General features: G+C 39.5%; 2 protein-coding genes across 2 annotated transcripts; one reads left to right on the forward strand and one right to left on the reverse strand.

Moving 5' to 3' along the window:
• The first annotated feature begins 1844 nt into the window (after positions 1–1844).
• On the forward strand, positions 1845–47587 carry LOC140724891 (kelch domain-containing protein 2-like). The gene is made up of 14 exons (XM_073039641.1): positions 1845–2033; positions 10115–10336; positions 13376–13459; positions 15635–15748; positions 18684–18802; positions 24506–24587; positions 24672–24755; positions 26174–26254; positions 28120–28178; positions 30099–30211; positions 30701–30773; positions 36234–36321; positions 37294–37346; positions 46120–47587. The coding sequence occupies exons 2-14, from the start codon at positions 10127–10129 to the stop codon at positions 46241–46243; spliced, it is 1284 nt and encodes a 427-aa protein (XP_072895742.1). The 5' UTR covers positions 1845–2033; positions 10115–10126; the 3' UTR covers positions 46244–47587.
• Positions 47588–48050: 463 nt separating this feature from the next.
• On the reverse strand, positions 48051–120771 carry LOC140724890 (ribosome quality control complex subunit NEMF). Its single transcript, XM_073039639.1, has 33 exons — positions 120664–120771; positions 118831–118899; positions 116395–116497; positions 115330–115455; positions 112146–112294; positions 109885–109952; positions 102722–102811; positions 101767–101840; positions 99289–99359; positions 99080–99155; positions 96412–96474; positions 92862–92939; positions 88676–88884; positions 86786–86968; positions 85304–85367; positions 84510–84598; positions 79054–79157; positions 77646–77708; positions 77447–77559; positions 73253–73310; positions 72694–72752; positions 69707–69827; positions 64868–65129; positions 63117–63165; positions 60070–60119; positions 52723–52858; positions 51950–52027; positions 51663–51863; positions 51507–51539; positions 49855–49961; positions 48958–49001; positions 48795–48874; positions 48051–48295 (listed from the first exon to the last, which is right to left on the reverse strand). Exons 1-33 carry the CDS (start codon positions 120717–120719, stop codon positions 48218–48220), a joined length of 3204 nt encoding a protein of 1067 aa, XP_072895740.1. The 5' UTR covers positions 120720–120771; the 3' UTR covers positions 48051–48217.
• Positions 120772–131039: the final 10268 nt, after the last annotated feature.

Consider the following 131039-nt stretch of genomic DNA (forward strand, 5'->3'; position numbering starts at 1 on the left):
TCGGTAACCAGTGGTGTGCCTCAGGGATCTGCTCTGGGATCCCTGCTCTTTGTCATTTTTATAAATGACCTGGATGAAGAAGGGATGGGTTAATAAATTTGCTGATGACACAAAGTTTGGGGGTGTTGTGGATAGTGTGGAGGGCTGTCAGAGATTACAGTGAGACATTGATAGGATGCAAAACTGGGCTGAGAAGTGGCAGATGGAGTTCAACCCAGGTAAGTGTGAAGTGGTTCATTTTGATAGGTCAAATATGATGGCAGAATATAGTATTAACGGTAAGATTCTTGGCAGTGTGGAGGATCAGAGGGATCTTGGGGTCTGAGTCCATAGGACACTCAAAGCTGCTGCGCAGGTTGACTCTGTGGTTAAGAAGGCATACAGTGCATTGGCCTTCATCAACCGTGGAATTGAATTTAGGAGCCGAGAGGTAATGTTGCAGCTATACAGGACCTTGGTCAGACCCTATTTGGAGTACTGTGCTCAGTTCTGGTCGCCTCACTATAGGAAGGATGTGGAAATTATAGTAAGAGTGCAGAGATTTACAAGGATGTTGCCTGGATTGGGGAGCATGCCTTATGAGAATGGTTTGAGCGAACTTGGCCGTTTCTCCCTGGAGCAACAGGATGAGAGGTGACCTGACAGAGGTGTGTAAGATGATGAGAGGCATTGATCTTGTGGATTTTTCCCAGAGGATTTTTCCCAGGGCTGAAAAGGCTAACATGAGAGGACACAAGCTTTAAGGTGCTTGGAAGTAGGTGCAGAGGAGATGTCGGGAGTAAGTTTTTTACTTAGAGAGTGGTGAGTGCGTGGAATGGGCTGCCGGCAACAGTGGTGGAGGTGGATACGATAGGGTCTTTTAAGAGACTCGTGGATAGGTACATGGAGCTTAGAAAAACAGAGGGCTATGCGTAATCCTAGGTAATTTCTAAAGTAAATACATGTTTGGCACAGCATTGTGGGCTGAAGGGATTGTACTGTGCTGTAGGTTTTCTATGTTTCCATTTTCCAATCCTACATCACCTCTAAGGATTTGTTTACATTTTTTACCCCCTCAGCCTGCCTACCTACCTGTCCTTTTGATACAATGTGCATCCTTGAATTTTAAGCTCCCAACTACAATCTTTCAGCTAGGACTCGGAAATGGCCACAACATCATACTTGCCAATATCTAACTGCCCTACAAGATTTGCTACCTTTATTCGTATATTGCGCACATTCAAATATAACAATATTGCATAGAACAGGAAAGAGACCGTGAACCTTGTGTCACTGTACCAGAACTAACAACACAGCCCTAACAGCAACAAGATGAAAGATTGGTTGTTGACCCCATAAGGTAGGGGCTGAATGCAACCCTGTGCTGATCAACAGAGCTGCAGTAGATAGCTGACAGCTTTAGGTTCCTTGACATCCATATCAGCAACAACCTCATTCGGTCGCTTCACACTGATGTAGTGATCAAGAAAGCACATCACCCTATGTATTTTCTTAGGCTTCTGAGAAGCTTCGACGTGGACACGGAAATTCTCTTGAACCTCTACAGATATGAGGGAGAAGGCACTCAAGACAGGTTGCATCTTGGCCTGGTAAGGTAACTGCTCCGCTCTGGACCAGTGGAACGTGCAGAGTAGTCAGCTTTATCAGTTCCGCTTCACTGTGTGTGGTAAAACTGCCCATCCTGTTACAGTACTCCCAGAGGCGACAGCACTCTCGGGGGGGTTACAACAAGTTAATCACATCACCCCCCCCCCCCCCAGTCAGCGGGCCATAGATCACGTGGCCGCCAGCCCGTTCGCGATCACGTGACCCGCGGCGGGGCTCGCGCTTTCGGTTTCATCGACCGGAAGTTCTCCGCGGAACGGCTTCCGGTGTTTCCGTCGCGTGTGGAGGTTTATAAACAAGCTGCGAAAGTCTGGCCGCCGCCGGGGAGTCGGCGGCTGCTGTACATCGACCGGCCGACTCCGGTCACTCATCTGACAATTTAAAAATCTGCGCACGACGGTGTCGACATTTTGGTGTGGGATCTTTTGGTTAGTGCAATTTAAAAATAATTATGTGTTTTAAAAGTAAAACTATTGTTTCCTCTGATTTGCTGTAATGGTACCACTACACCATCAATCAATTAAAACCCCAAAACTAGCTGATTAAGATAATTTTGGTTCCCCAATTTAATGAAGGATTTATTGTTACTGTGAGCAGTTTAGATAAGGTTCACAAGGATTATCCTATAAATGGAGACATTGGTCTTATGAAGAAAGGTTGACCAGTTGGTCTGTTCTTATTGACATTTAAAGGGAGATGTGATCAGTTGAATGTTCTTGGGGATTTAGACAAGGCAAATATGTCCTCAGATGTACAGAAAGAGTGAGCACAATTTCAGTGTAAGGGTGTGCTGATCTAAGACTGAGATGACGAAGAACTACTTCTCTATGGATTTTGAACTTTTGGAATCACTTGCTCCATAAAACTGGAATCTAAATTCTTGACTGTATTTGACCAGTGAGGAAGGTTAGGTGGGAAGTGGATTTGTGGAATGTTGGATCAGCTTCGAAACAGTTGACATTTGGGCAAAAGCCCCTTCAGCAGAACTCCTGAAGTCCTCCTGAAGGGTCCTGGCCTGAAGCATCAACTGTACTCTTTTCTTCCATAGATACTGTCTGGCTTGCTGAGCTCATCCAGCACTTTGTGTGTTGCCATTTTGTAAAATCATTGGTTTAACGGTGTATTAAACCAATGACTGTCATTGGTCTAAGTTTCTTTGGTTATCAGAGATATCAGTTTTGCATTTAAAATTGAGCTTATTAGGCATCAGTTTTGGTTGCGTGGTACATTGGCTTTCAGCTCCGACAGCCTGGGTTCAGTCCTTGTCTCTGGTGGTAGCAGTGTGGAATTTGCTTGTTTATCCTTAACGATATGGTTTTCTTTCATGTACTCTGATTTCCTCTGGAATTGCAAAAATGTGGGATGGTAGGTTAATTGTCCAATGGTAAATTGCCCTGGTCTGTAGCTGAGTGATGGGTGATATTGATTAGAATCTGGGAATAATGAAATGGCATTAATATAATTGCATCTTAATGCTCAGTGTGGATTGAGGACTCTGTCTCAATGCAACTGAATTTGGTGTACTTGGATTTTCATAAAGCTTCTGAAAGCCTTTTGATAAAGTACTGCATAAAATATTTGTCCTTAATATTAAACTTGTATTGGGGTAATGAATTGGCATGAAAGCTGCCATAGGAATGTGTCTTTTGAAGGTTGGTGTAATGGACAATATCTATTAGAGTACTGCAGTGTTCAGTGCTTGGGTCTTGGTCATTGGTAATATAATCAGTGATCACGATGATGGAGCCAACTAATTCATTTCAATTTATGCTGAATTGTCAGGATGATGCAAAGAGACTCCAAGTTGACTGAGATAGAGCATCTAGTAGGACGTAATGTAGGAGGTATGCATATAGGAAGGAGATTGAAATCTGGTTCAGTGGTGCCATAACAATAGCCTTACCAAAGAGCTGGATATCAACTACAAGAGGAAGAAACTGGAAGTCTGTGAGCCAGTTCTCATAGGGGGAGAGGGTCAGTGGCTTTAAATTCCTTGACATTCACATATCAGAGGATCTGTCCCAGACCAGCATGTAAATGTCATTGCTAGTAAGGCACAATAGTCCCTCTACTTAGAAGTTTGTGTAGATTCAGAAACTGTCACAAACTTGTATAGATGCACAGTGGAGAGTATCTTGACTGATTGTATCACACCCTGGTTTCCTGGGACTCCAATGTCCAGGAAAGAAAGACTACAGAAAGTGGTGGATACTGTCCTGTCTGTCACACACAAAGCCCTTCCTACACTGAATACGTAATGGATTGCTGCTACAGGAAGACAACATCCAAAAGACCCCACCAGCTCTCTTTTTGCGACTACCACCAGGCAAGAGGTACAGAAGCGTGAGGGTACATTCAACCAGTGTCAGGAGCAGTTATTATCCTACAATCATTAGGCTCCTGAACCATCGTGGATCATTTCACTCACCACAACTCTGACCTGATTCTACAACCTACAGACTTGCTTTCAAGGACTCTACACCTGGTGTTCTCAGTATCGGTTTTGGGAGATAATGTCACAGTAACAGACCTTGCCAGCCCAAAGAGCCTGCACCATCCAGTTAACCTTTGACCAATTAACATACTAACTTGTACGTCTTTGGAAGGTGGGAGAAAACTGAAGCGGTCACAGGGAGAATATACAAACTTCTTGGAGACAGCAGCAGAACTTGAACCCAGATCACTTGCACTGTGAGGTGTTCAATGGCTTCATTTAATTTCAGCAAGTGTATACAACCTGAAATTCTTACTCTTCACACACATTCACGAAACAGAAGAAAACCCCAAAGAGTGAATGACAGGAAAATGTTAGAACCCCGAAGCCCTCCCTCCCAACTCCCACGCACAAGCAACCCTCCCCCACCTGTTCCAGCAGAAAGCATCAGCCCCACCACTGCCTGCCATGCAAACAATGGCAAAGCCTCCAAAGAGACCATGATCTGGAGTTCATCTCAACAGTTCAACATCCCACAGGCACCCTCTCACTAATGAAGGAGAGAGGGGTATCACCCCTGCCACAGTGAGAGGGGAGACCAACAGCTTGCTGCTTCAATGTTGCAGTCTGCAGTGTCATTTTATTTAGTTTCCTGACTCGAGAATCAGCAGCAGATTCTCCTTCGAAAGAGCGTGATCACTCAAGTGCAGAGGCCTCCGACACTGTTTTGATGTTTCAGTGTTCCGATCTTCCGTGGTGCTTCCGTTGGTTGCACTGGCAAGGAATTGGGTTGTATATTGGGCCGCAGAGCCACACCCTGAATGAAGGTGCACGTATTCCAGGCCACTCGGTGAGCTGTGAGAGCGGGAGCCTATCACTGTGAAGAACTGTAGTTCAAGTGCAGCTGTAGAGCACGGATTCCAATCAGACTCCAGCCACCTTGAAAAAGAAAGAAGAGGGATTAAAGGGAAGAATTTGCACTGTTTTGCAGATAAACTTGAAGAAGTTGCCCTCTGGTGCCATCTCGTAGCTCTTCTCAGTTTGCCGAGTCCTTTGAGAATGGTAACTGCTACTCTTATCGTGCTGCACACTGATTATATTTACTTGTACCATTTGTCGTTTTTGGACATTGGTTGCTTGACAGCCTTTATTTGTGTATGTTTTTTTCATAGATTTCATTGTATTTGTTTCTGGTAAATGCCTGCAAGAAAATGAATCTCAAGATAGTATATGATGAATTTACTTTGAGCTTTGAACTTTGAAAATGTAGTGGATGTAGTATATTGTGAATAAATGTGAATTTATCAAACAAGCTCAAGGCCAACATGTTCCTATAAGGGTAATAGGAGTATAAAAGTGTAGAATCCCTGAATGTTGAAGGATATGCAGGGTTGAATAGAGAGGAAAAAAGGAAATTTATGACAAGTATTGTGAGCTAAAGATAGTGAAGTTGTCACAAGTGTAAAAAGTGCTCAGTAAGGAAGTAAGAAGGTAAAGAGGGAGCCAGAAGGCATGAGTGAGGTCCTAAGTGAGTACTCTGTATTCAAAGGAAGCATGCCTTGTATTTGGAGAGTTCAGTGAAGGAGTGGGTGAAAGTCTGGTGCAGGTCTCCATAAATAAATAAATATGAGGTACTCAATGTCTTACAAGGCTGCAAAGTGGGTAAATTCCCAGGAATGGATAGGATTTATTCCAGGCTGTTATGGGATGCAAGAGAAGGGATTATTTGGATTATGGCTAAGGTTTTTAAATCTTCACTGGACTCAAATGAGAAGCACTATAACTGGAGGACAGCAAATGTGGTTTCTTTTCAAAAAAGACAGCAGGGAACAGCCTGATAAATATAAACTTGTGAGCCTAGTGTTAGAGGTAATAAATGTATTGCAAAATATTCTAAGGGAGAGGATAAATTTCCATTGGAAAGGCAGGGATTAATCAGAGACAGCCGACATGGCTTTGTCAAAAGCAGGAACATAACTGACCAATTTGTTTTAAATTTTTTGAAAAGGTAATAATTTATATCAATCAGGGCAGTATATGTAATTTACATGGGTGATAGAGAAGCCTGGTTCAAAAGAGCTAGTGGGATTGAGGGCAAGTTGACAAATTAGATCCAAAATTAAAACACAAAATGCTGGCAGAACTCAGCAGGTCAGACAGCATCTATGGGAGGAGGTAGTGACGACGTTTCGGGCTGAAATGTCGTCAGTACCTCCTCCCATAGATGCTGACTGGCCTGCTGAGTTCTGCCAGCATTTTGTGTTTTTATTTATTTCCAGCATCTGCAGATTCACTCGTGATCCAAAATTAGCTTGGCAATAGGAGACTGGATGATGGTAGAAGGTCATTTTTGGGAATGGATTCCCTTTGACTTGCTGTATCACACAAGGATTAGTGCTGGGACCCTTGGTGTTTGTAAAATACATGAATGATTTGGATTGGATCAATAAGTTTGTGGGTGACACAAAAGATTTAGCAGTGTTGTTGATAGTGTGCAAGAGTTAGGCTCGAGAGAGAGATCAGTGTATTTGTGAAATGGGCTGGAAAAAATTGTAAATGGAAATTAGTGAAATCCAGAGGTGATGCAATTTGGGAATATAAATTAAGTTATGACATAAACTGTGGGTCTTGGGAGGTATTCAGTGACATGGGGACCTTGGAGTACAAATCCATAAATCCTTGGAGGAGGTTAGGAAGACGTATGGGATACAAGTAAGGAAGTTATGTTCCGACTTTATAAAAGTTTGGTTAGACTTCCACTGGAGTACTGCAGGCAGCTCTGGTCACCAATGTGTAGGAAGGATATAATAGTGCTGGAGGGAGTGTGATGGGGATTCATCAAGATGTTATCTGGGATCAAGCAGTTCAGTTACAAGGGGAGACTGAAGAAGCTAGGTCTGTTCTCCATGGAGTGGAGTAGGTTGAAAGGACGTGAGATTAAAATTCAGAAGTCCAGATGGGACAGACTGCAGGAAACTTTCCCCCATATCAGAGCTAGATAAAATGAGAAGTCTGAGGTTTGGGGTAAAGGGAAGGAGATTTAGAAGGGAATTTATTTTACCCCAAGAGTGGTAAGTATCTGGAAGTCATTGCCTAAAAGTAGTTGAAGTTAAGTCATCAACAACATTTAAGAAATATTTAGATGAGCATTTTTCATTTAGGTATAAAGGGGCAAGAACCAGGTGCCTGGCAATGGCATTGAAATGGAAGATTGCCCTGGTCATCATGAGGGCCAAATGGCATGTTTCCATGCTGTATGATTCTAGGATTATCCATTTTGATGAACAAAATAAGACTTGAGTATCCTTGTATACCAGTTACTGAAAGCAGGCATTCAAGTGCAGTAAGCAGTTAAAGAAGGCAAACAGTATGTTGGTCATAGCAAAAGATTTAAGTGCAGGAGAAAGGATGACTTACTACAGTTATAGGGACCATCCTGTAATATGATGTGTAGTTCTGGACTCTTCACTTGTGGACATACCAGTCAAAGAGTGCGGACAATGAAGACTCACTGGACTGATCCCTTAAGTGTTGGAACTGCCATGTGAGGAGCAATTATGTTGGCTGGAATAGTATTTGTTAAAGCCTACGAAAAGAGTGTCTAATTGATACTTCCAAAATTCGAACAGCTGAGAATAGTTTAGAGGGGGAAATTTAACTGGGATTGCTCTATAATCTGGATAAATTTTTGGGCTAGAAAGGCCCCTAATTTGCAAGAAAATACGGAGGTATGTAAATATAAAGGGACATGGCAATGTATAGTGTCAGACATGTGGAAGTTGAAAATAATGTCTTGAGATCTGAATAGAGATGCTCTGCAAAAGGAGGTTACTGCAATCTGTCTTTGGTTTCTCCAAAGTGGAGAAGCACTGAATGCAGTACATGAGATTGAAAGATTCAAGTGAATTTCTGCTTCACTTGAAGGGACTGTTTGGGTTCTGGATAGTGGAAAGGGAAAGGGTGAAAAAAACAGATATTGCTTTGGGAAACTGTTATGAGAAGGTAATAAATAAGCAGCTGGAGGACCATGATGGGTTGGGCTGCATCTGTGGAAGCAACGAGTCAAGACCTGCATCAGTCATGAGAGTGTAAAGGGGAGAGAAACAGTAAAAAGGGGTGGGTGGGGGGGTAAAAACAGTGGTCAATGGACAGAGTGAGGGGTCACTGCTGCAGGTTACAAGGCAAAAAGTTTATAACTAGATGGGGAAAAAACCTTCAGTCAGTGGGTGGTGAAACTTGAAGTTCACTAGCTTTGAGGGCTGTTGCAGCTATTTCATAGAATATTTTAAAAAGAAAATAGCCATCACTTTAGATACAAAAGATATTAAAGAAATAGAAATAGGTTTATTTTCACTGTATATTGTTAACTTTGTTATTTTGCTATAGCAGTACAGTGCAAAGACACAAAAATTGCTAAGTTTCACAAATAGTGCAAAAGATGAATAATGAAGTAGCATTTGGTTCATGTTCCTTTGAGAATCTGGTGACAAAGAGGAAGTTGTTCCTAAAATGTAGAGTGTGGGTCTTCAAGCTGCTTTACCTCCTTCCAAATGGTAGTAACGCAAAGAAGCTATGCCACGGATGCCACCTTCTAGAGCAGGGGTTCCCAACTGTTTTTATGCCATGAATCCCTACCATTAACCAAGGGGCTTGTGGACGCCAGGTTGGGAACCCCTGTTCTAGAGGCATCGCCTTTTGAGGAGGTTTTCTATGGTGAGGAGGGTTGTACCTATTATGGAACTGGTTGAGTCTACAACCCTCTGCAGCCTCTTGTTCTGTGCATTAAAGGCTCAACTGAGACTGGTACAGCTAGTCAGAATACTCTCCACCATACATTTGTAGAGATTTGCAAGAGTCTTTGACATTCCAAATCTCATTATTAACTCCTAATGTAGTTGAGACACGGACATGCCTCCTTCATGATTACATGTGTTGGTTCCAGGATAGATCTTCCGAGTTGCAGAAACTCAGAAACTTGAAGCTACTCACCCGTTCCGCTGCTGATTCCTTCAGTGAGGACTGGTGTGTGTTCCCCTGACTTGCAATCAACAATCAATTCCTTTGTCTTGTTGACTCTGAGTGAGAGTTTGTTGCTGAGACACCACTCAACCAGTTGATCATTCCCACTCCTGTACATCTTGTCACTATCTGAGATTCTGCCATCAATAGTGAAGTCATCAGCAAATTTATAGATGGCATGTGATTTGTGCCAAGCCGCACGGCTGGGATATAGAGAGAGCAGAGGGCTAAGCATGGATCTTTGAAGTGCACTGGTATTGATTATCTGCAAGAAGGGAATAATATTTCTGATCTGGACTTTCTGTGGTCCTCCTGATAAGTCAATAATCCAGTTGCAGAGAAAGGTACAGGGCTCAGCTTTTGAAACTTGTTGATTAATACTCTTGGAATGATGGTGCTGAATTCTGAAATGTAATCAATAAACAGCAGCCTGTCATATGTTTTGCTGTTGTCTAGTACTCCAAGTGATATGAAAACATCAGGAATTTGATATTGAGGTAACTGGTGAGCCACAATTTTGCCAAATGGTGGAGCAGGCTTGAAGGGTCAAATGCCCTACTCTGCTCCTGTTTTCTGTGTTTCTAAGATTTAATTTTAGTTTTCTGTATGTCAAAGTGTTCCTAAATTCACTTTTGAAAGTTCATCATTAGTAGAAATTGAACAGGTCATTTAGAATGAGTTGATTAATGCCTTTTCCAAATGTTTTGGTTTCTTCATTTCATTGTTTTTCTGGATTAGTATTTATAAATTGCATTGAATTAATTTGTGAATGATGAGAAGTTAATTTGTAACCTAATTCAACATTTACATTTTTCACCAATACTTATGAAAGCTTCATGAAGGCTTGGATGGATATTTCATAAGCAAGTCTAGCCAGGCTGTACAAAGACATACATAAGTAAAGCTGAATAGTTGAATGGGTTTTCACAATTATATGTAGGTATGTTAGTAAGATTCTTATTTAAACTATATAACTTCCAATAACTTATTTGCAACCACTGAAAAATATACATGGCCAAGCTGCCTTACTTTCAAATAATCACCTTCGTTGTTTAGAAATTGTGAAATATGGCCAATGAAAATGAAGACCTACATATAGTACTGGAGGAGGAAGAGGATGATGATGATGATGATGATGATGAAGAGGAAGAAATTGCTGTTGATTATTTCCGGGCTAGAGTTCCACGATCAAATTTTCATGATTCTATACCAGAAGAACGTAGTGGTCACGTAGCTGTAGCATATGAAAACTATATGTACGTTCTAGGTGGCTATAAGGTAAGATAATATGAACTGCATTACCTGTTTTAATTTATGAAATAAACACAATTTAGTATTCTATTTACTTCTCTCATATTTCTTACCTCTTTTAAAATACATGTGTTCAGGCAATCCAGATCATATTTGCAATTGTACTTATGGGCTAATTAGTTGTGAGTTCAGATAAAAGGACATAGTGTAAAATAAAGCAAATGATATTATTTCAGTTAGAGTATTTTACAGAAATTCTCTGTGTTATCAGAAATGAGGCTAGCCTGAGAAAGAGCAGATGTCCTTACGGATCAAAATGGTAATTTATACGTAGAGCCAAGTGATGGGGGTGAGGTCCTAAATGAATAATTATCATCTAATATTTGCCAATGAGAGTGACATGGAAGATAATCAGTTCACAGAGGTGTGTAGGTAAACTGAAGCAGGTGGGTATTGAGGAGGAGGTATAGGGCATTGTGGGACAGGTGAGAGCTGATTAAGCCCCTGACCAGGATAAGATCTATACTAGGTAGCTATGGGAAGCAAGAGAAGATGGCTGGAGTCCTGATGGAAATCTTTTCGAAGTCACCCATAAGTGAAGTGCCAAAAGACTGAAGGATAGCTAATGTTTCTTCACTTAAGGACAGCAGAGAATAGCCAGGTAAATATAGGTGGTGAGCTTTATGTCATTGGGAAATTACTGAAGAAAATCTTCAGAGATATGTACATTTGGAAAGGAAGTGGCTGGTTAGGGATTGTTGACATGGCTTTGTGCAAGGAAATCCTGTCATACTGATGCAGCCAGAGATGTACTGCAGGGCTTGGGGCTTGGAACTGTTGTTCTTTATGATATACTGTATATTGACTTGGATGGAAATGTAGGCGGCGTTATTGCAAGTATACAGATGACAAGATGTTCTGGATAGGGTGGAAAGTTGTTTAAGAATATGGCAGAAGATCGATAAGATGGAAAATTGGGGAGGAGTGCTAGCAGATAGAATGTAATCCCAGTTGTTGGGGTGATGCATTTTAGGAAGTTAAATAAGGGTAGGATGAATATAGTAAAAGTTACAGCACTAAGGCATGTTGATGAGCAGAGGGACCATATTTCCTTGGAAGTGACAATATGGGTCAATAGGTAGAGAAGAAGGCAAGTTGGAATGAAACGTTGCAACTTTACAAACACTGGATAGACCACATTTGGAATATTGTTGCTACACGATTAAGAGGATGTGGTTGTGCTGAATGGAATATAGAGAAGATTAACCAGGATGTTGCCAGAATTGGAATCCTTCTGTTTTAGGGAGAGATTGAATATGCTGTATTTGTTTTCCCCAGATGACCTGATAGAGGTACAAGAAGCATAGATAGGGTAGGAGTATCAAAATACGAGAGCATGGATTAAGGTGAAAAGAGTTCTAAAGAGGATTTAAGAGGAAAGTTGTTTTTTTTCCACAGTAAGTGGTTGATATCGTAACTCGGTGCAAGAGAAAGTGGTGGAGTCGGATACAATCACTACGTCTAATATGTGGACAAACACTTAAATAGCAAGGTCTAGAAGGTTACAGACCTTGAGTGAGCAAAATAGTGTAGGGAAAGGTTTGGCGTAGATATGATGTGGCCCTGTTCTGTGCTATGATCTATGTAGTGATGGGATTACTTGAGATTGTCAAAATAACTTGCTCAAAAATATTCTGTAGAGTCACAAAACTATTAACAATGGAAGAAAAGTACATTTAACAATCAAGTCTGTGCCAGAACAGTCTCTGTTTACTACTTTTTTGCCACGAACCCTGCAAACCTTTCCTTTAAAGAATTTGTTCCTTATTTTGAAAGTTTTGTTTGGGCAGTAGCAATAGTTTCAATTAATGAATTCCGGATATTGGCCACCCATTCTGTGCAGAAAATCTTTCCTTCTGCTGGCATTGGACAGCATCCACAGAAGGTTGACAAGAATTATTCTGGGAATAAAAAGGTTAATGTAAGAGGAGCATTTGATGACTCTGAGACTGTACTCACTGGAGTTTAGAAGAATGAGAGAGATCTCAAAACCTATCAAATATTGAAAGGTGTAGATAAGAACGTTGTGAAGAGGATGTTTCCTATACAGGGGGAGCCTTGGACCAGAAAACCCCAGAAAAGAAGGATGTCTCTTTAGAATGAGGAATTTCTTTAGCCAGTGGGTGGTGAGCACATGGGATTCCTTGCCACAAACAGCTGTGAAGGCCAAAGCCTAAAACTGCTCACAATACTCCAAAAGTTGTCTGAACTTCACTGTTACCATGGGAGCCATGAATTTCTGATCCTGCTAATACGGAACCTCAGTATGTTCCAGCAGATTATTTTAATTTTCTTACAGAAGATGTGACAGTGGCACAGATAGTAAAGGTAAAGATTAAAAATGAGCTTTGTCACATGTACATCAGAATATTTGGCCTATGTCAATGACCAAAGCAATCCTCAATGTGTTTGGGCAGCCCGAAAATGTTGCCGTGTTTGCATCACCAGCATAGCTTACCCATGCCCACAACTTATGAACCCTAACTCATATGTGTTTGGAATGTGGGAGGAAACACATGTGGTCACGGAGAGAACATACCAACTCCTTATAGACAGTGGTGGCAGTGGACCCTGATCTGACAGCTGGGACTATAAAGCATTACACTGACCACTACACTGCCAGGCCAACCAAAGAAGTAGAGCTGCTTCTTCTCAATACCAGAGATCCAGGTTCAATCCTGATCTCGGGTACCATCTATGTGAGTTTGCATGTTTTCCTTGTGATCATGTGGGTTCCCTCCAGGTGCTCTGGTTTCCTCCAGCATCTAGGTTAATTGGGTATTGTAAATTGACCTTGGTATGTAGGTCAGCGATGAGGAAACCAGAGCAAATTGATTAAAAAAACTTTTTTTTAAATGTGGGAATAAAAAAGACAGGGTTAGTGTAGATGACATGGTCTTGGAGGACCATAGTGCGTCTGCCCATGATGCATCTCTCTGTGTGTGAGCACTAAATGTCATCATTGTCTTGTTGTTTTTTCTGAATTGTTTTTCAATTTATTTGCAGAATGCTGCAATTCGAGGCTATCATGATTTCTATTTGCCAAGAGAAGAACTTTGGATCTATAACATGGAAACTGGACAATGGAATGTTTTGATCTTTCTTTTAATATTTTACATATTGATTTTTTTTTTCTTTATAAACCTGAACAGATATTGAATTACTTGAGTTGCTTAATGCTGTGACTCGTGAGTACATTCATTGCCAGGCTAAAGAATAGCTGGTGCTTAATTTGAAATAATTCCAGCAAGTGATGGAAATACTCAGCAGCACCAGAACAGGTTGATCAAAAGCGAGAAAAATTAGAAATCAAACTTGTTTGAAGTAACATCGAAGGGAGATGAGTAGAGAAAAGAAAGGGAGTGACTCTGATTGGGTGGCTAATGGGAGAAACAACCTGTTTTGTGGCTTATAGAGCGAAGGTACTTGACAGAACCCCAATATGTGTCAGGTCTCATCTGGAAGAACTGATTTGGGCCCTGAATGGTGCTGAGGGATGAGGTGTAGGGGCAGGTGCAGCACTTGGCATGCCTGCAGGGATACGCACCAGGATGGAGATAAATTGTGAGTAACAAGTGAGCAAGGGAATCACATAGAAAGTGATCCCTACAGAAAGGGTGAGGGGGGAGGTAAAGATATGCTTACTGGTGGGATCCTGTTGGACATGACTGAAGTTATGGAGAATGATGTACTGGATATAGAAGCTTGTGAGATGATAGTTGAGGACAAGGGAAACCCATCTCTGTTATGACAGCGGGAGGATGAAGTAAATGTAGATGTCTGGGAAAAGGAAGAGATGTGGGTAAGGGAAGCATCGATGGTGGGAAAGAACAGATGCGGAGATGGAGAAACTGAGAGAAAGGAATAGCATTTTTTTTTTACCAGTGATGGGTTGGGAAGAGGTATAGTCAAGTTAACTGAGGGTTAGTAGGTTTGTAAAAGATGCCAGTGGATAGCCCATCTCCAGAGATGGAGTGAGATTGATAAAAGAGAGAGAAGTGTCTAAAGTGGACCGGGTAAGTTTTAGGGCAGGGTGGAAGTTGCAGGCAAAGTTGATGAAATTGACAAGCTCAGTGTGAGCGCAGGAAGCAACACAAGAGTTGTGGAGTATTTCCAGTGTAGGCTTGAAATATGGACTGTTCCATGTAGCTGACAAAGTCAGGCATTGCTGGGGCCCATGGCTACGGTTTTGATTTAAAGAAAGTGGGAAGCCGACAGAGAAATTGAAGGTAAGAACCAGTTTTGCCAGATGGAGGAGAACTGGTTAGATGTGTTGTGTAGAAAGAAGCAGAGAGCTTTAAGACCTTCCTGATGAGGGTTGGAAGTATGAATATCCCCAAAGTAAAAGTAAGACAATCCATGCCAGGTTCTGGACGTGATGAAGAGCATGTGAAATGTTGCAGATATACCTGTGGGCTGAACCAAAGGAGACAAAATGGAGTTGAGGTATGCAAACAAGAGTTCAGTGGGACAGGGGCAGGCCTAAACAATGGGCCTATTGGGATATAGGTTTGTATGAGACAGAAACTACCTGCAGAGTACGGGAACTGAGGTTGGTGCCAGTGGATGGGAGATCTCCAAAGTCGAGAGGTTGGTGATGGTGCACAGGACAATGGCCTGGTGCTCCTCAATGGTCCTGTACAAGAAGTAAGTGGAGGTGTCTGAGAGTTACCATCTGGCCTCAGTAAGATAGAGGCCAATCCACCAGACTACAACAGCAATACCATCCTCCTCGCTTTTCCCATTTCATGTTCTGGATACCCTGTACCCCTTCTCATCTGGCCATCACCTTGCTCTGGTTCCTCTTCAGCTCTTTATCTTTTCTACCTATCCATGCATCTTCTTAACTTGCCCCCCCACCCCCTTCCCCTCACCTAGTCTCACTTATCACCTGACAGCATGTACTCCTTCCCCTCCCCTCGCTGCCTTGTTCTGGCTTCTGCCCCTTTCTTTCCAGTCCCAATGTAGGGTTTTGGCCCAAAGCCTTGACTGTTTATTCCCCTCCATGTAGTTCTTGACTGGTGAAGAATTGTAGAATCTGGATGAGAGGAAAACAATGAAAGCTGGATTCAATTCCACAATAGTGTTTTTCAGTGGACAGGTATCTAAATACAGATAAGGAAAGGAGAAACCTGCATCTCTCTCATTTGAGAGCAGCCCTCTCTGAAGTGATCAAAAATTTGTTACAAATCTTCAGCGTTCATGAAAAATCTTTCTTGCCAAATGAAATTCATATTAATAATCACATTATTTCCTTACAGGAAGAAGAAATTCACAACAGGTGATGTTCCTCAGTCCATGTCAGGAAGTTGTGCAGCTTGTGTGGATGGAGTGCTGTATTTGTTTGGAGGGCATTATGCCATAGGCAACTCAAATGAGGTAGTTTTAAATTTACTGAGTTAGAATGCTGCTGTGATTAACTATTGCTGTTTTAATCTTGTGAGAAAACTGATTTTTAAAAAGCATTAACACATGCAGTTATATTTAAAACAGACGGTCATATGGCTAGCACCTTCTGTTCAAGATTCAAGACTGTTAAGAACACAATGATTGCTACTTTGCATCTGATGCAGCTGAGAACACAGTAATAAAACACAATGTTAATACATAAGAATGGCTTGTATGTGTTTTGTATGTGCATAAAGTGACACCTAGTGCAAGAGTGTCTGCACCTCAGATGACTGCCAGGAAATTAGATAAAGTAGTTGTGGTGGTGTAGGTTAATGGGTGGAGTATTGATCAGCCTGACAACTTGGAGTAAGTACCGTAACTGTTCTTGATTGTGGTGGTCCTAGCATAGGTGCTGTGTAGCCTCTTCTGATAACCATGAGCCGGGTGGGTGGGATCCTTCAGGATTTTGCTGGCCTTTTTTATATATGTCTTTCATGATGGGAAGGCTGGTGTCAGTAATGTGTTGGGTAGCTTTAGCTGCTCATTGTAGAACCTTCCTGTCCATTGCAGTGCAGTGTTCATACCATGCAGAGGTGCAGCACACTAGGATGTTCTCAACTGCACTGGGCTGTGAGTATCAATGTGCGTTCAAGTTCAAGTTTATCATTATCTGACTGTACATACATACAACCAAATGAAATAAATTCCTCCGAGCTACAGTGCACCCACAAGACGTATATCACAGACAGCACATAAAACAAAAATTATCACAAATAAGTTAATAAAATATAATTTAAAGTGCATGTAAAGTGCACAGCACAGGTAAACAATGCCCTAGTGATAAGACCTAAGTGGTGGCAGGGTATTTATTAGTTTCTCAGCATGGGAGAAGAAGTTGTTACCCAGTCTAGCAGTCTTAGTCCTCCTGCTTCAGAACCTCCTTCCTGACAATAGTGACCAAAGAGATAGTGGGATGGATGGTAGGGATCCTCAACAATACCTCAAAGTTCAAAGTAAATTTATTATCAAAGTACATACATCCCTGAGATTCATTTTCTTATGGGCATACTTAAATTGCCTGGCTGGTGGTGCAGTGGCATTCGCACCAGATTTAAAGGCCAGGGTTTGAATCCAGCTGGTTCCTTGCACGCTTTCCATCCATTCTGGGTTGAGCATCGAGCTAGCAAATCAGCGTCTTTATTTAAAAAAATCAGACAATGCTAAAGTAATGGCAAGGTTGCTGCCTGATGCACCATAAGGCGCAGAGAGGAACAACAACAATACTCAATAAATCTATAGAATAACAACAATAACAGAATTACTGAAAAACTGCCCAACTTGGGCATTCAACCAGAGTACAGCAGAACTGTCGAATACAAAAAGAAAGAAATAATAAATAGGCAACAGATATTAAGAACATGATAGTCCTTGAAAGTGAGTCTCCACATCTGATCCTCCAATGATCTCTGGTTTCCTTCCCTTGAAGTCAATAATGGGCTCCTTGGTCTTGCTGACACTGAGTGAGAGGTTGTTGCTATGGCACTACTCAGCCAGATTTTCAGTCTCTCTCCTATGTGCTGATTCATTATCACCTTTGATTCAGCCTATGACAGTGGTGTTATCAGCGATCTTGAATAGGGCATTGGGGCCTGTGCTTAGGCACACAGTGTAAAGAGAGTAGAGCAGGAGACGAAGCACATAGCCTTGTAGTGCACTTGTGCTGATGGAGATTGTGGAGGAGATGTTACTGATCTGAACTTACTGTGGTCTGCAAGTGAGGAAATCGAGGATCCAATTGCATAAGGAGATACTGAGGCCAAGGGTACTGATAAGTTTTGAGGGGATGATGGTATTGAACACTCAGCTGTAGTTCGTAAAGTGCATCCTGCCCTTCATTTACAATGCTGCTGGTCAATTGATATAATCCAATTACCAGGCACTCAAAACACTTAATAATTGTTGAGGTCCTTGCCACTGGGCGGTAATCGTTTAGGCCTGTTATTGTCACTTTCTTGGACAACAGAATGATGGTGGTTGCCTTGAAGCCTGGAGGTACAGTAGACTGTTGCAAAGATATTAAAGATGTCCATTAAGACCTCTGTTAGTGGAGGCGCACAATTCCTCAGTAGTTGACCAGCTATGTTGTCCAGCCCCACAGCTATGCGTGGGTTTACCCTGGCTAGGATTCTCCTCACCTCCTCGGCTGCAGCCAGACAGGGTGCCTGTTCTTTGAGGGAGAGGGTGTTTTCCTCTGTCACATTATTCATTATATCAAATCATATATAGAAGGCATTTAGCCTTTCAGGAAGAGAGGCACTGCTCTCATTGACACACAAGGTGGACTTATAATCTGTTGTGATAATGTGCTGTTAAGGTTACATGACAGAGAGGCATAAATTGTTTGGTGGTGAGACTAGGGGTATATGCTGTGGGAATTCCACATTTCCCTCTATGAGAAATTCCCCTTGAATGGTCCAGCTCTCACTTAAAATTATTTCCTTTTGTCCTAGAATTGTACACCAGAGCATGTAGTTTCTCTATTAGCTGCACATCTGCAGTTGATATCCTATTAATAACCAAGTTTTAAACTATAGGGTGACATAGCTATAGGTTAAACTATAGAATAGTGGTAGCTGTATTTTTTGTATACTTGCCCAGACTCTTCCTATTTGATTATATTTTATAGGTAAAATTTGTCCCTTGTTGCTCTCCTATCATATAGCACTAACCACTATAATATGGTTGTTCGGTTCTCACAAATCTGGACAGGAAGAAGTGATAATACCGTTCACGATACTATCATTGATTGAGATTACAGATTTGAGTTTTGTTTTTTAATTGCATTGTTCTCATTTAAAGCAGTTGACAACAAAGCCATAAAGTAGGCTTAAGCCTGACATACTTTTTTTAAATCTCTCTGTAGTTATATATGTTAAATCTGAGATCCAAAGACAGAATGCTGCATTGGCAGAGAATAGAAAACTTCAAAGGAGTGCGACCAACACCCAAAGATAAGCTTGGCTGCTGGGTGTACAAGAACAAGTGAGTACACGATTAATCAACAGATAGAGATGATGAACAGTGTGAATTAGAGAAGACCTAATAGGCAATTCCGATATCCTAAACAAGCATAATAAAGTGTGGCCACTTTATTAGGTACAGGAGTGGAACCCAGTGTGGCCAATTTAACTGCCGGCCCAGATCAGAGGTGAGAGCTGATTTTGCTCGCTGTCCACAATCTTCACTCCTTTCTCCAGGGTGTGGGGCCTTTCTCTGTTCTGTCATTGGGTCAATTCAAACTCCTGCCCAGATAGACTGAAAAGACAGGGTGTCGGTGGGGATGAGAACCGATTTCACTTGCTCTCTGCAATGGTCACTCCTCTCTCCATAGCGCCGAGGCTATGAAGACTGCCCTGGCTGCTGTGCTGCGTGCCCCCTAATATGATGAACTGACTAGCAAGGCTTTGGGCCTACTCCAGGCTGTTCCTCAGATCTGAGGACTCAATTTTAGTTGGGAATGCTGTTGTTTTTCACTTCAATTCTTTGCATGATTTTTTTTTCTTTCTCTTTCACATGGAGTGTTGGTCTTTTATTTTTTTTCTTTAATTGGATTCTTTTGGGTTTCTTGCATTGTGGCTATCTGTGAGCAAGCAAATCGCAAGGTTGTATATACATTCTTTGATAATAAATGAATCTTGAATCTGCCGCTGCTGTAGCCCATTCATTTCAAGGTTCAATGTGTTGTGCATGCAGAGATGCTCTTCTGCACACCACTGTTGTAAGGGTGGTTATTTGAGCTACTGTTGCCTTCCTGTCAGCTGGAACCAGTCTGGCCACTCTCCTCTGACCCCTCTCATTAACAAAGTGTTTTCATCCACAGAACTGACACTCACTGGATGTTTTTTGTTTTTCACTGCATTCTCTGTAAGCTCTAGAGACTGTTGTGCGTGAAAATCCCAGGAGATCAATCTGGTATCAACAATCGTTCTGTGGTCAAAGTCACTTAATAGAACATAGAACAATACAGCACAGTACAGGCCCTTTGGCCCACAATGTTGTGCTGACCCTTAAACCCTGCCTCCCATATAACCCTCCACCTTAAATTCCTCCATATACCTGTCTAGTGTCTCCTAAATTCCACCAGTGTATCTGCCTCCACCACAGACTCAGGCAGTGCATTCCACGCACCAACCACTCTCTGAGTGAAAAACCTTCCTCTAATATCCCCCTTGAACTTTCCACCACTTAGATCACATTTCTTCCCTGTTTAGCCCAACCATCAGAATAAGAGCTGAAGCTATTGATATGCCTGATTGCTTTTATGCACTGATTTGCTGGCACAATTAATTGATTAGATATTTGCATTAATGAGCAGGTGTATAGATGTACCTAATAAAGTGGCCACTGATTGTATGTGGTGGTGTTGTTTTGTTGGATTGAATGTGACTTTATTGTAATTGCTACTTTGACCTTTAGAATAAATTAGACAATGGACAATAGACAATAGATGCAGAAGTAGACCATTCAGCCCTTCGAGCCTGCACCGCCATTTTGAGATCATGGCTGATCATCTACTATCCATACCCAGTTCCTGCCTTGTCCCCATATCCCTTGATTCCCCTATCCATAAGATACCTATCTAGCTCCTTCTTGAAAGCATCCAGAGAATTGGCCTCCACTACCTTCCGAGGCAGTGCATTCCAGACCCCCACAACTCTCTGGGAGAAGAAGTTTTTCCTTAACTCTGTCCTAAATTACCTACCCCTTATTCTCAAACCATGCCCTCTGGTACTGGACTCTCCCAGCATCTGGAACATATTTCCTGCCTCTATCTTGTCCAATCCCTTAATAATCTTATATGTTTCAATCAGATCCCCTCTCAATCTCCTTAATTCCAGCGTGTACAAGCCCAGTCTCTCTAACCTCTCTGCGTAAGACAGTCCAGACATCCCAGGAATTAACCTCTTGAATCTACACTGCACTTCCTCTACGGCCAGGATGTCCTTCCTTAACCCTGGAGACCAAAACTGTACACAATACTCCAGGTGTGGTCTCACCAGGGCTCTGTACAAATGCAAGAGGATTTCCTTGCTCTTGTACTCAATTCCCTTTGTAATAAAGGCCAACATTCCATTAGCCTTCTTCACAGCCTGCTGCACTTGCTCATTCACCTTCAGTGACTGATGAATAAGGACTCCTAGATCTTTGTATTTCTCCCTTACCTAACTCTACACCGTTCAGATAATAATCTGCCTACCTGTTCTTACTCCCAAAGTGGATAACCTCACACTTATTCACATTAAACGTCATCTGCCAAGTATCTGCCCACTCACCCAGCCTATCCCAAGTCACCCTGAATTCTCCTAACATCCTCATCACATGTCACACTGCCACCCAGCTTAGTATCATCAGCAAACTTGCTGATGTTATTCTCAATGCCTTCATCTAAATCGTTGACGTAAATTGTAAACAGCTGTGGTCCCAATACCGAGCCCTGTGGCACCCCACTAGTCACCACCTGCCATTCCGAGAAATACCCATTCACCGCTACCCTTTGCTTTCTATCTGCCAACCAGTTTTCTATCCATGTCAATGTCTTCCCCCCAATGCCATGAGCTTTGATTTTACCCACCAATCTCCTATGTGGGACCTTATCAAATGCCTTCTGAAAATCGAGGTACACTACATCCACTGGATCTCCCCCATCTAACTTCTTGGTTACATCCTCGGAAAAATTCCAACAGATTAGTCAAGCATGATTTACCCTTGGTAAATCCGTGCTGGCTCAGCCCAATCCTATCACTGCTATCTAGATATGCCACTATTTAATCCTTAATAATGGACTCTAGCATCTTTCCCACCACCGATGTCAGGCTGACAGGTCGATAGTTCTCTGTTTTCTCCCTCCCTCCTTTCTTAAAAAGTGGGATAACATTAGCCATTCTCCAATCCTCAGGAACTGATCCTGAATCCAAGGAACATTGGAAAATGATTACCAATGCATCCGCAATTTCCAGGGCCACCTCCTTTGATATCCTAGGATGCAGACCATCTGGACCTGGGGATTTGTCAGCCTTCAGTTCCATCAGTCTACTCATCATTGTTTCCTTCCTAATGTCAATCTGTTTCATTTCCTCTGTTACCCTATGTCCTTGGCCCAACCATACATCTGGGAGATTGCTTGTGTCTTCCTTAGTGAAGACAGATCTAAAGTACTTATTAAATTCTTCTGCCATTTCTCTGTTTCCCATAACAATTTCACCCAATTCATTCTTCATGGGCCCAATATTGTTCTTAACTATCTTCTTTCTCTTCACATACCTAAAAAAGCTTTTGCTATCCTCCTTTATATTCCTGGCTAGCTTGCCTCATTTTTTCTCCTCGTATTACCTTTTTAGTTGAGTTCTGTTGTTCCTTAAAAACTTCCCAATCATCTGTCCTCCCACTCACCTTAGCTCTGTCATACTTCCTTTTTTTTAATGCTATGCAATCTCTGACTTCCTTTGTCAACCACTGTGGCCCCTTTCTCCCCCCCCCCCCCCCTTTGAATCCTTCCTTCTCCGGGGGATGAACTGATTTTGCACCTTGTGCATTATTCCCAAGAATACCTGCCATTGCTGTTCCACTGTCTTTTCTGCTAGGATATCCATCCAGTCAACTTTGGCCAGCTCCTCCCTCATGGCTCCATAGTTTCCCCTGTTCAACTGCAACACTGACACCTCCGAGCTGCCCTTATCCTTCTCAAATTGCAGATAAAAATTTATCATATTATGATCACTACCTCCTAGTGGCTCCTTTACTGCAAGATCACTTATCAAATCCTGTTCATTACATAACACTATATCCAGAGTAGTCTTGTCCCTGGTCGGCTCTCGTACAAGCTGTTCCAAGAATGTATCCCGTAGGCACTCTACAAACTCCCTATCCTGGGGTCCAGCACCAACCTGATTCTCCCAGTTCACCTGCGTGTTGAAATCCCCCATAACTACTGCGACATTACCTTTTCCACATGCCAATGTTAACTCCCTATTCAACTTGCACCAAATATCCATGCTACTGTTTGGTGGCCTGTAGACAACACCCATTTGGGTCCTTTTGCCCTTACTGTTCCTCAATTCTATCCACACAGACTCCACTTCTCCTGATCCTATGTCCCCCCTTACAAAGGACTGAATCTCATTCCTCACCGACAGGGCCACCCCACCCCCTCTGCCCACATTTCTGTCCCTACGATAGCACGTATACCCTTGTACATTCATTTCCCAGGTCTGATCTCCCTGCAGCCATGTCTCCGTTATCCCAACAACATCATAGTTACCCATTCGCACCTGGGCTTCAAGCTCATCCGCCTTATTTCTGACACTTCGTGCATTCAGATATAGAATTTTTAGCCCATTTCTCCTCTCTCTGTTTGAATCGCTGCCTATTGTGCTTAACCCAGCTCCCTGAACTCCCATCGGGCTATACGCCCCTAGAATTTTGTAGTCCTTCCTAAATTTACTTATTCTTTCAACACATTTAACTCCATGTTCTGTCAGACCATCCCTCTGTTCATGTGTCCTCCTTATCACTTGTTCCGCCTCACCTTTCTCTACTACACACTTAATATTCCGGAACCGTGTAGTCCCCACCTGTCCTTTATTCTTCCTCTCGCTATCCTCTCTCACATTCTGGATCCCCGCCCCCTGCAAATTTAGTTTAAACCCCCCCCCCCCCCAAGAAGCACTGACAACTAGTGAACATAAAGATCCCAAGATAAGTTCCAGAAACATTTAATCTGTTTTCAGTTAATTCTTCATGTTTGTTAAGCAGGATGATTTTGGTAAATGCATAAGATAAATAATGTATTAAAAATACACAGTTGTCTCCAAAATGAAAGAAATCTAAAGGTATTATAAAAAAAGTGTTGATTTAAAGATTCTTAGATTTTATTTGTGAAACTAAAGTCTAGTCAATTTAGGAAAATTTCATGTAATAGCAAAAGTTGACTGAAGGTTGACAACATTTTGAAAATCTTAAAAATAAAATGCTATTTATTTAATCACTGCATTGGTATAAAACTCCATGTTGGACTGTCCCAAGCCCGGCTGGGAAAGCAGGAGGACTGGGCACAGGGCTGGCAATCCCATCCCATAAAATCCCAGTGCTACAGAAACGCAACAAAACTCCAAACACCTCATCCCTAGGGAAGGAAGTTTACACCAAAAAGATGAACTACACATAGGCAATCTTGAAAGACTGGCTCAGGACAGAAGATTCAGTACCAGCTGCTACCGATGGCCTATAACTCAGTAGGGTTATATTTGATGGGCTTAAGAAGACGATGACGACATTGGTATAACATTTGTCAGTATGGAAAAAAGATCAATACATTTATTGATCAACTTAATTCAATTATTCCTTTCATGGTCATTAATAGATACAGAAACAGATATCTGTGCCCATCAATTACCCATTTTTACTGTCATCCTCCCCTAACCCATTTTATTCTCCCAGCATTCCTATCTGTTCATGCCTAGATTCTAGACATTCAGGGCAATTAACCTACAGACGTGTTAATTTATTGAACTGTAAGAGGAAAACTGTTGTCAAAAGGAGAACATGCAAACTCCACTGAGCGGCACCAGGAGGTCAGGATTGAACCTTGGTTGTTGGAGCTTTGAGACTGCGGATTGAAAAATGGTGACTGTAAATTCTACCCTGCTTTGCCTGTCTCATTGTAATTACTGCTAATTCTTCTTCCAGAGTGATTTTCTTCGGTGGCTATGGTTACCAGCCTCAGGAGAAGTGTCATGGATCATTTGAATTTGATGAATCATCATTTTGGGTAAATAGTTATTTTTGTTGTTTTGAGAATGTCTTCCTTTGTGTCTCTAAACAGTGAGGTTGAAACTGTTTATGTTTGTTTCAGAATGCAAGTCATCCAAGAGGCTGGAACAATCATGTCCACATTATTGATCTTGAAACTTTTACATGGTCTCAGCCCCTTACAAAGGTATCCGTTCTTTTAAAAATGCATAACAACAGTAGCTGTGGGGGGACGGGAGGGACAGAAGACTCTGAAAATACACAGGATGGCAGACCACATCTGTGAGGAGATGAGCTGAATTGGTGTTTCCTAGTCATCAGAACCGGGGAAAATCTAGAAAACTAATACACTGTACATCAGGTCAGTGAGTCTGATGCTGGTGGTGGGTAAGGGATTCTGAGAGATAACTCACCACTGTTTGGAGAGACAAGTTCTGATCTGGGACATCCCAGCTTTGTGTGTGGTAATTTGTGTGTCTGCAAATCTTATATTAAAGACAGTAACCAAGAATATGGATTAGGGTAGGGAGTGGTCGTTGTCTATATGGACTTTAGAAAGACCTTTGACAAGGTCCCTCATGGCAGGCTAATCTGGAAGGTTATATTGCGAGGGAACGTGGGGTGGGTTGGGGAAGGTAACATATTAGCTTAGTGATAGGAAGCAGAGGGTGATGGTTAACGGTTGTTCCTCAGACTGGAGACCTATGCTACTGGTGTGCAACAGGCGATGGTGGTGGGACCTTTGTAATTTATATAAATGATTTGGATGTGAATATACAAGACATGGTCACTAAGTTTGTGAATGATACTGAAACAGGTGGTGTTCTAGATAGAAAACTATGAAAAAGTAGAGGGATATTGGTTGTTTAGTTTTGTGGGCTGAGAATTGGCAAGTGGCTTTCAATCTAGGGTAATATGAGGCATTTTAGGAGATGAAGCCAGTATAGGGCTTGGTACGGTGAATTGTAGGCTCCTAGGGATTGTTATGATAGTGGAACTAGGAGTTACAAGTCCATAGTTTGTTGAAAGTGACTTCACAGGCAGATATGCTGGTGAAGGTGATGTTTAGTGCACTAGCCTTTATCAGTCAGGGCATTGAGAATAGGAGTTGGGAGGTTATGTTTCAGTTTTATAAGAAATTGGTGAGGCTAAACTTTGTTACATACAATTTTGGTCACTGTTATAGGACAGAATTGTCAAACTAGAATGAGTGTAGAAAAGATTTGTTGGAAGATCTAGGATGGGAGAGGTTGAGGGGGTTGTGGGCCAAACACGGGTAGAATGAGACTTGCTCACTGAGCAACGAAGTTGGCATGACTTATTTCTGCATTCCAATGAAAGACATGAAACATTCACTGTATTTCTCTATCCAGAGATGACTCAGCTGCATCTGCATTTCCAGCATTTTTGAGTTTTATTTCTCATCTGTTTTTCTTTGCACAATTAGTCTGTTGCATTGTGCTGCAGCAAAATGCAAGTTGCAGGATTTTCTACTGTGTAACACTTATTTGATTAGAATGATTTCACCAGCACCCAATACCAAAATGGCAGTACTGTTCGTTCAGTGGTGGTAGGTCATATGATGTGTACTCTTGTATTAAATAGGGAAAGCCCCCCACACCTAGAGCAGCTCATGCTTGTGCAACAGTTGGGAACCGCGGTTACGTATTTGGAGGAAGATATCAGGTACGTTATTTGATTAACCTTCCAGCAAAATATTGAGTTGATTCTGTAATATTTATAGTGAAAACATTGGAAACATTGCACTTAGTAGAAATTTTGGGCAGATCTTCAGCTATCCTAACATTACTGGCCTGCTGCCTGCCTTTAGATGATGTTACTACTACTAATAGCAGCAGTGTAGTCTAATGTTAGTCCTGACAACCATTGAGAGCCATCCTGCACCATCCTCATCCCTCTTTCACCCACTGCTCACACCCCACACAGTGCTTTTCATGTTCTTTAGCTAAATAAACATTTTTTTTAAATAAAAAGTCTGTTCCTACAAGTAAGCACACTTAAAAGTATTTAATAGAGCTTAAGTTTTACAAAGTAAGTCTTCCCTTGCATTTGTCCCATTCATTTAAATGGGGCTGTTGCATTTGTGCCAGCTTTGAACTGGCACAAGTTCAGCACTTCGATTTACAAGCCTAAAAGGAGTTAAAGGGGAGGACAGTGGAGTAAAAGATGCGTTGATATTTTAAGCCTGTTGCCAGCATTCTGAACATCAGGACTTCTGCAAAATATGTAGGTGAGTCGTGGTATAGACTCTGGCATTGGAGCTTGTCTTTTTTACAAGGTAACTAAATTGATTTAAATTATCATAAATTGTCATTAAATGGAAATGAGTACATGATCTTCAAAACTACAAGCATACAGCAAATTGAATTCCAATTTAGTAAATGTGCATGGAACAAAAATATAGAATTTCAGGACAATGTTTACAGATGAGAAGTTCTTCTGAACCTTGAACAGTCCCCTTATGACTTTTTCTTGTTGCCACTTCAAACAAATTCTGAAATTATTGGTCACTGGTTCTGCAGTAGAGTCCACCCAAGATAGGCTTTTCTATTTAGGGAAGGCAATCTGGCACCCTTACTAGATTCCAAATCAGCATCAATCTGATTTTAATTTTTAACACACTTCTGAAATGTTCTAGCAAGCCGTTTGGTTGCATCAAATCTGCTACATTAAAAGAAATTAAGAATATAACCCAAGTGGATCTCCCAACGAGAATTGGGGTATCTTAAAATGTTATTCTGTCCAGTAGTCTCCTGTGTGGCATCTAATCTAAGATTTCCAAGTCCAAATACACCACATCCACTAGTTTGCTATAGTGACATACAACATGGTAGCAGGTTGTTCAGACCACTGTTCGTATGCCAGCCATCAATTCTAATCCCCATTTCCCAGCACATAACCTGTGGCATTCTGCCACTCAGCTGCTGTCGGAATACTCTTGAATATTGTAACCATACCTGCCTCTGACCAGCATTATATATGCTATAACAGTGCTCAGTACAGAGGGAGTCCAACCATCTGTCTTCAACATTCAATAGTGTCATATTGTTGAATACTCCATCTTTAATATCCAGGGAAGTCAAAACTAAAAACTTGAACATGACTACCTAAGTCAACAAAATTAAATATTCTACTGCAAGTGAATGTGCCTTCTCATTACCCAAAGCATTACCCCTTTCTACAGATCATGAGTTAGGAGAGTGATTGAACGCTTTCATGAAGTATTCTTTCCCACACTACCAGTGCAGCTTGGCTGCCAATGTATAGCATTGATAGCATAAAAATGTGTTTCTTTCCACTGTTGTTGGCTAATCCTCACTTTCTTCTTTGCACTCATTGTATATCTGTAAAATGAAATAAACTATGAAGTAGTAAAGTTAACTTTGCATTGAAGTAACAGACAATTTAATTCAAAATTTTCCATTGCAAGTTTTTCTGAAGGGATATGTCTGTTCCAGTAACAAAACGTTGCATTGTGTCATTTATAAATCAATATTCATTTATGTACTTTCCCATCATTTCTATTTAAGGATGTCAGGACCAATGATCTCTATTACCTTGACTTGGACATATGGGAATGGAATGAAGTGTATGTAATTTATTTTGTATTTTACAAGTGATTTCCAACCCTTACTAAACTCTACTCTCTCACAGTCAAGAATACTCATCAACTAACACTCCCAAGACGCCCGCAACCCCCACCCAAAAAAAAAAGCTGCTGATGATGTTACAAAGTCCACCTGAGGATTTGGGGGTGTTTTGGGTATTCTCAATAACTGCTTTGCCTGGGGCAGCTAGGGCATTAAATAGATATTTATGTATTTTTGCTACTGATGAATTTATTCAATATTATGAAAATCTTGCCACCATCTGTAAGCTATCCCTTTTCCCCCTCCCATGAGGAAGTTGGTGCACTCGGAACTGGGAACTGCTATTTTACATGATAGTTAATATGTTGAATTAATCACCACCATGTTTCCCCAGCTTTCTCAACCTCAATATAAACTCAGTGGCCACTTTATTATGTACCTCCTGTATCTATGCATGTTCATAGTCTTCTGTAGCCCTTACATTTCAAACTTCGAGCTGTGCATTCAGAGATTCTCTTCTGCACACCACTGTTGTAACACAGGGTTATTTAAGTTACTAGCGTCTTCCTGTCAGCTTGAACCAGTCTGGCCATTCTCCTCTGACCTCTCTCATTAACAAGGTGTTTTTGCCCACAGAACTGCCACTCACTGCATGGTTTTCTTTTTCACACAGTTTTCTCTGTAAACTCTAGAGACTGTTGTGTGTGAAAATCCCAGGGGATCAGCAGTCGGGCACCAGTACAGTCGACGTTTCGGGCCGAGATCATCCTGACAAAGGGTCTTGGCCCGAAACGTCGACAGCGCTTCTCCCTATAGATGCTGCCTGGCCTGCTGCGTTCCACCAGCATTTTGTGTGTGTTGCTTGAATTTCCAACATCTGCAGATTTCCTTGTGTGATAGTTTCTCAGCCATTGAGTGCCTCATGGAACTTATTAAAGTGAACTCTTTGTGAGCCTTTTACTCTATAGGCCATTGAGACCTCCAGAGCAGCCCACCTGTTTATTTAATCTCCACCTGACATCCACATGTGACTAATTGTTTAAATGTGGGAAACCAAGTTGTGTTTTCACTCCAGTGGTGTGGCCATTTATAAAGGTGCCATCATCACAGAGGCTGAAACCTACCAACTGACCATTACATTTAGAACTTCCTGAAGTTTCTCATTTATATACCTAATAACTTTGTTGAACTATTCAGAGAACCATGTTATTTTTTTCAATTATTAAATTATATTATTCTTAAAAGATAATTTATCCAACTGTTTCCATTAGCATTCAAAGATGCATAAGAATGCCTTAAAATTAGTAACTCAGATGTTTATAAAATAATTTGTGCAGTATTGTTGAACAGGGAACATCACAGCAACAGGTCCTTCAGCCCAACTCTATCTGTGCTGAATATGATACTAAATTAAACTTTTTTTCCTGTACAGGATCTATTTATTCATGTGCCTAACGGAAAGTCTCAAATGCCACTATCAAATCTGTTTCCTCTATACCCTGGCACTCAGTGATACCTACAGCTCAGTGATTTCTAAAAATAAGTTACCCACACTTGTCCTTTAAACTTGACACCCTCCCCCCTCACTGTAAATGCATGTCGTCTAGTGTATGAATTTAAAGTATTTAGTGATTTAGTATCACTTTTAAGAGCTTACGGTTTTCCATTTCTAATTCTGCTGTGTTAATATTTATAAAATATTTATAAAATTAATTTTGGCATTACTGAGTATAAATTGAGAACAATTTGCTACATGAACAAACAAAACTGTTCATTCAATTATTCTTAAAGCTAACAACTTTTTATAGTTAAGGTCTTTGGCAAATATAGTTTTGGATTACAAGAGTGTACAGGTTTTCGGTGAATCACTGCAGATCCTTTGAGAATATCGTCTATCATTTCAAATTTTTATTTGCTAGGGTACAGTCACCCGATCAAATCCCTGTTGGCCGCTCTTGGCATTCACTCACTACTATCTCAAATGATCATCTCTTCCTGTTTGGAGGTTTCACAACTGACAAACAACCGTTAAGTATGTTTCACTCTTATTTTGCTGCATTAATCATTTGCTAGCAGGGAACTTTTAGAGACTTGTTAGAGATGAGCTGTTCATTTAAATTGTAATATGGTCCAAGTGGCCTTTTCCCCTTCTAGAGTGTCACATTTATGTTTCTGTTATTAGTTAAATAGATGCAGTTATTTTTGTGAAAATTGTATAACTCCAAGCTCCTCAATAAATAAACTGTTAACACTTTGTGATAGAAACTTGTATGGTTACCATTTTTAAAGATGTAGAGTGCAGTGCACATATCTGGCACCCAACTCAATTTTTCGTAAATATTTGTATTCAGGTTCTGGGTAAAATTACCATGACTGTGACAAGAAGGTTGTGGAAGCCATATGTTAGTAAAATTCAATCTCTGTGAATTGGCAAAAGGAAATTGCAAATCAGCACACTTGTGTTTAATGTAAAAAAGTGTGCTTCAAGAATTCACTAATTGCACAAGTTATTTGTTTTTAGGTGATGCCTGGATATTCAGTTTGAGCAAGAATGAATGGTTAAAGGTAGAACACAATTATTCTGACAAACCAAGGTAAAAGCATGAATTGAAAATCTATTAAAAAAAATTGCTTTAATCCTCTTTTTTTTCTGCTGTGGGTTCCTCTTGGGTACTTTTAAATCTTGTGTCAGGTTTTTAACATGCCAGGTTCAACAGTACAATGCACCCCTTCAGCCTTGAGTAATGTTGTTTGTTTGATTCACACTTTAAGCTAATAATGTTGATCTTATCCAAGTAGTTGCTTTGACAGCAATGGCAGAAGAAAAATTGATTTTGCAGCTTTCCTTTACTCAGGAGTCTAGCAATATCATCTTCCAGTGAAGTAATGTGGACATCTCTATATAGAATTCATGCAGAATTCTCATTGACAGTAGAGAGGGTGGTTTCATTTACTCTGTTAAATAAGACCATGGTGCTTGTCAAAGGACATGTTTTTATTAAATGCCCTTAATTTAATGCATTTCTCCAACAATACTGTTTGAGTACTGTTAGGGGGGACAGCCTACCTGGGGGAAGAAACAGTGATCGTGCCTCTGGCACAGAGTCCGGCCCTGTGGCTCAGAAGGGTAGGGAAAGGAAGAGGATGGCAGCAGTGATAGGGGACTCTATAGTTAGGGGGTCAGACAGGCGATTCTGTGGACACAGGAAAGAAGCACGGATGGTAGTTTGCCACCCAGGTGCCAGGGTCCGAGATGTTTCTGATCGCATCCAAGATATCCTGAAGTGGGAAGGAAAACAGCCAGAGGTTGTGGTACATATTGGTACCAACGACATGGGTAAGAAAAGGGAGGAGGTCCTGACTATAGGGAGTTAGGAAGTAAGTTGAGAAGCAGGACCTCAAAGGTAGTAATCTCGGGATTACTACCTATGCCACGTGACAGTGAGTATAGGAATAGAATGAGACGGAGGATAAATGCGTGGCTGAGGGATTGGAGGAGGGGGCAGGAATTTAGATTTCTGGATCATTGGGACCTCTTTTGGGGCAGGTGTGACTTGTATAAAAAGGACGGGTTGCACTTGAATCCCTGGGGGACCAATATCCTGGCAGGGAGGTTTGCTAAGGCTATTGGGGAGAGTTTAAACTAGAATTGCTGCAGGGTGGGAACCGAACTGATGTGACAGAGGAAAGGGAGTTTGGCTCACAAATAGAGAAAGCTTGTAGACAGTGCGAGAGGGAGGATAGGCAGGTGATAGAGAGGGTATGCACTCAAACCGATGGTTTGAGATGTGTCTATTGTAAGTATTATGAACAAAGCAGATGAGCTTAGGGTGTGGATCAGCACTTAGAGCTATGATGTTGTGGCCATTACAGAGACTTGGATGGTGCAGGGACAGGAATGGCTACTTCAAGTGCCAGGCTTTAGATGTTTCAGAAAGGACAGGGAGGGAGGCAAGAGGTGGGGGCATGGCACTGTTGATCAGGGATAGTGTAATGGCTGCAGAAAAGGAGGAAATCATGGAGGGTTTCTCAATGGAGTCTGTATGGGTGGAAGTTAGGAAGAGGAAGGGGTCAATAATTGGGGAAGGGGTCTACTGGGTATTTTTTTTAATATATAGACTACCCAATAGTAACAGAGACATTGAGGTGCAGATAAGGAGACAGATTCTGCAAAAGTGTAATAATAACAGGGCTGTTGTGGGGGGATTTTAATTTCCCAAATATTGATTGGCATCTCCGTAGAGCGAGGGGTTTAGATGGGGTGGAGTTTGTTAGGTGTGTTCAGGAAGGTTTCTTGACACAATATGTAGATAAGCCTACAACAGGAGAGGCTGTACTTGATCTGGTATTGGGAAATGAACCTGGTCAGCTGTTAGGTCTCTCAGTGGGAGAGCATTTTGGAGATGGTGATCACAATTCTATCTCCTTTACCATAGCATTGGAGAGGGATAGCGACAGACAAGTTCGGGAAATGTTTAATTGGAGTAAGGAGAAATATGAGGCTATCAGACAGGAACTTGGAAGCATAAATTGGAAACAGATGCTCTCAGGGAAATGTACAGAAGAAATGTGGCAAATGTTCAGGGTATATTTGCATGGGATTCTGCATAGGTATGTTGCAGTGAGACAGGGAAATGATGAGACAGAAACCGTGTACAAAGGCTGTTGTAAATCTAGTCAAGAAAAGAAGAGCTTACAAAAGGTTCAAAAAAACTAGGTAATGATAGAGATCTAGAAGATTTATAAGGCTAGCAAGAGGAAGCTTAAGAATGAAATTAGGAGAGCCAGAAGGGGCCATGAGAAGGCCTTGGCAGGCAGAATTAAAGAAAACCCCAAAGCATTCTACAAGTATGTGAAGAGTAAGATGATAAGACATGAGAAAATAGGACCAAACAAGTGTGACAGTGGAAAAGTGTGTTTGGAACCAGTGGAGATAGCAGAGGAATTTAATGAATACTTTGCTTCAGTATTCACTGCGGAAAAGGATCTTGGCGATTGTAGGGATGACTTGCAGCAGACTGAAAAGCTTGAGCATGTTAAGAGGAAGAGGATGTGCAGGAGCTTTTGGAAAGCATCAAGTTGTATAAGTAACCAGGACCGGATGGGATGTACCCCAGGTTACTGTGGGAAGCAAGGGAGGAGATTGCTGAGCCTCTGGCAAAGATCTTTGCATCATCAATGAGGACGGGAGAGGTTCTGGAGGATTGGAGGGTTGTGGATGTTGTCCCCTTATTCATGAAAGGGAGTAGAAATAGCCCAGTGAGTCTTACTTCAGTGGTTGGCAAGTTGATGGAGAAGATCCTGAGAGGCAGGATTTATCAACATTTGGAGAGGCATAATAAGATTAGGAATAGTCAGCATGGCTTTGTCAAAGGCAGGTTGTGGCTTACGAGCCTGACTGAATTTTTTGAGGATGTGACTAAACACATTGATGAAGGTAGAGCCATAGATGTAGTGTATATGGATTTCAGCAAGGCATTTGATAAGTTACCCCATGCAAGGCTTATTGAGAAAGTAAGGAGGCATGGGATCCAAGGGGACATTGCTTTGTGGATCCAGAACTGGCTTGCCCACAGAAGGCAAAGAGTGGTTGTAGATGGGTTACATCCTGCATGGAGGTTGGTGCCTCTGGGATCTGTTCTGGGACCCCTACTCTTCATGATTTTTATAAATGACCTGGATGAGGAAGTGGAGGATGGATTAGCAAATTTGCTGCTGATACAAAGGTTGGGGGTGTTATGGATAGTGTGGAGGGCTGTCAGAGGTTACAGTGGGACATTGATAGAATGCAGAACTGGACTAGAAGTGGCAAATGGAGTTCAACCCAGATAAGTGTGAGATGGTTCATTTTGGTAGGTCAAATATGATGGCAGAATGTAGTATTAATGGTAAGACTCTTGGCAGTGTGGAGGATCAGAGGGATCTTGGGGTCTGAGTCCATTGGACACTCAAAGCTGCTGCGCAGGTTGACTCTGTGGTTAAGAAGGCATACAGTGCATTGGCCTTCATCAATCGTGGAATTGAGTTTAAGAGCCAAGAGGTAATGTTGCAGCTATATAGGACCCTGGTCAGACCCCACTTAGAGTACTGTGCTCAATTCTGGTTGCCTCACTATAGAAAGGATGCAGAGGAGATTTACAAGGAATTTGCCTTGATTGGGGAGCATGCCTTATGAGAATAGGTTGAGTGAACTTGGCCTTTTCTGCTTGGAGTGACAGAGGATGAGAGGTAACTTGATAGAGGTGTACACAATATTGAGAGGCATTGATCATGTGGATAGTCAGAGGCTTTTTCCCAGGGCTGAAGTAGATAGCAGGAGGGCATAGTTTTAAGCTGCTTGGAAGTAGGTGCAGAGGAGATGTCAGGGTTAAGTTTTTTACGCAGAGAGTGGTGAGTGCATGGTTTGGGCTGCCGGCGGTGGAGGGGGATGTGATAGGGTCTTTTAATGGACTCCTGGATAGGTACATGTACCTTAGAAAAATAGAGGGCTTTGGGTAAGCCTAGGTAGTTCTAAGGTAAGGACATGTTCAGCACAGCTTTGTGGGCTGAAGGGCCTGTATTGTGCTGTAGGTTTTCTATGTTTCTTAACATTACAAATTAGTCATATAGCATGAGAATGGGCCCTTTGGCCCACGTGGTCTGTGATGACCATAAAGCACCCATTTACCTCATTCCCACATTCATTTTATTTTATTCTCACACTTGCCCAACATCTCCCCTCAGAATACTCTGAGGTGAAAGCTCTATTGCACTTTAACATCAGAAATTGCAAACCATTAGCAGGCAGATGCAGCAAGTGGTTAGGGTGGGGAATGATTTACTGATTCTTATTGCAAGAAGGTAAATGTTTAGAAATAAGGAAGCATTGGTAGAATTGTACAGTGATGGGGCCATCCCCTTCTTTAGGAAAGGCTTTACTGGTATTGGAGAAATTCCAAAGCAGATTCACTTGGCTAATTGCTGAGATGGAAGGAAATTGAGGATATAGGAAACTGGCATAGTACAGAGGAGTCCTGGCACAGATCAGCTGTTATTATATTGAATCACAGAGCGCTTGAGAGCTAAGTGGTCTACACTTATGTTTTCTTATGCCAAGAGATGGTTTAGGAAAAGGATTTCTGACTCGGTGTGAGGCAGCTTAAAATGATCATGAATCTGGGTTCTGATAACTTGAGCCTGGAGATATCAGACCATTGCTGATTGTTATACCTATAGGGAAGGGCAAAAGTGGGAGAGATCCTAAATGAGTACTTTGCATTGGTATTCATCAAGGAGAATTACATGATGGGCTGTGTTCATATTCTAAGACTTATTAATATTGAGGAGGGATTGGGTGTCTTGAGAAACATTAAGGTGGATAAGTTCCTTAAGTCTGATGGAATCTATCCCAACATACTGAGGTGGCAAGGGAGGAGATTGCAGGGCATTCAGTGGAGATCTTTATATCCTCTTAAGCCATGGGTGAGGTCCTTGGAGACTATAGAATAGCCATTGTAGTTTCTTTGCTTAAGAAGGGCAATAAGATGGTCTAGAAATGTAAAGGCCAGTAAGCCTTGCAACAGTGACAGGAAAGCTATTAGACTTCCAAGGGATAAGATTTGCCAAAGTTCTGCAAGGTTCAATGTTGGGATCTATGTTTGTTATATATCTTACTTATTTTGTTAGATATATTATTTGAATGTAGGTGTTATGATCAGCAGCCTTGCAGATGACACAGCATACAAAGGGAACTAAAGTAGTAGGAAGAAAATGGAGGATACATGGATTTTCTCTTTTTTACCCCCTTCACACAGACTGATATGGCATCAAACTGTGTTGCTTCAGATCAATTTTTACCATTTCGCTCTTTTGTTAACAGTTTTCTTATGTAATTCTGCAATTCAACATCAAATTTCACATAAACATAGATAGGGAAATAAAAATAGTGATGTCGCTTTCCTTCATTAGGCAGTGACATATAATTGAAATAAACATTAAAATCATTTCAGGCAACACCATGAATGTATTGCAACATATTGTTTTTTAAACCTACTGATTTTATTATTTATCTTCAGGCTTTGGCATTCTGCTTGTACAAATGATGAGGCAGAAGTGATTGTTTTTGGCGGATGTGCTAACAATCTGTTAGCTCGACAACAAGCAGTAAGTTCATTTGTAGTTTCTTTAAACAATACCCTCATTTTGCTACTTTGTACACTTCTCTCCCAGGAAAGAAAATTAAGGTTTACTTTAACTGGAAGCTAGCATAGATGCAATTCATCATAAACATTTGTGCAACTTCATGGTAATGAGTTTCAGTTTTAGAGATCAGTTTGGATCTAAAGATAAAAGCTTTCCTTATAATTTGATGTTAAAATACCAACAGGTTTGTCAAGACAACCATTTTAAGTATATTACAGTAGTTTACAGTAAACTATCAGTGATGATGATGTAATAAAAAATTGATTGTTATTTTGAAATTAAAATGTTTCAATTATAAGTGTTCCGGAAAACTGGCATGCAAGCCCTAATCGTAACCAAAATGATGTGCAAAGTTGTGTCAAGCTAGGTTGTATATTTACCCCAGCACTTTTCTCAGTCTTTGCTTCAGTGCTGCCCCTCACCGCCAGTAGGTTTCATTCTGAAGGAATCTACAGGATAAACGGGAAATTGGCCTTCTGGTAGTAAGGTGATCCCAACTTCAATCTTCTGGTTGCAATACACAGATGATGCTAGGCAATATGTACAAAATGCTGGAGAAACTCAGCAGGTTGGGCAGCATCTACGGAAATGAGTAAACAGTTGATGTTTTGGGCCAAGGACCTTCAGGAGGACTGAGAGGGAAGGGGGAATATGCCAGAATTAAACAATGGTGGGGGAGGGGAAGAGGCTGGTAGGGTATACCTGTGTACTTTGAGGCTAAGCTCTAAGTCTTCATTGATTCATTCATGAAGGCATACAAGAGATTGTATTTTAAATTTTTCATTGATTTTTAGCAATACCCATTTCTTTCCAATCAATTCAATTTCTTAAGGTCTGTGAAATTTATTTGTAATGCTTTCTTATCCAATCCAGTAAAAATATTTGAAAACTTTGTTTTTATCTTCTAAATCATCACCACTATTTTTTTTGCAGGCTCATAGTAATGACATCCTGATCTTCTCAGTACAACCAAAGTCTCTTGTCAGGTAAGAGAATGATGTTGCCAAGCTAAACAGCTTTGAGGAGCTTCTGAGTCTGACAGAATCTTCTGTTTTCACCTCTGGGTACATTCAAATTCGGACTGTTCTGTTGAAGTGTTGCATGGACTATAAATCAAATGTGTTTGGCAATGTTAGTGGGTTAGTGCAAATCATGAGGGAACTAGTTCATTCCATTGTGGAGTGGAACTGAACAAGAAAATGAAGTTTAGTTACTAAAATGGTCAATGCTATGGCTCATTTGGGAGTATTTTTTTTGCCAGGATAAAATGTTAATTTTCATTTGCATCCATTTTCTTAAACTGACTAAAAATGCAAATGGAATAGATGTCTCACACACAAGAAAACAGAAGCAAAGGTAAGCCCCTTGGCTGCTGAAGCCTGGCCCATAATTCAGTATGATGGCTGATCTGCCCTAGTGTTAAATGCCAGTTACGCAAAACCCTCAATTTCCTGACCTTTTGTAAAAAGTTATCTTCCCCCTCTTTAAATATTTAAAATTTTCTAGCCTCTATGACCCCCTCTGACAGAATTCCACAGATTTATCACCTTCTGTGAGAAGAGTCTCAGTTTTAAATGACAGCTGCTTTACTTTATAAATATATTTCCTCTTTTTTAAAAAAAAAATTTAAATTAGTTTTTCAAAACATTTTACAAATTAAAAACCCCAAATCCCAATGAGGAGCATTAATACAGTGCAAAATTAAGCATACAATAACAATATGCTACAAAGGAAGAGAATTTAACAAAAAAGCACCTAAATTAAAGACAAGTAAGCTTAGTGTCCTCCCCAAGCCCCACAACACAAGAAAAAAACAACAACAACTCCAGACCGACCACAACACAATATAGAGAGTATAAGTCAGGACAGTCAAACTCCCAGACTGTGAATACACTTAGCAACAGAGGATAATAATGCCTACTACCAGAAAAAGGGAGCTGAAAGCAAGGGACCGAAAAGAAGAGAAAAAAAAAGAAAAAAAAAACCCTAGTCAAGAGGAAGGTTATGAAAGTACTCGATAAAAGGTCCCCAGACCTTATGGAACTTTAGATCCGAATTAAGAACTGAATAATGAATTTTTTTGAGGTCTAAGCAGGCCATAATGTCGTTAAGCCATTGCGCATGAGTGGGCGGGGCAACATCTCTCCATCTAAGGAGGATCAAGCGTCTAGCCAGGAGAGAGGCAAAAGATAGTATTCGGCATTTGGTCAGACCCAGACATAAATCTATCTCGCCCCAAAAACCGAACAGAGCAATTAAGGGGTTTGGTTCTAGGTGCTGATTCAGAATACCCGATAATGTAGTGAAGACATCTTTCCAGAATTTCTCCAAGCTAGGACAGAACCAGTACATATGGATGAGAGAGGCCACGCCCCTCTTGCATTTATCACAGAGCGGACTAACGCCAGGGTAGAATCGAGATAGTTTAGATTTAGACATATGGGCTCTATGAACAATCGTAAACTGTAAAAGGCAATGGCGAGCACAAAGAGAGGTTGAGTTAACCGATTTGAGAACTGAGTCCCAGCTCTCCTTGGATAAGGAGATATTTAAATCCTGCTCCCAGGCCATTTTAATTTTATCCACAGGGGCCCGTTGTAAGGCTGTTAGTTTATCTCGGATAATTGATATTAAACCTTTACCTAGTGGATTAATGGAAAGAAATAGGTCCATAGCATTTTTCGCAGGCATTTCAGGAAAGTTAGGAATTAAAGCAGCAATAAAGTGTCGGATTTGGAGATATCTGAAAAAATGAGCGTTAGGCAGGTTGAACTTAACAGAGAGCTGCTGAAAAGAAGCGAAGCGATTATCAATGAAAAGATCTTCAAAATTGCTAATGTCCTTCCTATACCAAACATGGAATGCTGAATCGTACGTAGTAGGTAAAAAAAAGGTAATTATGTGCGACAGGGCTAGAAACGGAAAACCCCTGGAAACCATAGCATTTCCTGAACTGAGCCCATATACGCAAAGTGTGTCTAACAAGAGGATTAGCTATTGATCTGGGCAGAGTGCTAGGGAGTGCAGAGCCAAGAAGTGCAGAGATAGATAATTCTTTAGTGGAGCTCAACTCCATTGCCACCCAGTTAGGGCACTCGGGTTGGCCGTGGAAGAAAGACCAGAAGGTAGCACAACGTATATTAGCTGCCCAATAATATAAGCGAAAGTTAGGTAAGGCCATGCCACCCTCTTTTAGATTTTTGGAGGTGGATTTTATTAATTCTAGAGCGCTTATTCTGCCACAGATATGACAAAATAATAGTCTAAGGAATCAAAAAAAGATTTAGGAATAAAAATTGGGATAGATTGAAAGAAGTATAAAAATTTGGAGAGAACATACATTTTAACAACATTAATACGACCTACCAAAGACATAGATAGAGGTGACCATTGTACCAGACTCTGTTTTATAGCATATGAAAGATTGACAAAGTTTTCACGAAAGAGATCTTTAAGCTTCCTTGTGACTGTAATTCCAAGATAAGTAAATTGATTATGGACTACTTTAAAAGGGAGATCACGAAATGTTAGTTCTTGTGCTTCTTTATTAATTGGGAAAAGTTCACTCTTATGTAAATTAAGTTTATAGCCAGAGATCTGGCTAAACTGGTCAAGAAGTGAAAACATTAGAGGTAAGGATGTAGACGGATTTGAGAGAAAGAGTAATAAGTCATCAGCATAGAGAGAAACTTTATGCTCAACACCCCCTCTCCAAATCCCGGTCAATTCAGGACAGTTTCGAAATGCTATCACCAGAGGTTCTATAGCCAAATCAAAGAGAAAGGGACTTAAGGGGCATCCCTGATGGGTGCCATATTTGAGATTAAATATTTGGGATTTCTGAAAATTAGTTAAAACAGAAGCAGTAGGACACAGGTACAGCAATTGGATCCAAGAGATGAAACTTTGGCCGAGGTCAAATTTTTCTAAGACTGCAAAAAGGTAGTTCCACTCTATACGATCAAATGCTTTCTCCGCATCGAGGGAAATAACACATTCAGGAGTCCCAGTTGGAGCTGAGTATAAGATATTAAATAGACGCCGAATGTTAAAAAAAGGGAGACGGTTTTTAATAAAGCCTGTTTGGTCATCAGAGATAATGGAGGGAATAATGGTTTCTAATCTATGAGCCAACACTTTAGCTAAGATCTTTACATCAACATTGAGCAGAGAGATCGGCCTGTACGAGGAACACTCTGTTGGGTCTTTGCCCTTTTTTAAAAGAAGAATAATAGATGCCTCATTGAAAGAGGGTGGCAATTTGCCGTAATTAAACGAGTCAGATAATACTGAAAGTAACTGAGGAGAAAGAAGTGAAGAGAATGATTTATAAAATTCTACAGGGAACCCATCAGGTCCAGGAGATTTCCCTGAGGACAGTGCAGAAATTGCAAAAGATATTTCTTCTGATGATATAGGTGCATTGAGTTTGGCTTTGAAATCAGATGAAAGTGAGGGGATATTCAGATTCTGTAAAAATTGATCAACAGAGATATTGTCATTCAGAGATTCAGAGGAATAAAGCCGAGAATAAAAATTTTTAAATGCATCATTAATTTCTAAATGATCCGATGTAAAGTCTCCGTTCTCCTTCCGGATCTTTGTAATATGTTGTTTGGCTTTGGAATGCCTCAGCTGATTGGCTAGAATTTACCAGACTTATCCCCATGAATGTAAAAGCGACTCTTGCTTTCGAGAAGTTGGCGTTCGACAGGTTGAGTGGACTGAAGGTTAAATTTAGTTTGGAGTTCAACGCGCTTCTTGTATAATTCAGGGTTCTTAGTTTGGGCATATATTTGATCCAAATCTTTAATCTGGTTAATGAGGTCTGATCGATCTGCACGGGATCTTCTGTTGAGATTTGCTGTGTAGGAGATTATTTGACCCCTCAGATATGCTTTCATGGCATCCCAGACAATCTGGGATGGCACTTCAGGTGATGTATTAGTGTTAAAATAAAAGGTTATCTGATCCTTAATAAATTTTACAAAATCATCATCTGATAATAAAGTTGAATCAAACCGCCAGTGTTTATTCCTCGGAGGGAGACCAGGAAAGTTCAGAGAGAGGGTAATTGGGGCATGGTCAGAAATCAGTATACTCTGATAGTCACAAGAGTGGGCAAATGGGATAAGTTGGTTATCGAGTAAGAAATAGTCAATTCTAGTGAAGGTATGGTGAACATGTGAGAAAAAAGAATAATCTCTCTCCGTAGGATGGAGGAAACGCCATATATCAGAGATACCAAAATTAGAGAGAAACGATTGGATAGCTAAGGCAGATTTAGTAGGTGATCTGGTAACAGAGGACGATCGATCCAGATTAGAATCTAACCAACAGTTGAAGTCACCACCCAGTATAAGAGAGTATGAGTTTAAGTCTGGTAGTGAGGAAAAAAACCGTTCAAGAAAGTTAACATCATCAAAGTTGGGGGCATACAGGTTTGCTAGTGCAACTTTAGTGTTATATAGTTTACCAGAAACAATAATAAAACGGCCATTTGTATCAGATATTTTATTATGGAGTTCAAAAAGAATATTTGAGTTAATAAGAATGGAGACTCCCCTAGCTTTAGCGGCAAAGGATGAATGAAAATGCTGACCCGCCCACTTTGACAGAAGCCGTGAGTTATCAAAACAACGAATATGAGTTTCTTGAAGGAAAGCAATGTCAGCTTTGAGTTGTTTGATATGAGAGAATACCTTCCTCCTTTTAACAGGGTGATTCAATCCCTTTACATTCCAGCACATGAATTTAAGTGCACTAGCCATTATCAATTACTAATGCATAAAAGGCAGCAGGCATATAAAAAGTCAAGCAGTACAATAGCAGTCTGGGAGCAGAGATGTAAACATAGATTCGTAAAATCAAAACATATACATGTCCTGAGCAATAAAGAGAAACAATAAATACAGTGAGTGATGTTGGAACTGGAAAATCCACCCCACCCAGACAACCCAAAACTAGACGGCTACCAAAACAAGTAGCTAGCTCTACCAAAAAAATTAACCCAAATACAACTTCCAGATCTGTGTCATTAACAACAGTTCCGTATAAATACTATAGCAAATAGTAACTAGTTTATGCACTAGAAAACATAACTACAGATTAGAACACCTTCTGCAGAAATATAAAACTTAATACAGAGAAAATCGGAAGAAAACCAAAACTAACCTACCCGCGAAAAATTATAGAAGAATAAAGTAAGAGAAAGGGAAAAAAAAGGTAGGGGAAAATTATAAATTCAAGACGAGTATTTATCAACCATTTACAGAGAGGAGAGAAAAAAATTCAGAGATTAGAAAAAAGGGGTGAAGAAAAGAAAAGAAAAAATAAATATAAAAAAAAGGAAAAATAACTCAGCAATTAAACTGTGAACCAACAAACAGGGAGGCCTTCACTAAAGACTTCGAACCTCCAAAACAAGTTAGAGTCAATTGTAGAACTCTGTAGATAAAGTTATACAAGAATAAAAATAGATTACACACACACCAAATCCCGGGAGAGATTGTCAACAGCCCTTAGAGTTTCAATGAATAATGTCTGAGTGATTCAAGTAAAGTCTGAGTCCAGAAAAAGTAATTTTACTACGAGGAGTACTTATCCACCATTTTAGGAGGTCCGATCAGATTCCGAAGATGACTGGATAGCCAGAACACTTGCCACAAATGCTTCAGCTTCCTTCACTGATTTGAACCACTTGTATTTTCCAGTATTAAGCTTGATTCGTAGGTCGGCAGGAGTACGAAGAGAGGGTTTGAAACCACGTTCAAAAAGCACTTTCATTGAACCTTTAAACTCAGCGCGCATCCTTAAGGTCTGGGGTGCAAAATCTTCCACAAAGCGAATGGTTGTATCCTGGAAAGTAAAAGACCCCCTGCGACGTGCCTCTACAATCAGACTGTGTTTTACCTGGTATTGATGGAAGCACAAGATTACTGGTCGCGGACGGGAGCCCAGAATTCCGGGGGGAACGTAGACTCTGTGTGCCCGTTCGAACTCAGGCGGGTTCGGAAGCAAATCTTTCCCGAATATCTTACAGAGAAACTTGGCGAAAAACTTCACGGTTGGTCCATGTTCGGTCGCCTCTGGCAATCCAAGAATTCTAAGATTGCAGCGTCTGCTGCGATTTTTGAGATCCACCATTTTGGAAAGGAGTTTGTTACATTTTTCCTCTAAGCTGGAACAGAGAGTCTCCAAGTATCGAACACGACTTTCTAAATCTTCAGAAGTCGAATCGATGCGAGATAGGTGTTCGGCATGCTTGTCCACTTTATCGTTGATCCGATCCAGTTTGTCTTCCAACTGTTTGAAAGCGGTTTTAAATTCCTTTAAAATTTCTTCTCGGAGCTTTCCGAGCGCAGCCAGGGTCTCGTCTGAAAGAGCCGGAACTTCCTTTCTCCCGGATTTAGAACTCTTGCTAGACATTGTAAGTTAGATATGTTCACAGGCAAGTAAGAGATACCGAAAAAATTCCTAAGGTTTAAAAAATGGAGACACTTAGTGCAAAGATAGCGACAGTAACGGAACAAAAGTTCGGAGCAGCTAAAGAATCGCCATCTTACTGGAAGTCCAATATATTCCCTCTTGAAAAGTTCGCCAGCAGTGGAAAATGATCAAATATGCTATGTAACACCCTCTCTTAGAACATTACAGCAGAGTTTAGCCCTTTGGCTCATGATGTTATGCTGACCTTTTAATCAACTTGTTTAATCTAACCCTTCCCTCCTACATCCATTATTCTATGATCCATGTTCTATTTTAAATGCCCCAATGTATTTGACTCTGCCACCTCTACTGGCAGGATGATCCATGCACTCAGCACTCTGTGTGCATGCATGTATATTGTGTGTGTGTATATAGTCCCTCATATTAGTCATTTCCACCCTGGGAAAAAATCTCTGACTACTGACTTGTCTATCATTCTCCTAAACTCCAAGAAAACATGCTTTTTTCAGTTGCTAATGAAAGGACAACACTGTCATTTCAGGAAATGGCCTAATGAATCTTTTGGACTACCTCCAATGTTCATATATTCTTTACAAAATGATCAAAGCTGTACACCGGTGCAGACTCACCAACATTCTATAAACTGATAACATTGCTTCTTGATATTTGGTCTCTAAACCCTTTGCATTAAAGACCTGTATGCCTTTTGTAATTATTTGTGGTAGATAAGTGCTAACTTTTTGTTTAAGACTCGAGGATCTAGATCCCTTTGTGCTTTACTCATTTTCAGTCTTTATCCATTTAAATAATTACCTTTTTGTTTCCTCCTTCCAGAGTGCAAAGATCCCTTCACATTTTCGTATACAAAATTCCATTTGCCAAATTTGTGCCCATTCACATAACCCACCTGTACCGTTGTAGGGTGCAATATCGCAAATATCACCCTCATAGTATACCCTTATTCCATTTTTTGTCTTCTGCAGCCTTGGATACTTCACACTCTCTTCTCTCCTCCAAGTCATTATTATCGACAAGGATAGGTCGGGGGGCGGGGTGAAGGATTGATGCGTGCGCCACTTCTTGTTGGGTTTCTCCAATCTGAAAAAGGCATACCTATTCTGACTGTCTTCTATGCAGTAACTAGTTTTCAATCTATGTTAACATACTTGCAAATTTCTGTAAATGAAAATGTACTGCATTTCCAGATGTCTTTTTGTTACATCTTTGAAGTACTTCAGCAAATCTGTTAAGCATAATTTTATATCTTTCATAAAACCACGTTGACTTGGTTTCATTGCATTAAGCTTTTCTAAATGATTTGCTATGTTACTTGATTATGGTGATAAACTAACTGGCTTATTGTTTCCCACATTTCACCACCCTTCCTCTTAAACAAGAGGATCAAATTTGCAACTTTCCTGCAGTTACCAGTGAGATTTGGAAAAAATTCAACCAATGCAATGACTCTACGATCTCTCCAGTCACCACCTCTTTAAAAACCTTTGTATGCAGGTCATTCCATCATCCAGATCACTGATGCCTGCCTTTAATCTGATTAGGTCTTTAGATTTTCCAACTCCTTGTCATTTGCAATAGGGATTATTACAGCTCCTTCCTATTTGAAACTAGTGCATCGGTTAACTTTGAGATGATAGTAGTGTCCTCTGTAGTGAAGACTGATGAAAAGTTTGATTTAAGTTGTCTGCTATTTACTTATTTATTATTATTAATTCCCCAGTCTTGTTGTCCTGGAGTCCCACACTTAGCTACCCTCTTTCTACGAATATATACTTTGGAAATCTATATCCTTAAAAGTTGAACCTTTCAATGGAAAAAGGCTTCTGCTAAAGAAACCGTGCTGATTTTTTAAAAAAAAGTTATTTTAATTACACATGTTAAAAATATATCAGGAAAATAATTTGTTAAATATATTAATGAGACTAGCAGCTGCTGAAGACAGTGAATACCCAAATGTCTGTTCACTGTATGCTCACATTATGGATTCACTTGAACCTCTCCCATCTGGTGTGCATTTGCAATCTGCCTGAGAGCTTCAGGGAATACTGGAGTGGTGCTTTTACCTATTGTCTTGGCTTGAGGCAAGGTGGATCAACTGCAACCCTGGTATTTGTTCAATGATGATGTGAAACTGTATCCAGCATTATTTATTCTTACAAATTATGTTTAAAAAAAAAAAAAAACACCTTGTGGTTTTGTTAGTATTTGTGGTTCATTCTTGGAGAAGTGATTGTATACATTTTGAATTAATAAATGAAGATTTTATTTTGTTTCATTTTTTTTCCCCTTTAGACTTTGCCTAGAGGCAGTGATCCACTATAAAGAAATGCTTGCCAATATATGGGACTGTCTTCCAAAGCATCTTCTTCTTAATATCAATCAACGAACTGGAAGCAGTAACACATCTGGATCATGAGTTCTGCCAATATACTTACCACCTTAATCATTATAGTGTGATTTAGTTATTCTTTGTTCTAGCAGTGCAAAAGTTGACTTGCTGAGGGTCAAAGAATCATGATTTTTTTTATTGGTACCTGTTTTTGCAGGTAGTTAAATGTTTTAATATGCTTGTGCATAAAAGAAATCTTAAATTTATTGATTTTTGTTTTGAATAAATGTCAAGCAAAAGGAAAATGGTTTACTTTGTGATATCAGAGCAAACATTTATGCATACAAAAACCTTCAACTATAAGGTATGATTATATATTTGGTCTTTTCCCCCCAAAGAGGAATTCTATCTCATTGCCATTCAGCTTTTATTTTAAAATGGATTTTTCTTAATTAGAAAAAAATCTTGGACATTTTACATAACACTTCAGGATCTGTGATTCAACCAAAACTAGAAAGGTGCTTTGCTGGTGAGGCCAACAGTTACTGCCCATTCCCTTGAGAAGTGAGCCACTATCAAAGTTATAGACTTCAAACAGTAAAAATGCTTTCACAAGTGATGGTAAATTTAAGACATTTAGCTTTTTAACCTTGTGATATTTCTATTTCCATAATAGCTGTGTGATACAGTGGATAACTTTCTCATGGTACTCTCCCAACAGCCTTGCCAATCAAACAGGTTGATTTGTCTTGGATGATGCATGTATTGTGCTGCTCTCACCAACAACTTCCTAATACTGTTTAATAAATGCTGCTTATTTTTTGCTTTCTACATAGTAAAAAGTGTCTCTCTATTGAATACCAAGCCTGCAGGATTAAAGTGGTACCGGTAGTTTAATTTAAACTTTAGATTTGCACCCCAATTCTATTTCAAGTCAGTTGACCAATGATGACATTTATTTGAACTTTCATGTTGAACCATACTTTGCCATTGTAATGCTGACAAAACTATGAATGCATGCTCTGTTACATGGGGATTCAAAGGTACTTTCAGCTATTGAGTGTATCTCAAAAGGACAATGTTTTTACTCTTCCATTGTCTAATTAAATTTCACGTACTTACAAAAGAGTCTTCCTGTATACTAAAGTTGGAGAAGGCTGCAAATACAACAGCCAACATGCTGAGTGTTTCCAGTAATGTTATTTCAGATTTCTGTAGTTTTTGTTCTTTTTGGGTCACTGCATAATGTTGTGAATTATATGATAGAAATTATAACTACTATTTAGCAAATTCGTGAACTTTTACAAAATGCAAATAGTACATAAGGACTATACTTCACTTAAATTGTGAAATATTCAAGTAATTTAAGTATTTTCTATTCAACTTGTTCCTTATCAGTATGATTAAACCTTTTGGTATTTAAAAATAAAATTTGTTTTATTTTCTTGTTTTACTATCTGAGAAATGTTTGTGATTGGGTGATTAATCACAATTAGATCAGTATGCCAGGGTTCACCTTGAATACTGAGATAGCAAATCACAATAATGGTGGAACCCCACACCTCAGGTTCTCCTTCAAGGTCAGCAGTGAAAGAAAAATTCTGGTCCATGTTTGGTGAGTTTATATAATTTTCTGTAGCCTGTAGTAATGGCATCACTATTACAATGCACGTGTTTGTATTATCTGCTTCAGTAATTAAGTCAACTTCAGGCAACATAAGTGGCTTTTTAATTAACCACACCCAATGACAAGCACTTAATGTAATTTTTTAAATTAAAATCCCTCCCCACGTTCAAAAATTGCTTTTAGCTTGTACTTCATTCATAAACAAAAGGCTCTGATAACAACACAACAAAAAGTGGCTGATATTTCACAGACAGGCTCCTGGATAAGTGCTTGTTCAATAATAGCTTTTATTTTGAAATTTACAGTATCAAATTAAGTTCCATTCAGTTATAATTTAATAAATTTCTTGTAAAGTAACTTTTTTATAACCAGATATGTAATACTTCCCTGGACCGTCCTCGGAGCACATCTTAATTCAAGGAAATTCTAGGTGTTTATTTCCGCTTGTTTGCTAATAAATTAGGTGCTGAGACTTTCACCTTTCCGGGAATGTTCCTTGACAAGTCAGTTTCCTAAGTGTGTATACAAAAGAAAGTACTTAGCTGATAGCATATTCATTCATAGAACCAAAAAAATTAACTTTTCCAATACTTTTGAACTCTGTGGTACCAGAGGATTATTAAACTTGTGCATGATTTTGAAGTGAATTGCTACTTGTACCCTGTTGAAACTGGAGTAGAACCATGTACACTTGAACATTAGGAGTAAAAATAGTTAAATACCAACTTTGATCCTTAAACAAAATATATACATCTGCAATTTTATAATAAAATTAGAACTTATTGAGCTTTAATTCTGCTACATTAAGTTGGCAGCATGTATGCATTCATCAAATTCAGTTTATTTTGATGTCTATTTAAAATACCTTGTTTCAGAACATATAGATTCTTGATTAATTTTATAGCTGCCACATAATTTATAATCAGTGATTTGATAGTTAATTAAAAACACTCACCTGCAGTAAACAAATATTTAATAAATTTGTTGTGCATAAAAACAAAAATAAATTACCTTCACGCTTCGTAATAGATCTTTTTCCCGTTGCAAGGCTTCTTTAGAATGCAGGAAATTGTGCAAGGCAGTTTTGGCCGCTAAAGAACAAAATCAAAAACTATTTTATGTTGGCTATTTGAAGTTAACTTCTAGAGAAAACAATATCAATAGCTTTACAAACCTTTCCCTTTCTTCTGTGTGCCTGGAGTGAGTTTTACCTTGAACCTAAAGTGGAAAAGTACAGAAAAAATACTTTTTTGTATAGACTTCAAATAAACACCTTGTACTTGAATATTTGAACCAGCCCCAAAATCTGAAAGCATCAAAACAGTACAAAGACTGCAGATGAAAAAGTGTAATTGAGAATAACAAATGCAACCATTAGATTGACTAAAATACAAGTCAGAGATGCAGTTTTCTGACACCATGTTCTGTTGTGTTTTTTAAGCCTTTTTCATTTCATTTCTAGTTGGTACTCAAGAGTTAGATCTTGCTTTCTCCTTTTCAGCCATGAGCTGTTACCAGATTTCTGACAAGGCCACCACCAAATCTGTTATAGATACAGTAACAGCTTAATTCTCTCCTTCCTTGCTTCCTCCATGCAAGTGTGAATTACCACCACTAGGATACCCTGAACTTTTTTCCATTTAGGCTTTTCCTACTAAATGTTCCCCTTCAATGATTGTGCCTAAGCCAATTTCATAATCAGCAATTTCCTCATTTAGTCAAACATACAGAACCATCAACCACCCAGTTACACTAATCCTACATGAATTCCATTTTCTTTTTAATTATATTCATCACCCATAAATCAGAGGTAATTTACAATGGCCAATTTACCAACCAACCCTTGTGTCATTTGGACCTGAAGCACCTGTGCAGAAACTCATACAGTCACAGAATGTGTAATTTCCATACAGCAGGAGATGCCAAGATTGAAGTTGGGTCTTCTGGTTCAAAGATGAGAATGAACCAATTAGTGAACAACAAATTATTTAATTACTGACTTTATATTTCTTACTTTCACAATTTGGATATCTATAACAATTTAAGAAAGCTCTTAAGATATAAAACTCACTTGAAGTTGGTCATGGCAGTGTAGGGAGCACAGAATGGAATGGAAAACAGCAACACATCATCAGGGTGAGGTTGGCCAGTTAATGAACTCAGCAAATTCTCACTCTCCTAAGCGATAAACATTTATGAAACAATTATTTCAATTTTTACAGGTAACTTTACAAATCTGATGTGCAATTTGTTCTGACCATTGCATTGTTCACACAGCTATTTTACACGTGATTCTGGAAGTATAATATTGACAGCAAAATCATACTATTTCTGATTGCTTTTGGAGGAATGTGAACATAAGGACGTCAAAGAAATAAATAATGGGATAATAATGATAAATAATGTCCTTATGTTCACATTCCTCCACTAGTTCCATGAATAACTTGATCTTTACCTCAAGAACTCCACATTCTTCCAAATCAGATCTCCTGCTCCCTAATACTCCCTTCACCCCAATTTTGGCTAGTGTGTCACATATTTCATATCTCCGGTAAGGACTGAACATCTTTGTAATACTTCCAATTATCTCTTGATTTTCTTTGTTACTTCATAACATCCTTCACATTTCTCCCACATTTTAGAGTTTGCAGTAACTTTTACTCATTTTTCAGCCAAACAACCGTTTTCTGTATTTAATTTAATGGGCTTAATTTCATCAGAGAGCCTATTTAAAACTGAAGCATAATGCCCAATTTATTTTTGTGTTTAAAATAATTATGCAGTTAGTGACAAACAGCTCGGCATGGATATGATAGGCTTGTTTCTGTGCAACTCTATGATAACAGCAGGTCAGAAGCCAGGTACCCTATGGTGAGTAACCTGCTACTGCCTTCTCTGAGCTTGTTCCGGTCTATACTGGCATAAGGGAAGAGAATAATGGAATACACCATGTGCCTGGATGAATGCAACTCCAACAGTACAACCAGAAAGCATTCGTATAAAGTAATCCATGTACTTGTTCAAATATGTTAAAACATTCTCTACTACCAGAGCTCTAAGGCTGCATTCCATGCAATCTGCAAATACATTGCACTGCTTGATAAGGCTTCCTCTTGCATGATGGCGACAAACATGGGCTGCCTCCAATACCCATGATCTTTATCTTAAGGTTAAAGACATTAGTTGTCAGGGAATACTGCCCTAGCACTGGCCCAACTCAAACAACACTTCCATTTCATTGGGCCTAAATACTAGAACCACTTTTACGCAATGTTCATTCTCTCTCATTCAAATCAATATTGAATTCCCTTAATGATTAAAAAATCATCTTGGCCTTAAGTATAAATAAGGATTCTGCCCTCACAGTGCTCTGTGCAGGGAGTTCCATGGATTTGGAACCCTCATAATATTCTTCCTCATCTCAGCATTAAATGTGGGCACGCACTTCTGAATTCTGGGAAAATGTCTTCTAGTTCTGGACTTATCCACGAGAGGAAACATCTTTTCAGTATTAATATTACATGGGTCCATAAGACTCTTGCTAGAATTTTATTAACGGTATATAAGGTCTGTGGTTACATAAAAGCAGGTCACAGGATCAGCATGACTTAATTGACAGATGAAACACTCACTAACAGCATTGTTTTGGTACCAGTTAACTTTCTTTCAACCACCTCCCCCCCACTAACTTTTAAGAACTTAATTAGTTAATGAATGTCCTACCTCAGATGCCTGCAAGTCTTGCTCAGGTTCCTCCTGGTTCCAAATGATAATAAAATAATACAAATATTAATAGAATACACTTATTACCAAATGAATGTACAAGCTACCAAATAAAATCACTTGGAACCAAAACTTAATGAGACTACTGTGCTTTACCTCTTGTTGATCTTCTACTGGAGTCCCCTCCAGAGTAACTTCTGCCATATGATGTGTCACAGCCTGTAGATCGTGTGCTTTGCTTTGGATATTACTTGCTTCTTTCAAAGTTTGCTTTTTCTCCTGTTGTTTTTTAAGTGGTTCTTTTGTTTTCCCTTTTTTCCCTTTCCTAACCTTTTCATCTTTACTTGGTCCTGCTGACTGAATTCAGGTAATATAAATTAAAATTTGAGCATTAAATTTAAAAACAGAATCTGCTTTTTCCATTGATGCAAATTTATCCTTACCCCAAGTAATTTCATCATTAATTCACGATCCTCCTCATCTTGATCTTTATATTTTTCTTTAATTTTCTTCAGTTTAGCCTTAATTTTGCAAAACAAAGTAATAACTTTTAAGACAGCAGGAATGCATGATAATAGCCAATTACATCTTCAATGGACTAATATTAGCAAAATTTACACCGATCAAAATGATTTACATTATCTCTGTATACACCTTTAATTATGTTTTTCAGGTATTGTGCTTAATGCTGGTACTGAAGCAAGTCACATTTAGCACAATTAAGTTTAAAGTAATGCTCCCTTTGCTCTTCCCTACTGTGCTTCAGCACAGCCAAGGTGTGGCTTTTCAAAATGAAATTTAAGGCTAGAACGCTAAAAAAACCCCAGAAATTAATAAAAACATTAAAAATTCATACAATAGAAACATAGTAAGATGACAGAACATTTTTTCATCCCTTTAAACTGGAGGAGGCTTTTACATGTGTACCAAAAGGCTGCCAACCATAATTCAATATTTGAAAAAAAAGGGTAAGAACCAAAGAAACTTCCACCAGTGCTTTCCCCTGAACTGAAATCTCTGAGAAACTCATTAGCTGTGACATTTCCAATGGACATTTCCAGCAGTGACATTTCATTTTAATATCTGTATTTCATGTAACATGAAGACTAGAGGATCCATGTCACTATGAATATTTGTGCAAAAATTCTTATAGAGTATTACAAATCACTAAACAGGAATTATTTAAAGCAAGGCCTCTAAACTTTTTACTCTTTACCTTTTGTCCCCTCTTCAATGGCTGTTGGGAAGATGATTTTTTAGTATCTTGGTCCTCCATAGATGTTTTGCTGGATTCAGGTTGAATTGTTTGTTCTAAGCTTTCATTTTCACTCTTCTTCTTCTTTTTCAGTTCTCTGGAACACATTTTAAAAAAAAGTCTTTCTGCACCAGGTAGCATAAATTTGTAAGCAGCATGTAGATTAAATCGCATCCCTTCTCTGATAACTGAAGGAGCTGTGCTCTCTGGGGAAATACTGATCTACTCCCTTTCTTCCTGGCACCTTCCCATGTACCCGAAGGAGATGCATCACCTTTTCTTTCACCTTTGCCCTTCCCTTTGAAATGGGATTCCAAATATTCTTTCACCTGTATTTCTTACAATTTAGTCATTCAGTGCTCACAATGTTATCGCTACAAGGGAGAAAACAAATGGAGAAAGGGTAACCACTTTGCAGAGCATGTCATATTCTGTCAGCAAGCATGACCCTAAGCTCTCAGTTGCCACTTACTTCCCATATTACTATGCTATTCAGATGAAGCCCAATGGAATTTGAACAATGGCACTACAGAAGTGTAGAGGTTAGCATGATGATAGTGAGCCAGAGTTCAATTCCGGCGTCCCCTAAACAAGTTTGTACATTCCTTCCTGTACGCATGGGTTTTCTCCCACAATCCAAAGACATACCGGTTTACCCTCTACTTGCAAGCCCCAATCCCCACTCCCCCCATTTCTGTAAGCCTCTACCAAATTTATAGATATGTTTTATCACCAATTTTAAACACAGCAGATTCTGCAGATGCTGGAAATCCAGAGTAACACATACAAATCATGTTACTCTGAATTTCCAGCAGCTGCAGAAACTAAAAAGTAGGACCACAAAGGTAATAACCTCTGGATTGCTACCAGTGCCACGTGCTAGTCAGAGTAGAAAAAGGAGGATATTTCAGATGAATATGTGGCTTGAAAAATGGTGCAAGGGGGAGGGATTCAAATTTCTGGGGCATTGGAACCAGTTCTGGGGAAGGTGGGACTGGTATAAACAGGACGGTCTGCACCTGGGCTGGACTGGAACCAATGTCCTAGGGGGAGCGTTGCTACTGCTGTTCAGGAGGCTTTAAACTAGTGTGGCAGGGGGATGGGAACAAGTGCAGAGAGACAGAGGGGTGTAAAATGAGGGTAGAAGCAAAAAGTTGTAAGGTGAAAAGTAAAAGTGGCAGGCAGGCAAATCCAGGGCAAAAAGAGCCACTCTTCAAAATAACTATAAGGGCTAAGAGTGTTGTAAAAACAAGCCTAAAGGCTTTGTGTGTCAATGCGAGGAGCATTCGTAACAAGGTGGATGAATTGAATGTGCAGATAGTTATTAATGAATATGATATAGCTGGGATCACAGAGACATGGCTCCAGGGTGACCAAGGATAGGAGCTCAACATCCAGGGATATTCAATATTCAGGAGGGATAGACAGGAAAGAAAAGGAGGTGGGGTAGCATTGCTGGTTAGAGAGGAGATTAACGCAATAGAAAGGGAGGACATTAGCTTGGAGGATGTGGAATCGATATGGGTAGAGCTGCATAACACTAAGGGGCAGAAAACGCTGGTGGGAGTTATGTACAGGCCACCTAACAGTAGTAGTGAGGTTGGGGATGGCATTAAACAGGAAATTAGAAATGCGTGCAATAAAGGAACAGTAGCTATAATGGGTGACTTCAATCTACATATAGATTGGGTGAACCAAATTGGTAAGGGTGCTGAGGAAGAGGATTTCTTGGAATGTATGCGGGATGGTTTTCTGAACCAACATGTCGAGGAACCAACTAGAGAGCAGGCCATTCTAGATTGGGTATTGAGAAATGAGGAACGGTTAGTGAGCAAGTTAGCAATCTTGTCGTGCGAGGCCCCTTGGGTAAGAGTGACCATAATATGGTGGAACTCTTCATTAAGATGGAGAGTGACATAGTTAATTCAGAAAGAAAGGTTCTGAACTTAAAGAAGGGTAACTTTGAAGGTATGAGATGTCAATTAGCTAAGATAGACTGGCAAATGATACTTAAAGGGTTGACGGTGGATATGCAATGGCAAGCATTTAAAGATCACATGGATGAACTACAACAATTGTTCATCCCAGTTTGGCAAAAGAATAAACCAGGGAAGGTAGTGCACCTGTGGCTGACAAGGGAAATTAGGGATAGTATCAAGTCCAAAGAAGAAACATATAAATTAGCAAAAAAAAGCAGCAAAAAAGAGGACTGGGAGAAATTCAGAGACCAGCAGAGGAGGACAAAGGGCTTAATTAGGAAAGGGAAAAAAGGTTATGAGAGAAAGCTGGCAGGGAACATAAAAACTGACTGTAAAAGCTTTTACAGATACATGAAAAGAAAAAGATTGGTCAAGACAAATGTAGGTCCTTTACAGTCAGAAACAGGTGAATTGCTCATAGGGAACAAAGACATGGCAGACCAATTGAATAACTACTTTGGTTCTGTCTTCACTAAGGAGGACATAAATAATCTTCCGGAAATAGTAAGGGACCGAGGGTCTAGTGAGATGGAGGAACTGAGGGAAATACATGTTAGTAGGGAAGTGGTGTTAGGTAAATTGAAAGGATTAAAGGCAGATAAATCCCCAGGGCCAGATGGTCTGCATCTCAGAGTATTTAAGGAAGTAGCCCAAGAAATAGTGGATGCATTAGTGATAATTTTTCAAAACTCCTTAGATTCTGGATTAGTTCCTGAGGATTGGAGGGTGGCTAATGTAACCCCACTTTTTAAAAAAGTAGGGAGAGAGAAACCAGGGAATTATAGACCGGTTAGTCTGACATCGGTGGTGGGGAAAACGCTAGAGTTGGTTATCAAAGATGTGATAACAGCACATTTGGAAAGAGGTGAAATCATCGGACAAAGTCAGCATGGATTTGTGAAAGGAAAATCATGTCTGACGAATCTTATAGAATTTTTTGAAGATGTAACTAGTAGAGTGGATAGGGGAGAACCAGTGGATGAGGTATATTTAGATTTTCAAAAGGCTTTTGACAAGGTCCCACACAGGAGATTAGTTTGCAAACTTAAAGCACACAGTATTGGGGGTATGGTATTGATGTGGATAGAGAATTGGTTGGCAGACAGGAAGCAAAGAGTGGGAGTAAACAGGACCTTTTCAGAATGGCAGGCAGTGACTAGTGGGGTACCGCAAGGCTCAGTGCTGGGACACCAGTTGTTTACAATATATATGTTAATGATTTAGAAGAGGGAATTAAATGCAGCATCTCCAAGTTTGCGGATGACACGAAGCTGGGTGGCGGTGTTAGCTGTGAGGAAGATGCTAAGAGGATGCAGGGTGACTTGGATAGGTTAGGTGAGTGGGCAAATTCATGGCAGATGCAATTTAATGTGGATAAATGTGAGGTTATCCACTTCGGTTGCAAGAACAGGGAAACAGATTATTATCTGAACGGTGGCCGATTAGGAAAAGGGGAGATGCAACGAGACCTGGGTGTCATTGTACACCAGTCATTGAAGGTGGACATGCAGGTACAACAGGCGGTGAAAAAGGCAAATGGTATGTTGGCATTCATAGCAAAAGGATTTGAGTACAGGAGCAGGGAGGTTCTACTGCAGTTGTACAAGGCCTTGGTGAGACAGCACCTAGAATATTGTGTGCAGTTTTGGTCCCCTAATCTGAGGAAAGACATTCTTGCCATAGAGGGAGTACAGAGAAGGTTCACCAGATTGATTCCTGGGATGGCAGGACTTTCATGTGAAGAAAGACTAGATTGACTAGGCTTAAACTCATTGGAATTTAGAAGATTGAGGGGGGATCTTATTGAAACGTATAAAATTCTAAAGGGGTTGGACAGTTTAGATGCAGGAAGATTGTTTCCGATGTTGGGGAAGCAGAACGAGGGGTCACAGTTTAAGGATAAAGGGGAAGCCTTTTAGGACCGAGACGAGGAAAAACTTCTTCACACAGAGAGTGGTGAATCTGTGGAATTCTCTGCCACAGGAAACAGTTGAGGCCGGTTCATTGGCTATATTTAAGAGGAAGTTAGATATGGCCCTTGTAGCTAAAGGGATCAAGGGGTATGGAGAGAAAGCAGGTACAGGGTTCTGAGTTGAATGATAAGCCATGATCATACTGAATGGTGGTGCAGGCTCGAAGGGCCGAATGGCCTACTCCTGCACCTATTTTCTTTTTTTTTTTTTTTAAACTTTTTTTATTGTTTTCAAATAGTTACAAAATAAAAGTGTATGAGAAAAAAAAATGTTACCCAGCCCCCCCTCCCCTTAACCCCTCCCCCCTAACATCCCTAAAAAAAAAGAAAGAGAAAAAAAAAAGGAATGCCTGGATATTGGAAGATCCCCACACGCTCCACGGAGTTCGTAATAACTTTGGTGTATGCATTTATTTCTTTCCCCAAGTAACCAATTATTTCATCTTCGGAGCACCTATATATTTAATCCTGTCTTTTGTAAATAAGGGCGCCAAATTTTCAAAAATGTTTCATATTTATCTCTTAAATTGTAAGTGATTTTTTCAAGTGGAATACAGCCATAAATTTCGTTCTTCCAACGATCTATACTTAGATATGTATCCGATTTCCAAGTCACTGCAATAGCTTTTTTGGCTACTGCCAATGCAATTTTTATAAATTCTTTCTGATATTTATTCAATCTGGCTATCGGTTTTATCCCTTCAATATTACCTAGTAAAAGTAATGTTGGGTTGTGTGGAAGTTGTATTCCAATGATTTGTTCCAGTAAAACTCTTAAATTTGTCCAAAAAGGTTGAATTTTGGAGCAGGACCAAGTAGAATGTAAAAAAGTACCAATTTCTTGGTTACATCGAAAACACTGATCAGATAGATTTGGGTTTAATTTGTTTATTTTTTGTGGTGTAATATATAGTTGATGTAAAAAATTGTATTGCACTAATCTTAATCGAACGTTTATTGTATTTGTCATACTCTCAAGACATAGTCTTGACCAGTTTTTTTCTTCAATTTTGATATTCAAATCACTTTCCCATTTTTGTCTTGACTTATGGACTCCTTGTTTAATTGCCTGTTTTTGAATCAAATTATACATACAAGAGATAAATTTTTTAATCTTTCCTTTTTGAATTAAAGTTTCTATTTCATTGGGTTTCGGTAGTAACATTGTTTGACCTAGCTTTTCTCTTAAGTAAGCCCTTAGTTGAAAGTAACAAAAAAGAGTGTTGTTTGATACTTTATATTTATTCTTTAATTGATCAAATGACATTAATATACCTCCTTCAAAACAATCTCCTATATATCTAATCCCTTTTTGAAACCAATTATATAAAAGTTGATTATCCATTGTAAAAGGAATAAGTCTATTTTGGATTAAAGATCTCTTTGCTAATAAGGATTTCTTTGTCTCATCGTCAACATTTATCTTATTCCATAAATCAATCAAATGTTTTAATATAGGAGATTCTTTCTTTTCCCGTATCCATTTAGATTCCCATTTATATATAAAGTCTTCTGGTATGTTTTCTCCTATTTTATCTAGTTCTATTCTGATCCACGCCGGTTTGTCTTTCTCAAAAAAGGATGCAATAAATCTAAGTTGATTTGCTTTATAATAATTCTTAAAATTTGGAAGTTGTAACCCTCCTAGCTCAAATTTCCATGTCAATTTTTCCAACGATATTCTTGACATCTTACCTTTCCAAAGAAACTCTGCACCTATTTTCTATGTTTCTATGAATCTGTATCTGGTGCTCCCAATGCAGCATCAATGAAACCTGGTGTCGACTGGGGATTGCTTTATCGATCATCTTCACTGTATCCGTATCAAGCAGGATTTCCTCTTTTAATTCCAATCCCTACTCCCACTCTGATATGTCAGTTCATGGCCTCCTCTAGTGCCACAATGAGGCCGCTCTCAGTTGGAGGAACATCATATCATATGCCATCTGAGTAGCCTCCAACCTGAACATCGATTTCTTTAACTTACAGTAAATTTTCCCCCTACCCCTTCCCCCTTCTTCCATTCCCCACTCTGGCTACCTGCTGGTGGCTCTGCTTTCCTTTCTTCCATGGTCCACTGTCCTCTCCTCTCAGAATCCTTCTTCTTCAGCCCTTTACCGTTTTCATCTACCACCTCCCAGCTTCTTACTTCATTCCCCTCCCCCCATCCAATTAGCTTCGCCTATCACCTTCTAACTTGTACTCCTTCCCCGACCCCCATCTTTTTATTCTGGCTTCTTCTCCCTTCAGTCCTGAAGAAGGGCCTCAGCCCAAAATGTTAACTGTTTAATCCTTGTCATGGATGCTACCTGACCCACTAAGTTCTGCCAACATTTTGTATGTGTTACCATCACGAATCATTTAATCTTCTCCGTCCTCCATTCCATCAGAAGCCTTCACTTTTGTTCTCTCCACCTCCACCCTTTCCTCTGCACCGATACTGCTTAACTGCTAGTAATTTCCAGCATTTTCCATTTCAGATACTGTATTACCAATTAAACCTACTCTTTCCTGATCATTAAATATCTTACCTATATTAAATCTTTATATTGGATTTCTAAGTATTGATTTTGTTCATAAAATTAGGATGCCAAAAAGCATCAATCTTGAGCACAAAAAATGTAATTATCCAGATCTTGGTTTAATCCTATGGACTATGGAAGAAAACTTTATGGCAAGTACACTAAGACTAATCAGTGAAACACAGATTATTCAATCATACTGATGTTTATTGTTTAAGAACTAGAAAACCTTAAAGTTTACGACAAATTTTGAGTTATTTTTAATATTCTTTTAATAAGATCAAACCTGAAAGGGTACAAAGGTGATGTATGAAAATGGTCAGAGTTTGAGCTGCTAGTTAGATCACACAGACCGAGTTAACATCATACAGCATGGAAATGGATCCTCTGGCCACTCACTCCACACAGACAGCAAGCATTTTATAAATATCGACTAAGACCTTGTTTTATTCTCTCCTTATTTCAATCAGCTCCCACTCGATCATACAATTCACCTACACATTACAGGCAATTAACCAACCAACCTGTGCAATCCTAAGATCCTGGGAAAATATGAATGCCTGCAAAAAACCCATGCAGTCACTGGAAGAATGTGTATGCTCCACATAGAATATTTTATTAAAAAGTTGTGTGAAAAAAGATATAACTTTGTATATATAATTATTAAACTGGATGGATTTAAAATAATTAGTATGAAGACTGAAAGGAATTTGCTAGGAATTATTTTCAGCCAAAGGATCGGTGGGTCTGTAATGTAAATTTCTTTAATTCTGATTTATTTACTAACCAATGGTTAATTTTTATTTAAATTCCAAAATTCTTAATTCATACTCACTTCCTTTCTTTTGCTGATAGGTGTTTCCGACTTTGTGACCTTCCATCAATCTGCAGAAATACAACAAACTTTTACAATAACATCTCTGAATTAAAGTCCAACAACTAACTTCTAAATCTAAAAATATAAGTGAAATGAAGTGTAGGAGAAACTTACGATTATAAAATAGTGTTAAAATATATAATCAGGCTTAAAAAGCAATCAATAAAAATGTTTAAAGATTTACTACATTTCAAGTGGAAACTGAAAGAGTTATTTCCCTGCTTTTTAAAATAAAAAGTCTATTTCTTTCTTTGTTGTTTTCTCTTGTCTATTAAAATATCATATTCACTCAAGATATTCAATGATATTATTTAACCATCTGCCCTTGACATTGACACCCACTTTGGACCAGCCACACAAATATTATGGCTACAAAAGTAAGTAGGTCGGAGGCTGCAAGTCACCCATTTCCTGATATCCTAAGGTATTTTTGCTAGCAACAAAGCACAAATCAGAAGCATGGTGGAATACTTTCCATTTGCCTGTGACAGCCAAGAAAATCAACATAATTCAAAAAGTATACATTGCAAATATCCATCCAGAATTCTTTAACAGCACCTCTGACTCTCTCAAAGAAGTCAATGGTACAACACCACCTACAGGTTCCTCAAAACACACCATCAAAACGTGGAACTATTTCATCCGACCTGCAGCAATGCCTGCCCAACAATGCTCAAGCTGGCTAGCTATTCAGTATGATGCCTCAATGCTATCTTCTCAAAGGCAGCAGGGAGGTATAGTAAATGTTGGCTTTACCAATGAAACTCAGTTCCTGAAAATGAGTACAGGAAAAAATGCACATACATTTAGCAAAATTTAGAGATTCCAAAACTTCTCTTAATGCAGATAACCATCCCATAGTACTTAACACATCATCAAAAGAAATTTGACAATGCAGATAACCAATAAGATACATTTTGAGGGGGGAGAGAGAGAGAAGATGAGAACCTATGATTTTCTCAGTGTCCCCTTCCCCTATCATCCTAGTCAATTCAATCCAGTGCAAAGCAGGAATAATCAACAAGCCATAACTGGGAGAGGACTTAGACCTAGGAAAAGTAGTAGGGCTGGTTGAGTTTATAGTGATAGAGTGGAGCAAAGCGATGAAATGTAGTTAAAAACAGAGTGAGCTCCTCCAATCTAATTCAATAAAATCAAGGTTGATTCTGTGCCTCACCAATTTTCAAACCAATTCCCAAATCGCTGGTTTCAGCTGCCAAAAAATCTTAATCTATCTTCAATATTTGAGCATACATTTTGGGGTAGAGTTCATAAACTTTACAACTCTCTGACTGAAGTAATTTCTAATCTTAGTCTGGTAACTAACCAGAGATTTTCTCTAGTGATTCTCCAAACCATGTCAACACTCACTCAACATTAGCTCTGTCAATTTCTTTCTAAATTATACGTTTCACTGAGGTGATCTTTCAACCCTTCAAACTCCAATAATTGTAGGCCAACCTTACTGAGAGTCACCTCAAAGAACAACTCTCTCATATTAGGTAACACATTTAAGAATTTGACACAGCACCACCTCCAATGTAAACATTGCCTTCCCTTTGGTATGAAGAACATGGGTCCTGGGTGCAACAGGAGATTCAATCTACACCCTGTCACTATTCTATATTAAAATATATGACTCTTAAAACAATTCAGTTAGGAAATAGATCATGTCATACATGTTAACAGATCTAGTCCACTAGAAAGTCTTCAGGTTAGCATAAGAAATGGAAACATCTCCCTATGGACTTGGATGCATTTTCTTCCCTCAAATATCAATGATCATTTTACTGGATCCAAAGATTGGAAAAGCATTGGTTTAAACATTTTACATATTCAAAAGAAAGCTTGGAGTATTGTTTAAGAACTTAGTTTTGCCAGTTGCACATAAATATCTGGTCATCTGTTAAATTTTATTTCTGCATTCGTCCAAATGCATGAAAACATTTCAGGTTTTCCTTTAACTTTTGGGCTTATCTACAATTTTGGAGACTCCATTTCTTTGGCATTTCTATTAAAACAGTGACTTGAATTTTGTGATCAGAATATAAGAATATGGTGCTTGCAGCTGACTTCAAAAAATAACCAACAATAAAGATTTGGCATCCTGTAAGTATGAATTTGTTTAATTCTGCTGAAACTTTGAATCAGTTGCCAGTCTTGGTGGCAAGAAAGAGTGTTGGCATCAAACAGCAAAACTGGAGGAAAAGACTGAATAAATTTCACTGAGAGCAAAGCATTTGTGTAAACGAAGCATAACAATTCATACTTTAATGACCTAATAGAAAATGAAGACGAGAATATCTACATGGGATTATCAGTATATCAAAATATCATGAAATTTAAAACTGGTTAACAAATTTTGATTTTAAAAAAGATTGCGTCTAAGTGTGAACATGAAAAAAATGAGATTCCATGTATAATTTATAGACTATTTGTTCATCAGTAATTGTTAAATATTTGTTACTCCAAATTTATAAAGCTTAACGCTCCCAATTTATTCTAGTATGAGATTCATTCTTTAGGGGAATGAGGCAACTGAGAGCAACCTCTGCTTTAACATGTAGCTGAATATACACAGGAAATTAATGTTTTGCCCAGTAATAAAAGCCATTGTTGAGAAGTCGAATTCTAAGTCGCTCTCTCTTAGGTGGACTAGTTGCCTATGCCTTGGAATTTAGCCACCTCCTCAAAAGAACAGCAGAAATATTTTCACACTACATAAATCAGTATTTCTGAATCCCATATGAATGAAGCTTCCAATTAAATACTAATTAGCATAATATGTAAACACTTTGTAATCAGATTGAAAAACAAATCAAACTCACTTACAACAGGTCCTTTTGGAGATTTGCTGGGGGGGGGGGGGGGGGGGGGGAAATTCTTGTCCCAGAGATGAAAAAATAACATTAAAACTCACTGAAATATTTAAACACAAGAAAAATGAACTTGAAAAGAAAATATTCCTAACTTTACTGCATCCTGCAGATATATTTTATCCTTACCTCTGGAATCTGTTCTTCTTTAGAAGACGTACTATGTATCTGAAAAGATCTGTTGAAAAATAAGATTTAGGACTGAGATTTAATATTAAGATAACTTCATCAGTATGACTTTGTAATAGGCCATTTTTCCCATTTGATCACTTTCAAGGAACTGGATTTTACTGGCAAGGCCAGTATTTAACAACTAAGTACACTCAAAAAGTTGGTAGCAAGCTGCCTCCTTGAACTGCTGTGCTCCTTCTCATGAAGATACTTCCAGAGCACCATTTGGTATGGTATTCCAGAATGTGGATCCACTGACAAGGAAGGTTAAGTAATATATGTCCATGTGTGGATGGTGTGACTTGAACAGGAACATGCAGTTGACTGAATGCCCATGTACCCCTGCCTTTATCCTGGTCTGTCATATGCATTATTGCAGTGTATTTTCAAGACTGTACACATCGGCAATTTGACAAGTTATCATGTGGCAGTCAGGTGCATGGGATCCAAGGTGAGCTGGCTCAATGGATTCAAAGTCAGATTGGCATTAGAAGGCACTGGACAGACAGACTTTCTGACTGAAGGTCTGTGACAGCGGAGTACTACAGAAATCAATGCTCAGACTCTTGTTGTTTACAAAGTATAATAAGGATATGAAGGTGAATGTAGGAGGAATGATTATTAAGTTTGCAGATGTGATTGAGCTGGAGAACGTGCAGAGTAGATTCACCAGGATGTTGCCTGGATTGGCGGACTGAGTTAAGAGGAGAAAATGGATAGCTGGGATGGTTTCCCAAGGAGTGGAAGTGGCTGAGGTTGGGACATATTATTATAAGAGACACAGATGGTCAGAATCTTTTTCCCTGTGGTTAGAATATCAAATGCAAACAGACAGGTTTAAGGTGAGAGGAAGCAGTTCTAAGGGAATATAGGAAGGGACAATTAAGGGGAAATTTTTTTATCAGCCACAGAGAATAGTTGATATCTTGAACTTACTGCCAGAGAAGCTGTTAAGCAATTTTATATTCTATGTACGACTATCAATTAAAAGTTGAGTTTTGCTCATCATGCCTAAACATGCTCTTTTAAAGTTTATATGATGTCTTTGGTACAAAACAAGATCTAAATACTTCTCAGGAGATGAAAGGTTGGGAGTGGTATAAAGAGGAAGAAGTTCAATCACTATTCGGAACCAAGATGGAAAGGAAGTGATCAAAAGGATTGTTGGAAAAATACATTTTTGACAAGTAAACAAATAGAACATTAAAAAAATTTCAGGTCCAATGCAGAAAATCCTTAATTTCAAAACGTAACAACTGAAGGTTCTACCATTAATATCACGACCTGACTATGTATCCCAGCCCAGGATTGCTCAAAGTGGAAGAGCGTTCAGGATGGCATTGGGAACCTCAAATCCATGCCTCAGAAACACACAGAAGTCCTGAGTGAACGGCGAAAGAAACAGATTACCTCGCAAACTACCCACCCACCTTTCCGTCACGCACTTCCTGCATCATCTGCAGTTTCACAATGAGCTCTTCAGTTATCTCAGAGTCCATAAAACTGAAGTGAAAGCAAATCATATTCAATCCCACAGGATTGTCCAAGGAGAAGGAGGAGGATTTGACTCATAATACCTTTCAATGTTCATCAAGTATGACTGAAGGGAGCACTCACAGTTCACTATGTTGAATGAAAAGCAGATTTATATAAAATGTCTAAGAAAAATTTAACTATTATTCTGACTGAAAATAATTTAAATAAGGTACCTCTTTGACTGAAGATGTGACAGATCAATAGCTGTATCAGGATAATTAACTTCTGCATTTTCTTCTTCACTTTGATTTTCCTCAATATTTTGAGTTTCAACAGAACCTTGCAAATCAGTTTCCTCTAGTTGAGTGTCTGATTCACCTTCAGCATTGTCCTCGTGACCCTCTGCATCTCCTTGCATCTCTTCACATTGGTTTTCAGCTTCAGTACCAGTCTTGTTATCTTCATCACTACTGCTTTCACCATTGTCTGACTCAGCTTAATATAGTAAAAACAAACATAAATTTAGTTGTTTAATAACTGAAAACCCACATAGAGAAACTAAAACAAGAAAATATATTTTCTCTATCTATAACAGATAATCTGCAAAAAAAAAAAGGAAACATTATTTACCAAAGGTTAGTTGCATAATATTCTGAAGTTCTTCAGTGTCCTGGTAAAGCAGTAATACAGTACCTATAAAAAGTATTCACCACCCACCCCCCTGGAAGTTTTCATGTTTCATTGTTTTACAACACTGAATCACAGTGGATTTAATTTGGCTTTTTTTCCAATAGAAAAAGACTCGTGTCAAAGTGAAAACAAATCTCTACAAAGTAATCTAAATTATTCACAAATATAAACACAAAATAATTGATTGCATAAGTATTCACCCCCTTCAAGTCAGTATTTAGTAAATGCACAATTACAGCTTCGAGTCAGTTTGGGTAGGTCTCTATCAGCTCTGCACATCTAGACACAACAATCTTTCCCCATTCTTCTTTATAAAATTGCTCAAGCTCTGTCAGATTTCATGGGGATTGTGAAGGAACAGCTATTTTCCAAGTACAGCTACAAATTCTCAATTGGATTGAGGTCAGGGCTCTGACTTAGCCACTCCAGGACATTAACTTTGTTTTTAAACCATTCCTGTGTATCTTTTGCTTTATGCTTGGGGTCATTGTCTTGCTGGAAAACAAATCTTCTCCCAAGTGGCAGTTCTCTTGCAGACTGCATCAGGTTTTCCTCCAGGATTTCCCTGTATTTTGCTGCATTCATTTTACCCTCTACCTTCACAAGCCTTCCAGGGCCTGCTGCAGTGAAGCATCCCCACAGCATGATGCAGCCACCACCATGCTTCACAGTAGGGATGTTTTTGAAGATGTGCGGTGTTTGGCTTACGCCAAACATAATGTTTAGTCTGATGGTCAAAAAGCTCAATTTTGGCTTCATCTGACCATAGAGCCTTCTTCCAGCCAACTTCAATGTCTCCCACATGCCTTCTGGCAAACTCTCGCACAGATTTTCACATGAGTTTTTGCAACAGTGGCTTTCTCTTTGCCACTCTCCCATAAAGCTGCGACTGGTGAAGCACCCGGGTAACAGTTGTTGTATGCACAGTTTCCCCCATCTCAGTCACTGAAGCTTGTACCTCCTCCAGAGTTGTCATAGGTCTCTTGGTGGCCTCCCTCACTAGTCCCCTTCTTGCATTGTCACTCAGTTTTTGAGGACGGCCAGCCTCCAGGCAGATTTACAGCTGCGCCATATTCTTTCCATTTCTTGATGATTGACTTAACTGTACTCCAAGGGATATTCAGTGACTTGGAAATATTTTTATCCATCTCCTGACTCGTGCTTTTCAATGAACTTTTTGCGGAGTTGTTTGGAGTGTTCTTTTGTCTTCATGGTGTAGTTTTGGCCAGGATACTGACTCACCAGCTGTTGGACCTTGCAGATGCAAGTGCATTTTTACTACAACCAATTGAAACACCTTGATTACACACAGGACTCCAAAAAACAGATTTCCATTTAACTAATTATGTGACTTCTGAAATCAATTGGCTGCACCAGTGATGATTTGGTGTGTCATATTAAAGGAAGGGGAGTGAATATTTATGCACTCAATTATTTTGTGTTTTATATTTGTATTAACTTAGGTCATTTTGTAAGGATCTGTTTTCACTTTGACATGAAAGAGTCTTCTTCTGCTGATCAGTGTCAAAAAAGCCAAATTAAATCACTGTGATTCATTGTTGTAAAACAATAAAGCATGAAATCTTCCAAGTACTTTTTATAGACACTTTTTTTTCCTGCTTTGGGACTGTTAACAGGGAACCTTGAAATATTCTCAAAAAGTTTTAAGTATTCCTACTTCCCTTTAATTAAAACATGGGAACTAGCAAATGAAGGTGATTCTGATTCTGATTATTCTCTGTAGGTTTCTTTCAGCCTGTATAGCAAACCATGATAAAACACTTACTCCAAGTATCTGGAAAGACTGGATGGATGACAACAATAGAATCTTTATGGTAGCCATGGTGTAAAACAAATGTACAGGTCACCAAATTGTTAAATAGAGACAAAAGAGACTGAAAGTGTTGGAATCTGGAACAACAACAATCTGCTGTAGGACTCAGAGCAACAATCAGCATCTGTGGGGGGGGGGGGGGGGGGGGGGATGGCTATGTCTTGGATCAGTCCTGCAAAAATTCATGACTGATGCAGGGATTTGATTTGAAATATCAACAATTCCTTTTCTCCTCACAAGTACTGCTTCACCTGCTAAGTTCCTCCACGGCATTGTTATTGATCAAGTGTTAAAATTTATGTGGCTCAACCAATACTGGTTTGTCCTGCAGTACAAGCTGGTCGAGGTAAGACAGGTCCAAGGCTGTTTCATTTTGAGTAAGTTCTTCATAGAAAATGCTTTGATCTTACAGCAGGGTTAACAAATAGATATCATAGCTATGTGTTGATCAGTCTTATACTCTTAACTTTCATAACAAATCCCCAGAGTTGAGGCTTCAATCTCCACTAGTGCTCTTTTTATTATATTGGGAAATTACATTATATTCCAATTTTTAATGAAAATTTCCAGCATTGATTCTTTCAACAATCTACACCTGGTGTACTTAACTATAGAAAGTTCTTAACTTTCAAAGATTACCTTTCTAACAGAGATTTAAAAGTGTACCGGACAATGGGGTGACCCATTGGGGCACCCTTTGAGAGAAGGGTCGTGCAGTCTGATGTGAACAGAATGAACATTACATTTTCCTGACCAAGCTATTGGTATTGCTTTGCTTTGGAAATTGAAGAAGAAAACCTCAGTTTATTCAAGAAGAACGATGCGTAGCACGGCAAATATAGCTCCTCCTCGTTTAACGAAGGACACTTTTGATGGCATCATTTCTGGTTGATCTGCCAAGGCTTCTTTGTCTCTTCCTCTCTCCTCCTTCTGTGCCTGTTGTTGTCATTCTGGAGATGTGCATGCCTCTCCTCCTCTGTATCTTCTTCTCTCATCTTTTTTGTCCTCTTTGATCCTGGAGTTATGCGGCCCTGGCCTCATCCGATTCTTGTTCTCTCCCTCTCCTTGCCTCTTCATAATTAGGCTGACCATAGTTTTTTTTACCCTAATGCTGGATAGAAGATACGAAGCAGTTAACACCAAAGCCTCCAGGATGCTGATTATTCTTGATGATGTGGTTGGTGCTCTCCGAAATGAACGTGATATAGTCACCGCTGTCCTTTGACTGCAGCAAAAAGTTTGATGGGTGTCTCGAAGTACGTCATTACAATAAGATTTAATTATCTCTAATTGATGGGTGGCAGCTATATCTGTCCAAGCCCTGTACGTGCTGATGGTGAATAGCAGAATGTGACCGCTTGAAATAGAGCTGCCCTGCCCTTTTGCTCCGGTTGGTGTTGCTGCTGTGAGCATCCTGAGTCGCTTCTGAGGCTGGCCATGCGCATGTGTCGTGGTGTCGCGTCGCGGTTTCCATCATGGCTAACATCAGCTCTCGGGTGAAAGCAGGGCTGTTGATTTTGGCGAGTGAGCAATTTTATACTAATATATAACCCTGAACTTTGCCTGCATGCTGTAATTTAGCACATTTTAATAATAGTGCCAAAAATAGTGCCGCTGTAATGCACCGTTTGCGCTAAGTAGAGGTCACAAACAGACAAACAGAACTTGAGAGTTTTAGTAGTATATAGATTCTCAACTTCCCTGTCAACACCAAGACCATTCTTAATGAGGGAAGCCCATCTTCAAGGGCATTAAATACCACGCCCTTCTATGATAAACATCACTCAGAAGTATGAAAAAGCTCGGCTGTAAAGGACAATCAAATGAATTTGCTCTAAGGAGTTTCATGAATGTTTATTTTACCTTTGCCAAGAATGTGTGTAAAACCAAATGGACAATAGGTTAGCACCACCTGTTAGTTGTGGAGCAGAAAAACACATGAAAACAGAGAGCTACTTAAAACAAATATGCCTTTACTTTATATTGCGATATCCTTTCTTCTGTCAACAGATGCCTTGTCACTATGGAGAATTCTTCAAAAATCTTTGTATACGAATGTAAACTGCTGTGGTGCTGCATCTGTGTAGCTTCCTCACCGCACCATTCATCCAGGGTTCAACCCTAATCTCCTGAAAATCTGTGTCAAGTCATACATTCTCCCTGTGACCATGTGGATTATTACCATTTGCTCTAGTTTCCTCCCACATCCCAAAGGTCAATTGGCCACTGTAGCTGGGGGTGGGTTAGGAGAAGAGTGTACAGTTGATGGATAAACGAGGGAGAATAGATTACAGTAAAATCAGTGATAGAATGAGACTGGCAGGATTCCTCTGAGAACCAGTGTCGACTTAGTCTCCTGCTATGTCAAGATATTATGTGTTGTCCCCTCTCTTTTCCCAAAAGAAACTAGATTTAATAGAGAAACCTTAAAGTTCCTTTACAATCAAAATATTAGATAAATATAACTTGGAACAAAGCTGCATTGGGCAAGCACTCTCTCTGGTAATTCTTCAGAACCTACTGTAATCTATTGAGTTTCGTGCATTACCTAAAGGAACAGTATCCTCAGAATAGACGTCAGAGGTGCTGCTGGTTACTGTCTCCATGTCTTCATCCTGCACTTTCACCTTCCTCTCACCTACGTGCCTCCAAACGCATTGCTCGTCAACCTAGGTACAAGTAAACCACAAAATCTTTGTAACTAGGTGGAGAAATAGTAATGGTAGTGCTAAATTTATAACAGTCAAAATGCAAGCTTCTACAAAGTAGGATGAATTTCTCTTGTATTGGCAGCAGTTAATAAGTAGCAAACAAACTGTTGGAACTCTGATATCCTGACAAAAGTGGAATAAATTTGATCTCTTTTTGCTGATTGTTAAGGGGCCAAGACAGGATTTTAACCCAATCCTATCAGAGATGGACTCCCACAATAAAACTGCCTCTACTTTCCTTTACTGAAATACTAGGAACGGAGAAGTCATTAACTGACAGTACGTCCTGTAGCGATGTCTATCCCCTAACCACCGATAACATTCTCTCTGTCTGTCTCACTCTAAAACTGAACCAGACTGTTCAATGGTGAGCCAAATCAAGATCCAACTCTGTAACAATGCTCACTCTGCCCCCTTATCAGCTCGCAAGACCTAAATCCATACTTCTGTTATCTCCTGGCTTTCAATCCTCCTTGCCATTAAACGTTAACCACCCAACATCGTTTTTCCGCAAAACTGCTCATGACTTGCTGGCCTTTATCAACTCATGGTTAAGCAACAGCTCAGTTCTGACTTTGGTGTTAAACTGATCCATTGTTCCTCACCCTTTCTATCTCTGTAATCTCCTCCAAATCAAAACTCTTCAAGATATCTGGACACATTTAATTTCAGTCTCCCAAATGTACTGAAATACAGCCCTTCAACAAATCCCTCAAATTCTGTAATTCCTTTCTCAAATCTCTCCACCCTTCACCCCCTTTATCTTCCTTAAAAATAACCTTTACAAACCATCTCATTGACCAATAATATCTCCTTTTTCAGGCTAGGCTCCTGTGAAGTGCCTTGAGGCTTTTGTGCTGTTTCAAAGGAGGGAAATTAACAGTTGAAACTAATTTGGTACTTGTATTATGGTTTTACTTGAGTAAGGCACTTGGATTCCTGTGGTGGGAAATCACTGCATGCAATTCTAGATACCGTCATTAAATTATGGAAATACTAAGGCCAATAAAAAATAATTACAAAGGAAATTCAAAACATTTCAAACTGGATAATGGTTCATTAAAATACAGTAAAACAAGCTTGGAAATGGCAAAGCTGTATTACATAAACAGAAAGGCAAAAATTTAAACCAACTAACGAACTACTTCTACACAGTACTTAAAGAATTAGAGAAGATTGGTCTGTTTTAAAGTTAGTGTTGACTTTACACACTAAAGAATCTCTACTCCTCCCATTTCAAATAATATAATTTAAAGACAGCAGGTCAGTTAGCACCAGTGGAAAGAGAAACAGCTAAAATTTCAGGTCAAAGAACCAGGAAGGAAAGATAATTTAAGTTTGAAATTGCAGAAAAACTGGGTGAGGGATTGTCAGGATAAGGGAAATCTGGATTAAGGATAGGGTGAGCCCTAGGTAGTCTTGGGAATAAGTTTTAGAGGTCAGTGTGTCAATGGGCTAATAAGGGACACTCAAGAGCAAAAAAATGAAACAAAACCTGACAGAGAGTGAGAATACAGACAAAGGACAGTGAACAGGTGCAAAATGCAGAACCACAGGACAGGCTCACTGGATCAGAACTGAGATTAAAAACTGACCTAATACCAAATATGTTCAATTTCAAACACAACTGGTAGTTCTGATACAGACAGAAATAAGGTCAAGTTACTCAAAAAATTGCAATATTCAACATTTGATCCTGCAGATTACGTTTTCAGGTGGATGATGAGATGCTGTTCCTCAAGTTTACTTTGAGCATCATTGCAACAGGTCAGGCTGAGAACGGGATGGAAAATTAGAAGGCACTAGGGCACTCCAAACTGGCCCTGCAGGTAGAACACAGGTGCTGTGCAAAGCCGTTACCCAGTCTGTTTCGAACAGCCCTCACCTCAAAGCATTTGTCGCATCTTTGTTTCCTCTAACTGCCCTCATGAATTCACTGACTGGACAAGTCAGAGTAAACAGCATGGGAAGAGGTCCTTTGGCCCAACTGGTCCATACTGACCAAAGTACCCTCCCTGTCAGCACAAAGGCCTGTGATCAGTCCATAACCCTCCTAGTCCTTCCCCTCCTCATAGCTATCCAAATGCCTCTTAAATGTTGCCTCTGGCAGTTCATTCTAGGCATTCCCTACCCTCTGTGTAAAGAACACAATTCTCAGGCCTCTCTCTCTTCCCTTTTGTTTGTAAGTCTACACCCATGAGTTTTAGACTGCCCAACACTGGGGAAAAGACTATGACTGTCTATCCTATCTGTCAAGATTTTATAAACTTCCATGAGGCCATCTTTCATTCTGTGCTCCAAAGAATAAAGATCCAGTGTGGCCAACCTCTCCTTATAATTCAGGCCCTTTAGCCCTGGCAGCATCCTTTTGAATTTCTTCTGCGCTCCCTCCAACTTGACAATGCCTTTCTTATAACAGGGTAACTAAAACTGTACATAATACACCAACTGCAGTACTGCAACATTAGATCCCCACTGCTAACCTCACTGCCCTGACTGATGAACACCAGCATGCTGAGATTACTACTGCTTACCTCCACAGGAACTCTGACCTTACCCATTAGATACTGCCTTTGTCCTAACCATACTGTGCAATTTAAAACTAACTTGTTTCTTCTCTTTTCCAATTCTGATAAAGGATCTTCAACCTGAAACATTGATAGCTTCTCTTTCCACTGATGCTGCCTGACCTGTTGGGTGCTACCAGCAATTTTTGTTTTTATTCCTTGTGGTTGTCAAAAGTAGTTAGGAGAACCACTATACGTACTTGATTTTATAATTTTTTTGTTTTGTCTCAAATTACTAGGAAGTATCCGTATACTACCTTAAATAGAAAGCCAAATCCCATCATAAGGTAAGAAGGTGGGAGGTAGTTCTTTTTACCTGCAAATACAAAAGGTAAAAAATATCAGACCTGCACCATTTGAGGTCAAGAAATAATGAAACAAGACTGCAAAACACTGGAGATAATATAGTTTACCCAGGCTTTGTCTTTAGATAAGAAACACAAGAGTTTCTGCAGGTGCTGAAAATCCAGAACAACAAACACAAAATACTGGAGGAACTCAGCAGGTCAGGCAGCATCTACGGAATGGACTAAAGACTAAAAAAGGACTCCCCACTTACTCCTTCCGAGATGCTGCCTGGTCTGTTGAGTTCATGCAGAACTTTGTGTTTGTCTGCCTTCAGATAGCTACCAGAAAAAGGGATACATTTTATGAAATATCTCCTTTTATGAAGCTTAAGATTTATGTGTACAAATATGACTCAGAGCTTAAGAATTCTGCGGCAACTCATCTACTGAAAACATAAAATAAATATTCATATTACATTATGATCAAAAAAAGTCTAATTATCAATAAGTTGACTAACAAGTGCCTTACCTCTGATCATGAAACTTCCCGTGGTCAGGTACTCTCCTGTAGGCGCTGTTTTTGACACCTAAAGGTTGAAAAAAGACACTTTAACATAGTCCAAAATGAAGATTATGATCCATTATCCAATACTACTACTGATTGCTGGAGATCCCTTCAGGCTATGGTTACCAAACACAGCCAAACAATTCTGTGCAAATGGCAGACGCAGGAAGAAATCAGGGTAAAGTATTTTTAATGCATCTTCTGGTGTCCAAACATTCACAGTACAGCAGGATACTGGCACATAATCTGTGCCAGAAAATATAGTACGGCACTGATAGAAACATAGAAAACCTACAGCACAATACAGGCCCTTCGGCCCACTAAATTGTGCCAAACATGTCCCTTACCTTAGAAATTACCAGGCTTACCCATAGTCCTCTATTTTTCTAAGCTCCATGTACCTATCCAAAAGTCTCTTAAAAGACTCTATTTATCCGCCTCCACCACCATTGCCGGCAGCCTATTCCACGCACTCACCACTCTGAGTAAAAAACTTACCCGACATCTCCTCTGTACCTACACCCCAGCACCTTAAATCTGTGTCCTCTTGTGGCAACCAGTTCAGCCCTGGGAAAAAGCCTCTGCCTAGCCACACTATCAATGCCTCTCATCATCTTATACACCTCTATCAGGTCACCTCTCATCCTCCGTCGATCCAAGGAGAAAAGGCCAAGTTCACTCAACTTATTCTCATAAGGCATGCTCTCCAATCCAGGCAACATCCTTGTAAATCTCCTCTGCACCCTTTCTATGGCTTCCACATCCTTCCTGTAGAGAGGCAACCAGAACTGAGCACACTACTCCAACTGTGGTCTGACCAGGGTCCTATATAGCTGCAACATTACCTCTCGGCTCCTAAATTCATTTCCACAATTGATGAAGGCCAATACACCATACGCCTTCTCAACCACAGTCAACCTGCGCAGCTGCTTTGAGCGTCCTATGGACTCAGACCCCAAGATCCCTCTGATCCTTCACACTGTCAAGAGTCTTACCATTAATACTATATTCAGCCATTGTATTTGACCTACCAAAATGAACCACTTCACACTTATCTGGGTTGAACTCCATCTGCCACTTCCCAGTACAGTTTTGCATCCTATCGAAGTCCCGCTGTAACCTCTGACAGCCCTCCACACTATCCACACCTCCAACCTTGGTGTCATCAGCAAACTTACTAACCCATCCCTCCACTTCCTCATCCAGGTCATTTATAAAAATTACGAAGATAAGGGGTTCCAGAATAGATTTCTTAAGGCACACCACTGGTCACCAACCTCCATGCAGAATAATGACCCATCTGCAACCACTCTCTGCCTTCTGTGGGCAAGCCAGTTATGAATCCCCTTGGATCCCATACCTCCTTACTTTCTCAATAAGCCTTGCATGGGGTACCTTTATCAAATGCCTTGCTGAAATCCGTATTCCATTACATCTACTGCTCTTCCTTCATCAATGTGTTTAGTAGTCACATCCTCAAAAAATTCAATCAGGCTCATAAGGCGCGACCTGCCCTTGACAAAGCCATGCTGACTATTCCTCATATTATACCCCTCCAAATGTTCGTAAATCCTGCCTCTCAGGATCTTCTCCATCAACTTACCAACCACTGAGCCAAACTCACTGGTCAATAATTTCCTGGGCTATCTCTACTCCCTTTCTTGAATAAAGGAACAACATCCGCAACCCTCCAATCCTTCGGTATCTCTCCCGTCCCCATCGATGATGCAAAGCTCATTGCCAGAGGCTCAGCAATCTCATCCCTCGCCTCCCACAGTAGCCTAGGGTACATCTCATCTGGTCCCGGCGACTTATCTACCTTGATACTTTCCAAAAGCTCCATCACATCCTCTTTCTTAATATCTACATGCTCAAGCTTTTCAGTCTGCTGCAAGTCATCACTACAATCACCAAGATCCTTTTCCATAGTGAATACTGAAGTAAAGTATTCATTAAGTACTCTGCTATTTCCTCCGGTTCCATACACATTTTCCCACTGTCACACTTGACTGGTCGTATTCTTTCACGTCTTATCCTCTTGCTCTTCACATACTTGTAGAATGCCTTGGGGTTTTCCTTAATCCTGCCCACCAAGGCCTTCTCATGGCCCCTTCTGGCTCTCCTAATTTCCTTAAGCTCCTTCCTGTTGGCCTTATAATCTTCTAGATCTCGAACATTACCTAACTCTCTGAACCTTTTGTAAGCTTTTCTTTTCTTCTTGACTAGATTTATTACAGCCTTTGTACACCATGGTTCCTGTACCCTACCATAACTTCCCTGTCTCACTGGAACGTACCATGCAGAACTCCACACAAATATCCCCTGAATATTTGCCACATTTCTTCCGTACTTTTCCCTGAGAACATCTCTTTCCAATTTACTGTCTAATAGCCTCATAATTCCCCTTACTCCAATTAAATGCTTTTCTAACTTGTCTGTTCCTATCTCTCTCTCCAATACTATTGTAAAGGAGATAGAATTATGATCACTATCTCCAAAATGCTCTCCCACTGAGAGATCTGACACCTGACCAGGTTCATTTCTCAATACCCTGCCTATAACTCCTTTCTATCACCTCCTCGCTCTCCTTGACCAGGCGAAAGCTCCAGTTCCCTAACTCAGTCCCTTAGGAGCTGCAGCTCCACACATTGGGTGCAGATATGGCCGTCCAGGAGACTGGGAGACTCCAGGACCTCCCACATCTGACATCAAGATGAATAAAGTATCTATCTATCAAGCACAGAAAACTGGCCTCACACACATAATACTTCCTTTCCACAATTAAAACAGGTAAACCTACCTCGCCTCGTCCTGTTACCGCCTAAGCCTGTTTGAGCCAAAGCCCTAACACTCTGCCTCCTTCTCACTCCGCAGCCCACTGGATATGGTGGTCTTCTTTTTAAACCTTTCCTGCTCTACTGGCTGATTTCACATGCCTGCGCCGTATTGCCTCTCTTTTACCCCAAGGGGTAAAACTGCCTTCATTCCAGAAATCCTTAGCCGTTTACCCGCAGCCTTCTTGCTCCAAATCAAAAACTGCTGAAGATTTCTTGGCTTTTTAAACCCTTCCCATTCTACAGGCTGACATCACACACCTGCGCAGTCTTGCCTTTCTTTTACCCCAAGTAGTAAAACTGCCTTCACTCTGGAAATCCTTGGCTGTTTACCCGCAGCTTTCTTGCTCCGATGGAATAAAAACTAAAGCAAATTACTGAAATTTTTTTTTATGGGAACCTAGAGCATAAACAAAATAAATTGTAGATTTTTATGTTCATTCTCTTAGTCACAAAGTGGTAGATGAATTTGTTATTGTCGTCCCATTAATTTCAAAAGGTAGATGCCCCTTCTGTCAGATCACCATCCTGATAATGAAAACAAAAATCTGCCCACAATACTTACAGTAATGTGCAAGTCATAGTTCATCGTTTGGTCTCAGCTTGATGACCCATTTCAGAGACTTTTTTAAAAATCTGATGTCACACACTAGGGATTTGCTGCACTTTTGAAGACATAATCTTTCAGATGAGACATTAGCCCAGAACCCCATTTTCAGATGACACTGAGATCACAATTTGGAGAAGACCAGGGGAGATTTCTCTAAATAAAATTTCCCTGCTACCCTCAAACAATAATGCTGTGCAGAATATCTGTCTGTTTTCATATTTCTCTGTGTCCACATTGTCTGATACATTTCCTGGATTGCACCAGTGACTACACTTCAAACATTTCTCTTTGCCCTTTTGGGACGCCCTGAAAGGGCTACACGAGGGCACAGCCTCGGAATGGAAGGACACCCCTTTAGAACAGAGATGAGAAGGGATTTCTTTAACCAGAAGTTAGCAAATCTGTGGAATTTACTGCCACAGTTGTCTGTGGAGGCCTGGTCATCAAGTACGTTTAAAGAACAGATTGATAGTTTCTTGATTAGTACAGTCGTCAAAGGTTAGAGAGAAGGCAGGAGAATGAGATTGAGAAGGATAATAAATGGGCCATGACAGAATGGCAGAGAAGACTCGATGGGCAAAATGGCCTAATTCTACTCCTATAGTATGTCTTATGATCTCAGCAATCAAAGTATTAATTAGTGGTTCTAATGACAAAGAATGTTGAACATTCTTCTGTGTAACGCTGTAAAAGAAATACACAACGACAGATTACCTGATTATGATGGACCCACCAAGCACTAATAATTACTCGTGCATCCCAAGCAGCACTATAACAAATTGCCATTGCGCCTGCCTCCATTAATGTACGTGGAGGAACTGTCTCCCCTATAAATAAAGAATAAAGCTTATGTGAGTAAAGAATAAAATTAACAGCTATCCAATTTTACAGTGATGAAGGTAAATGAATTTACCCTTTTGGTTCTTGATGACACAGCTGGTAGCACCATGGAGATCCGCATGTACATATATGTCACCTGGAAAACAAAACCTTAACTATGACTGAAAGGTCAATATGTGAGCAACATTAAACTGCAACAAGTAATTCTGGTGCTCCAGGGGTGAAGACAGCGCAAAATGTTTGGCATCGTGATAAACGGGTATGTGCTCTGAATGCTGATCCGGTATCTCAGTCACTGTGCCTCAAACTTACTTTTAATTTCTTGAAGCCAAATGTATATTCTACAATTGAACAGATTTTCAGTCAAAAGCAGCACTAACAGAGTCCTATAGCTGAAAAATGTTCATTTCAAAGTGATTTAAAAACCAAAATGTGACTTGCTGCTTTAGTTGTTAAAAATTCTGTTCAGATTCCTATTTGAAATAGTGTTCAGTTTGCGCACCAAATTTCAAGGTTAGTATACTTCAATACTGGATAAATGATAAATAAAATATTTTTAAAAGATAAATGGGATCCTGCATGATTATATGGTATGTCCAGATCAAGGGAGCACATTTTTAAAATAACGTTATGTTATTTAAGTTTAAAGCTGGAAGTACTTTTACCACACATTAGTCTAGAAGACATTTGGAATGTTCTTCCCTCAAAAAATTATAACTCAAGTAAGCTTTTCAAGGCTAAGAATAAGATGTATTTATTATGTGTGGATCTTAGGAATATGAAGTCTCATTAGGCAGATGGTAGATATGGGTCATAATCTAATTAGTCAAATGGCTGAATTGGCAACTCGCCAATTTAAAAACTAAGTAAATTCTACTGGATTTGTCAAACCAATAATTTGGTAGCAGTAGATTCAATTCCAGTAATCTATTAATAAAATACCAGTTGATTAATACTTGTTATCATTTTAACAAATGATTCCTAGATGTAAGCCTATTATTTGGTGACAGTTTGGTTAATTCAACCTCTGCACCAGTGGAAATAATTTCTCTGAAACCTATCTGAGATCATTTGTTCCAACATCTCCTTACTTCATTCAATATCAAATGTCTTCTATGTTATAAAGCATCTTGGAATGGGTTACAATATAAAAACTGCAGGCTAAATGTAATTTCTTTTTGTTTTTGTCAAACCTGCATGGTGCCTTAATGGAAAAGGATGAAATATAAACTTGGAAAAATTACTCTAGAAAAATTTGTGCATTTCTGGTAATTCTTCAAGCTGTATAACAGCACCCAGAACACTGATGAAATCATCACTGATGTACTTAATGGCAATTTTTAATATGATCTCATATTTTTATGTGACTTTATAACAGCCACCAACTACTTGAACTGTATTTCAATTTAACAAAAGCATATGTTCTGTAAATGTAAGAAATAACAGATTACGGGAAAAAAAAGCAAGTAGATGAAACAAACCTGGTTTAAGATAGCGTTTGACAATTAACTCATTTTGTTGCTGGTCTCGACCTGCTATCACCAGATAGTTTTCACTACTGATAAACCATAAGAATTTCTCAAACCTAGAGAAGAAAAATGCAAGTTAGTAATAATGATGAACAATATTAAAATCATTAACTCTGATTGATGAACTGAAGAAGAGCTACATGGTAATGTAGCAGTTAGCACAATTACAGCACCAGCAATCATTGATCAGCGTTCTATCGCTGCTGCTGTCTGTAAAAAGTTAGTACAAAGCCATGTTGGTTTCTTCTGCAATTCAAAGATGTATCAAGGTTAGGGTAAGCAAATTGTGAGTATTCCACGCTGGCACCAGAAGCATGGTGTCACTTGCAGGCTGTCCAAACAGAATCTTTGCTGATTTGATTTGACACAAAATGATGCATTTCACAAATAAAGCTCTTGTATTTCTCTTGTTCAGGCCTTCGTCATTTCCACCTTTCAGCTGCAGCTTCTTATATCATTCCCAAACTGGCCCCTCCCTCACCTGCCAGCAGTCATTATACACCTTCCTTCACCTTTTTTTAACATTGGCTCTTCCGCTCTTTCTTTCCGATTCTGATGAATTCTGAATCATCAACTGTTTATTTCCCTCCATCAATGCTGTCAGACCCACTGAATTCCTCTAGCTCCTTTCTGTGTTGCGTCAAATATTTTATACTTCTGTTACGAAGGATGAACAACTCTGATGGGCAGAAGGGTGCAGGGTTGCCCATGTCCCCTCCCCGGGAGAATTACAAACCGTTACTGTTGCCAGGCTGCTAATGAGAGAGAAAGAGATGGAACAAAAACATACTTGGACTGGAACATTTGCTTCAGATAAGGGAAAGATAACACCAGGAAAGAGAGACTTGTTGTTCCACCATATTATGACTCCTGTAAGACTTATGGCTCCGGAGAAGGATTGTTTACTTGGTACCATTCTGTTCATTAAAATTCCTCAGTGGACAGCCGGAGTGGGCTGGTTTGATGGGCTAAGCCATTCAAAACTGATTGACACCTGAGACCCCGTGAGTAGGGATAAAAGTGAGGTCTGGGGAGACACCCCTCAGACACACCAGGAGACGCACCAAGAGACACACTAGTGAGCACTGTTTAAGTGTTGGAATCCACAAGAAAAGTGTGGGGCATCGGAGACCGAACGAAGGATCGGTCAATTTTAACTCACAGTGTTTATAGCGAGGCCGGTGGGGGCTTGTGTGTGTGTCCACCATAGAAGAACGGTCTAGCTAAAGGACAGAGGGGTCATACCTGAATGGCCACAACAACACATCGACGGATCAAGAAAGTAAAGGAAGGTTTGAAGGACTGTAGCTGTCACTGTTTGCTCGCCCTCTCTCTCTCTCTCTCTCTCCCTCCCTCCAACAGTTACAACTGTTATGAATGTGGAGCAACTCTGAGGGGCCGAAGGGTGCAAAGTCACCCCCCCCTTTTTGAGAATCGCAAGATCGCTATTATTTCGGATCTGACACCCAGGAAATGAGAGAGATACACAGCATGTCAATAATGAGAGAGACACAGGAACAGCAAAGGCAGTTGTTATAGACACTGCAGAATACACAAGGTTTGGAATGTCTCTTAACAAAAGCGGAACGGAACCACTGATTACTGCTATTGTCTCTTGGAGAAGGAATTGTGTATTGAGTACTGTACTAGTCATTGAAACCCCTCAGGGGACAACCAGAGTGGTCTGGTTGAGGGATTGCATCATCCCAACCTGATTGACATCTGAGACCCCGTGAGTGAGGATAAAAGAGGGGTCTGGGGAAACACCCCTCAGACACACCAGCAGAAACGCTAGAAATCCAGTGACAGCGTTTTATAGTGAAGCCGGTGAGAGCTCGTGTATGTCCTCCCTTGCCTGGGTGGCAGGCTCATCACGGAAGAACGGTTTAGCTAAAGGAGAGGTCACACTTGAACGGCCACAACAACGAGACACCGACGGATCGAAATCATAAAGGAAGGTTGGCAAAACACTTAGCGGTAACTGTTCCCATTCTTCTATCTCTCTCTCTCTCTCCAACAATTGCAACACAGCGACAAACAAACGACGGCAGCCGGTGTGAACTGAAATGAACTTTAGATTTCCATCGGACAATTCATTATCCCCTAGACAACGATAGAGCTTATTTCTTATTGATTATTATTATACCCACACTTTTAGGTTTAGTATTGACGACGTATATTATCTGTATATTTGCATTGGTATTATTTTTGTGTATTTTTACTAATAAATACTGTTAAAAATAGTATCACCAGACTCTAACGGACGTCTCTATCTTTGCTGGTAAGTAACCCAGTTACGGGGTTCGTAACGCAACAAAAGAATCAACAACTACCTCAGCCTGTATGAACTGAACTGAACTCTATAGTCACATATGACAATTCATTATCCCCTAGACATCGATAGAGCTTGTTTATTATTGATTATTATTATACCCACACTTTTAGGTTTAGTATTGCTAACGTGTATTATCTGTATATTTGCATTGTTGACGTTGATTTGTATATTTTACTAATAAACACTGTTTTGAAAATAGTACCAGACTCCAACGGACACTTCTATCTTTGCTGGTAAGACACCCAGTTACAGGGTACGTAACACTTCAGCATTAAAATGATTCACCTAAATTTATGTTTCAATGTTTGGAGTGTCCTAAACCTTCATACAAACACTAGAATATGTTCAAAAACTGGGAAAGCTTGATTGTTCAAATCCTCCTCTGAATTTGAAAAGGATACAGATTTAGAAAAACAATTAAAGAATTGGATTAAAGAAACACTGAAAATGTAATGGCTTCAAACAGATGACCTGTGAATGTATTATTTGTACCATATCCACTCCAATAACCCATCTTGCTCCTTTGGCAGAGGTTTTACTATCCATTGTTTGATCAAGGTGTTATATTTATAAATGCAATTCTTACATGTAATTTCAATCTTATGCTTCACACAAAAAATACTGAAGAAACCATTGAAGAGATTTTTTTTTAATTTACTTAAAAAATTGCTAAGGAAATAATCTTCAAGGACATTTCTGATGCAGATCTATTACCAGATCAAGTTCACATTTCTCAGATTTACTCCAAAATGATAGGACAGAAACCTATGTGCTGTGCTGTCTGTTAACATTTGCAAAATTATAATTGAAACCTAGATTCAACAGTTAGAGATTGGGGGAACAAAGAACCAAACAGTCTTGAAATCAGTGCAAAATAGCACTCAGTTTGAGATGAAACGTAAATTACTGGTGGTTGTGGTAGTCTGTGGCCACTTTAATCAAAGGTAGGACTTGGCTGTGGACCTGGATCTGAGTTGTTCTAAAACATATTTAGCTGCTTCAGACATTTTTTTTTGCTAGGCTATCAATGTAGGGTAGTCAAGGATTGTACGGTTGATGTGTGATGCAGGATAGTTCATTATTTTTTAAAATTCCCATTCACCGGGCCATTTATCTGAATGTGGTCAGATGGTTATTAACCATGTGGGCTAAATACACTAATCTATACTTATTACTTCATATCAGCCAAATAAATAGTAATTCACGTGGTGTTAACTATTTTACCACCTTTACAGAAATTGGCTAAGCCAAAGCAATCCATGAAATTACAACAGATATTCATTGTTCCACAAACAAGAGAACATCTGCGGATGCTGGAAATCCGAGCAACACACAGAAAATGCTGGAGGAACTCGGCAGGCCAGGCAGCATCTATGGAAAAAGTACAGTCAACGTTTCAGGCCAAAACCCTTCTGTAGGACTGGAGAAAAAAAGCTGAGGAGTAGATTTAAAAGGTGGTGGCTCCTCACACTTCCTTCAAACAAAAGCCATGGACTCTCATATGGGTCCCAGATATGGCTGCCTGTTGGCTACAATGGTCCCACAGTTTTCCTACATTACATCGACAACTGCACTGCTGCTGCTTCCTACACCCGTGCTGAGCTCGTCGACTTCATCCACTTTGCCTCCAACTTCCACCAGGCCCTCAAATTCACCTGGTCCATTTCCGACACCTCCCTTCTCTTTCTCGATGTCACTGTCGCTATCTCTGGAGACAGCTTATCCACCGATGTCTATTACAAACCCATGGACTCTCACAACTAGCTAGACTACACTTTGTCCCACACTACTACTTGTAAAGACCTCATCCCCTATTCTCAATTCCTCAGTCTCCACCACATCTGCTCTCAGGGTGAGGCTTTTCATTATAGAACAAAGGAGATGTCCTCCTTTTCAAAGAAAGGGGCTTCCTTTCCTCCACCATCAATGTTGCCCTCAACCGCATCTCTTCCATTTCACGCATGTTTGCTCTTACCCCATCCTTCCGCCACCACACCAGGGATAGGGTTCCTCTTGTCTTCACCTACTACCCCACCAGCCTCCGCGTCTAGCGCATAATTCTCTGCAATTTCTGCCACTTGCAACAGGATCCCATTAGCAAGTACATTTTTCCCTCCGCCCCACCCCCCCAACTTTCTGCTTTCTGCAGGGATTACTCCCTACACGATTCCCTTGTCCATTCGTTCCTCCTCACTGATCTCCCACCTGGCACTTATCCTGTACCCTTGTAGAGACTCCCACAAGTGACTCCCATTGTCAACTGTGTCAAACCCCCTTCAGATTGTGCATTTGAATAAGGTCACTCCTCATTCTTCCAAACTTCAAAGAATGCAAACCGAAATATTCAGTGTCTCTTGGTAGGACGCTTCTCAACCCAGCAATTAGCTTTTTAAAATACTTTGCTGTTAGATTCTAAAAATTTCCTCGGTCTAGCACCAGCCCTCACCACTTGGCATACCCTCCTTTTCAATTTAACATTGTTCTTTACCTGAAACGGAGATGAGTGAAGTGAATTTAATTTTAAAACTGGCTTTATTCCAGCATTTAAAATTGGTACTGAGGTACGGTGAAAAAGAAATCATATTATCCCCTATGTTTTCATTTTTGTTATTTTTTTCCCCGTTCTTGAATTCCATAATAGGAAATGTGAAGGTCAGATAGTGATTTTGTGGCAAAACGTAACTGCAAACCTAGAACTTACTACTGCGTTAATCTAAACAAAAACTCCACAATGAAACATCCATCCTCATCTGATTCTGCCTAATTAACATTTCAAATTTGAATGTGCAAGTTAGGCTTTCTTCCTAAAGTAAATAAAAAAATCATTATCCTGAGCTAATTGTTTTAGTCAAGCTGATAATATTCCCAGACAGTATGAATAAAAACCACCAATTCTTACTCCAAACCATTTAAAAACTAAATTTTCAGAGTTTGAAATAAATGTTTGCAGACAAATTAGTCACATTTAAAAAGATTGAGAAAGGTGGACAAACTTAAATAATATTACCGTTTACATTCCTTTATCAATCTAATTAGCATGTTCTATATATTCAATACATACCACATAACCTACCAATACACTTTTCTTGCCTTCTGAATTGTAATAACAGTTTGGACTTCTTTTAATGTCTTTTTTGTTTTCTTTTCTGCTGATTTAAATGCCTAAAAAGAAACACATTTTGAGTAAGTCTATTATAAATATAAAAATATTGGAATTAAAATTTAAAACAAAATTAAACTCTGTCTTATGGTCTAAATTTCAGATTTCTAGTATTCACAGTATTTGGCTTTTGTATCAGTCAGCATTTGTTACAAGGAGATTCAAAATAATTATATTTCATCAAAGCATCCAAAATGGATCAGTAAACCTGAAGATATATATAGAAACTCAAACCCAATTAACATTGCACCTGAGTCAGAGATTAGCCAAATTTTCATTAACATTAGCCAAACAGTCAAAAGAATGAAATATTTATTGGGCAAATTTGGACAGGTCAAAAGGTAAACAAACAACCCTAACTTTAGATTTTAAAAAAATGATCAGTACATGAAGTAAAATATATTTCTAACTTAATTTAAGTTTTCAAATATAAAACAATGGGGGAAAGCCACATGGTCCTGAAATACTGGGAAAAGAAACTCAAAACTGAAATTATCACCAGACCATTCTCAAAAAACATCTCCTCATAACTGGTCCAGAGGCATTTAAAGCACAGAAACAGATCATTGACCTCTAATATCAAGTGATTAGTGAGTCAGTGAATTCTGTACAGAAAAGGTATAGTATATTTTTGCAACCTATGCCAATTTCAAAATACTAAATCTGCAATTTAAATTATTTAATGTTAGTAGATTTGTACTTCCTACCTTTTCCGCAGCTTCAACTGTCTTCTGTTCTTTCTTCGCTGCATGTCTTTTTTGATCATAGTATCTGCATCATTTGAATAAAGATGAAAAGTCATGCATGTATTTAGCATGCCAAATATAAATTCCTGCATGCATGTTTGCTTAATTTATGTTCTGACTACCCCTTGGACATCTGCAATTAGATCTAAAACAAAAACAAGCTGATCTAGTCTTTACAATTTCTTTTTAATTATTACAAAATCAGATGTTTTAATATCTATGTCTCACAATTATATGAACTACTCAAACTGCAATTGAGAAATCTTCTTATTTAATTGCAAGTCAGTAACACTTACTAATTCAATATGTCAATATGCAAAACATTAGCACACCTGAGCTTGGATATGCAGAAGGAAGAGAGCAGAACACTTCCAAGAAATTAATTCCAGCACTGCCAGCAAGGCTACATTTTTTTTTGTGTAAACACAAGGTACACTGCAGATGCTGTGGTCAAATCAACACGTACATGTACAAACAAGCTGGATTCTCCAACTTCCGGTAATTCCTTCCCTCTCCCTTCCCCTATCCCACTTTCATTCTGCCTCCTCTTCCAGCTGCCCTTCACCTCATGATTCTGCCTTCTTCTACTACCCATAGCGCTTTCCCCTTACATTCCTTCTTCACCTCTCCTGCCTATCCCCTCCCTGCTTCCCCTCCCCCACCCCTTGATCTTTCCTCTGATTGGTTTTTCACCTGGCACATTCCACCCTTCCCCCCCCCCAACCTTCTTTATAGGGCCCCTGCTCCCTCCTCCTTCAGTCCTGACAAAAGGTCTCGGCCCAAAACGTTGACTGCTCATTTTAACAGATGCTGCTCGACCTGCTGAGTTCATCCAGCTTGTTTGTACGTGTTGATATTTTTCTGTGTGACTGTATGTTTACTTGTTATCTTATATGTATCCTGTGCTGTGAATAACTGTTGGTTATGTGTTTTGCACCTTCACCCTGGAGGAACACTGTCTTATTTGGCTGTAGTCATGGGTATTCATGCATGGTAGAATGATAACTAAACTTGAACTACACAAATTACTGGCTATTCTCTTGTGCTAGATTTCTACACTGGAGCACTGAGTAAGGAGATTATTAAATATAAATTCTTAATAGCAAGGGGAAACACATCAGAATCCATGAAATCAACGATCAGTAGCACAAAACATGTGAGAAGCATTATGCTACATATCCCTCAAATACATGAATCATGTATGGTTTAATTATAAACATTCTTTCATATACAGATGTCTTAATGCCAAAATATTATATAATTACAAAAATAATTGCTAATATATTCAATTAGTCAATTTGGTTGTACAATTACAATTCACAATGGAGGCATTTTAGACCTGAATAAATGTAATCTCAAATTTTAAGATGAAAGTTAAAGCACCAAATTTAAGATAAAATAACACAGTCATGAACTGTGTAGGATTATGAAATGAGCACCTACTTTTTAGCATTGGCATAGGCAGACAAGCTAAGGTCCACATCTACCAAGACTGGTTTGTTCTTCTGTAAGAGTTTTTTCTGTTGCTTATTTTTATTCTTTTTCTTCTTGCTTTTAGTTTGTTCATTTTCAGCACCTTCATCCAGATCAACATCTTGATCTTCGTCATCTGTTACATAGGGGTTTCTAAACAGAGTCCAAAATTATAACCACATATTAACAGTGGTAACACGTAACTTTTATGATAACATCTCATAACTTAATCACTTTTGTCCTTGGAAAAAAAAGGGCTGTGGAAAAAACTGAAACTCTAACAACACACAAAATACTGGAGGAACACAGCAGGTCAGGCAGCATCTATGACTTATTTCCCCTTCCTTTCCAGTCTTGATGAAAAATCTCAGCCAAAAACATCAGCTGTTTATCCATTTTCATAGATGCTGCCTGACCTGCTAGGTCCCTCAGCATTTTGTGTGTAGTGCTCTGGACTTCCAGCATCTGCAGAATCTCTTGAATTTATGAAACACTAACAAGTTAAGAAGAACTGTTCAAGAATCTCTTGACATCTCGCTTTCTATTTACTAGAACAAATTTTACATTATTTTATTAATAAGAATGCAAGATCAATTAAGGATGAAAAGACTGTTTCAATAAAGCCCATTAAGTAACAGGGTAACCTATCGGTCTGTGCAGAACAGTATGAAAAAAAGTAATTGAAGCAAAAAGCAGCTTTGAGAATTAACTGGTGCAGATGAATTGTGTGATTTTACAGTCCAGGTGCTGAACACATTTAATCAAGTGAATAGAATGGATGTCTGAGTAACTTAGCATTAAAATGCATGATCACGATCAGAGCAGACGTTAACATCACATCCAATTCTGGTCATTGACACATAACAAAGGCATTCATACAGCATGGAAGGAAAAAACCCATTTGTTAAAGCTGAGAATGAGGTTTGCATTATGAGTGAAATATCAGAAACCAGTCCTTACGGCAAGAAATTAAAGCAAATTAAAAATGAACTTGTGTTGATATTGAAGATGAGTAGAGAAAAAAACAAATAGCCTTTTCTTCCAAGTGCAATTACATTTTCACTTAATAAATATCTTATTTGTTTCTCATAACAGCATAAGCCAAACCAAACAGATTCATTCTGGATGACAGAGTGATGTAGTAGTATTGAGCCAGAACTTGTCACTTCATCGTTCCAGCATTCGAAACTGATCTCCAGTGCTGTTTGGATGGAGTTTGCAGGTTTTCCCTGTTACTGAGTGAGTTTACCACCCCCCCCCCCCCACCCAAAGTGCTCTTGTTCCTCCTCAATACTGGTTGGTAGGTTAACGTGCTTTTGTAAATTTCTCTTTTGAAGGTGAGTGCCAGAAGAATCAGTGAGGTATTTCACAGAAAATAAATTATACAAAAGTAAGTGAGGTAATATGTTGGATGGGATTGCCCTACAAGCCAGCATACACTCAAGGGCCACATAGCCTCCTCTATTATAAGAATTATGAAAAATATATATGACAATCATTCTTCTTTAGCTTTGAGTAACCAGATTTGCCTCAGACCCAGGAAACTGCAGATGCTGGAGTCTAGAGCAACACACAAGATACAAGAGGAACACAGTGGGTCAAGCAGCATTTATGGAAAGAATGGGCAGTCAATGTTTTGGATTAAGACCCTTCATTTGGACTAGAATTGCATTGTTATTTCTTTTACATTTTGTGTCTTAACTTAAAATAACCAGAATAAGCTCAAATGAAAGGAAAAACAAATAGCATTTTCAGAACTGCAAACTCTCTAATATTTTTACTAGCTTTTCAATTAAAACCCTAGATCTTCAGTTATAGAGCATGGATTAAATTCTTACATCAAGAACATAGAAAGCTTACTTTAGCAACATTGTGATATGGTTTGTATTCAGCTTCAGCTCTTTAATGGAGCACGCCACAGGATCTTCCTGCTCCTGTGCTTCCTTTACAATGCTTCCAATCTCTGTCCAGTCAATCTGATTAGCTAAGGCACTGCGTATAACTTCAATAGCCTTATCAACAACAGTCAGATTGATCTCAATTAGCTCTCCTTTCAACTTATCATATTCCTAGAGAAAGAAAAGCATAGGTATGAAATTATTTGCAAGCTTACAAAAATCTTTGTAGTAGAAAAATGCACTGAAATTTCAGAATTCAGAAATTATGGCCCTGGTGTTTGAGCTCCAAGGAATTACATGATGGACATTACATGGATACTACAGCGGCCCCTAGTGTCTTATGTGAGAATAACAAAGTAATTGACTGCTACTACACGAGAAATGAAACTACCATAAATCTGGTGTATAAGCCGAGAATCTGGCCCTAAATTTTGGTCCTAAAATTAAGGAGTCGGCTTCTACAGAGGGTGCCAACTTTGGAAAAATGAATACATGGAAGACAGGTCGTATTTATTGGCTGTTTTTGAGTCAAATACAAAAGAAAATATAAACGCTTATGAAATCTACACAAAAAAGATCTACAAAACACATTCTGTTTCTCAATTTACCGGTCCTTGTATACACTGTTGGCGTCAAACGTTCAGAGCTTGAAACTCTCACACTCTTCATTATCTGACTCTCCGAAAATTGCGTCCCATTCTTCGGCAGTCACCATATCATCGTAAGGATTGTCAATTTCTGCTTCGACATCGTCATTTGCAGCTTTACTGGCTGCCAAATCTCCATCGTCTTCTTCCCAAAGCAAATGATCTTCAGTGCCATCCAAAGCATTGCTGATGCTGCACTTCTTGAAGGCCTTCACAGTGCACTCAGCCTCCATTTCCTCCGACAATTGCACTACCCACTCGCAAACTGTAGCTAGGGATGCGGCCCTCATATGTCCCGCTGGTGTAAATGACTGATTTCCAGACATCATCCATCTGTTCCACTGTCGACGCATGAATTCCTTGAATGGTTTGTTTAAACTCACATCTAGTGACTGGAGCATGGACGTCAAACCACTGGGGATGACTGCAATGTCCGTATTTTCAGCTTGCAATGCTGCTTTACCTGACAAGTGCGCTTTGAACACGTCCCAGGCAAGCAGCAACTTTTCCTCACTGAAACCTTCGGGATGTCGACGCCACACCTCTTTAATCCACTTCAAGCAACCTGCTTCGTCCATCCAGCCGCATTCTTGAACATGAAACACCACCACCCCGTGGGAATTTTGCTTTCTTTGGGAATGTTTTCCTCTTAAAAATCACCATCGGTGGTAGTTTGGTCCCATCTGCCATACACATTAACACAACAGTAAAATGTTGCTTCTCATGTCCAGTTGTTATGATAAGAACTGTTTTCTCCCCCTTCTGATTGACAGTGCGGTTGCCAGCTAAATCAAAGAACATTGGTGTCTTGTCCATGTTACCAATCAGTGAGAGTGGGTAAGAATGTGCCTTTCGATGCTTGATTACAAACGATTGGAAGGCCATAATCTTATTCTCAAGGTCGTTCGGCAACTTCTGAGTAATCTTTGTTTTTTGTCTCAACACAAGATCATGTCTATTCATAAATTGGGTGCACCAGCTTCGCGTAGCTTTGAAATGTTTGCTGACTTCACGGTGTTTTTCGGCCCATTTCAATGCTTGAACTCGAATAATTTCTCTGGTAACAATGAATCCAGACGATCGCTGGTGATTCGCCCACTCTAAAACTTTTTCTTCCAATTCTGGCCACTGGCATGTTTTCCCGCGGTTTGCACATTTCGTCTTTGGCATTTCCCTCAGCATGTCCTCTGGCTTTCTCCACTCTCTCACTTGTGTCTCATTTACACTAAACTTCTTAGCAGCTGCAGAATTATTCGTTCCTTTAGCAAAATTAACAACCTTCAGCTTGAAGACAGCATCATATTGCATTCGTTTTAATCTTTTGTACATGGTGGTCGCAAACTCAATACTGAGTACACATACTGATCCCGCCACCCCGTGTTATGTTTTAACGAGATTACAATGGGCGCTAAATGGTTTCACGGGGGTTACATTTCAGAGGATTCTTTACCATTGGGAACCTAAACTAAAACTTCCCTCCCTGATTTATTTATTAAGAATTTGCTTTTAACGCTCTACAATTGTAGGCTTATTTTTGTAACAGTTACTGGTTCACAAAATTTCCAGGTTCCAGATCCAGCAAAGCTGAGTACCGGCATGTGAGATCTTGTGATCTTTTCTGGTTAAATCAAAAACCTCTACAAAAGGGGTCGGCTTATACAAAGGTAACATGAAAAAGTCACTTTTTTTAACCTTGAAAATGGGGGGGGGGGGTCATCTTATACTCCGGGATGGCTTATACACTGGAATTTATGGTATTGCTAATTAATGTATTGACAAGCGAGTGGCTGATCATTCAACTATTGCTCAACCACTCAACAACCTACTGAAGGAACATTCCAGGTACTGTTAGTAACTAATACAGCTATCATGGTAAGAGAGAAATCATTGTGGACACACTCGTTGCACTGTAAAAAGACTTCAGAGCCAATAAAAAAATGAGAGCCCTTATCACCGTACTGATCGCCCAGCTCACACTAGTGATGTTGGAACTCTCATGGTGAAAGAGGAATCCCACTCTGGGTGGTCCCCTTTAATTCCAGTGAATCTTCATGAATAACTCACAGATGAGTGGAGCAGAACTGAAAACACTCGTAGGCTACAGGGCAGACACCAGTTGCCATTACGAATGTTTTAATGAATGGTATGTTCCCCCTTAAGTGCAATTGGTGCAGCCACAAGAAGTATGGGAACCAGATTTCCCCACCTGAAATTGTCTGGCACAGTGGCCGCAGGGGTTGGTCAGGTAACATGTCACTGCAACTGGAAGGCCAAGGGCTCCTAAGTGGGGTGTACTAAAGGTACGTGAGCAGAACTCACTAATGTCAGTCCTCTACATCCGCTGAACAGCACTTATTGGGTCTGTGGTTTCTGGGCCTAGCCCTGGCTGCCGGGCACATCCCCAGAGTATGGGGGAAGTAAAAGAGGCACAGCCCTGCAAGGGCTGATGTTATCTTGTCTACATAGTGCTCCACATGTGACACTTGACGTCACTACCTCGCCACCTTGGCTTTGGTTTTATTCTATCAGTGAAAGGAGGCACTTGTGTTGTTTCCTTACAGCAAACAGAAAATATAACTAACTTAGCAACCCACATCCTGGAAGCTACAAGAGATTAAGAAAGTAGGGAAACAGTACCACAACTATTAAACTTGGGAGGTGGATGGTGGGCCATGTGGGGCACTGGGAGGATTATGAGCAACTATTCTGCATTATGGTATAGCTCTCAGTATTATAATAATGGCTGTTATTCTTTTATGATTTTTGTGTGAAATAAGAGGATGAAGGAGAGGATACTAAAGAATGGGTACTCGTTGAAGAGGGCATATGAATAAGGGAATTTTGAGTAGGGCTTTGAAACTGTATCATTTCTTTACAGACACATATATGCATATTTCAATTACTGTTTTGGTGAAATGTAGTGTTGTCATGAAATGGCAAAAAGGAGAGAATTTGGAGATGTACTTGTAGTAACAAAATGGCATTTTTGTTTGTGACACAACAGAATCTGTATTGTATCAGAGTGGTTTCTGCTAATAGTTTTTGTGCAACATTATGCCAATGGAGGCTGAGTCCTTGACTAAGTCCAAACTGCAGACCCACAGATGAGTTACTGGAAGAATGCCAAGCACACCGATTAAGCAGGTGACTGGAATGCACTCTGACCTTGAATTGAAGTGCAGTAGCTAACACTTGGGTAAAAAGGAACAATTACGCTGTCTGTTTCTTCAAAGCTATCACCAGCTCTCATGTGGAGATGGCCTTCCCTTGCAGCAAGTAAAATAAACATACTTGTAATTAATCCACTGAGCTAACTGTTGTTTGTTATAAGACGCAGTGAAAAGGTGCTTGACATTACCCCCAATCGCTGTTTGGTGTAACGTTCATACTTACAACGTAAACAAAGCATCTGAAGGCTACTTATGCAATAGTGGTATTCACAACAGTAAACTGGCAATTTGCCATCATTCTGCACATTATTACGTTTGGGATTATTTTTACCTGATTTACTTGTAAAGATTCCAATCTTTTCTCAAGATCTTTACGAACGTTATCCAGTTTCTTCAATGCTTGCTTTTCCTTGAAGATAGAAAGTTTGGTGTTACATAAAAGGTTTTCACCCATTCCACAAAAGCTTGCAAATTATATATTAAGGAACACACACAAAGTGCTGGAAGAATTCAGCAGGTCAGGCAGCATCTATGGAGAGGAATAAACAGTCAACATTTCAAGACAAGACCCTTCATCAGGACATATTACATACTTACTTATTAATCTGCTTATAACTCTACATTCACAAGATCATATAATATTATGCCCTTGAAGTTCTGTGGGAATTGTGTTTTCATGCTTGAAATTGCAGATTAAATACATGAAGACAATACTGCATTGAACAAAAAGTAACTTCTGTAAACTTAGTCCAATTATTTTAATACTTTAAACTAAAGATAAATTTAAGATAAAACTCAGTCAAAAAATTGACACTACACTGAAATAAGTAACACATTTTATTCTATGTAATGTTTTAGGCCCCAATATTTTTAATGAGGCACAAAAAATGTCAAACAATTTAAAATGTAATAATATAACAAATCACAAATACAGTGGAGCAGCACACACAAAATGCTGGAGGAACTCAGCAAGCCAGGCAGCATCTATCAAAAAGAGTAAACAGACGACATTTTGGGCTGACCCTTCTTCAGGACTCACCATCCTTTTGATTATTTGGGACACTATGTTGCTTAATTGGAAACAGAAGACTGTTGCCGAAAAGTTTCTAACTAGCGTCAGTCGTATCCCCTTGTATAATTGTTAGACACTACATTGTGCTTTGAACAAACAGTATTTAAGTAGGTCAGTTGCATAATTGTATTCAAAAAGCTGTGATTTTTGTCACTTGATAATTGGCGAGACATAAGCTGTAAGACAATTCAGAATTATTTTGCTCACTGTGGTTTCAAGCATTTAGGCTTAGAGATGCCAGAAACAGCCAGGAATAAAAATAAAATGATTTCACTACTTCAAAAATTTAGGAACTACAAAGAATTTGAAGGTATCAACAATCATCTTGAATGTTACAATGAAAATGAAGATTTGGAAGATGCAATCGTTGGAAGCAGTCCACTAACTGCACTAGGTGTCTGCACTGATTTTGTTCACTTATAGTCAATCAAAAGAACATGGCAGCATACATACAATGGATGAATTCCTCCATTGATATCTAGTTTTATAGTACTGTCAACACACACAAAATGCTGGTGGAACACAGCAGGCCAGGCAGCATCTATAGGAAGAAGCACTGTCGACGTTTTGGGCCGAGACCCTTTGTCAGGTCTTGGCCCGAAACGTTGACAGTGCTTCTTCCTATAGATGCTGCCTGGCCTGCTGTGTTCCACCAGTATTTTGTGTGTGTTGTTTGAATTTCCAGCATCTGCAGATTTCCTCGTGTTTGCTTTATAGTACTGTATTGGTAGAGTTCTAATTTGCTCTATGTTTTATCTAAATAAATAATTTGTTACTCAATTAAAATAGCCGTTTATCCTTTTTATACCCTTTTAAATATTTCCAAGGCTAATTGGCTAATTGGAGCAGCCACTTAACTGGGTCAAAATGTGTTGGTCCTGTTATGTCCCAAACAACTGGAATTCTTTGGATATAGAGGTTGTAGATCCCAGAAAATCCACCCAAAACCACAATAAGCTACACTGAATTCCCCTCAGCAGACCTTTTGGAACATCACTGGTACTTCAGTTTAGGGCGCCCACTAACCTCTCCCCTCACTACCCAGCTGCCCTGGGGTCTTCGGCCTCCTCCAACCCCACCACCATCACACTTCAAAAAAATTATGTTTGGGAAATAAGTTATAAAAACATGCAACTCACTCTGATTACAAATTCAGCAGAACAGTTCTCATATTAGAAGTCACACAAGACCTCTGGTGGTGCACTCGGATGAAGCAGCCACTCCAGGTCCAATCAATAGTGTATTTGTTCATCCTGTATGTCTTTTTTTTTTAAATCGCAAGTTATTGCTGGATACTAAGAACACCGAGTACTGCAGGGCTATCCCATCAGCGACTTGCTTGATAGCAATGGAATTGGCTTTATTGCAAACCGCAGACCGCTGTTGTTGCTTGGACTTGTTGCGCACCATTGTGCTGTGACAGTGTGCGATGCAAGTGATTGTCTTGGACATTTTTATTGAGATCGCAAAACTCTGTTGAATATTGGTAATGCAGTATACTGCAAATCCAATTCATTGCATCAATCACGGTGAGGACCAGGTCCAGGCCGCAAGCTCGCCTGATGCAGTCACCAGGGGAGGAGACGCCTCTGTAAGGTGAGCCGGAATCCATGTTGGGTTGGAGCCTGCCCCTCTCAGTGGTGCTGCCCCCTCCCTCCAGCATTCCAATGCTCGCCCAGTACTGCCCCCTCCTCCCCAGTGTTCGCCTGTTGATGGACCCCACCCCCACCCCCGGTGTTCACCCGGTGCTGTCCCCAACCCCTCCAGTGTTCAGCCAGTGCTGCCCCCACCCCCGCCATCATCTACCAGTGCATAAACTGCAATTAGCAAGGTGCTGCTTAATGATAGGTCATCTACGCAAGGAGCTGAACAATTCTTTCAAGCTGCTGAGACCTGCTCAGGAAATTATTGTAAATTATCCCAAATGGCTTTACGATAATTTCCGCCATTTCTTTCAGTAGCCTGAGATGCATCCCATTAGGACTAAGGGACTTGTCTACATTTTGGCGCACTAGTCTGCACTACCTCTTTAGTAATGATTATTGTATTGAGATCCTCACACCCCATCACATCCATAACATCTCTCTTTGGCAATCAGACATATCCTCCACCATGGAGACACACAAAATCATCATTTCAAAACCTTGACCATTTCTGCATTACCCAGTATTAATTTCCCCCTTCTCATCTTTCTTTGTTCACTTTAGCCCCCCAGCCCCCCACCTTTACACTTTATATTATGATAATAGCTTCCACTATCTGTTTTTATATTCTGTACTAATTTACATACATAATTGATCTTCCCATTCCTTATCGCTTGCTTGGAGGGTCTTTGTTGCTTTTTTAGGGATTAACAGGAAAAGCACACATATACTTGCAAAAAGGATCATTTTCTTTACAGTGAAAAGTTCCAAAAAAAATCTTAGTCGTAAACTTTGTTTATCAATGCCAAGATTGCATTGGTGGCACAACACAAACTGCTTTGGCTTAAGTTTAATCCAACAGAAATGTTGATGATGGGTGAAAATTCGATTTGTCAGCTGCACAAATCTGATAAATATTTTAAATACATATGGTTCAGACAATGTCCTCTACTGAAAGGGAAGATTCAAGTGATGTATTCAGAACACAATAAAATGGATAGATGATAAATGAGCATAGCTTCTATTATCACATTTACTAAGACGATAATTCCAAATACTAAAAATCTAAAAAGGTGCTTTAAGGACACTGGAGATAAGAGAAGTTGAATATTCATTCAATATTTAAAAGTGCTTTTTTAATATTACTTAAAATATATAAACCTTACCTGCTGTAAAGCTTTTATGTCGATTTTCTGGCTTTCTAACTTCGAGTAAAACTCATCCACAGCCTGAGAAGAAAATACATTTTGTACTAAGTATACAAAATTTATCAATAGAAAGCACTCAGTAGCAATTATGTTTTGATGTTGTGCAACTTCCAAACCTCTCCATCCCATACAGGCTTTGAACTTTGATGTATGGTATTATCAAATCAAGTAGCAAAGCACAGATTACACTCAAGCTACTGTCTTCACCTGAGCATAACAGTGTACTTCCAAATAAACTGTTAACTAATGACTAGGTACAGATACATGGCCCAGTTTTCCACTGTTTAAAACACAGACATTGAGGTAGCTTGGAAATCTCCTCTTATATTCTGGTTGATAGAAGTGAGCTAAAAACTAACAAACAGAAATTATGACACCTTCCTTTCCACTATTCATCATTTTATAAAAATCAAAAACCTATTCTTACTATTCACTATTCAACACTGTATTTTAATATAATATTCCTTGTATGGTACCTTTCACCAAGTTTTCTTTATACCTAACTTAGCAAAAAATGTAAACGACAAAACTCTACCATGGATGGTAATAATTTTGTATTAACAAAGTACTAAACATAACACTTTGAATTGCTTTCAGTTGAGGAATAATTAGAACACCTACAATTAGAAACCAGTGTTCTACAACTAAAAACTTTTCATTTTTATCCTTCAAATAACAATAACAGTAGACAATAGGTGCAGGAGTAGGCCATTTGGCCCTTTGAGCCAGCACCGCCATTCAATGTGATCATGGCTGATCATCCACAATCAGTTCCCGTTCCTGCCTTCTCTCCATATCCCTTGACTCCGCTATTTTTAAGAGCTCTATCTAACTCTTTCTTGAAAGCATCCAGAGAATTGGCTTCCACTGCCTTCTGAGGCACAGCATTCTTAGATCCACAACTCTCTGGGCGAAAACGTTTTTCCTCAACTCTGTTCTAAATGGCCTACCTACCCCTTATTCTTAAACTGTGGCCTCTAGTTCTGGACTCCCCCAACATCGGGAACATGTCTCCTGCCTCTAGTGTGTCCAATCCCTTAATAATCTTATATGTTTCAATCAGATCTCCTCTCATTCTTCTAAATTCTGCACTCCCTCAATAGCAAGAATATCCATCTTCAAATCTGGAGACCAAAACTGAACACGATACTCCAGGTGTGGTCTCACCAGGGTCCTGTACAAATGCAGAAGGACTTCTTTGCTCCTATACTCAATTCCCCTTGTTATGAAGGCCAACATGCATTAGCTTTCTTCACTGCCTGCTGTACCTGCATGCTTACTTTCAGTGACTGATGAACAAGGACACCTAGATCTTGTTGTACTTCCCCTTTTCCTAACTTGACACCATTCAGATAGTAATCTGCCTTCCTGTTCTTGCCACCAAAGTGGATAACCTCACATTTATCCACATTAAACTGCATCTGCCATGCATCTGCCCACTCACCCAACCTGTCGAAGTCACCCTGCATTCTCCCAACATCCTCCTATTTCACACTGCCACCCAGCTTTGTGTCATCTGCAAATTTGCTAATGTTATTTTTAATCCCTTCATCTAAATCTTGGATGTCTGATATTTTCACAAAAACATGTCATACGTAACATTGGTATTTTTTATTATATTAACTACTCTGAATACAAAAATTCCAAAATAGCTTCACTTCAAAACAGAAATGCTATCAAGTAGTGATGTTTTGTTTATCACTTTTGCTTCTGAAAATAGAAATGCTAAGTACTAAGTGCGAGGCCAAACTGACAATTGTTGACAATTTTTTATCCTAATAAGAAGATTGAAATGATTTGAAGTCAGATCCTGACTACATTCTCCGCCATGGGACTCAACATCTTGTCCACTGATGGAGCAGTGGTCTCCTGCAGGATGTACTTTACATCCAAACCCTCAGCTTTAAGAGAAAGCAGCTTGCTATGCAATCAAATGGATTGCCTTAATGCTGTTATTACTTTATGCTATAATTTTTTAATCTAACAATTTCAACTTTTTAAATGTTGTTTATATCTATATGAATAGCCAGAGGTTTTCAGAGCCTATTCCAACTTACAGGATGTGAAAGGTTCATCCTTTCAGTTCTGGAAAAGCAAATGGTGAGCACCAACCCCAGTACATTTGATTAACTATACTATAATTATTAAATAAAGCAACTGTTATTTTAAAATACCTCAGAAAAAGCCTGGCTCACAAGCAATTCACAATTCATACATTATTCTTTATTTTCCAATTATAGCATCTGTTTGTAAAGTAAAATATTAAAAGATAAAAGATTAGCTTTATTGGTAACGTGCACATCAAAACATACAGTGAAATGTGCCATTTGAATCAAATCAGTAAGGATTGTACAGGGCAGCCTGTAAGTGTCATCACACTTCCAGTTTTAACATAGCATGCCCACAACTCACTACCCCTAACGTGGGAGAAAACTGAAGCACCCAGAGGTGCTTCAAAAAAAAAAATTTAATTACAAAAGCAAAGTATCATCACACAATCATGATTGTCCTCAGTTAAAAAACAAGTCTTATACATTGACCCGTTAAAAGATAAACCCACCCTGATGCCTGAATAAAATCAAAGAGCTCATAATGGAAATAATAAAATATAGAAGTATAACATTACCTTATCAAATGAATCAAATTCAATGCAAGAATTGTTGGCATGCTGTGCAAAAAGAAATGGATGAAATTCTTCATAGCTGTAAAAGATAGAGAATATATTAATGGATAAACCAGAATAGATCCTTGAAAATGTTGACACTCAGGAATTTGAGAAATGGATTCTCTGATTACTCAACTACCAAACTCTAACAACAAATGTGTGAGACTTACATTAGTAATGCTTCCAGTGGCTTACTAGGATCCAAACTTGGCTTAGTTTCTCGTTTCTGTATAATGTAGCCCTAACCATAAAGAGCAAAAATAATTTATATATAGAATAGATTAAGCTCATTATGAAATATAAGTAATTACATCTTTTTGAACATTTTACCAAAAGAACTCAGTAAGTAGTATCCTTCTCAAAGTATCAACTTTGAGTTCCACTCCAAAAACCGGAGCACAGAGGTCTATGAGAAAGTCCCAGTGTTGTACCAAGGGAGTGCTGCACTCAGAGATATAAACATAGCTGAAGAGATAAACCAAAGCCCATGTCAGTTTCTTGGATTTACATAAATGATCCCATAATATTATTCTGAAGAGTAAAGGACATCTATCTCTAAGTCAGTAATAGTGAAATATTTTGTTTTGCTGGTATCACACTTCAGAAAGTTGAATAAGAATTAGGTTTATTATCATGACGTATGCTGTGAAATTGTTGTTTTGTAACAGTGCTGTGCAAACATAAAAATTACTGTAAGTTACAACAAAAACTAGAGGACACAATTTTGGAACAGAATGACATCGCTTTGGAGCAGAGATGAGGAGGAATTTCTTCAGCTACAGGATATTGAATCTGGGGAATTCATTGCCAAAGATGGCTGTGGAGGCCACATCATTTGGTATATTTAAAGCAGAAGTTGATAAGTTCTTGATTAGTAAGGGTGTAAAAGGTTATGGGAAGAAAGCAGAATAGGGTTGAGAGGGATAATAAATCAACCATGACGGAGTAGGCCGAATGGCCTGTTTCTGCTACTGAGCTTTATAAACGTATGGTCTAAATAGTACAAAAGAGGAATAGCAAGATAATATTCATGGATTATTCAGAAATTTGATGGCAGAGAGGAAGAAGCTGATCCTAAAACACTGAGTGTGGTCTTCAGATTCCTGTACCTCCTTCCTTATGGTAATAATTTATGGTGATGATCGTTAATGTTGGAGGCCAGCTTCTTGAAACATTACCCTTTGACGGTATCCTTAATGGTGGGAAGGCTTGCACCGGTGATAGAACCAGCTGAGTCTAGAATCCTCTGTAGCCTCTTGCATTGGGACCTCCATACCAGCTGGAGATGCAACCAGTCAGAATGCTCTCCACAATACACTTGTAGAAATTTGCTAGTCTTTGGTGACATACCAAATCTCCTCAAACTCCCAGTGAAGTAAAGCCTCAGGCATACCTTTATTCATGATTCATCAATGCACCAGGCCCAGAATAGATCCTCTGAGATGCTGACACCGAGGAACTTGAAGCAGCTCACCATTTTCACTGCTGACCCTTTAATGAGGATTAGTGTGTTCTCTCCTAATTCTCCCCCTCCTGAAGCCCACAATCAATTTCCTGGTCTTGCTAAATTTCAGTTCAAGGTTGTTATTGCGACACCATTCAGAAAGTGAATTTACTTCACTTCTGTATGTTTTCTTGCTGTCGTATGCTCTGACAGTGACTCTGATACCCTTCATGCCCCCAGGCGCTCAGGTTGTCAAATTAACTGATCACCATGAATTACCCTTATTATGTAGTGAGTGGTAGAATCCAGGTGGAGTTCATGGGAATTGGGAGAATAAATTACAGGGAAAATCAGTGGGGGAAATGGTACTGCTCCATGAATCATGTCAAATTTAATGGAGCAAAATGCCTCTAAAAAAAATGCAAGTCATCTAACTGTGATACCGGTTCAGGATTTCTCCCTCCATTACCATAATCTGTCCTGCAGAACATATCCTACAGCCCTGTTTTTTGCAGCTTGTTTATTTCTTAGAATTATCACCTTCTAACTCTCCCCATTAACCTATCTCCCCAATGCCATTAGGCTTTACAATTCTACCGCCACGACTTAAGAACTTTTTAAAAGCTATTATTAATGCTTTTTGAGATAGTGATTTAGATGCATATCATATTTTTTTACTGAGTTAAGTATTGTATGTAATTAGTTTTGCTACAACAAGTGTATGGGACATTGGAAAAAAAGTTGAATTTCCCCATGGGGATGAATAAAGTATCTATCTATCTATCTATCTGATCAAGGACCTCTGTAATTTACACCCACAACTCTTTCTTCACCCTATCATAGATATTCCCTTTGTTCTATCCATCCCTTCCACACCTCTTGTTTTTCCTCTCTTTTCCAGGTCTGGAAAAGGTGTTCCACCTGTCATATTAACTGTTTCTCTTTCCACAGATGCTGTTTTACCTACTGAGTGTTTCTATTCAGATTTTTAGCTTTTTTTTTGTTTTTTGTAAACCACACGTCCAGATTGGCATTATATATCTACAAGTTTCATCATTAACTTTCCTTTACATTTAAATCTATGAAATACAGGAGTATCACCTGGAAGGGTGTCGTGCCAATACCTAGATTAGGGATATCCAATTACAGAAGATAATTTAATAGGTGACTCTATCAAAAAGGAGAAAATGTTACACAAGTTTACCTGTCCTTTAAAGTTTTCTGTCTTCTCGATAAATTCCTCAGCCATCTGTAAAGCAGCCAGAAGTTTCTCTACATCTAAAAATGAAAATCGGAAATTAATGTAATCAACAAAAAATGCTCTAAGGTAGAAGCCTCTACAAAGGCATATTCCCACCACACTTTCTTACTTTACTTTCTGAAACTAGAACGGAGAATATTGTACAGAGCATTCTTATGCAGTATGTTTACAAACAGACCTTACCCCAAACTGCCCGTAATTTCTAAAAGCTGGCAAGTACCAAGAAATCCTTGAATACTTAAAGGGAATGCTCTTTAAGTTTCATTCCCACATTCTTAATTGGGAGAGGTATAGGGAGGGAACAGATTGGTTAAGGGATATCCTTGTCAATTCATGGCCAAGCCTGGCCAGACAGTAAACGATCAGAGGATTTATGCATCCCCAACTATCCTCATTTTACCAAGACATTTTTTTGCCCTTATGTCCATGAAGAAGGTGTTTACAGTATCTGCTGATACACTTTAACCCTTCTGCAAATGCTGGGCATGACAAGAGCTGGAATCAACCCTAGGCTTTAAGAGTAATATGTTAGCTTAATTTCAATTTTGCTTTGTGAGATACTTTTAATAAAAATATTGTGGAAAAAAAAGACACATTATACTCCAAGCCCTTTTTTTAAAGGGCAAAAATCAAAGGAAAACAATAAAATAATTTAACCATCTGAAATTTAAACTAGAAAGTAAAAATGTCTAATAATTTACAAAAAATCATTTAGATCAGCCTCAACTTTGTACTACTTCTTTAACAATAATTCCAACAGTAGTTTATTCTACATTCTATTACTTCAAGTTTTCATAACAAATTTTATAAAATTAACATTTCTTTTTAAACAACAGTAATATAAAGACTATGGTACATTGTCTAAAATGGAGAAAGTTCCCAACTCCCATAAACTTACCTTTGGATAAGTCAAAATCTTGGCCAACTTTTGCACTACTAGAAAATCCAGACTTCATCAGGCAATGCTCAATCAATGTTGCTCCATAAGCTTTAAAATGAAAGAGATGAGGTCATTGGAAATTTTCACATTTTAAATCACAAGGAAATCAATGTATTTTTCAAAATCTATTCTGAAAGGTAGTTGAGCAATTTAATCTGTTATGGCAAAATAAAAGTTTATAAATAATCTCTAAAATTCATACAGACAGATGGCATCCTCTTGCCGAATCAAGACATTTTAATTATAAAAATAGCTTGGATTCCCTTTGTTTATTTGGGATACTATACAACAAATTGGGGCAGTAGACAGTGAGTCACAAATATTTGTGAGACCTTTAGAAACTACACCTTGCTTAGAGTAAACAGTTGTGTGTGCTTGTGTTATCCATTTTGGTCAATGGACACTAATTCAAAAAGCAGTGATCTTTGATCATTTTTGCAAATCTTGCCAAGATGCCACAAAAAAATTATACTAGCCAAAGAAATTACCCTTCTGGGCTAAATTAAAAGCCATCTACCTAACGCCACTCCTCGTCAGCTGGAGAGATAAATGGATTGCCGAAATCTACAATTGCACACTTGATACATCAGCAAGATAAACTGCAAGAAGAATGGGCATTACGCAAGGGACAACAGGGAACATCCCAAAAAAGAAAGCGTAAAGGCAAGGATCCAGATGTGGAAGAAACCCTCAGTCAATGGTTTTTCCATTGTAACTGGACGACATGTGCACTTTAGTAGATCAATGTTAAAAAAAAACTCAGAGAAGCTAGCTAAGAAGCTGGGTCACAACAGATGGTTGGTTGTCTCCATGGAAGTGTAGACATATTCAATTCAAGAAAGCAATGACAAGAAAGGTAGTGCTAGTGCTCTAGGTGCAGAAACCATGGAAATTTACAAAACTCCCCAACTTGATTCAAAAACTTTGTGCAGGTGATAATGACAATGCCAATGAGAAACAGGCCTTTTTAAAATTATGCTGGACAGTTCTCTTTGTTACAAACACACAACACTATCAGGTTAAAAAAAAAAGCAATAGATCGCATAACTGTGTTTTGTTGTGCAGATGTGTCAGCAACTGATAAAAAGAAATGGTTGGTTATTGGGAAAAACATTAAACCTTGGGACTAAGAATGAATAGTTTACCAATCAAGTACCATGCTAATAAGAACTACAAAGAATGTCAAGGTATCGACAAATCATCTTGAATGTTACAATGAAAATGAAGATTTGGGGGATGCATTGTATCAAAGTCACAGGTGGGAATATGAAGACAAGGAAAGTGATGAGAATGACACAACTGAATCTGAGCTAGTGACTGCACAGGATGCCAGGAAATTTGTTACAGAAAGGCAATGAAGGCAGTCCATTATCTGCACTGTGTCTACGCTAATTTTGTTCATTTACAGTCAAAAGAACATGCCAGCATACACTCAATGAATTTCTCCATCAGTAACCATTACGAACTAATACAGTTTTATTGAACTGTAGTAATATTGGTAGTGTTCAAATTTGTTGCATTTCATTTAAATAGATAATTTGTTACTCAGTTAAATGGTAGTTTGTCTTTATTTATACATTCTTAACTCCTTCCATGAAACTTTGGCTAATTGAGGCAGCTACTTACTTGGACCAAAATGTACTAGTCCTGGTGTGACCCAGTTAACCAGAATCCACTGTTTCACAGTTCTGCCACCAAATGAAAGTATTCATAAATATCTCTATGGGCCATTACAAACATCAAAAAATCAAGAAATACAGATAATAATCAGTTCAATGTTAGTTAGACACAGAATAACTAACCCTGATTTATACTATTTCACAGTTCAATTATTCACCATCAACACTGCTCCACAGTTCCATTGTTCGATCTTATCTCTTCCAACAAAAACATTTAATTCTTCATAATCTACAAAAAAAACCCTATTTGTATTTTTCCATTTATTTGGTGTATGAGGCCAAGTATTGATCACAATATGATAAACATAACAAAATGCTACTTGATCTGCAGAAGATACATCATTTAGATACTGAACCAATGAAGTTCATACCACAAAACAAAATAGTATTAGTGCAAGCACTGGTACCTAGATTTGATCTAAATTCAATGTCAAATTAAAATTCATCAATCTAAATACTGATCAGACATCAGTAATACGATTAATAAAAACACTAAATGTTGGAAATACACTACAGGCCGTGTGACACTTAGGCACAGAAAGAGAAACAATTTCAAAATGGTTGACCTTTTCATCAAAATTGGGAAAAGTTAACTTGAAAACTTTTACAGTGCTTCTGGTACCTGCAGTTCTCTGCTTTAGCATTTCTAACGTGAAAGTACCCTTATCTCTAACAAATTTCCATGCGATCCTTTTATCTTGTTCCTTTTTTTCATTCTTCTCCCTCCTTTTGACTGCATGTACAAAATCTGCTAAGAGATCCAATTTCGTCCACATGACATGTAACATTGTGTCTTTCTCTACAAGCGCTGCTTGACTTTGAGTATTTCCAGTATTCTCTTATTTCATATTACTGATACACTGTTACGTTCCCCAGTAACCGGGTAATTTTCCAGCAAAGATAGATGGATCCACCGAAGCCTGATGCTACTATTTTCAAACGTTTTTATTTATAAAGGGGCACAAACGTATGGTTAATACAAAACATTCAGATCATATACGTCGTCACAACTCAATCTAAAGCTCAGGTATAGTAATAATCAATCAGAAATAAGCTCTACAGTTGTCTAGGGGTAATGTAGATATATATTGTTTACTGGATATTTAAAAGTCTTTTTGCGGTCACTGCAGTTCCACCAGCCGCCGTCGGTTGTGGTGTCGCGTTGGTGCACTTTTGTTAGAAAGAGAGGGGGGGGGGGATGAAAGAGTTACCCGACAGGTTTTCCAACCTGGAGGAGTTCGGTTTGTCGGAGCCTCGTCGGGGGAATGAACGCTCATCTGTGGCCTCCCCTGTAGCTAAGCCATTCTTCGGTTGTGGGGTCGCCAATCCCAGGCAAGGAAAAGACACACACGAACCCCACTACCGGCTGTCACTCTCTAAACGCTGTCACCATCTCAAGCGCGTCTTCTGGTGCGTCTGGCGCCCCGCCTCGGCAGCCCACCTTTTATCTGGACTGGCAGGGTTGTAGATGTCCATCAGGGTGGGGGGGGGCGAGGCAATCCTTCCCCCATCACCCATCTCACATTGCCCTGAGATTTTGCACGTAGGCCAGTTCCTTATCCCACAAAGGTGTCTCCCAAGACAATGGCTATGTCCGAGGCTTTTGTCTTGTTGAGCGACCAGCCCACTTTGCCCGAGGGCTTTACACGTGGTCTTCATGAGACAATAGTCAAAGAGTCGCTTTATTCTGCTTCCCGGGGGAACGTGGTCTTCAGCACATCTCCCTCTCTCTCTTGGGTCATTTGACCCCCCCTTGACTAGGGCTCTTGCGAATCTCACAAAGGCGGGGGCTGGGGTCATAACACCTCCCCTCTTAAAAGTTTTTTACCAGCGGTTAAAAACAGGTTGGTACAGAGTCTTATAGGATTTTTTTTTCTAACACAATACACAAGCTCCTCTCTTCACAGAGTACTACCATTATACATTCAAGTCAGTATCTAAACAGGTAACAATTACAATGTCCCTTTCTTTAATATCTTAACATCGCGTACCGTACTAAAGTCTGGTAGCATCAAACTTCAGCTCAATAACCACCTATTTATTTATTTTCTTCAGCAACAAAACTAAGGAGGTGTGATCTTAGCTTAGGTGCATCTACAAAAGTTTATACAAATACTAATCGTTTCGGTCGTGTTATTTCACCGGCAGGTCTCCAAAGGGGTTGTCTTTATTAGTCACAGGCTTTGGCGCAAACCCGTACAACCGGCGTTGCTGTTTAAAAATGGCATTTTCTATTAACCATCGCCTCTTTTCCGGAGAGTCTCCCCGTGGGGAACTTGAGTAATTTGGCGAGGTACTCTCCCGCCTTTTCTTTTCACGAGGGTTATTCTCTTAACTCCGTGTCCCCAACCTAGTCCATCATGGGAATTTCCACCCAATTCTTTAATGCTACACAGGTAGTTAACCCTTTTGTCAAGACCATGCAGGCTGATGTGGTTCAGTTCGAACCTTTTTCTCCGGCCGCATTTAAATTTTGGCTTCCTCACAGCGCTTTCTTGAATAACAATAGCGTGTGAGGCACCCTTACATTCCAAATCAACCTGTAATCGATGCGCAGGCATCAATCTAGACTTTAACTTTTTTTCATTCGATTTGGGAACTACAGATTTACTGTTCTCCTCCACAACAACAGTTATCTCCCCATTCGTAAACTCCACATTAACTCTGAACACCCCCTTCAGCACAACCATCTGGGAACTCACACTTCCCAAGGTTAACCCTTTTTTTTCCGAACCAAGTCTATCTGCTCCAAAAGGACGACCGTCTCGTCCAGCTGAGTCAAATACCTCAGATTTTTTCTGAGCTCCATGACTAGGTTCAGAACCACGTGCATACCCATCTTGGACACACTCAAACAGGGCATTGGCCTCTTCCAGGCTTTCAATACCCGTACCCTTTTCAAATTCTAAATTCCCCTGATCCTCCCAGTTACTCTCTGGGCAACTCACTTCCGGAGTAAACTCAACCCCGCGGGCTGAAACAACCCCATCTGCCAACCCAGCAGACTTCTTCAAGGTAATGGCATCCTTTTCATCTAGGACTGCCCTCATTTCATTATCGGGAACACCTTTAGAATTTTCAACTTCTTCAAACAGTCCTGCCAAACCAGACAGATCATCCATGTCCAACCCTGGACCTTTTAACAGCTTTATCTGTTTCTCATCTTTATTTCCTACCTCTAGGACCTTTTTCTTCGCTAAGGGAAAATCTACCTTCTCTCCCTTACCCCCTTTTACGTTACTATCCCTCGTTTTACCACCCTCGAAACCCTCGTGGCACAGGGTCGGTAAAGACGTCTGGGCCAAATCAAAACTGGCCAATTTTAAACTGCTCCCGTTCTCTGCTGCCGCTCTCGACAGGCTGCCAGTGTCCGCGCATGCGGGATAGCTCGGGGACTCTATGGGCGGGGCCTCAACACGCACCGGTCGGCGGGTCATAGTCATGGCCGACCAAACTTTTCCTCCTGCTAAATCGTTCCCAAGGAGGACATCCACGTCAGTTCTCGGGAATTCTGATGGCACCTCCATTTCAACTGATCCATACACCAGCTCACAATCCAAAATGACCCTACGCAAAGACACCCTTTCTGTCCCTTTTCCTATTCCTCTCAGGGCTACCTCGCCCGTCGGAGGTCCGAATTGTAATACGTTACGGCTAATTAATGATAGCTCCGCCCCCGTGTCTCTCCAAATCCGTACGGGAATTGGCGTGTCCCCCTTCCTCACAGACACGGTTCCATGTGACATATAAATCTCCGACCCCTTGCACTCTCTGCTCCCCTGGAACCCTCTTGCCGATTTTCTGATTACCACTGCACACCCGATAGGGATCGCTGCTTTCCCTCTCTCTGGCTCCTTTCTCGGAGCAAAGCATTTAGATGCAATATGTCCCACCTTTCCACAATTAAAACTGGTCAAGCCAGGACCTCTCCTGCCATCTTGCCTCTCCTCCTCAATTTTACCACTAGCTCCCAGTGGGATCTCCGCCTCAGCCGGCGGACTTTCTCTACCGTTCCCACGGTCTCTCTGGTAACTTTTTGGCAAGGAAAACTTTGTCTTGTGGGTTAGGGCATATTCATCTGCGAACCTAGCAATTTCTGAGATGGACTGATTCGTCCTCTCATTCAAATACATCCGGATCTCTTCCGGAACACAACCTTTAAATTCCTCAATCAAAAATAACTCCCTGATACGCCCATAATTCTCGGCCACCTTTTCCGCGGTGCACCAACGGTCCAAGAGCACACCCTTCTCATGGGCTAGCTCGGTATACGTTTGATTCCACCCTTTCCTTAAATTTCGGAACCTTTGTCTATACGCCTCAGGGACTAACTCGTAACCTCGGAGAATGGCCTCCTTTACTTGATCATAATTCCCTTCCCCTTCTGGGGGCAACGCGGCATATGCCCGCTGTGCTTTCCCTCGTAACACACTTTGTAACAACGCCACCCACTGCTCTCTGGGCCACTTCTGATTCACTGCCACCTTTTCAAAAAGCAAGAAATAACTATCAACATCCGTCTCCTCGAACGGGGGGACCAACCTCAACGCCCGACTAACATCAAACCCCTCCTCTCTCTCTTGCCCTTGAGCTCTTCGCTCTTGCTTTCGCCTGTCCAGCTCCAATTCAAGGCTCCTTTGTTTCTCTTTCTCTTCTGCTTCTGCTTCTAGCTGCTTTAGCTGGAGCTCATGACCCCGTTTCATCTCTAATTCCTTTAGTTTGAACACCTGCTCCCTTTCCTCAGCCTTTTCCTTTTCCTTTGCAGCTCGTTCCTCAGCCTTTTCCTTTGCAGCCCGTTCCTCAGCCTTTTCCTTTGCAGCCCGTTCCTCAGCCTTTTCCTTTGCAGCCCGTTCCTCAGCCTTTTCCTTTGCAGCTGCTTCTAGCTGCTTTACTTTAAGATCATGGTCCAACCTTGCTTTCTCCAACTCTGCCTGATCTGTCCCACTCGCTAATCTCTTTTCGGGGATATTTTCCAAATCCTCAGCTGCAAACACCTCCTTTTCAATGTAATACTGATTTATGACCCCTCGCACTTCCTGCTTTTTCATTGATGACCTCACCTCTGCGAGGCCTAACCCCTTTGCCAGATTTACCAAGTCTGATTTGGTAGCCGTCCCTAGCGCCTCTACAGTCGGGTTTCTCATAAATTCACCCACATCCATCTTTGCTGGTTTCCTGTCTGGCTACCTGCGTAACCAGATTTAAGTTTGGACTTACAGCCCGATTCACTGACCCTCCCCTTTGGTTTCAAATCCGGGACGAGCAACCCACTTGTTAAATATGATACACAAATACTGTAAAGCTAGAAATATTTAAGCTGTATATTGGATTTTATTCTACTGTTCTTTCTTCAGTAACTTACCACCATTAAATATGTTGTATAACTAACAATGAACCCCAAGGAAATTCTTCAATTACCAGATAGTTGTCTACCATACTTACAAAGGTGGGGATTAAGAATTTTCTTTATTTGCTCTCCTTCTGGTGCATTAGCCATAACTTCTGTTAGCCTATGAAAAAGTTGGAAATTAGAAAAAGCAATTAAGCACATTAGAACTGCTGCAATGTCCATAAAGTTTTGGGATAGCTCTTAGACTAATGTTGAGATTGCCTGGCACTTGCCCTTGGACCGTACAATTTCTTCCAGCATGGTCCCAGGTATGTTCTTTTACTGAAACCAGTTGCAGCACATCAGATGGACAAGCACAACTGGCCACCTGTACTCAGCGAATAGCTTTGACAACCACTGAAACACACTGGCTACTAAAGCCATGACTGAAATTGTTTAAAATATTCAAAAATACCCAGGAATTATTTTAAGTAAATTATCAACATTAAGCTATGAACTTTTCTTTTACACTAAGTTAACTCAAATAAAAAGGTCTATTCACTGTTCTCTCTGCAGCCATTTGTTCTCATTCATTTCACTGGGGATGTTGTATTTGCATCAGTCAGCCTGGGAGCTGAGAAATCTAGAGAAGTTTATCCTGACCACTGAATTCAGTGCAGTGTGAAAACAGCCAGTGTTGCATGTAGCACTGTACAAGTGTTGAATAAGACTAATTAATTTTCTGGAATCGAGACAAAGGTCCAACTTTTGTCTTTGATATGCACCTCAAGAGTACTACAAAACAGTATTTATATTTAAATAAAATGTAGATGAGACTCACTTCAAAATATATCCCTTGTTATCTTTGTATAACGCATGCTGGAACTACAAGAATTTTAATGTCCTGAAAGAGGATCTTGGAGTTTACCCCAACCCTCAGATAGAGGAACCAAGGGAAACACATTTCAACATACATGAATGCTTCCTTCTGATGAATAACTCAAGCTGAACAGCTTTGGGCTAAGTTATATAGAACTCTGAAAGGCACCAAACTGGCAAATTTCGGCAGCTCTGATAAAACTCGGGCTATAAGGAAGTACTGATGTTCCACATTTCTTTGGCATCAAAGTAAATACTAATGAACTGAACTTTAGTTCCATCAAAGTTTATTCCAGTCAATTTGCACTGAGTTGAGATAAAGGGAAAACAAACAAGTTCAATGGCAAGGAAACTCCTTTAATATCTTAACTAACTTCAATTGATAACTGAAACAACCAGTCATGCTTAACACAAATGTATAAAGTTGATAGTCTAATAAATAGAGCATGCCAGAATTTAGAGTGGATTTTAGCCTTCACAAACTGGAAACATTTCTCACAAGATGAAAATCATTGTTGTTAAAATTAATTTGAATCAGGAACATTTGGCCCTATATTAGGTGCTGCTGGCACATTCTTTCTACTTTCAATTTTTGCCACAGTTGAAGATTTTCTAAAACAATTTCCTTCCTTCCAGTGAATATCTTTCCTTAACAAAACATTTCAAATTAAAAGTGACAATTTTTAGGAACTCAAGAGAAAGCATGCACTTTGAAAATAGTGCATTAATACTTTATATATATATAGCTTTATGTCACCCTGATTATGTTATTTCATTTGTTCGTTATGTGCCGTGTTGTATGATGTGGGCAATCATGGTCTTTCCATGATTACGATTGTTCTTGGCAAATTTTTTTTTTTTTTACAGAAGTGGTTTGCCATTGCCTTTTCCTGGGCAGTGTCTTTTGCAAGACGGGTGACCCCAGCCATTATTATTACTCTTTGGAGATTGTCTGCCTGGTGTCAGTGGTTGCATAACCAAGACTTATGATATTCACCAGCTTCTCATACAACCATCCACCACCTGCTCCCTTGGCCCTGTTCATGGGGTGGGGGGGGGGGGGGGGGGAAACTAAGCAGGAGCTACACCATGCCCAAGTGTGACCTGCTGGCTAACTAAGGGAAGGAGCGCCGTACACCTCCTTTGGTAGAGACATATCTCCACCCTGCCACCCCTATGTCATTCCAGATATCATTAAAACACCTTCCCAAACAACGACAGCATAAAAACTGCTTCTATTCTGTGTACATAAATTTCTACATAAGTCTAATACTCAGAAAATAAATTACATAGACCTCTAGAGTCACAAATAATACTATTAGTCTACTTCAGCAAAATACTTAAGAAGAATACTCCAGAGTAGGTTTATGAAAGTTTTGAATAGGATACAAAGCAATGCAATATCTAGCAGAATCAAGAATGATGCATATGTTCCTGAAAGCTTGACAGTGATTGAAATATCTTTAGATTTCATCAATGTACATAATAACAGTACCTCTCTAGAGACAGCAAGGGCTCTGGGCCTCTAGCATAATCAACTGGATATCGCTCACGAACGGCAAATTTCACATCATCCACTTCATTGGTGCGGAAACGCAAAAGAATTAGAATCGTGTATTCATAGTCAGTGAGAATTATGTTACCCTGCAAATGCAAAATGTTAAGATTGAATTTTACAGAAATTGATAAATAGGCACTTGTAAACAATATTGAAACCATCTTGAAAACAAAAAGACATAAAAATGGTGCAACGTGTAAATTTAAGAAAAAAGTGAACAAAAAATATTGTGCAAACACGAGGAAATCTGCAGATGCTGGAAATTCAAACAACACACACAAAATGCTGGTGGAACACAGCAGGCCAGGCAGCATCTATAGGGAGAAGTGCTGTCGACGTTTCGGGCCGAGACCCTTCGTCAGGACCTGCATTTTGTGTGTGTTGTTGTTCAAAAAATATTGTATTCTTTTGATTATTAGCAGAAGTAAACTGTAACAAGGAAAAAGGTACAGAACTTCATTGATCAAACACCTTAGAAAAAGGCTATTTGATTAAACTAGTTTGTAATGTAATTATGTACAAGTCTCTGATTCTGCTTTATACAGAATACAACCTAGGATCTGAAACGTCCTCGTTTCTTCATTATTTCTCCTCATTATTTATTGCTTGAAGACCAATTACTTACTACAGTGCAACTTCCAGGCTCTTGCACCACACTCCTCTGGATATAAAAGCCAGCAATCCATTAGCCTTCTTAATGATTTTTTTGTGTCAGTGCATAACAGTTTAATGACCTACAAAGCCTTCTATCCCCAGTTCACATCAAAAAGTATGTTTGGACCTCCAAAATGTGTGTGTTGCTTTTACTTAACAAGAAGTGCTCCCCCTTGCTCTTTGAAGTTCAAACGTGTATAATCTAACATCTGAATACACTGGTCTATTGCTCACCATTTCGCCAATTAATTTAACCAGTTTATAATTTTAAAGTTTCCTTTTAAAAATATGGCATATGCTGCATTTATCAGTTGCTCATCTTATTCCCTTTTAGCAATATTTCTGTTACCCATGTTACTTCTACCTTCATTTTGTTCTGAATTACCTATTACTGAATGAAGAGCTGAATTTTTTAAGGAGTTATTTCTCCTTTGAACTCTGTGGGTTCATTTCATTTCTGACAATTTGCGCTATCCTTATTCCTACTCGTAGTTTTTTTAGTGTTGTCATATGACTCAGTTGCTTACTAGAGACCTACCAAATTAAGTGCCTGCGGAACGTCCTTGGAATTTTCTGGCAGAGAAGAATCTCAAACCAAGAGCTGCATCAGAAGGCACATGCAAAACGTATGATGCAAGAGATGCACCACCCAGAACAGCTCTATGCTAGACTCAGGATGAGAAGCATATAAATGTCATCACAAGGAGGCATGGCAAAGAACAGTATGGAAATAAATAAGATCTGACATGAGTATCACCATGCAGTCACAGACCATTAGAAATCCTATCTTTGCATGAATGCCTTACCTGTTATTTGAGGTACAAAGAAAATCAGAAGAATTAATTATCAGTTCCCTCATGACATTATCAATTAAAAACATACACAGCTCAGGTTTACTTTTCTATCAGAATGCCTGCTGATGCGGCTTAGCTCAACTATACATTTTATTTCCATCCTAGACATGATTATGGTGAAAAGACAATGCTCTATTTCTCTCTTCACTGATGCTTCCTTACACAAGTACTTCCAATACTTTCTAAATTACAAAGTGCCATTTCTTCTTTAGTTTAATTCTGGAGACCAGCTATAGATCTGGTAAATCTGTACCTCTTTAAATATAGCTTTACTAAGGTCTGGCCCTTACAGAACTTCGGCTGTGGTATAAATAGTTCTTTCTATAGCTACAGCATAACTTAAGAATTTCACAGCACAGTAACAGGCCCTTCGACCCAATTCATGCTGACCAAGGTATTCATCTATTCTAATTCCATTTTCCTGTGCTTGGCCTGTATCCTTCAGTTTCTTTCCTATACACATACCTGTCAAAATACTTTCTTGTGTGATAAATTTGGCTCTCAGGTCTCATTTGAGGGCATCTATTTTCACCTTAAATCTATGTCCTCTATTTTTAAACTCCACTACCCTTGGTAAAAGGCTATCTACACCTCTTGGAATTTTATAAACCTCTATAAGAGGCTACCCCTCAGCCTCCTGCACTGCAGTAAGAACAATCCCAGTCCAGCCAATCTCCCTTTGTAACTAAAGTCCTCTATTCCAGGCAACATATGGTGATTCTCTTCTGCAGCCTGTTTAGCACTACCACATCCTTTCTCTGTATGGTGGTGATCAGAATTACACACAATATTCCACTGTGGTCTAATAATGTCTGTATAGGTGTCACATTACATCCAAATTCTTATGCTCAACACCCCTGCCCATGATGGAAAGCAAGCAAAACACCATCTTCACTACTACCAATCTATAGCCCTTGATCTACACTCCTCTGGATATGAAGGCCAGAAATTCACAGGCTTTAAAAAAAAACTTTTCATACTGGTCTGAAATATGTTACCTCACATAACCCTTACAACTAGCTCTCTCATTCTGTTTACCCCTATGTCAATACGCACTAAGCTTAGGAATAACACCCGGAATATTACCTCCTTAAAAATCTAATGCCTAAATCTTAGCAGGAATGACCTCAGACTTTTGTTTCTGACATACAGCACAATAACTTCCAGTCTTCTAGATTCTTTCCTGCTACTCCATATGTTCCTTACCTTTACACCAAGTCAGCAACCCACTGTTAAAGACTCTCAATATCAACTGCAAATACATCTACCTCTAGATTAAAGTTTAAAACAATCTCTATGCTTATTTCTATGATGTATCCTCTACTCCATTTGTGTGGTGTGTCTCAACTAACTGTACCAGCCTGGATGAGTCTGGTGCTTTAATTTGACTCTATTATACATTCTCTCTGGATTAAGACTACCCAAATAAAACTTGCATTATACTTTATGACTACTCAAGCTAGAGGACACAGGATGTCCTATATATCCTTCCTGGACATTTTAGGTCCCATGGTGATCTCTAATATTATTGGGCAGATGAAACAATCAATCAATTAAATGTACTTTACTTCTATTTCTTTCAAAAGCAAGACAATTTTTTTCATGTAACTTACACGGTCATATAATTCAACAATTAAATGGTAAGCTGCATGATCAGAACCAAACTGAAAATCTACAATTCTATCAACACCAAGTTGCTTGACGTAAATCAATCTTCGTGACTTTAGATGTTTACGACACTGCAATCAAAACAAAAAAAATTACATCAGTTTTAATGTAAATTTGAACAATTGGTCAGTTATAAGAGATATGGTGAAAATTACTTTTATATTCCTACTGAATCATTAGGACCTCAGGAAATGCATATAATGCAGTCACATAAAATTCCAGAGTACATAGAAAATCTCTGCTATATGACTCAGACTTCAACAGTTCTATTGCAGAGTATAAGACAGTCTGCTGGAGGTTTCAGTGGTCAATCAGCAGGGTAATTGAAATTAGAAACATCAGCAGTGGGGAAAAGGAATTGTGAAAGTTTTAGATCAAAACCCTGCATCTTCTTCCCATTGATGCCTCTGGACCCGTTGAATTCCTCCAGCTGATATTTTGCACCTGCAGTTTCTTAGAATGTAGAACAGTACAGCACTGGATAGAACACTTGGCCGACGACGATCTTGATGCCAGTTGATACTAAATTTCTGCCTCCTGTGTATCATCCATATACCCCTATTCCCTTCATATTCATGTGTTTATTTAAAAGCCTCAACATCTACCAAACCTCCTAATTCTTCTACAACCCTAGTAATTTATTTCAGGCCTCTACCATTCTCGGTGTAAAGAGGTTGTTCCTCACATCACCTTTAAATTAACATCCCATCCTCCCAACCTTAAAAGTGTCTTCTGGTGTTCAACATTTCTACTTTGGAAAGAATATTCTGTGTGCCCTATCTATGCTTTTCATAACTTTAAAAACCTATTTCAGATCTTCCCACAGCCTCTGATACTCGAAGGAAAACAATCCAAGTTTTCCATCCTTTCCTTATAGGTATCCATATTCTGTTATACTTTGCCATAACAAATGTGTTAACATATTCAACATTGTCTGCTAACACAATATTCATGTTACAAGATTACTCTGAATAATTAAGACATTATTCTGATTCTAATAGTATTTTCACCTTCATTGCAAAGCCAGAGGGCATCATGTTTTTTGGCCATTCAAATTCTGTTGTGTGGATCCGGATACCAGATTCAACCAAAAGAACAGCTTTAGATTCTGGCCTGTGGTGAAATGCAAAAAAACAGATGCAAACAAATTTAATACATCAAGAGATTATAAATTAATATCTTCTTTATTACCTATAAATTATAAATGTCTAGCATGATCTTAAAAACCACATACTAAAATTGTTTCAAAACATTTTAAACTTTGAATCAAGACGATAAGGAGCAACTTATTTTAGTGCATGGAATAATTATATTTAAAATCACACTTTTTTTTACCCTTGTATGAATACCCTTATAAACAACAAAACGGTTTTGCTGCTCTGAAGTACAGAAGAAGAGAGTATTTGTATTTGAAATTAGTTTAAATCAGCAAGAAGCAAAAGTAAAATCATAGAAGTTTGTTGCTAAGGAGTGAAGTACTTTCCAGTAAAGTTCTATCAGGTTTACTAGAATACATCTACAACTGTTAACACGTTGACCTTGTTGGCTGGGCTACCTTCTTGCAATTTATTATGTGCCCATCCTTCATCTGTATGTATTAGTGGCCCTAAGCTGGTGGGGCTGTAGAACAGATACCTGCTCTATCCTGGTACCAAATAACTAGGAGCTAACTCCATTAACTAAATACTAAGAAGTTATCTTGGGTGTCAAAAGTTTTGGTAAAAAGGCAGGAGAATGGGGTTGAGGGAGATAATAAATCAGCCATGATAGAATGGATAGCAGACTTGATGGGCCAAATGACCTTATTCTCCTCCTGTGTTTTATGACAACCACAGAACAACTGAATCAGAGATCCATGAGCCAACCTCAGACGTGTAGAGGGTCAGTAACTTTAAATTCCTATGTTATTATTTCAGAGGACCTGTCCTGGGCCCAGAACATAGGTGCAATTATGAACAAAGCAGTGTCACTACTTCCTTAGGAGTTTGTGAAGATTTGGCCTGACATCTAAAACTTTGACAAACTTATATATGTGTGTAGAGGAGAGTATACTGATTGACTGCATCACAGCCTGGTATAGAAACACCAATGCCCTTGAACAGAAAGTCCTACAAAAAGTAGAGGATATATACTAATCCATTATGAGTAAAGCTCTCTCCACCATGGAGCACACCTTCACAAAATACTGTCACAGGAAAGCAGCATTTACCACCAGGGACACCCACCACCCAGGACATGCTCTCTTCTCTCTGCTCCCATCAGGAAGAAGGTACAGGAGCCTCAGGATTCACGCCACTAGGTTCAGGAACAGTTACTACCCCTCAACGATCAGGCTCTTGAAGCACAGAAGATAACTTCACTTGCCCCATCCTTAAAATGCTCCCACAACTATGGACTCACTTTCAAACCTCTTCATCTCATCTTCTCAATGGGCATTGCTTAATTATTATTATTTATTCTTTCTGTATTGTACAGTTTGTTGTGTTTTGTACACCAGTTGGATGCCCTGGTTGGTGAGGTCTTTCATTGACTCTGCTATGGTTATTATTCCATGGATTTATTGATAATCCCCACAAGACAATGAATCTCAGGGTTGTATCTGGTGATATACATGTACTTTGATAATACATTTACTTTGAACTTCAGTGACAGATTGAAGTGGAGCAGTGAACTAAACTGGGAGATCTAGCATTTTAAAATTGTCAGCAGGTTCAGGACTTCTGTATTTGTAAATCTGCAGAATTCCTAAACATGCTTCCATTTAGCAGTGAATTCCAAGCCACTGGTTGGAGTGCAGTCAAAATATAAAGAACCCTGCGAGAGAATGAAACTGACATCACTTAGCTATCCCTTCTTTGGGCCTCTTTAATCCATGAACACGTATACTATCAAATTTAGGAAGGCTGGTGACAGAAAGCTAAGCTTACAAGAACACATCCAGTGAGAAGAATTTATATATGAAATGGTACACATATGCAATAAACGAAATTATGAGACAGGCAAAGAGAGGAGAGATAGTAAGAAACTTTCCCCCACAACAGAGATGTCTAAAGGCAAAAAACATAGGTTTACCATAAGGGGCCGAAAATTTACAGCAGGGGTTCCAAACCTCTTTTATGTCATGGACCTCCAGTTGGGAACCCCTGATTTACAGTGATACAAGAATTTTTTTTTAATCCCAGAGGAATGTACAACCTGCTGGAGTGGTGGACACAATATTTAACAAGTTATCCACATGAGCAGTTGAATTGTCACAGCATATAAAACTAAGAACCAAATTGGGGTTAATGGGATTAGTATTGTTGGGTGCTTGATTGTTAACATGGAAATGTTTCTGTACTGTATAACTTTATGACACGATTACAATATTTAAATTAGATTAGGAGTATACAAAAATACATTAACAGCCATACTTTGACTGATACATAAAACATTATCAAACTTACTTCTGAAGTCGGATGAGATAGGTTTTGTTGTCCACATCATAGACATTGTTCACTCTCATTCCTAGTAAGCTACAGGAAACTAATGTTAGTTACTTAAACAAAGAATAAACAAAAACTTACATAACCTTTATATCAGGCAAACAGTTGACTAATAAAGTTCCAAAAGATTTTTAAATGATTATTTCTATAATTACATTCAAATACACAATTATTGTAATGATGCATAGGCATAAATTAAAAGATATTTTAATGTAATGACATGAAATAAAACTCAGCTACTGTAACTCAAAGGTAATTTTTTATTTTTGGCCATTAGTATAGAAATATGTTGAAACCTAATACATTTATCTCAAATTAAGTACTCACAAGTTGAAACTGCAACTTGTAGAATAATGTGCAAATAAAGAAAATACAAATAAATAATGTCTAATCTATATAAAAATTCAGACCTTTCCCGCTCATGCACCTTAACTACAAGAAAAAAATCACCGTATTACTCTAAGTAAACATGAAACTCAATTCCTGATACATGTAGGTTTAAGTGAACAAGTAGAGTTTCACTTCTCATCTACAAAGTCTAAACAACAATGGAAATTTCTCTTTTTAATTTTAGAAAAGTTGCTAAGTTCGAGAAATGTGAGTTCAAATACAAAAGGATACAAGCTTAGAGTTTACCAAAATGTGGGAATCATATGTCTCCTTAACAATTTGTTTGCAAAACTAGTTAATAAGGAATACTATGATCTGCTTTGACAACTGAAATTCCTCAAGACAACCTCAGTAACTCTACATACAAATAAATCATTCAAGTAGTGGCTTTTTCATTATCAAAATACACCAAAAATTATAATCAATTTCTTATTTTGAAGTACAGATGGGGGTACATCAGGATGCAAACCCAATTGTAGATAGGTAAGTTCCACAACTAACAACATAGTACCACTTAACCATTCTCATGTACAGCACTTTAGTTATTGCAATAATTTGGGTTTTTTTTGGCAATAAGCAATCATAAGAAGTCTGCTGGACAGGATACAATAGGAAGTCAATCCTTTTCGTTTGAGGCTTTCTTGTTATGCACAATGAAACACTCCCAAGGCCCAACATCGCGTCCAGAAGTTCAACACTGCAACGTTCTCCCACTGTTACATTAAGGTGACAGGCAAATCTTGATCAAGACCTTACTGTACTGATCATGAACTGTACTGAAATAAGCCGTTTGTGTTTCATATTCTGTTTTTCCGGTCTTTTTTTTTGCCGTATGGGCGTGGGGGGGGGGGGGGTAATGAATTTATTGTTTATTCTTTGAAGGGTTAGTACCATGGATCTTCTTTGCTTCGTGACTGTCTATTGGGAAGACGGATTTCAGAACTGTATACTGCATACATACTTTGATGATGCATGTACATTGAATTCTAGAACAAAAATCCAAAAGTCCCAGCCTAATTCTAATAAGCTTTTAACTCTTTTTTTTTGCTCCACAAATGCTGTCTCGAGTATTTTCTGATTTTTTATTAACTTATCCAACACCCAAGGGCAAAAACATATTTCAAATATGTACCATTACTGGAAATAATTTTATTTATTTTTGTGAGATTTCTACTACCCAAGAACTTAAGCTCAGTATTGACAAGAGGCCAGACTAAACCTGCAACCCTCTCCTCTAAGGGGAACCAGGTATCCTCAGTCCTTCAAGGCCGGAGGAGTGACAGCCCGTCTCCAACATGCTTGACATTTTGGACCAAAGATTCCAGACACTTCTAAATTCTTTGCCGCTTTCAAACACTAACCCTATATCCAGCAGCTAAATATAAATGAGGGTCTATCAGGTACCTCTGCAGCTCTGAGATGATCACTCGGACATCGACAGTGTTAAAACGCAACTTCATCTTCAGCACACTTGTTCGCAACACAATCGCCCTTACATTCTGCGCATGCGCCTGCTCCAGACGGTAAGTGCCTTGGCTCAATTTAACAGCAAAACCGCTTAATGTCAAAATAGCAAAACTCCAGAGTCAGAAAGTTTGCAGCAAAGTATACGCATTAAAATATTCTCAAAACAGTTGCATTACTGCGCCTTTCTCTGTATTGTATGTCCTTCAGTGGGTACTGAATACACCTATAAACTTACAACAAAACTCTACGCTGATAGAATCGGAGAAAAAGGAAGCTATTCGGCCCGTCGTATCCATTCCTGATGAAAATTTCAATTTAAGCAGTCCCGTTTCTCCATCAGATCGTTATAAATTGTGCCAATCAAGTTCTCATTCAGTTCCCTTTCAGGCAATAACTTATTGACGTCCTTTTCAAATATCTTTAACAATTACCTTAAACCTGCACACTATTCTTACTAATGACAGTTCATTCATTTTTACTTGGCCTCTCAAGTGTAATTACAATTAAACAGCCTCAGCCTTCACTGTCCTGAAGAAAACAATTTCTGCTGAACCAGTCTTGAACATAATTAAACTTCAGTTTCTTTTCATACTTCCTCCATATCCTACTTTAATGACATTACTTCCTTCCTAAAATGTCATGAGTGTCTCCACTTGGCCTTGGATCACCTGGACAATAACAATACTTATGCTAGGCTGCTTATTGATTACCACTCAGCATTCAACACAGTGTTATTCTCAGTTCAAATCAACAAGCTCCAAAACATGGTGTGGTGAACTACATATACCTGTCTGGACACCCCCCTCCCCGGCTGACTGCTCCTGTGGCTCCTCCCACGGACCCCGGTATAAAGGCGATTGGGGACACCACCCTGGCCTCAGTCTCCAGGATGCAGTGTGGTGGTCAATTGCTGCTTGTTCTATCTTCCAGCCAATAAAAGCCTATATCTCGCCTCACGTCTCCTAGAGTTATTGATGGTGCATTATTGAGAAATATACCTGATATAATCATTATATATACCTGAACTATAATCACTATGTATTAGCTATTTACTATACTATGTAATCACTTCTAGGTACCGAATATTAATATGTATTATTTTACTAGGCACATTTTGTTATGTGTTGTTTCCACTAGATACTTTGTACTCTCTTAGCTGCATATTATGGCACTTACAGTACACCTGCTTGTTTTGCAACACTATTAGCTGCGATGTATCCCATGTATTACACTCAGCCTTTGTTTAGTACGAGATAACGGTGGCGGACAGGATGCTGCGAGCAGGAATGTACTGTGAGGGAGGTTGTCTGAAAAACATAATCTTGGCCACGAATAAGGCCCCAATGCGAACGGGTGAAAAACAATGGTGACGTACTAATCAAGAGTGATTAATTAATTCATATATAGATGATATGCAACTAAAAATTGATTGGGTATGCTAATAAAACCGAAATGTAACTGAGATAAGAAATTACTTTAAAGAATGCTGTACACCGGAGCTCGGGGGGCTTTCGGTGACAAGTTCATTGATTGCCTCAACCTTTGTTTGCAAATAAAGGTTTAATTTTCTTGAAGAATTGTCTGTGTCTCCAAGTCATTTTAAGTAACCACGACAGCATCACATGGGCCTTTTGTACCTCATTCTGCAACTGGATCCTTGACTTCCTCATTGGGATACCAGTCAGTGTGAATCAAAAATAACATCTCCTCTTCACTGACAATCAACACTTGTGCTCCTCATGCTTAGCCCACTACCCTATCTCTCTATGCCCATGACTGTGTGGCTAGACACAGCTCAAACAACATCCATAAATTTGCTGATGACACCACTATCGTTGGTAGAAATTCAGACGGTGATGGGGAGGCAATCAGGAGTGACATAGATCAGCTGATAGAGTGCCAACACAACTTTTATTGGTAGAATTTCAGATGGTGAGGAGGTAGCGTACAGGAGTGAAGTAGATCAGCTGGTTAAGTGGTGCCGAAACAATAACTTTGCACTTAACTTCAGTAAGGCCAGGAATTGATTGTGAACTTCAGGAAGGGGTGGTCAGGAGAACACAGACCAATCCTCATCCCGATCAGCAGTGGAAAGGTGAGCCATTTCAAGTGCCTGGGTGTCAACATCTCTGAAGATCTATCCTGGGCCCAACCTATTGATGTAACTACAGGGAAGGCACAACAGCAGTTATATTTTATTGGTCACCAAAGACTCTTGCAAATTTTTACAGATGTACAGGGGAAAGCATTCTAACTGGTTGTATCACTGTCAGGTATGGAGGGACCACTGCACAGGATCAAAAAAAATCGGTAGAAAGTTGTAAACTCAGCCAGCTCCATCTTGGGCACTATCCTCCCCAGCATTGAGGACACCTTCAAAGGGTGCTGCCTCATAATACCCAACATTAAGGATCTCCATCACCCAGGATATGCCCTCTTCTCATTGTTACCATCAAGGAGGAGATAGAGAAGCCTGAAGACACACACTCAACATTTCAGAAACAGCTTCTTCCTCTCTGCCAAAAGATTTCTGAATGGACAATGAACCCATGAACGTTACATCACTACTTTACTATTTTTTTGTTCTCTTTTTGCACTACTTCATATTTAACTTAAAAATGTGTGTGTGTGTGTGTGTGTGTGTGTGTGTGTGTGTGTGTGTGTGTGTGTGTGTGTGTGTGTGTGTGTGTGTGTGTGTGTGTGATGTGTGTGTGTGTGTGTGTATAATTGTAATTTATTGTTTTATGATTATGTATTGCAATGTACTGCTACTGCAAAACAACATACTTCACAACATACGCCAGTGATTCACCTGATTCTGACCATAACTGTATGCAGACTTCAGACTCACCTAGCATCTGTAGTCCAAATGGCTAAATGGATTCAGTTCTGGTTGAAACTGCCTGTCACAGGCAGTATTACTTAACTCAGAATATTTCTGGATTTTTCATACATTTCTCATGCTTTCCTTTGACATAGAAGATAGCTATTTAGACCCTCCCCCTTCCCATTTACCTGTAACCCATTCACTCTCACATGCAATTCTACACCCCCAATTCTCTAGTCAACTACCTCAACTATAAATAACTTGCAGTACTTAATTAATCAGACAGCATATCTTAGGGAGGTTGGAGGAAACCAATGGACTGGGGGTGGGGGGAGCGGAGTACATTGTCACAAGGTGAATATGCAAATTGCACATAGAGCACCCAAGATCAGGAGATTGAACCTAGATAGCTGGAGTTGTGCAGCAACAGCACTAACTGTGGGATCACAATACCATTCCATTTGTATTTTTTAAATTCCTTTCTGGCTGATTAAAAGTGAATTGACAAGATCTTGCTGATCTGGCAATATCTTTGGGAAATCTACACTGGGCCAACACATTGATGCAATCATGAAGAAAGCATGCCAGTGGCTCTACTTCATTCAGAGTTTGAGGAGACTACATACTGTGCATCATCAAAGACACTTGCAATTTTCTATAACAACATGCAAAATGATAGAGGAACTTAGCATGTCAGACGGCATCAATAAAGGGAAAAGGAAAGTCAACGTTTCAGATTGAAACCCTTCATCATGATTGGAAAGACACTGGAAAATTTCACTATCAGCCACCAGCACTTGCTCCAACTCCTCCTATCACCCTTTTATGCTTGCTATCTCCCCTCTTTCCTTCCAGTCTTTATGAAGGATCTCGACTCAAAATGACAACTGTCCTTTTCCCTCCATAGTGGCTGCCTGACTACTTAACTTCTCCACTGTTTTGTGTGTTGCTCCAGTATCTGCACTCTCTCCTGTGGCTATAGTCAATGAACAGCATCCTGACATAGATGTTTGTGTTGTCCGGGTGATCTAAAGCCATGTGGAGAGCCATTGAGATTGCATCTGCCATATTGTGGCCATAGGCAAACTGCAATGGGTCTAGGTCCGTGCTGAGGCAGGAGTTCAGTCTAGTCATGACCAACCTCTCCAAGCATTGCGCTACTGTAGATGTGAGTGCTACTGGGCAATAGACATTAAGGCAGCCCACATTATTCTTCTTAGGCACTGGTATAATTGTTGCCCTTTTGAAGCAAGTGGGAATTTCCACCCAAAGCGGTGAAAGGTTGAAAATGTCCTTGAATACTTCCGCCAGTTGGTTGGCACAGGTTTACAGAGCCTTACCATGTACTCCATTGGGACCTTCCGCCTTGTGAGGGTTCACTCTCTTTAAAGACAGCCTAACATTGGCTTCTGAGACAGAGATCACAGGGTCATCAGGTGCAGCAGGGATCTTCAAAGCTGTAGTTGTATTCTCCCTTTCAAAACGGGCATAGAAAACATTGAGTTCATCAGATAGTGAAGCATCACTGCTATTCATGCTATTGGGTTTTGCTTTGTAGGAAGTGATGTCTTGCAAACCCTGCCAGAGTTGTCGTGCATCGAATGTCTTCTCCAACCTTGTTTGAAATTGTCTCTTCGCCCTTGAAATAGCCCTTTGCAAATCATACCTGGTTTTCTGGTACAGGCCTGGGTCACAGATCTACAGTTGCCACTGATCTACCCTTCAGCAGACAACATCCCTCCTGGTTCATCCACGGCTTTTGGTTTGGAACGTACAGTAGGTCTTTGTGGGCACACACTCATCCACACAAGTTTTAATGAAGTCGGTAAGAACTGCAGTATACTCATTCAGGTTTGAAGATGAATCCCTGAATACAGTCCAGTCCACCAACTCAAAGCAGTGCTGTAGGCACTCCTGTGCTTTCCTTGTCCATACCTCCTTGATCCTCACTACTGGTGCTGCAGTCTTCAGTCTCTGTCTATACTCAGGGAGTAGAAGTACAGCCAGGTGATCAGACTTCCCGAAGTGAGGGCGTGGAATAGCACGGTAGGCATTCTTGATGGTGGTGTAGCAATGGTCCAGTGTGTTGTTTCCTCTGGTATTGCAAGTGATCGGTTGATGGTAATTGCTTAATGATTTTTTCCAGACTGGCCTGGTTAAAATCTCCCAAAACAATGGTGATGGCGTTAGGGTGCGCTGTTTCATGCATGTTGATCCCACTGCTCAGATCTAAAGACTGATTGACATTGGCCTGAGGTGTAATATATACTGCTACCAAAATGATCCTGGAGAACTCTCATGGTAGGTAAAAAGGACGGCACTTAACTGCTAGATATTCCAGGTCTAGTGAGCAGAATTGGGATGGCACTGATATTTTTGTGCACTAAGAGGAGTTGATCATGAGGCATACTCCACCTCTGCTTTTGAGAGACTCTACAGATCGATCCTGACGATGTATAGTAAACCCGTTGATCTGAATTGCTGCATCCAGTACAGAATGGGTTAACCAGGATTCCATGAAGATGTAGAATCCTTGTGGGTAGAGTTAAGAAACTGCGAGGGTAAACAGATCCTGATGGGAGTTATAGTCAGGCTTCCAAAAAGCAGCCTGTATGTGGACTACAAATTACAATGGGTGTTAGAAAAGGCATGTGAAAAAAGGCCAATGTTGTGAAAATAAATATGCATGTAGATTTGGCAAATCTGGTTAGTGAGGATCCCAAGAGAGAGAATTTGTAGACTGTCTACAAGATAACTTTTTAGAGCAGCCTGTGGTTGAGTCTACCAGGGGAATGGCAATTCTGTTACGGGTGTTATGTAATAATACAGGTTTGACTAAAAAGCTTAAGGTAAAGAAACCCTGAGGAAGCAGTGATCAAAATATGATAGAATTCACCCTGAAGTTTGAGAAGGAGAAAGTAAAATTGGATGTATCAGTATTACAATGGTGGAAAGGAAAATTAGAGAAGCGCGAAAGAGCAGTTGACCAAAGTTGATTGGAAGGTGACACTAGCAGGGATGACAGCCGAAAAGCAATGGGTGGTGTTTCTGGGGGAGATACGAAGGGCACAGGAAAGACACACCCCAAAAATGAACAAGTAATCTAAAAGGAGGATGAGGCAACTGTGGCTGACAAGGGAAGTCAAAGACAGCATAGAAACAAATGAGAAAGTATATAATATAGCAAAAAATAACAGGAAGGCAGAAGGTTGAGAGGCTTTTAAAAACCAACAAAATGCAACTTACAGATGATAAAGAGGAAAAAGATGAAATATGAAGGAAGCTTGCCAATAATATAAAAGAGGATACAAAAAGTGGCCAGTGACTAGTGGTGTGCCACAGGGGTCAGTGTAAGGACCATTTCTTTTCACAAAGTACATCAATGATTTGAATAAAGGAATTGATGGCCTTGCGGCCAAATTTGAGGATGAATCAAACATAGGTGGAAGGACAGGTAGTGTTGAGGAAGCAATGTGTCTGCAGAAGGACTGAGACAGATTGGGGGAATGAGCAAAGTATCAAATGGAATATAATGTAGGGAAATGTACAGTCATGCACTTTTGCAGAAGGAATAAAGGTATGGACTAATGTGTAAATGGACAGAAAATTCAAAAATCAGAAGTGCAGAGGGACTTTGGCACCCTCGTGCAGCATTCCCTGAAGGAACCTAACTTGCAGGTTGAGTCAGTGGTGAGGAAGGCAAGTGCAATGTTAAGATTTACTTCAAGAGGTCTAGAATATAAAAGCAAGAATGTAATGCTGAGGCTTTAAAAGGCATTACTCAGAGTGCACTCAGTATCATGATCAGTTTTGGGCTCCAGAGATGAGGAAATATCTCTTTAGCCAGAGGGTGGTGAATCTCAGGAATTCATTGACACAAACAACTGTGCAGACCAAGACATTGGGTATATTTAAGGAGGAGGCCAATAGGTTCTCAATTAAACAGGGCATCAAAGGTTATGGGGAGAAGGCAGGAGAATGGGATTGAGGGGTATAATAAATCAGCCATGATGGAATGGTGGAGAATACTTAATGGGCCGAATGGCCTAATTCTGTTCCTAGGTCTTATGGAAATTTGCCATGCATTCCTAGTGTGCTGGTGTGGTTGAATCTTGATTTCTCACAGTTTTATGAATGGCCAGCAATACCAACTTAAGCTTTTCACCTCCCAAAATCTAAACTCATTCATAAGTTGTGTTCTCTAAATCAGGTTATATGTTGATTGCAATGCTTAAGATTCCAAATGTTCTTTAGAAGTAAGAATCATTTTCTTTTTGAGTCTTACAATTTTATGATATGCTTTGACAGCCATAGGACCACAGAGTTATACAGTTTTAGAGCCATAGAATCAGGAAGGATAGAAATAGGCTCATTGGCCCCTGAGTTCATGCTGTCCACCAATCACCCACTAATTGTATATTCCTCTTAACTCCCTCCAGATTCCACTATTCACCTGGTTAGTAAAGGCAATTGGTAATGACAATTAATCTAGCTCCCTGCATGTGGGAAGAAATCGGAGCAGAAGAAGAAAACCCACACCATCATTGGGACAACATGGAAATGCTACACAATCAGTACCTGAGGTCGGCATTAACCTGGGTCTCTGCAGCTTGAGATAGTTGCTCTGCAAGCTGTGCTTCTGTGCCACTATGTGGGACCTTTTTGGAGAGCCTAAGGGAAAGAATTATAATTAACAATCAATACCTCAAATTCAATGTCTAAAAATCTGGCATTATTTTTAACGCATATGCATTATCTGTTATATTTTAGTAAGTAAAAGTATATAATTTAATGATAATGTAATGATAAATATATCAGTGGCATAATTTCTTGTCACCTTGATACATTTATTATGATAATTAATTATACTGTACCTTGTTAGTAGAAAATATATCCTTATCTTCATGGTTTACACTGTTGAAACATGATGCAATAATAAAACTGGCATGACCTCATGAACTGACTAATTTGATGTGGATAAATTTAACAGATTGATATATGAAAGAAATTCAAAAATATGACTTTACATTAAAGACAAGTCAAAGAGATCTATCGGGAATTGATAATGGAGAGAGGTACATTAGAATATAATAAGGAAAAAAGAGTGAGGGGTTGTACACTTCAAATACTTTATTTAGTAATCAGTGATATTAATTAAGTGCATACAAAAGCTTACTTATAGAACAGAGAATTATCAGATTGAAATATTTATCTTTAATTAATTGAATTTTGCTACAGATTTATTACAGTTAAATGCTGGATTAATGCTGTTTTATCTCATTGCACATTACATATCATGAGAAAACACAATAAGAAACATTCTTCAGATCTAAGTAGAATAATTGTTGATTAAAATGTGTCTGATCAGTTCTGAATGGTATCAGCTATTGGAGATAAGTAGATTGTATTCCATTACATTCCAATCTGTGCCTTTTAGATGGTGGAAAGACTTGGAAGTCACTTCAGGATACCCAGTTCTTTGACTTACTGCCGGAACCACAAAAATTGCTTGGTTGGCCTAGATAAGTTTCTCATAAATGGTAACTCAACAGCTATAATGTCATAGATTATCCAGGGTAAGTAGTTAGGGCATCATTGTCCGACAAGCAGCAAATACATTCCTTGTGTACTTGTGCACTACTAATGTACTTGCTATTATTAGCTTTTACCTAAATATCTTCGTCCTACTGCATACAGGCATCAAATACTTCATTTTCTGATGAACTGTGAGTAGAATTAAACAACTTCACTTCTGAACTTAACATGGTTCAAAGTTTATTAATTGAGACAGCTTAGGTAGTTGATACTAGGACATTAATTTGAAGTACACCTGCAGTGATATTCTGTTACTGCGATGATCTTCTAACAATCATTACCATTTTCCTTTCTGTGAAGTATAATTCTAACCATTGCAATGTTATCCATTTGAATCCTACTTACTTCAGTTATATTACGAGTTCTTGATGCCACACTTGCTCAAATGCTTCCTTGATATTTCTTTCATCTCACTGCTGAAATTAAAGCTTTTTAGTCCATTTTTGGACTAAAGGTTGTGCTGTATGGGTCCTTTAAAACCCAAACTATGCATTAATAAGGGATTATTTGGTAGGAAGTAATTAAGTAATAGAAACATGAAAAGGCTTTTCAACTCTTCTCTCCTGCTTTGCCATGTAATAAGATCATGGATAATCTCTTAGCCCAGCATAGATTTTCTCTAAAAAGCCCATATCCATTGACTCCCTTAATATCCAAAAATGTAACATAACTCTGTTCAAAAGTAAGGATATGACATGAAATGTTTTCCCTCTGACATCCGTGTTCATCCCCCACTTTATTTAATCTCTGCCGGACAGATTAGCTAAGATCAGTAAGCATTCATAAATCCTTCTTAGGTGGTATCACTAGCATTTGTGTTACTTGAACTATCTTGATCTCAATCCTAGCACAGACATTTCATTTGTTCCTACAATCCACTCCAACTTAAACATGCTTATTTTCTCACTTGTCCTGTTCTGATAAAAGATTCATGAAATATTAGTTTTATTTCTCTCTCCAAAAATGCTGCCTAACTTACTGAGTATTTCCAGAATTTTCCATTTTTATTTCAGATTTCTAATACATGCAGGTTTTGCCTCTGATAAACATAATACTGTGAATTACAACTTCCAAGTATTTTCTTATGTTTTAAGTAAACTGATTGGATAGTAATCAGAATTAGAACCAGAGTCAGAATAAGGTTTATGACCACTGACATACATCATATGTTGCCTTGTGGCAGCAGTACTGTGCAAGAAATACAAAAAAAAACTGTAAGTTACAGTAATAAAAAAAAAAAAAAATGAATGATCCAAATTGCATTTGTCCTACCTTCTGTGGACTAGATGTTAGGGGTACCTTTCAACATTGCTGGATGGATGATGGTGTTGTCAACAACTTTGGACAGCAATAGTTCAGATTTTCAGAGCTACTTCTTGGGTGTGGTTTGATGTCATATCCTTTGCTGTATTCAGTGCTGTCACATATTTCTTCACACCATGTATTTTGAATCAAATTGGCTTAAATTTGGCTTCTGCTCATCTACTTTGCACTTCTGGCTGAATACAGATGCAAAAGCTTCAGCCTTATCTTTAGTACTCAAATAATGAACATCAAGGAACATTCAAAGTTAAAGTAAATTTATTATCAAAGTACATATACTACCTTGAGACCCATTTTAATGCAGGCATTTACAGGAAAAATAAAGAATTACAAAATAATCCTTGAAAAAACATACATTAACAAACAATCAGTGTGCAAATAAAAAAGAATATTGAGAACGTGAGTTGTAAAGAGTCCTTGAAAGTGAGTTTGTAGGTCATAGAATCAGTTCAGAGGTGACATTATCCTCTGCCAATTCAGAAACCGGATAGTTAAAGGGTATTAACTGTTCTTGAACCTGGTTGTGTGGGACTGATGGTAGAAACAACAAGAGAGCATGACCTGGATG

Source organism: Hemitrygon akajei, chromosome 3, assembly GCF_048418815.1.
Source record: "Hemitrygon akajei chromosome 3, sHemAka1.3, whole genome shotgun sequence".
NCBI classification, from domain to species: Eukaryota; Metazoa; Chordata; class Chondrichthyes; order Myliobatiformes; family Dasyatidae; genus Hemitrygon; species Hemitrygon akajei.

Coding starts and splice junctions, on each gene's coding strand:
- LOC140724891 (XM_073039641.1), top strand. CDS start 10,127: ATGGCCAATGAAAATGAAGACCTACATATAGTACTGGAGGAGGAAGAG. Junction 15,749..18,683: donor CCATAGGCAACTCAAATGAG/GTAGTTTTAAAT, acceptor ATCTCTCTGTAG/TTATATATGTTAAATCTGAG. Junction 30,774..36,233: donor AATTATTCTGACAAACCAAG/GTAAAAGCATGA, acceptor ATTTATCTTCAG/GCTTTGGCATTCTGCTTGTA.
- LOC140724890 (XM_073039639.1), bottom strand. CDS start 120,719: ATGAAGTTGCGTTTTAACACTGTCGATGTCCGAGTGATCATCTCAGAG. Junction 115,456..116,394: donor CCTCTGGCTTTGCAATGAAG/GTGAAAATACTA, acceptor TTTTGATTGCAG/TGTCGTAAACATCTAAAGTC. Junction 73,311..77,446: donor GGTGGGTCCATCATAATCAG/GTAATCTGTCGT, acceptor TTCAACCTTTAG/GTGTCAAAAACAGCGCCTAC.